The sequence below is a fragment of the Notamacropus eugenii genome, chromosome 6, assembly GCF_028372415.1.
Source record: "Notamacropus eugenii isolate mMacEug1 chromosome 6, mMacEug1.pri_v2, whole genome shotgun sequence".
Classification (NCBI taxonomy): Eukaryota; Metazoa; Chordata; class Mammalia; order Diprotodontia; family Macropodidae; genus Notamacropus; species Notamacropus eugenii.
The window spans coordinates 262,432,447-262,576,625 of record NC_092877.1 but is presented as its reverse complement, the minus strand read 5'-3'; the positions used below and the strand labels follow the sequence as shown (position 1 = coordinate 262,576,625).

Sequence of the window (144,179 nt, the reverse complement as noted above, 5' to 3'; positions counted from 1 at the left end):
TATTAATATTGTGAATATTTACTTTTGCTGTGTCTGACAGCATCACTACAACTCTAGCTCTTTTGGATTTACCTAATCCACAGAAGTTGGTTACAAGAGGGAGACGATTGTTTTCCTTTATAGTTGAAGAGGACCAAAATGACATCATTATGTCAAGGCCAATGTATGCAGGATAACTGTGGCTGATCAGACCGACACAAACTCTGAAGGCTCTACCACCAGTCAGGCACAGTCTTTATGAACATTTGGAATGGAGATATCTCTAAATATGTCCATCTCACGTTTCTTTTGAGCTATTGCAATTCTGCTTTGCTCATAGGGCACAGTACCTTCTTTGATGAGGACTCGTCCATACTGGATGATCCTCTACCAGTGCCTCTCATGTTTCACAATTGATTCCAAAGCTCTTCAGAGAGACCTTGAGAGTGTCCTTATAATGCTTCTTCTGACCTCCATGTGAGAGCTTGCCTTGTGTGAGTTTTAGTCCTTTAGGCAAATGTACCTTTGGCATTTGAACAACATGACCAGCCCATTGGAGTCATGTTCTCTGCAATAATTTGAAAGTTTAGCAGTTTAGCTCAAGAAAGAACCTCAGTGTCTGGCACCGTATCTCGACAGGTGATCTTTAGAATCTTCCCAAGACAATTCAAATAGAAGAGATTCAATTTCCTGGCATGTCACTTGTATACTGTCCAGGTTTCACAGGCATACAACAATAAGGTCAGCAAAATAGCTCTAAAATTTAGACCATTAGTTTGAGTCTAACACCTCTTCTCTCACATACATTCCTTTGAAGTCTCCCTAACACTGAGATAGCTCTGGCAAAGCATGTGTCAACCTCATCATCGATGTGTATATCCCTGGAAAGTATACTAGCAAGGCAAGTAAACTTATCCACAGCATTCAAAATTTCTTCATTTGCCAACAACCAATGGTTCCACATATGGGTGGTACTGTGCTGGCTGGTGGAGAACCTCTGTTTTCTTAGCGTTAAATGTCAGGTCAAAATTAGCTCAAGAGGTAGAGAATCAATCTATTCACTGTTGCATCTCAACCTCAGAGGCTGCATTGAGGGCACAATCATCTGTAAACAAAACATTACATACCAACTCTCCCTCCATTCTCTCAGTTTGATTCTATGTGTATCTTCGCTTTTTATGTGTTCCTTGTAAAAAAAAAAAAAAAAAGATTGTGAGGTTACGTTTTCTTATCCATTCAGCCACACATTATTTTGATTGGATTATTCAGTCCGTTCACATTTGAACTGATAAATGAGACATGTTTTTCTCCATTTGAGTTTTTATAATGTAATTTTAAGATATAAAAAATTCCCTCTACCAATTAATTTGTCTTAATTATTTTAATGTAAGCAAATTCCCACAGGCTCTCTTCTTCCCTTACCTCACATTTCTATTTGTCAACCCATTTTTAGTTTCAGAGTTTACTTAAATTATTGATTTTTTCTTTTATTTAGTTATGAATTTGTTTCCTTCTTTTTCCTTGTCAGTTAAGTAGTTCGTTCAAAATCACACACACACACACACACACACACACACACACACACACACACACACACACACCATTTTCCTCCCCTCCACTTCTGCTTGTTAATTTTTGTTTTCTGTGCCTCTTTCTAATAAGTTTTTATTTGCATGTTCTCTTCATTAATTATCTTCCTTTCTAGGCTATTCTGGAATTTTCTTTTATTTATGGTCTATACGCCTTTTTATTCCTTCTTTGATCTCTTTGTTTTCCTCAAGGGATTTAAGATTCTGAAGTATCAGATATGAAGTCTCTCGTGTGACCAATTAATTGCCTTTGCAGAACTTGCCCCATCATCCCTTTTGCCGTTGTGCTTCACTCATAGAAATGTCTACTTAGAAGAAAGTAGTGTGAACAGAAGCAGCATCTCATGATAGAAATTACCTGTGTCTCAAATTATTTAGTCCAATTCTACCCTCTGCATTCTTCTCATTGACCATGCTGCTTCACCTTTGAATTAATGCCCTCACTTCTACCCTTCTGGTGGTAGCTCCTCCTAGAAATGTGTATCCTCATTATCCAGAGCCAGCATCTTTTCCATTGAAACATCACACTTTTTCAGAAAAGGTCATATCAACTCCTTTCAGATTAAACTCATAAGGAAGTCCCCATTTCCCATTATAAATATATACCTCTTCCCACAAGGTAATGCCCCTCACTGGGACTCTCACTGTTAGGTTGAAAGCTCACTCTGTCATTCCCCCATTTTCAATCCTTGCCTCCTGTAGCCCTTCTTATGGTGGGAATACTATAGGTGTCATCATCCCTTCCCTGTTTATGAATGGACTCCATGAGGGTGCATCCCCCATTCTCCGGTGCATTGCTTCTTCCACATTGTGCAGTTTTGTCTTACAAAATAAATTCATTTACATGCGTGGAGATTATAAGGTTTAATCCATGGTGCTTCAGTTCTGTCCTTCACCTTCACTTTTCTTTAATTTTTCCTAAAATTATCGTTCTCTTGTATAATTAAATGAGTTAATATACATAAAATGCTTTGCAAACCTTTAAGTAGTTTATAAATGCTTTTATGATTAGTTATTATTTGCTTCTAAACCTTGTGAGGACATCTCTTTGTTTCTTTGTTTTTGCCCCGTGGATCAGTCTTCTTTCTCTTTTAGAAAAAAAAAAACTGTAAACACTGGGTAAACTATTATATTACTCATTCATTTATTGATAATAATATCCATTTACCTTTCTAGTGTTTCTCTTGTTTGGGGTATTTGTAAGTTGACTATTCTACTAAATGGTCTGGTTTGTTGAACATTCACCTTTTTTGCTGATGATCAGTCTTAAATTTACAGGGTATATCATTTTGGGTTACAGTTTGAGTTCCTTTGCTTTTTGGAATTTAATATTCAATTTTTTGCTATGGATTCTAGTGATGAGAAGTAATCTTATGTCATCTGAATGCCTTTTATATGTGAAGATCTTTCTCCTAGCCACTTGCAGAACTTATTGTTTGTCATGGAAATTGTTTCATTTAACCATTCTTTGTACAACAGTTTGAAGCATAGGTTTTTCTTCTGTAAATGATCTATAGATTCTTCAGATTGATGCTGTTTTCAATATTCAAAAGTTCCATGAGGTTTTCTTACACTTCCTATATTTCAGTGTTCAAGATTTTTTTCACTTGCCATTTTATTCTGGGAAAAATATGATACTTATACTTTCTCTGCAGATCTTGTCTTCCAGGTCAGTGACTGATTTGTATAAAAATCATTTGTTCTTTTAACATTGTCATCTTATGCTACTCAAAAAATTTTCTTCCACATCACTACTTTTTTCATTCTAACTGTTCATTTATCTTTTGCTTCACTGAGGAAATTGTCTACTCTGGATTTAATTTTTCCTGATCTGCTGAGTAGTGTTTTTTTTTTTCATTTCTACATGACCACTACAATTCTTATATATATGTGTGTGTGTGTGTGTGTGTGTGTGTGTGTGTGTGTATACATATATATATATTCATTCCATATATATACACATATATATATATTCATCCCATATATATGTATATATATACATGTATATACTCATTTATAATTTCTGTTCATAAATTTCATTTCTCTTTTGAACAATTATAGAATTCCTTTTGGTTGTTCCATGCTTTCTTGAAATTTCATAAGATCCTCAGTTTCATCAAGTAGCAGTTCACTTTCCTTCATTGATTAGTATTTGTTGAAAGTTTTGTAATCTCTCTGAAGATCTCGTGCTCATCTTGACTTCCATTTTTATGGTCCTTTCTGTTTATTTATCTGGTTGATCTGTAGTTTTCTAAAAGAATTTTCTTTTTCTCAAAATACTTTGCTTTTCAGCATTTTTCATTATATTCTTCTTTCTCTCATTTTCTGATTCCTCCTTTCCTGATGGGAATACCTCTGAGGCTAGTCTACAAACCCACTCAGCTTCCTCTCATGTTTGGGAATTTAGAGTTTGCCAGTCTGGGACTTTGCTTTCAAGAAGCTCTTGAGAAGACAGGACTGGCCCAGAGGGGCTTTAGTCCCTTTCCTTCCTGCCTTATTCAATCATGAATGCTGGCCCACTACCCTAGTTCCTTTCTTGACTATTCTCCATTCCTTCTTTGACTGAACTGAATTGCCACCTGCCAATTTTTATGGGGCAGGAGTGGGGAATATGTTTTGGGCAGAATTCTCTGAAGCCTTGGGAATCCCCAACCCAGGGGGTTGAATAAACCCAGCAGGGCTGAATAAAATACAATATGCTTTCAACCCCTTTCTCCTTCCTTATCATATGGATGGTCAGAATCAGTGTCTTGGTGTACCCTGAGGTAAGAAGAAGTCAGGAGATATATGGTCTCTGCAACAGGAGTGGAATACAAAATTGATGTTAAACATGAACCCTTGAGTCATTTTGTGTGTCCCTACATTAAGTCTAGTCGGGTAGGGTAGGTGTGCTAAATAAGAGCCTAAAGGATTGCATTCTCGAGTGTTAATTCAAAAGTATTTTTATAGGCAGAATTCTCTCCTGTTTCTGGTTTGTGGGTTTAGTTGCAACTTCTCCATATCTGATGCATAATTATTCTTTGAGGAGACTTTTAGGAGTTAATATGGTCTGGGGAAAGAGTCTAATCTACTATCTCGTTGATTTTATAACCAGGAAATCTCTAGAATATATTGTTAAAGACATTTTTTAAATTAATATCATTTGTTCAGTTGTTTTTAGTCATGTCTGACTCTTTGTGATCCCATTTAGGGTTTTTTTTGGCAAAGATACTGGTATGGTTTGCAATTTCCTTCTCCAACTCATTTTACAAATAAGGAAACTCAGGTAAGCAAAGTTAAATCACTTTCCCGGGATCACACAGCCAGTTAGTGTCTGAGGCTCTATTTGAATTCAGGAAGGTGAGTCTTCCTGACTTCAGGCCTGGCATTGTATCACCTAACTGCCCAATGAAACACACAAAGAATTCATAAATTCATAAAGAATCAGGATAGATTATGTCAGGTTAACTCAATTTCCCTTTCTTGCTGGGTTACTATACTGGTTGATTGGACAAATTCTGTAGATATAATTTACCTAAATATCAACAAAACATTTGAAAAATATTTGTTGTTCTTTTCTTGTGGAGAAGATAATGAATTAGAGGCTAAGCCTATAGTGGCAAATTCAAATAGAAAGGGAGCCACTAAACCATAAATAAGGATCCCTCTGGGCCATATATTGACTTAGAAAGCCACATATTATTTAGGTTCTGCTGAATTTTTACTTATTTTGTTAAATATTTCCCAATGATATTTTAATCTGGCTAGGCTACACTTAGGAGCAGGACTATTGTGGCCACATTGTCACATATCTGAGCTAAATAATAGTCATTTAAATAGATTTGGAAGTTTTAAAATGAAGTGTAATCACTAATATTTCTACATTAACTTGGAATATTCCTGGTATATGCCACTGGTCCTATGCTATTTAAAATTTTTTACCATTTACTTGGATAAATGCAGAAATGACATCCTCTTCAATTTCCAGTTGACATAAGCTAGAAGGAATGGCCAACATAGATAAAAAAAAAATTCTTGTCAAACTAGAACACTGGACTAGATGTAAAAAGATGAAAAGCAGTTTGGATAAATGCAAAGCATTATACTTGGGTAAAAATATTAACTTTATAAGAACAAGATGGTGAGGCATGATGAAGAGATAGTAAACCCTTCGAGGAGGGAGGGATGTGGGAAACCTGGGAGTTTTACTGAATTGCAAGCTCAGTGTGAGTCAACAGTGTAAATGGGCAATTGAAAAACTGAATATGATTTGAAGTAAACATTTTGTGGGAGATTAGGAAGGCTGTCAGTGCTGTAATTTACATTGCTCATTATGTCATCTGTAGTATTGTATTAAGTTCTGGTTACGCATTTTAGAAAGGACATTGATTGACAGGGAGTATCTAGAGGAAAGCAACCAGAATGGTAAGGAACTAAGAGATTATTTCATATAAAAATGGGTTTAGGGAACTGGCTATGAATAGAAAAGAGAAGGCTTAAGCAAAGCATGCTATCTATCTTCAAGAACTTGAAAAACTGTTACGCAGAAGAGAAATTTAACTGTTTTGTCTCTAGATATCAAAAGCAGGAGCAATAAATAGAAGTCACAAAGAGGCAAATTTGGCTTGATTCAATGAAAAACTTCCTTATAATTAGTTATCCCAAAGTGCAGTGGGCTACGTCAGCAGGTAGTAGCACTTCTTCTCTCCTCCATACTAGGATTTTTCAAACATTGGTTGGATGACTGATTCTCAAGGGTATTATAAAAAGTGTAAGGCTAGATGGCCTCTGATGTTCCAGCTTCAATAGTAGATAATGCCGGATTAAATAATAATTCCATAAGTTTTTTTGGTGATTTTTGTTTTTCAAAATGCTTTCGTACATGATGGAGTGGTATTATAGGTGAAAACGTTGCAAAAGAAAGTGCTTTTGGTGTTTCCAGGAATAAACTACTATGGAGAGGGCCCAGGGCAGTCAGTCCACTTTCCACCTCATTCCCCACAATCGTATGTTATATTGTTAAGTATGATACACAGGAGAGCCTTGCGATCACAGCCAGTCTTTGCCACCTGCCACATAATTTATTTATGTAAGCAGAGATATTCCTGTAAAACATCTCAATAATATATATGGATAGATAAATGGTGAGTGATAGCTGAAAGAAAAATAGGCCAGACCATGCAGGCATCTAATAATTCATACTGACTACAGACATACTGAGACTAGTTAACATATATAGTATTGATTATTTTAAGATTTAGTGCCCTGGAAAAATCTCATAAAAGACAACATTTTGCTTTCATAGGGTTCCTCAGGAGAAGCAATTAAAATACCCAAAATAGGAATCTTGTTCACACAAAATCACACAAATGTTGCTAGGAGTCAGTCCATTGTCTTCTGAGGATAGATGCATAACAGTCAAAATACCTTGAGAGCTACTAGAAAGCACAATTCAATGCTTACTATACCAGACACATAAGTGCCTAATGAGAGTCAGCATACTAGCCCCCATGACCCTCCTTTTCCTAAATCTTAGCATAGTACTTAGTTTATCCTTAGAAACAACACTAGCTTTGTGCCTTAGAGAGGTGTCTTAGAATGCTTTAGAATGAGTTTAAAATCTATGCAATTTTGTATTATGGTTATTTGTATGTGTCCTATACCCCTAAATTCCATGAAGCTTCCTTCATCTCCATTATATCTCTTTTAGCCCCTATCACAGTGCCCTGAACACAGTAAGTACTAAAAACAATTCTTTTAAAAAGATTATAGCATTTTGTTTGAATCCATACATTGTAGTTATAACATGTTACCTCATATAACACATCTTTATAAATCTGCCTTCTTTATACAAGGTATTCTCCAACCAATTTAGATCTAAAAAGGGAGGAGACATATAACATAGGTCCAAGACAGGAGCACTAGAGTTCAGAATGAAACTTAAGCTGATGTTAAACTTCATTGGATCAAGGGAGAGGCAGAACATCTGGGATCAAGGAATGGGTATATCATCTGTACAGGGTAAATAGCATTTTCATGGCAGATGACAGAGAAAGGGTAGAGTTAATCAACTCTTATGTTAATCCTGTTCTTTACATCTGGTTTTATAGAATTTCAATAGACAATGTCCTGTGATGAGTTTCTATCCTGCTATTCCTCTTTTATGCTTAAACATTGTGCAGATTAGGGCATGTGTGAATAAAATACTGCTTTTTCGTAGTAGAGTAAAAGTATTAGGATGCAAAAATCTTCATCTGTAGAATCACTGAAAGGATCCTCAATGCAACATGAAATGGCATCTATAATAAAGATGTACTTTATCCCCACATGATTTTTATTTCTTTTACTAGGTCTGTACATTTTGAAATCTTTCCTTTCCTTGAAGTTCAGAGATTATGGATATTTTGTATGACTATATTTATTTTTTAAAATCATGTTTTTAAGTTTTTATGGTTCAGTGTTATATCCACATTGATTGTGGATTATAGTTTATCTGAAATAATGGTATGTCATTCTATTAGTGTGGTTTATTAGTTTACATCCCCAGGATATTTTGAGGACTATATTAGTGGCATGGGAACTTGTTGTCTGCTGGTCCATGAAAGGTAGTAAGTTTCTGATATGTCTCTCTGACCACCAAGTCATGCTAAGGATTCAGTAGGAACTAGATTTTTACATCCAGACTGCAGTAATGCATAAACTTACACCATTTCTTTGCATAATATGTACTGATTTCCATCTGGGCTTCTTAGCAAAAATTCCTCTATATCTTCTGATAGCAATGAGCTGATCCTGAATTGTCATTGTAAACCCCTCTGTTTCCACAAACAAATCCCTATGACTCAGCTATCTGTTTAATGTTTTATTTAATGTTTAATACTGTTGACATGGTATTGGCTGGGTTCATTTGAATGTTGACCATGGAAGGCCTTTTGATTCCACTCTCTGATCTTAACTATTTCACTGGCTACAACAAGACATAAGCCACTTTTTTGTTACATTTGATAAATCCAGTGGCATATGTCCAGTCTACTTTTGTTAGCGTAAATGGCATCTGCTTGTTCAAAAGTATTTCTATAGCTTTTTGAGGTTTTTATCTTGTCCAATAAGTACGCCTGTTCATCATTATCAATATGTTATTATTATGGTTTCTCTGTCAGTGATAATGATCTTTAGCCAAGAAATGATTGAATAAAAATTGTTAATTAACAGTTGAAGGGGCAGCTAGGTGGCACAGTGAAGAGAGCACCAGCCCTGAAATCAGGAGGACCTGAGTTCAAATCCTACCTTGGACGCTTGACAATTACTAACTGTGTGACTTTGGGCAAGTCACCAACCTCAATTGCACTGCCTTCTCCCCTTCAAAAAAAAAATAGCAGTTGAAACCCAAGAAAAATGAGGAGATAGTGAAAGAGCATTTAGATACTCTTTATTAATTTCCACCAGGGAGCAGATAAACTCAATCAAAAGGTATTGAAGCAACTGTCTGCCTGCTAAACAAGTCATATTTGAAAAAGATGCAAAGGATGAAAGAGGAATCACAAGCCAGGAATCACAGGCAAAAAAGTCCCAATTTTTTATACATACCCTCCCCCAAAAAAAGAAAAAAGTAGAGTTATTGAAGTTATTGAATTTTACTTTGATGCCTGGAAAAATTCAAAAATGTATAGTTAAAGGTACAGTTTTTGAGTATTTAGAAAGTAGCATGACTTGATCAAAAGTAGGTCAGAGCAAACTAAGCTAATTTCTTTTTCAGTGGAGTCACTAGACTGATAGAGCAGAAGAATGTTACAGGAACCACATATCTAGATTTCAGCAACATATTTGTTAAAGTTTCTTGTTAGCTTTATGGGAAAGATATGGAGAGATATAAGCTAGAATACAATGTTGTTAAGTGAAGTTAGAAATAATTGAATGACCTCATCCAAAGATATGATCAGATCTTTAGCTTAATGTCATCTTGGAAAAAGTTCTCTAGTCCAGGGAGCTGTCTTTGACCCTACATTATCTGATGATTTTTTTAAAAATAATTTGGATGAAGGTATTGGCTGGATGAAGGTATAAGTGGAATGTTTCATATATCTGCAGATGATATGATTCATAGCTAATACATTTGATGGCAAAATCAGAAGCCAAAATGTTTCAATAGGTCAGAATAATGGTCAAATATAATGAGAAATTTAATAGGGAGAATTTAAAGCTCTTCATTTTGGTACAAAAAAATCAAATTCACAAGTATAGTATGGGGACAGTATAGCTAGGTAAAAATTTATAAAGAGCTAGGCATTTTAGTGGACTACAAGTTTGTCAGGAGTCAACACTGTGATGTGGCAGGAGACAGAGAGAAAGAGAGAGAGAGAGAGAGAGAGAGAGAGAGAGAGAGAGAGAGAGAGAGATTCATTTTAGGCTACACTTTAAAAAGTATAGTATTCAATCCTACTGCACCCTGCCCTGTACTTCTAAAGACCACATTAGAGTTATTATGTTAAATTTATTGTTGTTTAGTCATTCCAGTCATGTCCAACTCTTCATGACCCCATTTGGTGTTTTCTTGGCAAAGATACTGAAGTAATTTGCCATTTCCTTCTCCAGCTCATTTTACAGGTGAGGAAATTGAGATAAACAAGGTTAAGTGACTTGCCCAGGGTCACACAGCTACAAACTGTCTAAGGCTAGATTTGAATTCAAGTCTTCCTGATTTCAGGCCTGGTGCTCTATCCACTGCACCACCTAGCTGCGTATGTTTAGTTTAGTTGTCTAGATTTTGGCAAGGTCAATGGCAAACAAAAGTGTATACCTAAGAGAGTAGCCAGCATGGCAAGGGAACTGAAGAGCATGCTATATGAAGACTGTTTGAAGGAAGGAGGGATATGTAGCCTGAAAAAGAGAAGACAAGAGGAAAGTATTGTTTTATTCAAGAGCTGAAAGAATTGGCTGGTATGTGAAAAATAAATTACCGTTGTTCCACTTGGGTCAATGAACAGAACTAGGAACAAGGTGCAGAAGTTACTAAACAAGAATTTTTGGCTTAATGTAAGGGGAAAACTTGGGAAGAGTTAAAACTATCCAAAAATGATTGACCTGAGTGATGATGGGCTCCCCATTACAAGGGATGACTGGATGGCTATTTGATTATACTGCAAACTGGATTACTATTTATTGAAGAGGAGGATTGGTGAGCTCTGAGGTCTTTTCTGTTTCTGTGGTTCTTGGATGCGAGACCTGCACTCAAAGTCTTTCCTGACTGGAAGGATTTTTAAGGCTTGTGTCTATTTGGCATACTCTTTGTGAACAACACGGTCCCCTCCAAGCCATAGTATAGCTTTGCAGATGATAATAGAGAAGTTCATGGGAACCAAAATAGCATGTGATATTAGGAAACTTCAGTTTCATGATAACACTTCGAATTTTATTATATCCTATTTAATCCACATTGTAAATCTGGTTAAAGTTGACAGAGGCCTCTTCAAATCCCACCTTTTGTCCCAAGCATCATGGGAGAGTTAAGTTCATATAAGCAAAGGGGTAGAGGTAGGGAAGAAAAAGGATGCCATAGGTTGGCAAGACCAGGCTTTGGGCATTCTTCACAGTCCAGGTGCTTCAGCCATTGGCACTCATATAACTCTGAGGTTTACAAAGTACTTCACAAATGGTACGTTATTTGATTCCCTACCCTATCAGGTAGGTGCTATTATTATTCCCATGTTACAAATAAGGAAACTGAGGCTAACAAGCCCAGGCTCATACAATATAAGTGTCTGAGACAACATTTGAACTCAAGGTCTTCCTGACTCTAAGTTCAGCATTCTCTATCCACTGTGCTGCCTACCTGCTTTAGGTGTTGGCAAATGCCACTGAGGGCACAAGTGGTGGGAGGTGGGGAGAAACAGTGGAAAAGTGATTAGAGTTATCCCTTTCACACCACGACTTTCCCCATCATGGTTTTGATATACCAGGGGACATAAGAAATTAGACTGGAAATGTAGGGGAGTCTTGCAGAAGCCACAGACAAAGGAGGCTTCAGATGATAAAGAAAGAGCTTAGAAATGAAGTGCATAGAACGTTCATATAGTATTGTATACTATCAACACAAATTTTACAGTAAGGTACTGTAAACATCCCATTAAAGAAAAAGAAAAAAATCTGACTTTTTTAATATGACAAGAGGGCCAAAAAATTTTATGTAGATTTTCCAGACTATTTGGTTGTGCTGCACCCTTAATCCCTTCATATAGAAGGGATAATGTTGCTGCCCTTGAGAAAAACAGCATAGGATGGAGGAAGAAGGAGGCAACCTTTTTGATATGAAACTTACAATTTGGAAGGATAATCATAGGAATGAAATAATGTACCCTTAGCAAGGAATTTCAACATGGAGAAAAATTTTTATAGATCATGTGTATGTCTTAACAAATTATTTTAGTAGCATATTAATAATGTGACTATTATAAAGATAAATATTATATGGAGAACACATCTCTCCCAATTTATAGAGCAGGTTCACCAGAAAAAGTTAACCAAGATCCAACAGTCAGGTTACAGTCAATTAAATACAGTTCACATGGTCCACAAATACCAATCTGTTTATCTTCTTTAGTCAACTAAGGGGCACAGATCAAAGTAAAAATATTTAAGAAAAGTAACGAAATATTTCCCCAGTAAACCTGACATACATTATTCCACAAATACACACCATCAATTGTAAGAATTGAACAACAATTAGAAGAATGGACACCCCTAGGCAGGGCATGTGGAGAGATTCATGCACAGGGAACATGTCTGACCAAGGCACAGGGAACTCCTGAATTGATAAAATCACAGATGTATTTGAGAGCATTTTTATATTAATTTTATTTAGATTTATGCTATATATACCTATTCATGTTTTTATCATTTCCCCATTATGATTAAGTTCTTTGAGAATAGAGATTGTTTATGAATTACTCTTCTTTGTATTCTCAGTGCCTACCACAATGCCTGGCATCTAGTAAGTGCTTAATAAATGCTTATTGATTACTTGCTTGATTGACTGAAGATCCACAGTAGAATGGCAGTGCCATTATATTCCCTCTTGCATTACTATAATTCTCTGATAATTTTGAATAGTGCATAAGGCATCAAAGTGATCTGTTACTAACAATGTTAAAGTCCAATTTGTATAACTAGGGGTTGGGTTTTTTGTATATTAAAAATGAATAGCAAATTGTACTAATGGATGTGCAGTTTCATATATAATCACCTTTTTTTATTATTATACTACATTAAGGAAATGCTTGTTTTATTCCATGAATTAAAAACAAAATAATTTTTAAAAAATAGCTAGTTTTTCCTGTTAGTTAAGCATCATTCTTAGTTCTCCAAAAGCAATCCTGAAAGAGGCCTGGACTTACATCCAAAAGATTTAGCTTTGAATCTCCCCTCTACTGCCTTCTCTCTGTGTGACCTTAGGGGAGGAGTTCTCTGTAAAATGAAGGGGGAGGGGTGATCATATTAGGTGATCCCTAAAGCCCTTTCCAGGTCTTAATCCAATGAATTTATGACCATCTCCATATCACAAAAGACTGCATAGCTGAATCACAATGTGATACAAGATTTTATTGGCCCTTAAATATAAAATATCAAATAATAAATTATATCCTTTGTAATCCTAGAAAATTTTGAGTTTCTGATAAGAAAACAAGCCAGTTTCACTATCTCTCAGGATTGTAATTCAATAATAGTCCTCAATATTTTCTGTTCAACTTAATTCCCTTAGAATTATGCGTTTGACAAGTCTACACAAAACCTCGCTTGCTTTACTCCATCAGCAGCCCTTCTTGTTTTTGTTCCCCACCATGCATGATGAATTGACCTAGTGTTCCAGCAGCAGCCACCCACTCCCAATGGGATCCCATTGTTCAATATTAATGTTCACCTAGAATAAAGCAACGCCTTGCTGACTTCACATTTATTAAATGCGAAATTCTAGCCCATACTAAAAAAAAAAAAAAAATAGGCAGGTCAGGGAGATGCCTCTACAATCTCTTTGTCCTTAAGGATTGGAACACTGAGCCACAGAGCTGCTGAGCAGAGTTGGGGAATTGGATCCAGCTGCATGAGTCTGTCTGTGAGACTTGCAGGATTCTAATCACCCAAGCGGGCAGGAAGTCACCTAGGCAATTCAGCTGGTGGGCGCCCATGTGAAAGGGAAAGATAATCATTAATGTCATTCCAGAGATAGGAAGGTCTTTACAGACAGAAATAGATTCTACTAGCACCGTGGGCACAGACAGCCTATTGAAGTGAGGACAGTGATTTGTAAAATGTTATGAGAGCAGTAGGAGCAGATTTAAATCAAATTCAGCAGCCTGTGATTAGTTGGTAAAATACCTATTTTATTGTACTTGGGGCTTCTATGGATCAACATAACTTTACATTTTGGCTGATGAGTCATTTCTACATGCTAAACGCTCTCCAGGAGTGGACTTTACGATATAAAATACTTTATACTAATGATGTGAATACATATAAATGTGCCACATAGAATGGGGCAATTGACTGAGAAGAAAGGACTGGCCTTGGAGTCAGGGAAATTCTGAGTTCAAGTCTCTTTAAACTATTAAAACCACACTAGGACTTTTGGTATTAACTTTGTTTGAGGAGGGGAGTTGCTTTGTTTTGGTTTTTGGTTGTGACATCAGATTATAATATGTATTTTTTTAGATTTAGCATACACTTTTAATTGACATAATGGAAATTTGCACATCATATGTAAGCCTTTTTCTGTTCTTTGTATGTAGACATGTTCAGTTTTTGGGTTTTTTTGTATTTATTTAGTATTTTCCTCTATTAACTTTGTGACTTTGGACAAGTTATTTAACCTCTGAGTGCCCTGAGTAACTCTCCAAGACTGCTAGGAGTCAGGGAATCTAAGAAGAAAGTGGGCAAAGAAAGAAAATATAGCAAAAATAAAACTGAGTGTTCCACCCAGAGTGCCAGGTGCTGAATTCCAGTCAAATAGCCGCACAAACAGGGATTTCAATTGGAAATTGAAAATAGCGGACCTGTACTTCAAATGGGAAAGTATCTTACTTCTCTAGATATCAGAGACTAGGCTCAAGCAAAGACTTTGCTAGGACAAGAGGATAAAAAGAAAAAGACAAACAAAGGCAGAGACTCAAAGAGACATCTGCTGATTTTAAAGTGGAAAAGGTTGTTGGGTATGGGAGCAGTAGCCAAAGTTTCACCTGATCAAGACTGTTTAATGTTTTACACCTATCCTAAACTACACAATTTAAGACTGTGAATAGGATTCTGTGTGTAGTATATAACCCCATATTCTCTTATATCATCCTAAAACTCTTTTGTGCTCTTGGATGGGCTAAGCATACCAGCCTAGAACACACAATAGGAGAAAGCAGTTTTATTCAGTTAAGTCCAAAAAACAATCATTAAGCATATACTGTACGTGAACTAGAATGCAAATGTAAAATAAAAATGTAAAATAAATGTAAAATAAAAATGTAAAATAAATGTAAAATAAAAATGCAAAATAAATGTAAAATTAAAAAGTCTCTTTCCTCAAGGAGCTTATGTTGTATAGAGTAGAGGCTGTTGCTGCTCAGTTGCAACTGACTCTTCATGATCCTGTTTAGGAATTTTCTTTGCAGTTACTGGAGTGGTTTTCCATTTCCTTCTCTAGCTCATTTTATAGATGAGGAACCAAATGAGGCTAATGAGGTTAAGTGACTTGCTCAGGGTCATCTAGCTTGTAAATTTCTGAGGCCAGATTTGAACTCATGAAGATGAATCTTCCTGATTCCAAGCCAGCACTCTATCCACTGTGCCATCTAGCTTCCCTATAGATATCTCAATCTGAAAAAAGGAGAAAGAAAGAGTAATCTGGAAAGATTTCCAGTTGGAGGTAGTACTTGAAAGGGAGCAATGTGGTGTGGTGGACAGGGACTTTGATCTCTGAGGACCTAGTGTTGAATTCCAACTAAGTTACCTGCTAAAAGGAAAACCTTGAGCAAGACATTTACTCTCTGGGTCTCAGTTTCCTTATCTGTAAAATGAGGGGGTTGAACTGGATGACCTCAGATTCTTTCCAACCCTAAATTTATTATCCTAATGACAAATTCTAGAGCTCATTCCCTTCATCTTCTGACTATCAAGTTGGTTCCATAGAGCTCATGAGCTTTATCACCCTTTAAGATTGTAAGAAACATGCTCACTCTAAACAAAGAACAATACTCATTCTGAAGCTAAGAAAGTTCTCGTTTTAGCCAATTATTCTACATTCCTAGTAAATAGGTCTCTCCCTAATGGAGAATACACTTGCTCAGACAAATATAAAGCTTTTTATGCTGTTCCCAATTCGAATTTCCCACTTTGCTCTCCATTGGCTAGATGAAGCCTCCTGAACCTGCCACTTCATGTGCTCCTCCCTGATAGATTCCCCTTCAAACAGCTCATTAAGCATACATACAAGTTTCTGATGTTTTACCTTGATCAGAAGCCTGATTCTGCTAGATCACAACTCTGAATAGAACCAGTCACCTCTGACTTACGTTCTGCCATCACTCAAAGCTGGGAGGAGTTTTAACCCTCCTTTTGTTTCCCACAAAGAATCTAGAGGTAACCTTGATAGACTTGATAGACTAGAAAGCGTTTGTCTAATATTGTTGCTCCAGATCCAATGCAGTATGTATCCTCAAATATCAATCACAAGTTAATATTTTCCCAATATCATTTAACCAACTAAAATTTTCCCCATGTCAGTGAACTAATTAATATTAATTAGCCTTTATAAAGGGATATATGCTGAGAAAAGATGGCAAAAAAATAAGTTTAACAACTTTCAAAACTGGAAGCATATTATTTTCCACTATTTGGTCCCTGGACAGGGTGGGCTTCAACTTAAAATTAATTCTACAAACATTCTTTCCTACCAAGGTCACATCTGAAGTAGCATAGCTAATTGATAAGACATCCTCTTGTTTACAAGACATAGTATCTTGGTTTTTGAATCAGCCTACTACAATGATACAGGAAGCTAGGTGGCGCCATAGTGTTGGAAACAAGAAGACTCATCTTCATGAATTCAAATCCAGCGTCAAACACTTACTAGCTAGGTGACTCTGGGCAAGTTACTTAGCCTTGTTTGTCTCAATTTCTCATCTCTAAAATTAATTGGAGAAGAAAATGGCAAACCACTTCAGTATCCTTATCAAGAAAACCTCAAATGAGGTCGTGAAGAGTCAGACCCGACTAAAATATCTGAACAGCAACACTACAATACTAAGCATCAAGTGATCAAATTGTGTCATTCCTCAGAGCTGGCTCCTCCTTTTGCTTAGGTGCTCTTGCTACCAGTAGACTCTTCAACAGACATCTATTGTTGAATCTCTCATATCTCTTTTGGCCTTTTAAAGCCCACAGAGTCAAAATCTGGTCCATTTGTCTCTGATATTCATTCACCTTCTCTCAGGGACAAAAAACCACATGGAAAGAGACAGAGACAAAGAAAGATAGAGACACAGAGAGAGACACAGAAGCAGAGAGACATAGAGACAAAAACAGAGAAAGATACAGAGAGAGAAAAGGAGAAACAGAAAGAGACAGAGAAGGAGAAAAATAAGAGATTTCCTCTGTTCCAGTCTTTTATATGTGAAAACTGTGGCAGAAGTCTTCTGGATTTTGTTTTGGTTTTGAGGAATTTAATTAGGTAGAGAATGGCATTAAAACTCTAAGCTTCCCCATTGGTCCCATGCAATAGATCTTACTGTGTATATTTTCAAATATGTTGGGAACTAAAAGGGATTAAAGAGAGAGCTAACTAGCACTCCCTTGGAATCTTTGTAAATGAAGCCATTTACACATGGGTTCAAGGGACATTAATTAACTAATCCAGTCCATTGTTAGTTATTTTGCTATGTTGGTTTTTTTCCCACTTTTTTTAAACTTTGAGTTTTAATTCTTTCCCTCCCACCCATAGAGGAGACAAGCAATATGGTATCAATTATACATGTGAAGTTATGCAAAAATTTTCCATATTATCTATGTCGCAAAAAAAAAAAAAAAAAACAAGAAACATAAAGAAAGCTTTTTTTTTTTTTTAAGTATGCTTCACTTTGCTTTCAGAATTTATCAGGTCTCTCTCTGGAGCAGATAGCATTTTTCATCATAGGTCCTTCGGAATTGCCTTGGATCACTATCTTGATCAGAGTAGCTAAGTCTTTCACAGTTGATCATCTTTACAATACTGAGGTTACTGGGTATAATTTTCTCCTGGTTCTTCTCACTTCAATTTCCATCAGTTCATATAAAATATTCCCAGGTTTCTTCTGAAATCATCCTGCTCATCAATTTTTATAGGGCAATCACATTCCATCATAATCATATACCACAGCTTGTTAATCCATACCTCAGTTGATGGGCATCTCCTCAATTTACAATTCTTTGCCACCACAAAAAGAACTGCTACAGATGCCTTTGTACAACTAGATCTTTTTGCCTTTACTGTGATTACTTTGGGATAGACCTAGTAGATAGGGATAGATCCACCCAGGTGGGTGAAAAAGTATGCAATTTTATGAGTCTTTAGACATAATTCTAAATTATTCTCCAGAATGGTTGGAGCAATTCACAACTCCACCAATATTAGTGTGCCTATTTTCCCACATCTTCTCTAGCATTTATCATTTTCCTTTTCTTTTATGTTTGCCAATCTGATAGGTGTTATGTTGTGTCTCAGAGTTGTTTTAATTTGAATTTCTCTAATCAATAGTGATTTAGACCTTTTTTATATAGCTATCCATTTTTATGTAACTTGATAAGCTTTGATTTCTTCTTCTGAAAACTTCCTGTTCATATTCTCATACTTTTACAAATTTGACTCAATTCCCTACATAATTGAGAAATGAAGTCTTAATCAGAGAAACTTGCTGCAAGTTTCTTGCTTTCCTTCCAATTTGGCTGCATTGGTTTTGTTTGTACAAAACTTTTAATTTCATGTAATCAAAATTACTAACTTTACTTCTTATGATCCTTTCTACCTCTTATTTGGTCATAAACCTCTCTTTTATCCAGAGATATGATAGGTAAATTTTTCCATGCTCCCTTAATTTACTTATGATATTACTCATTATGTCTAAATCATGTACCTATTTTGAACTTCTTAGTATATGGTGTGAGAAGCTGATTTACACCTAGTTTCCACCAAAGTGCTTTCAAGTGTTCCCAGCAATTCTTGTCAAATGGTGAGTCCTTGCCCCAAAAGCTTGGATCTTTGGGATTATCAAACACTAGATTACTATGGTCATTTACTACTGTGTATTATGTATCTAATATTCCACTGATCCACTACTCTATTTATTAGCCAGTGCCAAACTGTATTAATGATTACTGCTTTATAATACAATTTGAAATAGGGACTGTTAGGCTGTCTTTGCTTTTTTTTATTCATTCTCTTGATATTCATTACCTTTTATTCTTCTAGATGAATTTTGTTATTTTTTTATAGCTCTATAAAATAATTCTTTGGTAGTTTGGTATGGCACTGAATAAGCAAATTATTTTATGTAGAAGTCATTTTTATTATATTGGTTTGGTTTACCCATGAGCAATTAATATTTCTCAATTTGTTTAGACCTGTCTTTGTTCAAGAAGTCTTTTGTAATTCTATGCATATAGGCCATAGGTTTGTCTTGGCAGACAGAATTCCAAGTATTTTATAATATCTGCAGTTATTTTAAATGGAATTTCACTTTCTATCTCTTCTGGGGTTTATTGGAAGTATGTAGAAATACTAATGATGTAGGTGATTTATATGGATTTGCTTTATACTCTATTACTTTGCAAAAATTATTTATTGTTTCAATTAGTTTTAGTTGAATCCCAAGGGTTCTCTAAGCATACCATCATATCATATCATCTGCAAAGGGTCATACTTTTGTTTCCTCATCTATTTTTATTCCTTCAATTTCTTTTTTTTACCTTATTGCTATAACTAGCATTTCTAATGCAATATTAAATAATAGCAGTGATAATAGACGTCATTGCTTCACGCCTAAACTTATTAGAAAGGATTCTAGCTTATCCCCATTTTAGATAGTATTTGCTCTTGGTTTTAGATAGATACTACTTATCATTTTAAGAAAGGCTGCATTAACTCCTATGCTTTCCCGAACTTTAATAGGAATGGGCATTGTGTTTTATCAAAAGATTTTTCCTACATTTATTGATTTTTTTAATTTGATTCTTATTTTTGTTGTTTTTGTTTTTGCTATGTTCAATTATGTTGATAGCTTTTTCCTAATATTAAAACAGCACTACATTCGTAGCATAAATCCCAACTGGTATGTGATCTTCATGACATATGCTGCCATCTCCTTGCCAGCCTTTTATTTAAAATCTTTGTATCAGCAATACAGAGAGAAGTCTATAGTTTACTTTCTCTGGTTTTCTTCTCTCTGGTTTAAGTATTAAAACCATATTTTTGTCCCAAAATGAATTTGGAAAGACTCCTTCTTTGTCTATTTTTTTTCAAATAGTTTTTATAACATTAAGATTAATTGTTCCTTAAGTGTTTGGTAGAATTCACTTCTAAATCTATCTTATCCTGGAGATTTTTTCTTAATGAGCTCATTTATTGGTTACTCAACTTCTTTTTCTAAGATAAGTTTATTTAAGCATGCTATTTCCCCTTCTGTTAATCTAGGCAATTTATATTTTTGTAATTATTCATCCATTTTATTTGGATTGTCTGTTTTACTGGCACATAATTGGGCAAAATAATAGTAATAGCTTTAATTTCATTGGTGGTGTCTTCAGCCTTTTCATTTTTGATACTGGTAATTTGGGCTTCTTTTTTTGATGAAATTAATCAATGGTTCATCTATTTTATTTTTTCATACAACTAGCTCCTATTTTTATTTATTAGTTCAACTGTTTTAACTTTCATTTTTATTAATCTCTCCTTTTTAGGATTTTCATTTTGATGTTTAATCAGGGGATTGTCATTTGTTGCTTTTCTCTTTTTATTGAGGTATGTGCTTAGAGATATAAAATTTCCCCAAATACTGCTTTGATTGCATTCCACAAATACTGTGTCAGTGTTGTCATTATTTTTAATGAAATTTATTTTTTTCCTATGATTTGTTTTTTGACTTACTAATTCTTTAGGTTTAGACTATTTAGTTTCCAATTAATTTTTATCTATGCTTCCATGATCCTTATTAAATATAATTATATTGTATTACATTCTAAAAATGATGCATTTAATATTTCTGCTTTTCTGCATTTGTTTTTGAGGGTTTTATATCCTGATGCATGGTCACTTTTGGTGAAGGTGTTATGTACAACTCAAAAAAGGTATTTTCCTTTTCATTTCCATTCAGTTTTCTCCATAGGTCTATCATATATACCTTTTCTAAAATTCTATTCAACTCCTTAATTTCTTTCTTACTTATTTTAGTTAGATTTATCTAGCTCTAAGAAGGGAAAGTTCCAATTCCTTGATAGTATACTTGCACTGCTATTTTCACCTCTAACTTATTTAACTTTTCCTTTGAGAATGTGGCCACGTTGTTTTTCTGCATATATGTTAGTGTTGATATTATATCATTGTCTGTGGTGTCTTTTATAACAAGATGTAGTTTCCCTACTTATCTCTTTTAATTAGGTCTATTTTTTCTTTGCTTTGCCCAAGATTAGGACAGCTTGGTTTGTTCACATTTATTTTCCGTCACATCCAACTCTTCAGGAGCTCATTTTGGGTTTGTTTGGTTTTTTTGGCAAAGATGCTGGAGTAATTTGCCATTTCCTTCTCCAGCTCATTTTACAGACAAGGGAACTAAGACAAACAGGGTTAAGTGCCTTGTCCAAGGTTACTCAGTAAGCACCTGAGGCCAGATTTGAACTCAGGAAGATGCTCATCTTCTTAATATTTCATCTTCTGATTTCAGGCACTCTATCCACTTTGCTACCTTAGCTGCCCTGATAAGGAATTACCTGGGAAGGAGGAGTACACCTCAGACTTCAACTCGTCTTCCTTTCCCTCTCCTACCCCTTAGTCAGAGGAGGACATCAGTGACATTCTGGAACACTGAAGGACTTCCCATCTTATTATCAGCATTCTTAGCAGTCTTCCTGGAACAGCCTGTGGAAGTGTCTCTATGAGGAGCCAATCAGGAGTTACATTTCCCTCTAAATACACCCCAGCATGCAAAACTACCTCCAGCTGGGTGGAAGTCAGGTTACATAAAGAATACAAAGAGTTGGAGAGAAAAAAAATTTCAATCAAACTAAGCAAATGATCCAGAAAAAGTGTAACTATATGCAGCGTTGTTTCCCACCTATGCAAAGAAGAAAAGGAAATGGTGTTCTCGTGCCTTTGAAGCCAAGTTTTAGACCCAAGAACCACAGCCATTCCCTAGCCCTTTTCACATTTGCTAGTTTCATAATCTACCTTTAAAATACCGCTACAGTAAAATTACACATGGAACTACAGATTGCCACCAAGTTTAGAGCTTTTAATGTGTTAAATGCTATCACAATTTTTAAAAAATCACAGGACTTTGTAGAACAGATAACTATAATAACTTAGATTTATTTTGGAACTTTACAATTTCCAATTGCCTTTTCTCAGAACAAATCTGTTCGCCAGGTAAGACAAACATTAGCAGATCTATGCTACAGATGAGGAAACTGAGCCTTAAAGTAGCTATATGATCTGTCCAGAGTCACACAGCTAACAAATGGCATGACCATGAATCAAACCCAGGTCTCTTGACTCCAAGCCAATTGCTTTTTCCACTACATAAGATTCAAAGGCTCATGCTGTTTCTGACTATACCAGCTACCTCTGACTATACCACCTGCCTCTCACCACAACAGCTGCCGCATATATACATCAATGTTTTTCATTCTGAGAATGCCTCGCAAATGCAATGGCAAAGGGTATTCAAGATAACAAATATTTCAGCTTAGCTGGACATTTAAAGTATTCCCAAACAAAACCTCACTATGTGGTCCAATTTCATTTGCTACATGGACTCTCTCTTGACCTTCTGATGGTCATAGCATAGCTCTCAAAAGAGATGGGGGAAGGAGGTGGAAGGAATTCTACTGCAAGAGTCCTAGGGCTGCCAAAATACTCATTTGGAACCACTATAAGCAGCCTGCCTGGCATATGGCTCAACACCAATTCCTTTCAAACCGTTGAGAACGGGAAACATGGGAGTGGAATTCATCACTAATCCAGTGACAAGTCCTCATGTGACCAACATTCTTATAGAATAGTCCTGGTTTCTCAAGTCTGGATTTACACCCTAGAACCAGGCATTTCGAGAAAGCCCACTAACCTATTAAAACTTTGAAGTTAATAGGTCACTGGGGACTAAGGCCTACTTTAGTTATAAAGTAACAGATTGTAAAAACAAGCATCCTACTTCCAGCACTCTCCCATTTCTTCTAATTGAATTTCACAGAAAAGAACAATAGCCCTGCAGGAGGACAGTGGAATGGGGATCTAGTTAACCATCTGACAACCAGAGGGGCAAAGGTAAAACAAGGAAATAGCTCCATCACTCCTTGGAACACTACAGCTATAGAATGCGTTCACTGGAAAACAAAATGGTGAAAACGTTCCTGACTTCCAATCTAACCAATGCTATTTTCTAGAATATTAAAGAATTAATTATTCATGTAGCTCCTCATCAAAAGAGAAGAATAAGGAGTCTCTGTTCTATTTGGAAAACTATTATGATTTTCAAATTTGCCTCTGCAAAGGGGGATACTCCATTTCAGTATACTGTCTCAAGAATCTGTGCACCACAGCGGCACAGAGAAAGGTTAAGAGCATCAATGAATTTCACAAAAATGGGAATAAACCAATGGTTCATAGTAGTCAATTTAATCTGATTCCTTGACTCTCTAATCCAGACATCCCATTTCTTGTCCCATTTCTCATTTCAGCCTGAATTAAGGAAATGGGCTACAATCAGGAAAAAAAATCTCCTGATTTGGAGAACTACCCTGTAGTGCCACCTAGCTGTTGCCCAGGAAGTCACTTTCATAGCAAACAGATCAAATTCTTAACTTATAATTAAAAATAAATCACATGAACATCGTAATAGAGAAAAGCTAATACAGCACTATTGGTGTATGTTTAACCAGGGAATTACCTATCAAGAGGAAAAGTAAAACAATAGATAACAGCATTAGAAAGACGGTTAATTGGATTATTTTTAACAGTTAGTTGTGATTTTTTAAATGTACTTCTGTCCGATAGTTTTAGAATTTGACCTGTCTTCAGTGGGTTATCCTCCCATAAAATCAGATGAATTTCAGCCCCAGAGAGCAAAGTATTCTCTCCTGGATCACAGCAAACTGGAGAAAGGTCTGAATCATCATTGCTAGCGGTAGCATTATCACCACCAGTGTTTACATGACACTTTAAGGCTTGCAAAGTCCTTTATGATATTAAACTCTGTGAGATTGGGGTTATTATTACCCTCATTTTATATATGAAGAAACGAAGGCTGAGAAAGTTTAAGACCCAAGATCATGTAGCTAATAAATGTCTGAGGCAAGTTTCAAACTCAAGTCTCTTTGACTCCAAGACTAACCTTCTATCTACTGTTCCGCCTACCCGTCAATTCTGCATTTCTTTTCCCTTGCCCAGCAAGGGAGAAGGGACAGAAAAGACAAAAGCTGTGTTCAAGCAAGCTTCAGAAAAGTTCCTTGGTAGTACTGAACTTCAGAAAGACCTGAGTAGCACTACCAGTTAGGGAACAAATTTAATCAAAATGCTGATGTGGGGGTCTTCTATAAAGCAGTACTCTAGTAGGAAAGGAAGGTTCATGGAGACTACCTGCTGGACAGTTCTTGGGAGAGTTAGAAAGCCCTCTTGATTGTCACCCCTCCCTCTTCAAAAACAAAAAATGAATCCCAGCTCACCTAGTCTAGATCTCTTTTTTCATCATTATTCTCTGTCTTGTACTATACTTATCTGTATATAGGTCATGTACACACCTGCCTCCTCCACACACCATTCTCATAAAATGGAGTGCCTTGAAGTCAGGGACTGTTTTGTTTTGTTTTTTCATTTTTTGTCTTTTTATCACAATTGCTTAGCATAATACCTTGCATGTAATAAGCAAGTAATGATATACATTTGTTGAATTTTATCAGTCGGGTAAAGAACATAGATCCATAGTGGCCAATATTTTTCTCAACTTAATTTCTAAAAATATTCACAGTTCATGTTTGGCCCCTCCTTTCTTTTACTATATTGTATGCCCCATATTGTTAAGGGACTTTATCATAAGAGCTCAAAGTTTGAATGAACTCCCATGGTCACCTAGTCTAATTCCAGTTTGATTCAACTAACATTAAACACCTACTATGTGGAAACCTATTATTCTATGAGGGGAAAACAACATGTTTGTAGATTAATATGTAATGGGGCTTGCCAGTTCATCACAAGATGTACTAACATGGGGGCTCTCTGAATCTCCTATTATACCATGTGCAAGGAGGTTGCCTTCTTAAAACTGAAGCAAGCTACATATTTAAAACTGGGCAGAATGAGACTGTCACTTTCTTTCATTCCTAGACACTCCTTCCTATTGTATCTACAAGGTTCACACACAGGCCAGATGCCACGAACTGAATCAGCAAGAGGGGAAGGATTCCTTCTGTTCTCCCTCTCTTTTTACCCAGCCTGAGAAATGGATCTGTTTCAGTTCTTTGTTGTTTGTCCTTCCCAGCTTCTAGGTGCAGATCATGATCCCCACTGGACCTTACTGCATTTGAGAGCTCAAGTCATGCCAGTTTTGAAGTTGGTACTACAGGCAGGATGGTGCAATTAGAGACAAAATCTTGAACTCTTTATTTGCAGAATAAATATAAGGTAGTTTCCATGGGATGGGGAGAGAGTACTAGGAACTGGGAGTTCAGAGAAAGTCTTCTAGCTGTGCTTTAAGGGAAGTTAAAGATTCTGCTAGGCAGAAGAGAGGAGAATATAGAACTCTCCAGGCATAAAAGATCAATCTGTAGCAAGACATGGAAGTGAGAAATGGACTGTAAGGTACAGAGAATAGCAGCTGGACCAGTTTGACTAAAGCAGAGTATGTGAGCAACATGAGGTCATGCTGGAAAAATAGGCTGTAGCTAGATGATAGAAGCTTTAAATGCAAGACAGAAGCCTTTTTGTTTTACCCTTAGAGGGAAAAAGGAGCTATTGAGAGTTAGTTTCTTAAGCAGAAGATGCCAGAATTATATTTTAGGCACTTCAGTTTGCCATTTGTGTGTAAGATGTATTAGAAAATGAAAAGACTCAAAAAAGGAGGACAATCCAAAGCCCACTGCAACAATCAAGGTGAGCAGTGGTTAGCCCATAAAGTAAGGAGGAGGTTGTGTGGATGAAGAGATGTATAGGAGAGATATCATGGAGGTGGAATGGATAGGACTTAACTGATAGGATTAGGGAAATAAGAGAATAGGGAAAGTCAAGAATAATTGGGGTTTGCAACCTTTGCAAACAGACATAGGAAAGGCAGAAAAATGATAGAGCTTCTAAATAAAGATAGTGATGTGAAAGGTGGGGGCCATCTCTAGGCGTTCTGATGTATATCTTGCCAGTTGACCCAAATGGCTCTGGAGGAAAAAGTGAGGCTGGTGACTTTGTACACCCCTCCCTCACTTAAATCTAATTCCCTTGCAATTCATGTCATCACCATCCTGATGCCATGACCCTCTTCGAGAATAAAGGACAAACAACAAAAACAACAACCTGTGAAAGGTCCCCAAAGAGCCCAGACCTCTCAAAAATGTCCCCAACAAAGATCTCAAAAAACACCATGTGGAACAATGATCAGGACCAAGACTAGTTGGCTCCTCTGTCCAGTTCATGACTGCCTAAGACAATGATAACAAGAAGCCTGTAGGCTTTTGAAGAAGATATTGGACAGAGGAAGTAGAAACAAACACAAACCCCCATGATGGAGTTTGAAGCCAACAGAATCTCAATCCAGGACTAGTGGAATAGCAAGAGAGGACAGGGACAGCCCCTGATCAATCACTGCATAAGAGATACACCTGGGTGGCACAAGTTTTAGGGCATTCAAAGTGGCCTAAAGCCAAAGTTCTTCTTAAAACCAAGCAGGAAATAGGATTAGCATGAAGCCAAGTGCCATAAAGCCAATATCCCTTTCAGAACAAGAGATTCTAAAAAACGATTTAGAATGATGCTCAGAAAGTCATTCAACTACTACCAGTATGCTTACACCTCAAAGAGATCAAAGAAATAGGAAAGAGTCCCATGTGCATCAAAATATTTTTAGCAACACTTCTTGTTGGAGTAAAGAACTGGAAACAAAATGTGTATCCCTCAATTGGGGACTGGATAAACAAATGAATGTACACATAAATGTACTCTAATATTATTGTGCTATAAGAAAGGTTGAAAGGGGGAGACATTCAGAAATACTTGGGAAGATTTATACAAAGTAATGCAGAGTAAATTGAACAGAACTAAGGAAACAATTTATTCTGGTATGTAGAGTCAGACAAAAATAATTCAGGCTGTGCCTGAATATATATGTCTGTAATGATAATTTAAATGGGAAGATCTTCCCCATTCATTAATAGGCCCATGTGGCCTGCTTAAATCACATGTAAGCTTAAGTCACATTTGGTAAGAAGAAGAGTGGATCAGAGCCAGGAGGAAATTGGTTAGGCTAGTCAGAGCTGGGAAGGACACAGGCAAGCAGAGAACTAGGCTGGGGAGTATTTGTTTGTTTGTGGGAAGGCCCCAGCAGGGTAGGGGGAAGGCTTGGAAATGCCTTTGTCCCCTGCAATGCTAATATGTATTGACTTCTTGGTTACTATGACTGATTTGGCTTTCTGATTTGGGGACTTGGCTTTCTGGTATCTGAATAAATGATTTCCTTCTGCCTTCAAAGTCTGTTATACCTTGGGATTGAGAACTACACTGGCATATTCATAGTCACCCCCAGTGCTGTAAATATTGCCTTGGCGATCTAATGTCTCATCTTGTACCACTAATCTATCATCTCTCTGACAAGAGGGGGAAAAGCCTAATTCACCATTAATCTTCTGGAGTCATGACTGGACATCACATTGATCACATTTCTAAGTCTTTCAAAGTTGTTTCTCTCTAAATAATCATGGTTATTACACTGCTTGTGGTTATTGTATTGTAGTTATTATACTGTGTTGCAGATGTCTCTGGAGGTAATGAGCTCCCTGTCATTTTAAGTCTTCAAGCAGAAGTTGCACCAACACGTTTTAGGAATGTTGTCAAGTGCATTCATATTTCAGGTCCAAACTGACATTTCTGAATGTTTCTTTTCAATATTCTTTGTTACCCCATTTGCATGAGTATTGGCGATGGAGGTTGTGACAGTGATTCAAGATGAAAGCAAAAGAAAGCAAAGTGTCAATAAAACATTTAAAAATATATCAAAGAAAGGAGAATTATGTTCAGAGGTCAATACAGGCAATAAGAACAGTGTTAATATTATCATGTTAAATTTAATACATTTAAGAACAAACTGCATAATAGAAATTCAAAGTTTCATTTATAACACCCTTTTTCTTTTCTTTATATAAATCCATGTTTGTTGATGCTTGTCAAATTCATAACAAAAAGATAAAATTAAAGAGATGGAATTTTGAGAGGAAGACGAGTTCTTTTTTGAATTTGTGGAGTTGCCTGTTGAACAAATAGCTGGAGGTATCCAATGGACATTGGGGAATAAAGAACTGGAGTTAAGAGATGAGGACTGCTTGTATAGATTTTGTGGTTTACTATATAAAAATCAAAGTTGAGACCAGCAGAGCTAAAGAGAGCACATATAGAGAGAGAAGCAGATCCAAGACAAAGTGTTGAGGGGGAAGGCATTGGGGAGAACTCGTACACATAGAGCAACAAAGGATACTGAAAAGAAATATTCAGTCAACTTGGATCTGAAGCATTAATGTACTCAAAACCATCTCTAAAGGTGATGGTGCAACTTCTGCTTAAAATTTTAGTATGACAGGGACCTCATTACCTGTAGAGGCATCTTGCACAGCTTTATTTGTTAGAAAAATGTTTTCTTACTCTGACAAAATCTGTCTTCCTGAAGTTTATTTCCTTTCTTTCTTCCTTCCTTACTTTTCTTTCTTTTTTTCTTTTCTTCCTTCCTTTCTTCTTGCAAGTCTAATTTCTCTTCCACAAGACAATCCTTCAAATATTTGAAGACAACAATCACACCCCTACATACACACACACATACACACACACACACATACACACCACTAAAGTCTTCTCATCTCCAGAGTAACCACCTTTAGTTCCTATAACTAAGTGCTTGTATGGAAAAGTTTTTAGTCACCCTTACTATATTGGTAACCTTCTCCTGGATATTTTTCAGCTTATCAATGACTTTCCTAAAATACATCCCTCAGAACTGAACACAGTAGTTTTGATGTGATCTGATAAGGCAGCACAAGTTAAGTGTTGGTTCAATCTATGTAAGATCGTTGTCCGGTAATAATAATATTATTATTATATTTAAATTTATAATATTTATAAATTTATTATATTTAAATTATAATTTTATAACAATATTATTACTATCATTAAATGCCCAATAGTCATCTAAAATGTTTAACTTGTTCATCATTAGACAAAGATCTTACATTAGATTCACTAATTTTTGTATTACATGTTGTGAAGTATCTTCTCTGCCATTCTAATCAGGTTAAATTTAACAAACATAGGAAAGGAGTGTATCTGCATTTATTTATGAGTTCTTTTGCAATAATATTTTATCAGCTTTTATAAAGGTGACATCAGTGCTAAAAACAGGCATAGTCCCTAAGATACTCATTTAATTCTTGCCTATGGTTTATCATATATAGTTTTTTTCTGACATTTTGTCCAATCTTTAATTTATCTTTCTTTAGATTTGTATAAGTTTCATTTCCCACCTGGTTGCACTACTTTAGGACATGTTTGACTTATGCACCATGTCCCAGGGAGCCTCCTATCAGGAAACCCTCAACATTCTAAAAGATCAGATCAGTCCTCGTAATTACACCTCATAATCACTCGCTGTCACTCTGGTTGAAAGGCAGAGCCATGAACCCCAACACCCCATTTAAGGAGTGTTCAGGTTAGACATCTCCTTGTTACCCACCAGGCTGCACTACTTGGGGTCTTCTCCTATTTCTCCACCATGCTCCTCTGTTAGGTATCCCTGTCCCTTTTTTTCACTTCCTTTTGATGTTATCTTCTCCCATTAAGTTATAAGCTCTTTAGACTTTTTCTCTTTTGTATTTGTATCCTCAGTACTTAGCAAAGTGCCTGGCACATAGTAGAAAGTTAAAAATCTTTACCAACTATTAATTTTAAGTCTGAAAGCAACATATTGAAATTTCCAATAATTATGATCCTAGTATGTATGTATGTATTCCTATAATTGAGTTAGCATAACTTTTAAGTACTTAGATGGTATACTGTTCAGTGCACATATATTTAATACTGATACAATTTTATTTTCTATAAAAGTCAATATCATGTAGTGGATAAAGAGGCAGCCTTAAAGCCAAGAAGAGCTAAGTTCAGGTATTCCCTCTAACACATTCTAATTGTGACTATGGACAAGTGACTTAACATCTCAGTCCTCTGGGCTATACCTGCTTTTTTAGAGTCTGTTTATGGATAACTAATTTTAAGAAAAAGCCACATATTAACTCTGTATTACTGTTTATGTTATATGTTTCCTGTAAAGAATTAATTGTTGGGTTTTGCTTTATCAATGGTTGTGCCATCCTCCTTCACTTAATGGGTACATTCATCCCAAGTATATTCATAGTTATGATTGATTAGTTGTGTTTTCCCCCTTAGATAATTCTAGTAAAATATTTTCTTTCCCTATCCCTATCACTTTCCACTGAAGGCTGTGCTTCCCTAAAATCTATCCTTTCTTTTAAACTCGTTTTCTCAAATTCCCTGTCTAAGCTGAGTCATCTAATTACTTCATTTCATTTTTATCCCAATATTTTTAATTTTTTTTTTAATTTGCATTAACCTTTCTTGACCTAGCCCAATAAGAATGGAGTTCATGAGATTTCCCACTGACCCAACCCCTCTGCTTGAATAATCTCCTCCTATCATGCTATGATTAGAAGAAATAGTAGATTCTTTCCTTCTCCTCCTGGAAATCTGCTACTCCATAGTATTCATTGACAATATTCAGAATTTGCTTTTTTCTCATTTCCTCAGTCAATTTCCCATTTTCTGTCCTCCCTGTTGAAAATTAACTCAAGAACTTCCTTATTGAGAAGTGGGGGGTTCACAAAAATTTAGTGCTGGAATAGACCTTCAAAATAATCTATTCCAACCTTCTCATTTTATAAATGAGAAAACTGAGGCCCAGATAGGTTAAATGATTGGCCTAAGGTCAGACAAGTAGCTGAGATTTAGCAAGATGTTCTAGTCCATACCCAGAACTCTTTCCAATTCATCTCACTGCCTTGGAGTACATGAATGGGAGCCATCATTTTAGAAAAAAAGTCTTATTTTCATGTCCATTAGCCTGTAATTATATAACAACTTCTTTAAGATTGACCAGGCTAAAAAATCATCTCTTTTCTCCTTCTCAGAGACATTCTCATAATTGGATATCATTTCTATTAAGCAATTAGTGAACATATCTTTGCTGTTCATCTTTTATTCTTACTGTCTTTGAGTGCATGACATCATCTCAGTTCTCCAGGTTTCACTTATTTAGATTCATTGACATTGTAGGGGACTTTAAGGAAACTTGGAAAATGTGATTGTCTTTTTTACTTATTTCTTATTTACTTATTTCTCCAAAATGAAGAATTTTCATTATTTCATATGCAACTAAGCAACCCAAGTGAACCATTTTTAAACAAATTTAAGGACTTTTTGAAATATTCAGATTTCTCAATGACTATTTTATTTTCCCCACCCATTAAAAGGGTCATGCATTTGGATTAAAGATTCACTCTGTGTCTGGAGATAATTGGAATTTGTCATTTCTAGATCCTCTCTAGTCTCTTTCCCCTTATGGGTACAGGATTTAGGAACCTTTTCATTTCCACAATTGATAGCAGAAGACTATTTTATTTCCAAATTTTCCATTTGACATAAGTGAATTTGCAGTGGTTCATCAAAGTGATCTCACACATTTCTTGTTAAGCCCTATGATCTTACATCCTTTCTAACCCAACACTCTCAGAAGATACATCAATGTGTCAGCTATATTTACTTTCCAAAATGAGGTTTGGGATGAGTTACCGATCTGTTCAGTGCAATGAAATGCCTTTATCAACTGAAATTTCATCCAACTTGCTGACAAAAGAGTTAGGCTTCACCCATAAGAGACTGGACTTCAAATAACTGCAGATATCTATTGCACACAAGTACTGAAACCAAAGATAGTCTATCTTTGCTATATCTGTCAACTACAATCTGACCTCCAGTTAAGGTTGTCTCACTAATGTCAATTTATAATCATTGGTAATACATTTTTAACTAAACCGATTTTTTTCCCATCAATTATTTGTTATGAGCACCAGAACATATGAACTTTTGGGGAATACACTGCCCACATTCTTACACAAAGAATGGGGTAATATTTAATGTCATACGTCTACATCCTTTCAACAGAAACTATTATTGATTATGAACCTATGACACCCCCCAAAAATGTGTTAGGGCAAGGGATTATTTTTAACAATAATCAATAAAATACATGATAGACTGAATCCTACTAAATAAGTAAGATGGAGAAATAGAGAGACAGAGAAATTTAAGGAGAATTTTAATCGCCTGTATTATCGGAAGTATTTCTAGCTCACTGAACATACTCAAATCCATTTGAAATAATTCATTGCAGTCCCCAGATTGCTGAGACCAAAAACTCTGAATATCACTGTTGTGCTTTTAACAGAATAGCAGAAATTTTGGAGATTGATGCTATACTTTTAAGAGGATCACAGAAAGTTTAGAAGACTCTCAGAAGAGAGAGAATCATTAAACTAGACTGTAAATAGAAATCCTGGCAAGAACTAAACAGACATTCTGAGCAGGGCTTAGTATGCGAGGATTTTAGTTAGGGAGAGGGATCCTAATGGCTTGAGGAAAACTTTTTCTCTAAATATTGTGTCACCACCTAAGTAGTGGGAGAGGCAAAAGAGACATGAGCAGATGAGGGAGAGGAGAGAAGAAAGAGGTGGCGAAGGACTGGATGGAGCTGAAATCAGTCCAAACCAGCAGTTGGTGACAGTTGGTAAGAACAAAGTCCAATTAGCATTTCTTTTCCCTGTTTTCCCAGAACATAGAGGTGAATCTGGCTGTAAGTGCTATCACAGCTTTCTATACATTGTTTAAATGTTTACATTTACTTGTTACTTGCTGCTGCTAATAAATTACATGGTGATATTTTTCAGCTCGAGCAGAAAGAAAGAAGTCAAGAAAAACTGGTCTAATAATACATGTATATTTTTTATTGTTGTCCAGTCATTTCTAATCATATCTGACTCTTTGTAATCCTTCATTTGGGGGTTTGGGAGAGAGGTTCTTGACAAAGATACCAGAATGGTTTGCCATTTTTTTCTCAAACTCATTTTACAGATGAGGAAACTGAGGCAAACAGGGTTAAATAACTTGCCCAGGGTCACACAGCTAGTAAGTGTCTGAAGTTAGATTTGAACTCAGGTCTTCTTGATGACAGCCCCAGGGCCCTATTTACTGCACCACATAATTCTTGCATACCTAGCTTTGCCCAATTGGGTAAAAGCGTTCCTTCTTTATCAAAGTACAAAGGTTGGAATCAAATGGGTTCTTCCCTATTCATAAACAGAAAAAAAATATCTTCTTATTCCAGTTACATGACTGGTATTAAGGTTTATTTTCTTTATTTTCATCTAGAAACAAGTAGGAAAGGGGCAATTATCTCAGTTGTAAGCAGTAGGGTAGCACGGTGTCAGTCAACAATTTATGCTACTGGTAAGAGATAACCAAGTTGTATAGTAGATAGAGCACTGGCTCTGAAAAGAGGCAGGCTTGAGTTCAATACAAATTCAGATACTTCCTAGCTGCATGACCCTGGTCAAGTCACCTAACTTCTGTATGCCTTTATTTCCCCAACTGTAAAATCAGAATAGCATTAGCACTATCAACCATAGCATTTACTGTGTGACTGTGCTAAGAACCTTTATAGCTATCTCTTTTATGCAACAACTCTGCAAGGTAGGTACTACTATTATTTCCATTTTACAGTTGATAAAACTGGGGCAGAGCTTACATGATTGACCCCAGATGTGGCACTCTATTCACTGCACTGCCCCACCTGGATGCCCTAGGCATGTGTATGTATATACATACATACATACATATATATATATATATATATATATATATAAATCATTTTATAAACTATATATATATATATATACACATGTGTATATGTATGTATATATCTGTTCTATAAAATATAATGTAACCCGAGGTCTATAAACCTACTTTAAAATTTTTTTTGGTAACTTTAGTTAAATATAATTGGCTTTTTTTTTGTAATGCTATATATTTTATTTATGCATTTAAAAAGCATTATTCTGAGAAATCCATAGTCCTCATCACACTGCCAAAGGAGTCCATTTCATAAAAAAGCTCTTGAAATAGAAAGTCAACACTGTACTGAAAATATACACCTGTCATAGGAAACCCAAGGTAACTGTGTCTGGAATGCATACAACCCTGCTATATGTTCCCCACTAATAAATAGCTTGATTGAACATTGTGGTAAGGTAGATGTTTTACCTGACTCAAACCCACCGAGTACCTAAGTGTTTTGCAACAATACTTTCAGTTGAGTCCAAGTGGACCATATGACTTATGACAAATAAACCTCACCATAAAATTGTGATATCCTGTTGTAATGTCAATCAGCTAGCCAATAGCTTTCTTTTTTTATAGCACACTTAAGGTTTGCAAAGAGCTTATTTCATGTGATCCTCACAAAACCCTGTGAAGTAAGGTTATTATTTCCATTTTACAGATGGGGTAACAGTCTTATAGAGTTTAAGTAATTTGTCCAATGTCACATAGCATGTAAGAATTTGCTCTCATGTCTTACTGATTTCAAGTCCAACTCTCTTTCTATCTCACTACTCATTTCTAACAGGTGTAACATTTTCCTGCGGAACTAAATGCCCCCACTAAGGTCATTTCACCCAATGTCATGTTTTCACAAAACTGAATAAGACCGGTTATGTTTAAACACTTACTTTGTATCCACCATAGTGAGCAATTAAGGTTCTCCTTCAGCATCAGGGAGAAAGTGTTTCTTCTCTACACTAGACTTTCTTCTCCTGCTGAAGCACTTTTGATTATGAAATGTTAGATGATCATAACTTATTTTGGAGGACTTTATGCAGCCTGCGTTTTAGTAAAGGTCTCTTTCAGGTTGGTATGGTAATTACCATCTCCTCATGATGAGAGCTAACATACTCTGTCCCTTCTAAAAAGTTCATGGACATCAACTTCTCTGACTATAGGCTGAGCTGATTTCAGTTGGAACTGATACATGGTTTTTATTAAGATCCATTATTAAAATACCTTGTTAACTACACCTTTCCATTTATTGTAAGGTTTTTTTTCCTTCAGTAAGTCTAAGGTGAATTCAAGTGAATAAAATAATATAAATTAAATAGCTTCGGATGTTTGGTAAAACCTGGGGGAGATTATATTCATTGTGTAGCATAACACTGAGCATAATGAAGACAAGATTTTCTCCCTTGTGCTCACTTTATGTGCTAAATGTTTTAATCATTTTGAGCAACAGGGCTTTCCCTCTTTATCTGTGAAGGTCTGAGGTGAGGCACGGTTTGGGTAAAGCTAATAATTATAATAGCAGCCTGCACTCAGAGAGTTGTTTTTATCCAGAGATTTACAACAATGATTTTTCATGAGTCGTTTTCACCTCTCAATTCAAATGAGATCAGATTCCTAAGGGCCCCAGTGGGTGAGACTTTCTTTAATAGTCAGATGTCATTATTCATTTATTAATATTATATTATTTATTTCTATTCCCTCATGATTTACTTTATCTTCATTTCAAATTCTTTGTGCCATCGTCGAGTATAATCTCCTCGATGGCAAGGATGGTACTGGACTTGGAGTTGGGAAGACCTTGAGTTCCAATCCAGCCTCAGACACTAACTAGCTGGAGCAAATCACGTAACTTCTATTTACCTCAGTTTCCTTATCTGTAAATGGGGATAATAAGACTACCTACATTGCAGGATTGCTGTGAGGATCAAATGAGAAAATATTTATAAATATGAATAAAATAAAATAAACCGTGCTTAGCTCAGTGCCTAGAACATAGTAGGTACAATATAAATATTCATACTGTTCCCTTACTCTCTTGACCCCAACTCCCTGTGTCTTATTTAGGATCATAGAATCACAGATTTAGAGTTAGAATCTCCAAGCTCGTGTAACTCCACCCAATCATTTAACAGTTGAGAAAACTGAGATAGAGGGAGATAATTTACCCAAGGCCAACATTGGAAACTGGGTTCTCTGACTCCAATTACTGCACTGATGTTAGCACACCATATTCCTTCAATGTCATAAAATCATAAAATGTTAGAGTTGGAAAGGTCAGTTGTCCAAAAAGTCTTAGTGCAGCTAATTATATAAGCTGTTATATACCCTATATAATACGCAAATATACTCACATGCATAATTGCATATGTTCATGTGTTTTATATATATATGTGTGTATGTGTGTGTGTATGTGTATATATATGTATATATGTATGTATGAAATATCCTGAAAAGTAAACTCCACTACAACATATTAGATGAATATAGTTGTCACCCATCTATCCTCTGCTCAAAAATATTTGAGTGTGGGGGAGAAAGGGAAACTCTACCACCTGAGGCAGTTCATTCTACTTTGGCACATCTCTAATTATATTGGGTTACCTAGGTGGCATAATGGATAAAGTGCTAGGCTTGGAGTCAGGAAGACCTGAGTTCAAATCTGGCCTCAGACACTTACTAGCTATGTAACCCTGGGCAAATTACTTTACCCTGTTTGCTTCTATTACCTCTTCCATAAAATGAGCTGGAGAAGGAAATGGCAAACCATTCTGGTATCTTTGCCAAGAAAACCCCAGATGGGGGCATTAAGAGTTGGACGTGACTGAGAACAAGTAAACACACAATTGTAGGAAAATTGTACCTGAAATCAAACCCAAATACACCTCTCTGAAACTTCCATGACTTGCTCCTGCTCCCCTCTCTATGGGACCAAATAGAACATGTCAGATCCCACTCCCATACAACAGCTTGTATGTCATTGTGTTATCTATAACTGGTTAGCTCTTTTGGTGAGCCTGCTTACAGGAGTACCATAGCAGTCTCTATGTCAGCTAACTTCCCTCATTTCCTTGATCATAGACATGTACTTCACAAATTGCTTTGTGTACAAGAAGGATCACCAAAAAAAAAAAAAAAGTGAATAGATCAGTATAAACACCAGCATTCCTATTTCAATAGACTCCCATGTATCTGCTTCTCCTCCATGTGAATTCTTCCTCTACCAGTACAGATCCTGGCTAGCCACACCTTCTCATCTCACCCTGGGTGATTGCTATACAAGCCAACTCATAAATCCTCTGTGGAGTCCTTTCTTTGGTTCTATCAATATTTCATAGACAGCAGCAGTCTTTGCAGCAATACTTGCCTCTCTTTCTGGACACACAGGTCCTCCCTTAATGATATCTTTTATTCCATCTCTTGCATCATGGGAAAAATAGTATTTGCAAATGGAGCAATAGAATTCTCTCTGTATAAGAAGGTCAGAGCCTACAGGGCACAGATATTGTGAACTAGATCACAGTGATGGGGAAGAAAATGAGGAAAAGGAACAGAAGAAACAGTTGCCAGAGTCAAGCACACTTGCCACATTTGTTTAACGAGGGTAGCGAATGACAGCACCTTTAATCTATTTCAGAAAACTATGGTTCTTCAAACTCTAAAGGGAACTCACCCACAAAAGCCTTAGAGTTCCTATCCATAAGCAGAGAGATGCCAGGCACTTATATCATACTGGATAAAAACAATCCCTGCTTATATCATACACCCCAAGAATGCTGACGTAGGTGACCTCTTCTTACTGCATTCTCTCCTTCCTTTGAAACTTCCTATCTACCCTCTCCCCTGTCTGTACAATCTTCATCCTCCTCCCTGCACCAAGGATTTATTCTCCACCCTGGTTAAAAGGAAAACCAGATCAGTCATTAACACTTTATAAATTTAATTTAATATCATGAATGAATTAATTTAACATTATTAAATTAATTAATAATAAATTATAATCTAATATTATATAACATTATTAAATTATTAATATCAATATTAATTTCATATATTACTTCCCCCAAGTGAATTCACATTTACAATGTGGACCTTGAGGATACTTTTGCAGTGGAATTAACTTTAAACACTGTCACCTAGATAGGGAAAGTAGTTGGGGGCAATGAAACTTGCAGTTTGTTCAGTACCTGTACAAAATTATAAATAAACCTTGTGTAGACCAGTAAATATATTTATGCCTTCTGATTAGAGGACTGAGCAGAGAGCTCCTCTCAGAACCTCAGTATGAGCAGCGTATCCAGGCCAGCTATTTCTTCATTTCCCACTCTGGCCACACTCCTTTGGATTTCATCATCATGTTCCCAGCCCGTATCTGCCCTGCTCTCCCCTCTTTTCTGTTTCCTTTTGTGTTTTGTCTTCCCCTACTAGACTATAAGCTCCTTGGGGTCAGGGACTATCTTTCTTTTTTGATATTTTCATCCCCAGAGCTTGGTACAGAGAAGGTAATAACATACAAGTAATAATGATAATACCAAATAATAATGATAATAATAACAATAAATATGTACCTGTTTTCTCACCAGACCCTCTCAACAGTTCTGGGAAGTAGATGCTACTATTATCCTCATTTTACAGATGAGAGAACTGAGAAACCAGCATTTAAGTGACTTGCCTAGGGTCATACAGCTAATAATTATCTGCAGCCAGATTTGAAGTCAAGTCTTCCTGACTCCAAGTCCATTGCTTTATCTGCTGTACCATCTAGCTGCTGACTGATTGGTCCTATAATATAGTTTTGATTGATTAATTAAGAAATATATATCAAGGATCTTCTATAAGATCATACGGATCATTGATTTTAGAAGGTACCCTAGAGATAACTGAGTCTTACCCCTTCATTTTATAGATGAGGAAACTGAGGTAGACAGAGGTTAAATGACTTGTCCAAGACCTCACTGATAGGAAAATGCAGAGTTGGAAGAGCCAACAAGTCAACTGGCTCCAAATCTAATGGTCTTTCTGCTATATCACACTGCTTGGTTGTACCATGGACAATGGTTTTACCACAAAGCATAGTTAAGCATAAGGTCCTCAGCTATTGCATCATTGGGGTCTAAAGTTGACAACGGTTTCTCGAAAGTGATGTTGACGGAATGCAATCTCAGGAAAGTTCAGTGAAAATAAAGACCTGGTGATTAAATTCCATGATTCAGTTCTGAGGACTAACCTGTTAGATTTAGAGGTGCATTAGCAGGATCCCTGTTGTTCATTCTTCATTTTCAAAGACCAATAACATCGTGACATTGGGGTAAAATAGTGACAGCTGATGACTTTTATATGAATTGGATTTAAGTGAGGTAGAGTTGCACAAAGTCATCAGCCTCATTGTTTCTTCCAGAGTCACTGAAGTGCAGTGGCAGGACAAAAGTAAATACAATTGGTGATGGCCCAGGATACCACGGAGGACCTTGGCATCTTCACTGTCTGACCAAGCTCTAAGCTTTCCACAGCACCTGCTTTAGTCATCTTCATGGCCATTAGAACAAACTGCTCTCATCTGCCCATTCCACTGGGGAAAGTCTTCATATGTTTGGGATAAACACCCCCCTAACTCACTCACAAGTATTAAGCTTGCTGGTGACCTTGATCTGGTTTAACCTGTCTGCAGAGGGTGTGGCTGGTATACATGCTACAGCTTCTTGGAGCCACAGGTGAGAATTGGGTGACAGATGGATGAGCAGCCCTGAAAACACTCAGCAAGCTCTCACACCAGAGGTGCTGGTCTTCCCTGAATGCTCCATACACCCCAGCAGAGTGGTTACAAGATGATCAAATGTTTTAACCACAGCAACTCTAAGTCCATCTACCAAGTCAATGAGGTTACACAATTTGTTTTGGTAAAGGGATTATTCACATAGATGAAATCACAGAAATTCTACTGCTGACCTGGCATTTTGAGAATTTGCCTGGTCTGTTGAACAGAGGTAATTGTACCTTGAAGTATAATAATCTCAATTATTTAGACCCACCTCTGACTGTAATTAAAAGTCTATACAGTCTCACTATTCTCTCCAAATTAACAGTCATTTTCATCCATAATGGAAAACAATATTCCCCTGTGCCCATAAATTTAAGGACAATTTAACAAATATTTATTAAGTACTAGATGAGATACAAAGATAAAAAAATAAATAAAATAATGCAGTCGTTGATCTCAAGAAATTTACAGTCTAGGGGGCGGAGCCAAGATGGCGGAGTAGAAAGACACACATACGCTAGCTCCGAACCCACAGCCCATAAAATATCTGTAAAGAAGAACTCCCAACAAATTCTGGAGCAGCAGAAGCCACAGAACAACGGAGCGGAGGAAATTTCTGTTCCAGAGAGCCCTGAAAACCTCTCGCCAAAGGTCCATCATGCCCCGTACCTGGAGCCGAGCCCAGCCCTGACTTGGCTGCGTGGCACTGAGAGGAGTAGATCCGAGCAGGCTTCAGGGACGCAATCTCCAGCAGGCCATGCAGGTCCCTCCACCCACGGGCCCCAAAGGTTGGTGAGAGGGTCTTCTCGGCTTGCCGAGAGGGGAGTGGGGTCCCCCATAACTCAGACTCCCTCGGGAGGCAGCAGTGGAGGCAGCAGCAGACAAGTAGGCAGGACCCCAGATCCATTGTTGAAGGTCTCCACATAAACCCCCTGAGTGAACTGAGCCCGTGGGGTGGCCCTGCCCCCACCTGAGCAGCTGAACTTAATCTCACACTGAATAGCAGCCCCACCCCTGCCCAAAGCCCTGAAGCCGGGAAGCAGCATTTGAATCTCAGACCCCAAGCACTGGTTGGGAGGACCTGGAGGCAAAGTGGGTGTGAAGAGAATACTCAGAAGTCAAGTCACTGGCTGGGAAAATGCCCAGAAAAGGGAAAAAAAATAAGACTATAGAAGGTTACTTTCTTGGTGAACAGGTATGTCCTCCCTTCCTTTCTGATGAGGAAGAACAATGCTTACCATCAGGGAAAGACACAGCAGTCAAGGCTTCTGTATCCCAGCCCACCCAATGGGCTCAGGCCATGGAAGAGCTCAAAAAGGATTTTGAAAATCAAGTTAGAGAGGTGGAGGAAAAACTGGGAAGAGAAATGAGAGAGATGAAAGAAAAGCATGAAAAGCAGGTCAGCACCCTGCTAAAGGAGACCCAAAAAATGCTGAAGAAAATAACACCTTGAAAAATAGGCTAACTCAACTGGCAAAAGAGGTTGGAAAAGCCAATGAGGAGAAGAATGCTTTAAAAAGCAGAATTAGACAAATGGAAAAGGAGGTTCAAAAGCTCACTGAAGAAAATAGTTCTTTCAAAATTAGAATGGAACAGATGGAGGCCAATGACTTTATGAGAAACCAAGAAATCACAAAACAAAACCAAAAGAATGGAAAAATGGAAGATAGTGTGAAATATCTCATTGGAAAAACAACTGACCTGGAAAATAGATCCAAGAGAGACAATTTAAAAATTATGGGCCTACCTGAAAGCCATGATCAAAAAAAGAGCCTAGACATCATCTTTCATGAAATTAAACTGAGATTCTAGAACCAGAGGGCAAAATAAGCATTCAAGGAATCCACAGATCACCACCTGAAAGAGATCCAAAAAGAGAAACTCCTAGGAACATTGTGGCCAAATTCCAGAGTTCCCAGGTCAGGGAGAAAATATTACTAGCAGCCAGAAAGAAACAATTCAAGTATTGTGGAAATACAATCAGGATAACATAAGATCTAGCAGCTTCTACATTAAGGGATCGAAGGGCATGGAATAGGATATTCCAGAAGTCAAAGGAACTAGAACTAAAACCAAGAATCACCTACCCAGCAAAGCTGAGTATAATACTTCAGAGGAAAAAAAAATGATATTTCAATGAAATCGAGGACTTTGAACCATTCTTGATGAAAAGACCAGAGCTGAAAAGAAAATTTGACTTTCAAACACAAGAATGAAGAGAAGCATGAAAAGGTGAACAGCAAAGAGAAGTCATAAGGGACTTACTAAAGTTGAACTGTTTACATTCCTACATGGAAAGACAATATTTGTAACTCTTGAAACTTTTCAGTATCTGGGTAGTGGGTGGGATTACACACACACACACACACGCACGCACACGCACATACACATAGAGACAGAGTGCACAGAGTGAATTGAAGAGGATGGGATCATATCTTTAAAAAACGAAATTAAGCAGTGAGAGAGAAATATAATGAGAAGAGAAAGGGAGAAATGGAATGGGGCAAATTATCTCTCATAAAAGAGGCAAGCAAAAGACTTTTTAGTGGAGGGATAAAGAGGGGAGTTGAGAGAAAAACATGAAGTTTACTCTCATCACATCCCACTAAAGGAAGGAATAAAATGCACACTCATCTTGGTATGAAAACCTATCTTACAATACAGGAAAGTGGGGGATAAGGGAATAAGCAGGGTGGGGGGGATGATAGAAGGGAGGGCATGGGGAGGAGGGAGCAATTTGAGGTCAACACTCATGTGAAGGGACAGGATCAAAAGAGAGAATAGAAGTAATGGGGGACAGGATAGGATGGAGGGAAATATAGTTAGTCTTATACAACACGACTATTATGGAAGTCATTTGCAAAACTACACATATATGGCCTATATTGAATTGCTTGCCTTCCAAAAGGAAGGGGTGGGGAGGGAGGGAGGAAGAGAAGTTGGAACTCAAAGTTTTAGGAACAACTGTCGAGTACTGTTCTTGCTACTAGGAAAAAAGAAATACAGGTAAAGGGGTATAGAAAGTTATTTGGCCCTACGGGACAAAAGAGAAGATGGAGACAAGGGCAGAGAGGGATGATAGAAGAGACGGCAGATTGGTGATAGGGGCAATTAGAATGCTTGGTGTTTTGGGGTGGGGGGAGGGGACAAATGGGGAGAAAATTTGGAACCCAAAATTTTGTGAAAATGAATGTTAAAAGTGAAATAAAAAGAAAGAAAGAGAGAAAGAAAGAAAGAGAGAGAGAAAGAGAAAGAGAGAAAGAAAGAAAGAGAGAAAGAAAGAAAGAGAAAGGAAGGAAGGAAGGAAGGAAGGAAGGAAGGAAGGAAGGAAGGAAGGAAGGAAGGAAGGAAGGAAGGAAGGAAGGAAGGAAGGAAGGAAGGAAGGAAGGAAAAGAAAGAAAGAAAGAAAGAAAGAAAGAAAGAAAGAAAGAAAGAAAGAAAGAAAGAAAGAAAGAAAGAAAGAAAGAAAGAAAGAAAGAAAGAAAGAAAGAAAGAAAGAAAGAAAGAAAGAGAAAGAAATTTACGGTATAATAGAGTGGAATCACAGCAATGTATGATACAAAGTAGAATCTGATAAAACAAAAAACGCATGTAGACTAAGTACTCTAAGGACAAATTATACGGTCCTTGTTCTAGGTCTTGATAAACGAGAAAGATTTAAGCAGATGAAGATGAAGAGGTAGTGCATTCCAGACATTGTAAGATGGATGTTAAATGTTAGAATAGCTAGTAAATCTGTTTGATGGGAACTCAGTATATTAGGGAGCAAGCGGTGAGAAATCAGGCTGGAAAGATGGGTTAAGCCAGATTATGGTGAGCATTATGGGCCAAACTAAAGAGTTTACATCCTCTACATAATTCAGAAGTCTCATAATCCCTTAATACTCTTAAAAATTATTGAGGACCCAAAAGAGCTGATGTTTATGTGGCTTATATTTATCAAAATTTACCATATTGTAAATTTAAAATGATATTTTACATATGTGTTATTTAAAATAATAATAAATCCATTACTTGCTAACACTAATAACATCCTTTATGAAAAGCAGCTATATTTTCCAAAACAAAATTAAGTGAGAAGAAATATCTTTTACAAATTTTTGTAAATCTTTTTAATGTTTGGTTTAATAGAACATCTATTTCTGCGTTCACTTTATTGTGATATATCATTTTAGTTGAAGTAGAATGAAGAAAATCCAGCCACACCCAGATATGTAGTTGGAAAAGGAAGGAGTATTTCAATAGACAAGTAAAATCTTAGAATTATTATGAAAATAATTGGGACAGCAGCATACATGAGAGGAGTCACCTTATTCAATTGTCTATAATCTGCTGTCATCCTCCATGTCCCATCTGACTTTCCTATTGGCCAGACAGGGCATCAAGTGGTTATAGGGACTAACTCTCCTGACTCAACATATTCCTTCATATTATTAGTGATTTCATCTTGCCCACCTGCCACATAATACTGCTTTAAAGTAATTACTTTAGAAGGTTCAGGTAAAGGGATTGGGTTCATTTTTATTTTACCCTTTAAAACTGTATTAATTCCTATCTTCCTTACCGCAAATTGGTTACTTCCCTCAGGTAAATTTAGTCATACCTCTCAATATATCGATTCTACTGATGTACTCAGGAATAGGTACAATTACCACGGCATATTCTTTCTTAGGTACTCGTCCAATTTTCATGGTTAATTTGTCTTGTCTGGCTGATATTTCAGCCCTCCCAGTCCTCTGATGGTGATAGGAGTTCCATGTTTAAATTTATCAGGGTTCCCATATATAAGGGAGACCTCTGCCCCAGTATCTATCGATACCCTAGTTACAGTATTTGATCTGTCTTTCTAATATATGGTCAAATTGACCTGGGGTCTGTAATCCCATCTGTGTATTTCTTTAATCTGAGCTAGAGCTCAGTCAATTTCCTATATTCCCTGAAGGTGTGACAAACTTGGATACAAAGGTTCAGGAGGATCTGTAGGGGTATTTCTTACCTCCCTATTCCATCTAGTATCAAGCCCCTTTATACATTTTGGATAATGTTCATTAGTTGGAATGCCATCTATTCTTCCAAAATCTACCCCTGCCCTCAACAGAGCTCTAAACAATTCTTCTCAATCTATTCTGACTTTGAATCCACTGGCTATTTATTATTCTCTCTCAAGGAAATTTATCTTTTCCCCAGTCCCCTAAGTCACTTAACCGTGATATCTTGTCCAGCACCTCCAAAAGAGGGGGCTGTATTTCCCCAATTATTAGAGACAAAACTTGTAAACAGGAGGAGCCATGTTTACTATTATAGCACTATGGGAAATTGAAAAGGGGGTATCATAGTATGCATCTGTATTTCCAACCATTACAGCACTCTTCATTACCTCTTCCTTTAACTTTCTTACACAGTTCCTAAGTGAATACCAGGGTATATCTCCACTAGGCCACACAGAGTCAGTAGGATACTGCTTGCTGCATCCGTCTGCAGCCAAAACTAACAGAATAATTGTATTGCTATCTCCTTACAGACTGTAATCTCTAAAGGCTTTCTGAACAAAATGATTCTAATACCTATCAATTTCAAGCAATCCACACCATCTACCAATAATCGTCCAGCCCTTCATCACTGATTCTCACCATTCAAGATTTTGTTTCCCCCATTCTTTGGGTGAACTAACTCAAAATATCTGTGACTTACAACTGAGTTAAATCCTCAGTTATCTCCCTAAATACTGTGTTGCCCCTCCTGATTCTCCTGTTTTTACCTTAGTATTGGGCATGCTTCTCCCTGAAAAGCTTCTCCTTCTAACATTGTTTCATTTTCCAACTCTGATTTTGTTACATTTTTCTCCCACACACTCTCCTGGCACTCATCACTGTGGCAGCTAGGCTGGGTCTGTACAAAGGTTATATGCACACCATTTTTGCCAGTTTTTCTCTTCTTTTGAGCTAAATGAGGTTTTTTTTTTCTTTTACCACCTGAGATCCTCCAGGTTGCTCTTTTAAAGGAGAGCCCCAATGTTGAGAATTCCCCCTGCAAACTAGTTCTTTTTCCATCTGAATTTTTTTCCTTCAGCAGCTTATCTCTGCTTTTACACATAATGTGGTTAACCTGTTAATAAAATCCAGCCTCTCCTCCACACCCCTGCTAGCTCTTTCTTTGGTTTTATTGGTAATCCTTGTAAACACCTTTCCAAATCCCTAGATTCCTCTCCTAAACCTCAATTATAAACTCAGTTCCTAGTTCTCACAGGATCTAGTGGTTTTAGCCCTTTCCGTTCCTAGGGAGGAATAAGGTAAATCCTCCCATCCTGGGATATCCGTTTCTTCCTCTGAAGACTTCTTGCCTCCAAACAGAGATCTTATGCCCTGCAATCCTGTTCATGATGCCAAATGTATCACCAAGGCAATATTCACTGCACCAAGGGCAACTATGAATATGCCAGTGTAGTTGTGAATCACAAAGTATGACAGACTTTCCATATAGAAGGCAGAAGAAAAACATTTATTCAGACACCAGAAAACCAAAACCCAACAGCAGAAGGCCAAATCCATCATAGTAACCAAGAAGTCAATACACATTAGCGCTGTAGGGGAGAAAACCATTCCCAAGCCTCCTCCTCACCTTCAACCCCTGCAGGGACCTTCCCACAAACAAACATTCACAGGAATAGCTGTGCCTGTCTGTGTCCTCTCTCCTCCACCCTTAACCACTCTCACCAACTTCCTCCCAGCTCTGCTCCACTTTTTCTGTTCCACCCATTTAGCAAACTCCTCCTACCACATGTGACTTAGGCTTCCATGTGATTTAGGTATGTCACATGGGCCTATTAACGAACAGGAAAGATCTTCCTATTTAAATTACCATTACACCTCTCTCTCTATCTTCTTTTTCATCTTTCTCTCTGTTCATTCTCTTCTTTGTCTTCTTCCTTCTCCTCCTTTCCTTCTTTGTCTCTCTCTCTTTTCCTTTTCTCGCTTCTCTCCGTCTGTCTCTGTCTGTCTCTCTCTCCCCTCCCCATTCTATCCCTACAAACCCCTTCCTTTATCCCTTGCTTATAACACACCCTTCCCTTACACAGCACCCATTCTGTGTGTGATATTTATAGAGCACCTGTATCAAATGCAAAATCCCTGACCTACAGGCTGCGTCTGCAGCCTGAGGGACTGACAAGGTCTTCAAGGTAGCACTAGATTCAGACAAAGCAAGTCAGAGAAGACCATTTTAACCATATGTGTTTATCACTTTTTGCTAAAGCCAGAATTCTTCATTGTGAGAAGCATTGCTTAAAAATGGTTGCAAAATATAATTGCAATCAATTCATAGAAATATATGCTAAGTGCCATAATTCTTATCATGTATTCACTTGCATCATTGGTCTAGTTCTCTTTATTCCCTTAGAGAAAAGCTGAGGAGCCAAGTACTCTACAGAAGCTAGAGACCTTGTGACTGTGCCTGGTAACAGGGACAGGAATGCCTGCTCCCTTCCAATCTAATAAATAAAGACAATAATTGGTCTGTAGTTTCACTGGTAAAGGGAACTCCCCCTATCAATGAGGTCCTCTGCCTGGGCAAGGAGACCACCTACACCTTCTCCATAGTTTAAATTTTGTGCTCCTAGAGATTTAACTAGGTAGGAATCAATCAATCAACTAATCCATCCACAGACATATATTAAGCACCTCTCTGTAAGGTCCTGGGATAGAGACACACCTTCCCCAAAAGCACCTATACAAAACCACTCAAAACCACAAGGCTTATGGGGAAAATGGAAGTAGGAGAACAATGCACCAAAAAATTCATTAGTGACCCACCCATTAAACAAAAAAAAAAGAAGCTATTAAAAGTGGTAGCACAGTTTTATACATGCTAAATGGCTAAGAAAAACCACAAAGAGTGCAGTAAACAGTGGCAGAGTCTAAGGCCTCAGGTGCCCCCCTTGGGTGTCCACAGCCTCAAGCTGCACTTGGGTCCCCACAGCCAGTTTAGGTGCAAAGTCTCTCCTAAGTTGGGCAGCCTCGGGGGACTGGAGACTAGGGTATAAGCAGGGGATTGAGGAGAAGACAGACCAATACCTCTTCATCTCCTGTTCCTGTTGGGCCAGAAGATAAACCATTAATATGGCACTTTACCTTTACAAAGAACTGTAGTTTGCTTGTGGAAGTGGGCATTGGAAGGATTGTAGTTTATTTAATATTGGGAAATGGTTCATTTTCCTGTATTCTCACTGTTGCTCATTGAAGAAACTGGGCATAAACTAACTCAAAATTCAAGTTATGCTAAAAAAAAAATTAAGTTCCTTAATATATCAGTCCTATTAGTGTTGTAGTAGAATTGTAAATAAAATAAAACCAGGAACTGACATTCAAAGGGGAGGTGCAGCAATAACAAGGACATATACAAAAATATGGAGATAGAGACTGAAGCTATGGTTCCATTGTTTTAGGGAAATCCTGGGTAAAGAAACTGTCTTTGCCAATGCAGGTTGGCTCCATCTTTGCAATTTGTGTTTTTAGAGAGTTGCTCAGGGCAGTAAGAGGGTAAGTGACCTGCTCTGAGTCACAGAGCCAATACATATCAAAGATAAGACTTAAAAGGAGGGCACCCTGGCTAGGCCCAGTTCTCTTTCACTATAGCATGCTGTCTTTCCTGCTCAATAAACATTTCTTAAATGTCTACTACACTTTGCTGGGCACAGGGAATACAAAGATTTTATAAAATGGCACAGTCTCTAACCTTAGAGAGTTTTAGATTTAAAACACTGGATTCCAGACTTATAAGAGTCTGATGCCTGCCTAAAAATGAGGGAGGGGGAAGTTTGAGGATCTTGCACAGCACAGGGAGGAGGCAGAGTAGGGAAGTGTTGATGGATGAGATAAATGTAGTTGTGTTGGAAACAAATCTCAAGGTTGGCTGTCAGTGAAGGTGGTATACAAACAGTATTCCCATTTTCCATTTTACTGAGTACATTCCCTTTTGGGTTAGCATTCCTGAATAATGCCATGGCCCTACAGAGGGCTCTTCCTTCTATTTTGGAACAAATTGGTATAATGATAGGGTTAGTGTGAATGGTATTACTTGTACACAAATAAATATGATACAAAGGCTTGGAGAAGTGGTCATCCATGACCTTGAAAAGAGCTGTTGTACTAGAGTGGTGAAGTTGGAAGTCAAGTTGCAAAGAGTAGAGGAGTGAACGAGTGGTGATAAAATGGTGATAAGAAGTTTAGATCACTCTGTATGGGTATAGAATAGTTTCATTCTATCAACACAAGGCTTATGATAGTATATCCTTAAATAACTTATTTAATTTGGTAGCTATATAGCAGTACATATACAAAGCCATTGTTAATGAAAATTCAATTGTCATCTTGAGCAAAACAAGTTCTTCCCCAGAAATGGCTCAATTACCTAAGATTTTATTATTAAAATTTTAGTAGAGTATATGCTTTATATTCCATGTGCTTTGTACCTGATTAAATTCTATAATATCTTATTAAAGAAATAACATGTAAGCATAAGAAAGGGTTGTAATTATCATTAAGAACCAACATGACTCCATCAAAACTAGTAATGTCATACTAATCTCTTTTCTTTTTTTGATACAGTTATTAGACTGGTAGATGAGAGGAATGCTGAAAACTTAGTTTACTTAGATTTCAATTCAAAAGCTCACAAAGTTTCTCATACCATGCTTGTTGACAAGATTAAAAGATGTGGGTCAGACTAGTTGGGTGGGTAGAGAACTGTTTGAAGGACTGGCTTCGAAGAATATTCAATAATGTGTTATGATGCAGGAGGATTCTAGTGGACTTGTCCATGACCTTGTGCTATTTAATTTTTTTTCAGTGACTAAAATGAAGTCATAGGTGACATCCTCGTCAAATTTGCAGACGATATAAGAGTAGGAGGGATCTCTAGGGCTGGTCTTGACATCACAGGATCTGAGAGGCAATGTTATTTCACTAATGACTCAGAGTTTTCTCATCTGTAAAATGGGGCATTTAGATGAAATTACCTCTATACTACCTTCCAGTTTATAATCCAGTATCTTAATATTAGATGACATAGACAGAAACCCAAAAGATCTAGGATGGTGGGTCAAATATAAATGAGATGAAAGTTAATAGATATAAGTACTACAATTCTATGAATTTCACCAGCACCCAGGTGTGGCAATAATCATAGGTTTATGATTCACATCTTCACAAAGAATACTAAAAGAACAAGTCAGAAGACCTTTAAAGACATATGGAATCTCCTGAAATTCCAGATTTGAACACTTCAAGCAATGTCCTCATTTTTCTGAGGCAAATCTTCTCTATCCTAATTGCACATTAGAAAATAAGCTTAATTCCTTTCCATTCATAGGTAGTTCTATAGCAGACAAGAAAGGTATGAGATACTTGAGTGTTTTCTTAGGTGGAGTGTTAGTACCTGACTTCAGCATTCAGTCTTGTATTAAACCCTGAAGACTAGATCAGTTTGGCATAGTGGGTGTTGACAAGCTAGCTTTAGCCTCTATGATATAGTGACCAACTTAGAATACCCCTTACTACAAGTCTTAAGAGATTCAAGTGCAGGTTTTCAATTCCATGCTTTGCCAAGGACTGGAAACGAAGCTTCACACAGATATTTATTTGCATGTTGACCATGAAAGAAAGACATAACACCAGGCCCAATATAGAGTGCTATTTTCCATCATAAATGATGGGAAATTGAGTTAATATTGTAACTGGCACTGCCTGTCATTTCCATCCACAGTGAGTTCTTCACTCTAAGCTAATTCATGTAACTATGGACAACTATGTCACTGGTCTCTGAGTGGGTCAAGCAGGAGAATATACAATATAAAGCAATGAGAAAAATTCCACAAGCCACACGTAAAAATTAGTCTTGTTTCTTACACAGGCAACAGTTCAGAGGTGATTCTCACACTTCATGAATCACAAACAACAGTTCTGTTACTCACTGTCCTAAAATGGATAACCACATTGGATCCTTCTTGACTGATAATGTCAGAAAAGAGGCAGCTCAAAGGACCAGGAAAGACTTTGCACATGAGAACAAGAAAAGAGCCAATGCTTCCTACTTTTTCATTCTTTTAGTTACCTCTTGCATAAAGTTGTTCCTCGAAAATAAGTTTTTTCAGGGGCAAAGAAATTCCTAATTGAAGCAAGTGTCAAATGGGATGACACAATCCATCTGTCTACACCTTGAGGTATTTCCTTACATAATTAGTATTGAGAATTTAGTCTAACTATCCACACAGGAAAAATAAGGTGCATGAAAGATACCTTTTTTCAGACTATAATATATAGTTGAATGGATAGTCCATAGGTCTGGTCCACTGCTGTCTTAGACATTATACATGGACAATAACCTGAATGCAAAATTGAATGAGGGGAGGAGAGGAAGGTCTATTTCTGTGGGGTAACTGCAAAGTGAGGTAGCTAGGTGGCACTGGGCCTGGAATCAGGAAGACCTGAGTTCATATTTGATCTCAGACACTTACTAGCTGTGTGACCCTGGTCAAGTTACTTCATTCTATTTGTCTTATTCCACTAGAAAAGGAAATGGCAAACCACTCAACATCTTTGCCAAGAAAACCCTGTGGACCCTATTGGTATGATATGGTCCATGGGAATCACAAAGAGTAGGACTTGAAAGAATGACAAAAAAAAAATTTTAAATGACCCCAAGCTTCTCCCTGACATATTTTATTTTAGAGCTATGTTTGTGTGTGTATTTTTTTACTGATGTTATATTGTAGTAAATCATAGAAATACGTTATCAGTGAAGAATGAATCAAGGCGGCAAATATGCAATGTTTATAAATGAGACATTCCGCAAGTCACACATTAAAACTAGTCATTGCTTATTTACACAATGAATCTAAGATTAGTCTAGTGCTTAATAAGTGGCTTGGACCTGTTCTCTCACTCTTGCCTATAACAGAAAGCCATATCATCTTGCCAGCAGTCTCCTAAGGATTAAAATTGAAAATAATAATAACAGTTAATAATCATCATTCATATAACACTTTAAGGTTCACAAAACATTTCACAAATATTATGCCTTTTGATCCTCACAACAACTCTGGGAGGGAGGTGCTATTATTATCTGAATTTTACAGTTAAAAAGACTGAGACAAACAGCCTCACCTAAGTGACTTGCCAGGGTCACATAGCCAGTAAGTGTCTGAAGCTGAATTTGAGTTCAGGCCTTCCTGACTTTAGGTCCAGGAACTCTATTTATTTCACCATCTATGTGCCTTCATTACCTTCACTGAATGCACAGTGAAGAGGAACATGTCAGGAGAAGGGGAATAGATCGCGACATATTGCCAACCAAGAATTGTGCAAGAGAAAGAGAGGATTTCCTCAGACAGATATTTGACTGTGAAAGAAGATAAGCCAACCACACGGCAAGAGTGAAGGACTGCCTCTGTGCACCAATGCTCTTTACAAAATGTCAAAAGACCCAGAGGAAGGCTCACAGTATATTGGATGGACCCTGGTGGAGGATTTACAGGACAACCTGGACAAAGGTCAAAAGGCACAGAAGGAATTGCCCACATTTATGAGATCACCAATCGATTGACATGTCAAAATCCTGAATGATGGTCCATTTCAGGACTTGCTTATGCTACACTTTTCACCCTATTTAAAAGACAGGTTAGAAGACAGCCCTTCTGCCAGACCTTTGAATTTTGCATTGATTAAACTTACATTTACCCTCCATTTGTCTTTCTCTGTCTTTCTTCCCCTTCTTATCTTTATATCCATAAGCATAACCATGCAAAGATGTCTTTCTACAGCAGCCAAGCTCTCCCTTCTATGTCACATAAACAGAAATTTCCATGAAAACCGGTATTTTTTTTCAAATCGAAAAAGTCAGCTTCTAGTAATTTCTTTGATGTCTGCTGCCTGACTTCCTCTAAGCCTACCCTGATTTCTTCTATGCTCTCAGTTCATGGGCCACTACTTATTTACCCGGCTGCCTGAGATTATGGTGAATAATAAGGATCCTCTCAATAGCATGAGTGCTACTTCCAATGCATTTTTCATTGAGGCAAACTCCCTCTTGAGTTCTTTCTCTCAGGTTCAGATAAAGGTAAAGAGAGAAGTATGAACTTGCCTGTTTATTAGCATTTAAGCAAAACTGCTCTTTTCCTCACCGAAAATAGCAATTTGGACTTGAGACAGGTTCTAGAAAGGTAGAGACAATGTTTATTGGAACATCTGTTAATACTGAATTCATTAAAACAGTCTCCCTAGTGGATGACATTTAAGAACCTTGATAAAATATTTTGAGCAGAGGAAATCTGAGTCTAAGGGCATCACCTAAAATTCACCTGAAACATAGGTGTTTTGTCTGGTGTCTGCCCCTCCCCATCAAAGGTCTGGAGTCCTGCCAGACAGAGTGACTTTAGGAACAGTCGAAGGGTGGTGAAGTGTGCAGTATCAGCATGAATACACATATAACAATGGACCAGTTGGACTATTTAAAGCTAGGAAACAATTATGCTAACTCTTCATTAATAGCATTCTGGCTAGCCATGTGTCCTTACCCCTGTGCCTCTCAGGATTGATAAAGTCCAGGACCACCTGGAACTCTTTCCTGTGACTAGGAACTCAGAAAGTCATTCTCATAGTAAGTCAACAGTAGCTACCCATTCTGAAGCTAGCTATCTTGAATTGATAGAGTCATGAGAATTTATAAGTACATGATAGAAAGATTTACATACATATATATTTGTATATGTGGGTACATAAATAGTATGGTATATGTAGAATATATGTGTATATTATATATGTATATTTGCATATGTGTATTTATATGTGTGCATGTGTGTATGTATATGCACATATGTATATGACTGTAACAGATAAAGCATCATATTTATAGTGCCTTACTAACTGTGTGACCCTGGGCAAATCACAATCCTGTTGATCTCAGTTTCCTCATCTGTAAAATGAGCAGAAGAAAGGAATGGTAAACCACTCCAGTATCTTTGCCAAGAAAATCCCAAGTGGGGTCATGAAGAGTAGGACACAACTGAGACAACTGAATAACAACATGTTTATACAGCATGTTTATTATGCTTTAAGATTTATAAAGTGCTTTCCCCCAAAACAACCCCACAAGTATTACATCATACAAATATAATTAACCTCATTTTATATGTTAGGAAACTGAGGCTAGATGGGTTAGGTGAGGTGCCAAGTTTCACACAGGTAGTAAATGTTAGTAAAGGAATTCTTTAGAACCCAAGACCATGTATATGCAATAGACGAGAATCTATACAAGAGAGAACTTCACCTAACTAATCACTCAGGCAGACAGCTGACATTTGTACGTCCCAGAGTGGTGGACTGGAAAAAGTGCCCAACATTGAACCCTGGAGTCAGGGAACCCGAATTCAAATCCTATCTCTTACTACTTGTATGATCTTAGTGTGCATATTTGGGGGAGGGGGGAGTAATGGATGCAAACAAATTTTTAAATTTATTCTGCATTATTAACATTTTCTCCATCACTTTCAGTCTAGACAATTAACCAAACAATAAATCAACTCAGATTTGTAGCATTTCTGTATCTATTTCTGAAATGTAAAGGCTCATTTAATAATTGGCTCTCAAGAACTACTTCTTCAACACCCCCTGGACCAAAAGCAAGTCATTCAACTTCTCAGGTCCTCGGTTTCTTTGTCTGTAAAATAAGGGGACTGGTCTTGATGACTTAGGGGTCCCTTACAGCTCTGTCTCTGTGATTCTATGTGTGAAATGTTCTGTGACTTACTTAGAAATTCTTTTCCCTCTGGTCAAGCCAGAAAAAAAGAAACTGTTCCTTTTTAATTTCTTTTTAATTCCGGTCATTTTTTCCTTGGCTGTATCTCTCTTAAATTCCTCTTTTCCTCAATGAGAGAGATTATCCTCACCAACCCCAAACACCCCCAGGCCAGAGCTTTATCTGAACTCCCCCAGCAAGAGAATTAACTGTTGTCTGATTCATTGGCTCCCTTTCTAATTTTGGTGGAAATATATCCCTTTCTTAGCTCCCCTTGACTTTCAGCAGGCTTATCTTATACCTCCATGGGTGCTATTTGTTGTTCAGTCATACCTACATAGGTGCTGTTCCGCAGTTTGTTTTTTTCAGTTGTGTCTGACTCTTCATGATACCATTTAAGGTTTTCTTGGCAAGATGGTGGAGTGGTTTGCCTTTTCCTTCTCCAGCTCCTCTTACAGATGATGAAACTGAGGCAAACAGGATCAAGTGACTTTCCCAGGGTCACACAGCTACTAAGCACCTGCGGCCACATATGAACTCAGGAAGACTAGTCTTCCTGACTCCAGGCTCCACACTCTATCCACCAAGCCACCTAGCTTCTCAAATGCCTACATAGGTATCTTATACCTATTGTAGACCTCAATTAAATCAATCAGCCAACAAACATTTTTAAGCACCTGAGTGCAATAAACTGTGCTACAACTAGGGAATATTAGATAAGGCTCAGTCCCTGATCTCAAGAAGTTTGCGGTCTAGTTCAGGGATGAAATATCCACATACATTTCTATACTACACAATCTTGCAGCAGGTGCATTAAAGAGTTGTAGAAATAAATGCTTTCTGAGGGATCATGGTCATCAGTTAGAAGCCATAAAGGAAATCTTCCTGGTGTAGGGAACAGAATTTGAGTTAGCTCAAAGTATGAGTAGAGTAAGCTAAGACAGGAAGGAATAGAACCCAGCCAGAGCCCCAGTTCTGGAATGTAATGGTTCAGTTTCAAAGCATTATCTAGTTACCTAAGCTGGAGTTAAGAATGAATGGAGGGCAGGATACAAGTTGACTGCCACCAAGCAGGTACGTTATGTGGGGGAGTCCTTCAAGAAGATTGATGCTTTGGTTCCTTTAGGAGATATCCCAGCATTCAGCTGCCACCGGACTATGAAACAGAGACCTTGGCTAGGAAGAGCTAAGCTACCTTTCTCTTAGTTCCCTTGGGACCATTTTCCTTCAGCTCAGCCATCTCCTTCCCTACTCAGAGTGTGCCCCCTTTCCTTCTTTTCATCTCTTTCTCCTAGAATTCTCATCAAGTTAACATTATCAGTGCCTCTGGAAAGAGTAAGCTGGTTTAACCATCTTGTTCTTGTCATTTGTGACTTCCCCGATCAAAATATGTCTCCTGCCACCATTTCTGAGATGAATACTTGCTCTCCCAATGAAAATGTAAGATCCTTAAAAGCAGCGTCTGTTTTGCTTCAGTATTGGTATCTGCCTAGCACTGGGTCTGATAGATAGTAACTACTTAATACAAGCTTTCTCCTTTATTTATTCATTCAGTAATTCCACAAACAATTTATCTCCTTTCTTGCTACACTTTGCCTCTCCTCCAAATGCCGCAGCCAACCTTTCATCTTTAGTTCAAGCGAGGACCTCACGTATCTTTTTGAGGCCCCAAGACCATGAGCACATTCATTACTGAGTTATTAAACACAGCTGAGACAATGATGACTTTCTTTCACACCACCTTTGTAAGTGTAAGATAAGAATGCCAGGCAGAAATGTTTGGAGGAATATACAGGTATGTGGGGTGGCACTTTATCTACCCAACAAGGCACCTCAAAACCATAGTAAACAACAATCAGGAGTAAACTTCTGAACAAAATGTGTAAAAACAAAGGTAAATGAAGCTACAGGATCAGACTGCCTACAGCTACGACAAAAGACTATCCACAGCAGCATTCAGAAAGAGAGAGGGAGCCCAGCCTTTAAACCTTCCATTATCTTGTTTGCCTTTCTGGGGTTTATGAACCTGACAGCATTGGTGTACTAATAGCAATTAGTATAGAAAAGTACTATCCTACTAACAGTAGCTCTCCAAGCCTTGGAATTTCAGGGCAACAATATTAGAGGTAATGGACAGGAATTTGTTTGATGAAGGTGGGTCTCTTGTCCCAGCCTCCTGCTTCCTCCGTCCTCACTCTCCTCTCTCCCCTCCTGGTCTCATCTCATCTCCTCTGGCTAAGAATCCTCAACGAGAGCTGACAACCCTAATCAGGGACAGGGTGAGGATCACTCTGGCAAATGGAAATGTCACACTTAGCCAGACCTTAGAGAGAAAATAAGTAATTGCAGCTTCTCACAAGAGAACACCAACCAGGGAGTGCCAACTCTCTGAGAGATAAGCTGGGGGCCTTTTCCTCTCTCCCTGATTCATGCTGATATGATCCTGAGGGTAGGGGAACATCTCAAAGATTAACTGAGGAATAAATGTGCTGTGCGTCTGTGTGTGGTGTATATGTGCCTGTATATGTACATACAGATACACTTATTCAGGGATGCCAGGAATGGTCTCTGTGGGAGCCTCAAAATTCTTAGAATCTCATTTTTAACATTGTTCTGAGGTGTTAGCAAAGCTTAAATGATTTTTTTGCATGTAATAATTATGGACCATGTGACACAGAACCAGACAGTGTATAGCATGAATATATAGATAGATCTGGAACGCTGCACTCTAAATCTCAAGAAGACTTAGAGTTTTACCTTAGTGTTGAGCAGAAGGATAGGTGCAGATCTGTCACGATTGCCTTGTTCTCCTGTATTCAGGAGGGGTATCTGTTACATATGATATTTGCAGTCTAGAAAAATAATGATTGAGGGGAGGGGATTCAAAATAAAAACCACTTTCCCTGGTTTCTAGGAGGAGGGGAAGTAGTCTCTCCCATACCTGGAGACTAACAAACAGTTTAACCTCTACCAGCTTCCTTCCCTTCCTATCAAATACTTATTCCACAAAAAACAATCATGGATAACAAGCAAACATATTTATCAAAGCAAACAAATAAGACAGCAATCAGAGAAGCCACATGGTTTAATTTAGGTGATAGAATACACAGGAGCTGGAAGTGAGACAGTCTCAGCTTAACCTTTCTCTCAGGGAGAGAAAGATCTCACCCAAGAAGTTAACTCTTAGTAGCCTTTGGGGGTCAAGTTTCCAGGAGTCAAGGAACATGTTGAGTTGCTCCATCATATATGCTTACCACCAGGGGAGGGGGCTCCCATCAGCCTTTCAAAATCCACACCTTCTCTCTCTTTTTATTGCCTGTCTTAGAAGGCTGTCAGCCAATTAAGAGTCACACTTCCCCACAGGTATATATACTGTCCTGAACTGAGAGGTCTCTCATGCAATCAAGAATCCAGTCTCTGTGTGTGTAACACAACCACTCTTTCTCTCTCTCTCTCACTCACTCTCTCTCTCTCTCTCTCTCTCTGTCTCTCTCTGTCTGTCTGTCTGTCTCTCTCTCTCTCTCACTCTCTCTCTCTCTCTGTCTGTCTCTCTCTCTCTCACACACACACACACACACACACACACACACACACACACACACTCTTCTATATAAGACCTCTCTCTCTATCCATCTATTACCTATCTATCATCTATACACACATACACATGTATATCTATAGGCATACAGAGAGAGAGAGAAAGATAGAGACAGAGACAAGGTCACAGAGTTGTCTTTCAAGGGACCAACCACCAAACCTACCTGGATGTGGTTGGGGCATACATGCACAAAGGCAAAATCATTTCTGTCTCCTGAATCAGTTTCCCCTGTGGACAAATGAATATGTATTAGATCTTCAGATCCCTGCCTATAATTTAACTCCTGATGTTTGAAAGTAAAATACGTCCTCTCCCTGATTTGGCTTTCTCCTGGTTCCACATGCATGCACTGTCTTCCACGCAGTGATAGTCTCTTGGCGTTTATTTTTACAAGATAAAATCTAGGGATGCCCTTGTTTTCTGAAAAGGAAATTTCTCCCACAGGGGAAAAAACCTACACAGAAAAAAAAATAGAAAATTGCTATTTCTGCTCACCTTTAATCATCCTAAAATGTTTGTACAGGGTTATTAGGGAACTGGTTTGGACTTTGGTATGCGATTGACAAAGACTAGTCTGTAGAGTATTATGTGCACTTTAATTCTCTCTCTCTCTCTCTCTCTCTCTCTCTCTCTCTCTCTCTCTCTCTCTCTCTGTATGTCTCTGTCTCTGTCTCTCTCTCTGTCTCTGTCTCTCTCTCTGTCTCTGTCTCTCTCTCTCTCTCTGTATGTCTCTGTTTCTGTCTCTGTCTGTCTGTCTGTCTGTCTCTCTCTCTCTCTCTCTCTCTCTCTCTCTCCTTCCCAAGAAAAATTTTCAGACATCCTGCAGGTAATTTTGAAAAAAGAGTGGAAGGCAGAGTCCAGATCTCATGAAACAGAAGACAAGGATCAACCTACTTACCTTTTCCAGGTGAAATCCTTCTCTTCCTTTATGGCTTACCTTGACAAGTGACACCTCTTTACTGAATCCCTCCCTGCTCCCTTCCTCTTGTATCTCACCCAATGCATTTTCTTACTCCTTACATTTTCTTGGAACACTTTATATGGATCATCCCCCAACTTTATCTCTTCTTCCCTAGCATTATTAGTTTGTATCCTATCCATCCTAGTGGATTTTACATTCCTTGAGGGTAGAGACTGTGTTATTTACCATCCTTTTGCTGAAACTGGTCCTTGCACATAGTAGATACTTAATAAAGTTTATTGAATTGAATTGAAATAGATTTTAACTTTTAATGAAGCCCTTTCCCTGAAGCATTAAGTTGTTCCATCTCCAGAGAAGGCCTGAACCAAATATCAACCCATTAATGGATTGTCTTAGTTGTTGAGTTGTTATGTGTAGGTGTTCTCTATTTATAATTGTATTGACACAACAAGTTGTGCAAAGTCAACAAAAGTTCATGAAACCCAAGAAGTTGCCTGCCACAAGTTCTTTTCTGGGGTTCCCAATGGCCATGCTCTGAACACAAATCAATGGATCAATGCAAATAGCACATGTTAAAATGTGAAACCTTCTCCCTCTTCAAAGATTTAGTCTTACAAATGGATGAAGGATTTGAATGTTTCTTTTGTTTCTGGCAAGTTGTGTGATCTTGGCATTTCATGCAAAGAACTGAAAAGTGATGAGGCTGTAACTGATTTGGAATAGCTAAGATTTCTAGTGGGAAGCACAGAAGAGATATTTCTAATGAGGAAAGGAAGACAGAGGAATAAAGGGAGAAATGTTGATAAAGAAAATGAGAACATTTTCCTGAAAATGGTTTTCTCTCTTTCTTTTTCCTTTTGGGGAGTACAAAGGGCAGGTTTAAACATTTTAGCTTGAATTAAACTCCTTTTGTTTATACTACTTTCAATGAACATATTTAGTGTCTACTAAATATGTTTTTAAATATTCTACTAGATACTGAGGAAGATGAACTCAAGAGGACCTAGCCTTGTCCTCAAGTCACAAAAACTGACTGAGTGCATTCAGTATAATGTTTAAAACTCTGGGACTGGGAGCTAAACAGAATTCAGCTCTAGGTGGCCTAAGCAAGGTGGAGTCAAGAAAAAAAGAAAAAAATATACAGATCTGTGAAATTGGAGTAATATGGACATAACTGCAACATATAGCTGTTACCTACTTTCTGCATATTGCTGTCACAGAAGGACCCCAGCATACACAGAAGGGCCTACTATACAGGTTCTTAGATCTACTTTTCTAAAAAGTAAGCAACTTTTGAAGGGTCAATAATCTACTTTAATCAAACATATATATCATTCACCTAGTTCAGGGGGAAAAGTCAGAACCCTGAAATTCATAGAAAATACAAAAAGAAATTACAAGCAGAAATTACAAACAGAAAGACCAACAGACAAGACTTCCAAATGTCTAACCATAGGCATTATATGCATCACAGATCAACAGACAGATCCAACTATCTGACCATTACATACATACATAGTTACCAGAGAGAAAAGCATCAACATCTGAGTTTTCAAAGTCAGGGAGCTCCTTAGAGGCTACCCAGTGTCTCCTCTGGTCAAATAAACACTTCCAATGAGTAAGCCCCAAAACAAAACCTCACCTGAGTATATATACACTTTTCAGAGCCAGAGGGCATCACAACCCTTAAGAACCTATTCCTTATTAGAAATTAACAAAAAGTGTACGCCTTCCTGCAGAACAAATCTCCCCTAATCAAACTTCCCTTAACAGGCAGGCCCATTATTGGGAGGGAAAGATCTTTAACTCATTAACATTGCAATTGCTAGGAAAGATAATGATTTGAAGGAGGTGAAGAGACTGAGATATCCAATTCAAAATGGCCAGTGGCAGTTGGTGATGCAAAGCTAGAGCTCAAGAAAGAGATTACAGTTGGAAAAATAGATCTAGATTTGCAGAGAAATGACAACTGAATCCATGCGAGATGATGAAATCAGCAAGTGAGAAAGGATACAGAGAAAACAGAAGGAGGCTCAAGACTGAGCCTTGAGGGACAGCGTGCCATGATATGGAAGAAAAAAATATAGCAAAGGATTTTGAAAAGGAGCAGTCAGGCCAGTAGGAGGAGAACCAGGAAAGAACAAGTTGGAAAATCTAGAGAAGAGAGAGTGTAAAGGAGGAATTAAATGCTATGTAGAGGGATTCTCAAGTGAGGATTAAGAAAAATTCATTAAAAGTGATCATTGACAACTGAGTATGGTTTCAGTAGAATGAGAGGAAACCAAATATTTAGCTTGGAAAGGATTAGTCTACGATCAGTCCAGCATGGTGCACCACACATTGCCTGTGTCACTCTCACATCTTGTCTATCTCTTCTTATAGTCGCATAGTCTACTAGATGCCAATGTTTGCTGTGAGGGTGCATTCATGAAGTTTTATTGCATTTAAGTAAATGACAGTCACCCAGTATTATAAGCTTGTCCTATTTTGGCACATTGATGATAAGGGTCTCTAGGTCTTCATAAAATTTTTCTTTGTCCTCATCAGGGTTCCTCATGGTGGGCGCATAGGCACTGATGATGGTGGCATAGTGTTTTCCTGCAAATGGCAATCACATTGTCATGAACCCTCCATTTGGCAGGTTTACCAAGTTGCTGACTAGATTTTGATTGCAAAACCTATGCCAGCTTCACAGTGCTCCCCTTCACTGCAGCCACTCCAGAAAAATGTGTATCCAGCTTCAGTAAGCTGGCATTCATCTGTTAGCCTTGTTTCACTCAGGGCTGCTATTTGGATGCAATACCTATTGAGTTCTCTTGCAACAAGAGTAGTTCTTCTTCCAGGTCTACTGGATTTTGTGTGGTCTATATGTGTGCACATGTTCCATGTGCCGATGGTGAGTGGAATCATCTGCAGATGTTTTTGTACATTTTGTACATTTTTTTGTGTTTCAACCAGAAAGTGAGATTCCCCACCTGCTGCGGTAATCAGACCAGGGTTAGGTAAGCAGATAATTTTTAGGGCACCTTTTCTAACCCCTTTATTCACACCAGGAGTTGGGCAGTGTGATCCTTAAAAGGCTGCTCAGACACCCCAAAGGGCTGCCAAGTCCCACTACTGCTTCCAGTGAGAAATGACCCTATGTCCTGGGCTGCCTGGTTAGGGTTGTGACTATAGCTCCCAGTGTATCTACACCTACTGTTTCATCACTTTCCTGTTGCCACAGGACTTTGAGGCTTAATAGTAAAATGGTATGGGTGATGTCTTTTGATTCATGAGTAAAGTGGATTTAAGTGAGGCAGAGTTGCACAAAGTCCTCAACCTCATTGCCTCCTCCAGAGTCATCATAGTCCAGTGACAGGACAGAGTCAAGACGTCTGGCAATGGCTCAGGATACCATGGATGACCTTGTCGTCTTCAGTGTCTAATCAAGCTCTAAGCACTCCACATCACCTGATTCAGCTGCTTTCATGTCCATTGAAACAAAATGTTTTCATTTGCTCATTCCACTAAGGGAAGTCTTCAGATGCTTGGGCTAGACACCCCCCTAACTCACTCAGTCTGGTTTGGCCTGTCTACCAAAACAGTTTACCAGGGTGTGGCCTCTGTGCATACTGCAGCTTCTTGGAGCCACAGGTGAGAGTTGGGTGGAACAGGTCGACACCAGAGATGGAAAGAGCCCTGAAAAGTGCTTGGCTGCCATCACACCAAAGGTACTAGTCCTCTCTGAACATACCCTACACCCCAAAAATACTATTTTATGGAGAACTCTCATGGGGCAGGAAATCACATAGTGGTCAGAAGAAGCAATACAAAGACACTCTCAACGTCTCTCTCAAGAACTTTGAATCTGATTGTAGGACATGGGAGACACTGACCCAGGATCACTCAGCATGGCACGCCACATCAGAAAAGGTGCTGAGTTCTGTGAGCAAAGCAGAATTGAGACAGCACAAAGTAAGTGTAAGATGAGCAAATTTGGAGTATCCACCCCAAATGTTTAGATGGACTCTCTGTGCCCAATCTGTGGTAGAGCATTCTGAGCTCATATTAGTCTGATCAGCCATGGTCAGACACACTGAAACTTCACTCCATCATGGTGATATCATTTTGATCCTCTTTGAGAACAAAGGACAACCACCAACCAACCAACATAGGAAGCCAGAAGGTAGCTTTTAGAAGAAAATGATGAAAGAGGAAGTAGAGGCACTAAGCATAGACAGTTTTTATAAGAAGTCTAGCTGCAAAGAGTAGAAGAAATAAAGAATGATAACTGGAGGATGTGGAAAGATCTAGTGAGGGTTTTGTTTTTTGGTGTTTTGTTGGCTTTTCTAAGTATGGGGTGATTTGGGCATATTTATAGGTAGAAGAAAATAGTTATAGGTTTCAAGTGTTGATTTTCTTTCTAGTCAAATATTGACTGAACCCATGAGGAAGCTCGACATATGGTCAATTTTCACCATCACAGAGAGAGAACTAGAGATCAAGATGACAGAGAGATAGCCATAGAAAGTCAATGGAGTACAGCACAAAGAGAGATTAAACTGGGATCAGAGGACTTTTGTTTAAGACTAGACTTTGCTGCTCACTACCTTTGTCATCTGAAGCAAGTCATTTGACATCCCTAGACCTCATTTTCCTCATTTGCACAATACACATCATGATGACCTCTTCAGTTCTCCTTCACATTTTCATCATTGATCCCTATAAATAACTGACATTTATATAATATTTTAAGGCTTGTGAAGTGCTTGACAGACTTTATTTCACCTGAGTCTCATAGAATCTATGAGTCAGTTTCTACGGTGTTATTATCCCCATCTTGCAGATAAGGAAACTGAGACTCAGAAAGGATGGGTGAATTCCCAAACAGTTAGCATGTGTCAGGGCCACAATTTAAACCTGGGTTCACCTGACTCCCAGTTCAATTCTCCATTCCCAAGTGTGCCATTGTTCAGAAGCTGAATAAGAGATCCTAAGAACTGTTAGACACATGGCTCTGTTTCCTAAATTGCATCTTCAAGAAGTACCCCCTTACAGTGCCTTGGGTTGTAGATACTTTAAACTTTGGAAGCCTTTTCTTTGTGGCTATTGCTTGTATAAATACTTAGTAAAGGCTTGTTTCTTATAGTTTATTAACTACAAAATGCTGAGGCGTCCACGTTATTGCAAAGCTCAATTCAGTTCTGTTTTACTATGACAAAAAAGAAGGATCTGAAAGTAATAAATAAAGAAGGGGAAATAGTGAAAAACTGTATTGCTAAACCTGCATATCCTTTATGCATAAATAAATGTTTTATTGACATAAACAGGGATAAAATGGCATTTTTGCTTGTGTTGTTTCAGTCATGTCTGACTCTTCATGAACCCATTTGGGGTTTTATTGCCAAAAATACTGGAGTGGTTTTCCATTTCCTTCTCCAGCTCATTTTGCAGATGAGAAAACTGAGGCAAACCAGGTTAAATGACTTGCTCCTGATCGCACAGCTCTAAAGTATCTGAGGCCAGATTAGAATTCATTTTTCTGATTCCAGGCCAGGTGCCCTATCCCCTAAGCCATCCAGCTGCCCTTGGCATGAATAGGGACCAAATAGCTTTAGAGAGTTTAAAAAGAAAATTGCTGTGTCAAATTATTCTTTATTTAAAGTGCTATACAAAAATGTTTGCTATTATTATTCTTATAGTTGTTCTATATTAGTACATTTCCTCTTTGCAAACTAAAAAGTCTTAATGAAAAGTTTACCCGTCTCAAATTCATTTTTAAAGAGACATCAATCCTCAAATTGCTTGTCAACACCATGTCTCCCATAAAACCCAATAAGTTTCATCATATTTGGTTATTCTCAAGGCTTAGATTCAACCCCTTTTTATATTAAGGAAAATATTTCAAGAATGTGCATTAATTGACTGATCAATCTTCAGGTATTAGTGTAAGATAACTTAATGGTGACCACATATCTGTAATAAAGGCAGGAGAAGGACAATGAATGACCTTGCCTCCTTGGTTCAGTTTTATTCTACTGTCTTTTCCTCTTATTTAAAAGAGTGCTGAGGGGACTTGAACCCAGAAAGCACTTGACAATTTTCTGAAACACTATCCTTCAAAGTTTAGAATCTAAACTGATGCTAACCAGGTATATGGGAAAGATCAAAAATTTAGCAGAGAATGTAAAAGTCATTTCTAACACCAAGTTGAAGTGAGGGCCTGAGAGAGCTACTGCCCTTAGTGACCAGGAAGTCAAAGTTTAAAACTAGACTTGATTTTTTACTATTCTATTTTCCAAAGACTTTAGTGTAAAGGGCATGAAATTTCTTTTCAGAGAGCAAATGGCCATTTGAGCTAAGACTCTGAGAAGAACTCATTATGTGAAGAAAAGTTATGTAGGGATTTCTTTTTTTCCCTAGTCAGATGATTACACAAGTCAAGGCCTTGCCTTTTAAAAAAGAAAGTGAGATCAGACTTGGCAGGTCCTACTTTTCCTATCATGGGCGAGATGTAGCAGCCCTGTAGAAATGTATGGGGAACAACCAGGGGCTACCACTGGACCATTAGACATTGCCAAGTAGAAACTACGTGACAGCATCATAAAGTAATTCCCAGCAGAACCATGAGAACATTGTACACAGTAACAGCAACATTGTGAGATGACCAACTTGGATAGACTTAGCTTTTCTCAGCTATATAGCAGTCTAAGAAAATTCCAAAAGATTCATGGTGAAAAATAATATCCACATCCAGACAAAGAACTATGGATCTGAATGCAGATTGAAGCATACTATTTTCTCTCTTTTTTTTTTGTGGTTTTTCCCTTTTGTTCTGATTCTTCTTTCACAACATGACTAATGTGGAAATATATTTAATATAATTGTACATGCATAACCTGTATCAGATTGCATGTTGTCTTGGGGAGGAGGGGAGTGAGGAGAGGGAAAATTTAGAACTCTAAATCTTATAAAAGTGAATGTTGAAGACAAAAAATAAATAAATAAAGCAATTTCCAGCAAAATCTATTTACCACACCTTCACACCTGGCAGAAATAACATGCCCAGAAGATATTGCATGACATATAAGATTAATAGAGAGTATGTCTAGTGGGAGAAATTCAATTACATCGTCTGAAAACATTGGTGATCTTTCAGCATCAGAGGTCGAAGTGTCCTCTCTGCCCTTGAGCTCTGGTCACAGAGCTCTTCTCCATATGTTTACATGTTTCCATGTATGTTCTTTATGTGTATTCTCTACATATGTCTGTTTCTCCCACTGATGCTGCATTTGTAGAAAACATTCCAGGTCTATAGAGGAAATGTCTGCTTTTACTATTATACTATTACATTAAATTCTTTGAATGAATCGTGACCCATGGCTGACCAGTAAAAGCATGCACATTGGTGAGAGTTCATGAGCTCTGGTTTTAAGTGAATGCAGACCCAAAGGATATTCTGAAACTGGCATTGTCTTATTTGCTGAAATATGAGTTAAAAGGGAAGAGAATGAGAGGAAAAGGAAGTGTCCTGAGGTGTTTTATTACATTCTTGAATATTTGTTTGACTTTTTAATCCAAATGTTTTCAAAAAGTAAGTCCATTTCAAATACCCAAGTCCTGAAACATATCAGAAACTCACTATGTCGGGAAACAGCTGTTGTGATCAGCAGCTGACCCACATTAGTTAGCCTGTCTTTCTGGATTTTATTGGTTGTCTAGAAAAAAAGATCTGAATAGTGTCCTAAGGTAGATGTGTGAATACTCTCAGTAATATCTGTCTCTAAGAAGACTGGCAAATAAACACTTAATCCCTATTTGGTTCAGCATTTAAAAAAAAATAACTGTAATCATTCAACATGTTCAAAAATAGAACAGGTTGCTTCATGTAATAGTAAAGAGAAGAATTCAGCACTTGTTTTGAGATGTTCAAGAAAAGACTTGATCCCTACTAGTTAAGAACTATAAACTACCTTTTGCCTTTCTTGAGCCTTCTTTCTCTTCTAGCTGCCAGCACTTTCCTCCTCAAAAAAAAAAAAAAAAAAACCTTTGTATTCATTTTGTGTAGTCATATGTACAAAGAGAATCAAAGATTTAGAACTGGAAAAGGACCTTAGAGGCCATGCAGTCCAGTTCCCTCATTTCTCAGATGAGAAAACTGAGTCCCAGATTCTCATCTATGGCTAAGCAGGTAGTAAATGGAAGAGGATCCAAACCTGAGTAATGTGACTGACGTCAGAACCTTTGTTTTTCCCATTGTGCCATGCTGCCTAACTTTGTCCTCCTTGATAGAATGTAAGTTTTTTGTGGGTAGGGACTGTTATTTTTAACTCTATATGGGGACTAGCATATAGCAGAAACAATAAATTCTTATTGAATGACTGACCAGGCAGGGATTGGGTTAAATGATCTCTAAGCACCCTTCCTATAGTCAGCATGGTATTAAAAAAAGGACTGTTGGATCTGGTTTCAAATTCCACCTTTGCCACTTACTAAATGCATGACCTTGCATAAGTCTCTTTACTTCTCTAGGTCTCAGTTTCCTTAACTGTAAAATAATGACGTTGAACTAAATGACGTCTACAATTCCTTTGAGCTCCAAATCTACATTCACTTATTTAAGATGACTTTTGGTCAAGAATTGGTTTCTTACTGAATACTTTATTCCTAAAAATGCCTTTCAGCTTACCCACTAAGAATATATACTCTGCAGCCTATTAGAAGTATTGCTTAATTTCCTCTCTCCCTTTACCATCAAGCCTCTAGTTTGGGCTCCCAGACAGTTGGGTGAGTCAGTTGAGCTGTTCCAGGAAAAACCTGTTCTCATTGCTTACAAAACAGTGATCATTTTAAATCTGAGCACAGCCAAATCCTGATTGATGTTCAATTCCATCTCCAGCCCCAAATCTTTTCCATTTTCGTGTTTGGCTTTGCATAGGATTAACACACAAACAATGGTTATCCTCTAATCTCAAAAAAGCCTTGCAGAGGCAGTATCTGTATTAGGAATGGGAAGCACTAGTCTCGCAAGATTTAAAAAGGCATTGTAGCCTTAAAAAAAAAAAAACAAACCCCACTCTTTCTGACACCCTGAGAAATGACTCAGTGATGACAGTGGGAGAAGTGATGAGTTACTAGATGATGTCTCTGTGGAAACCATTCACAAACTGTTTTCCTAATTCACATCCCAACAAAGCAAAATGAAACCCCCACAACTGATTTGACTTCATCTTTTTCACCCCCTAAGGTGCAATGAAGCTATTTTTCTCAGCTGTAGAAGACTCAGATTTTTCTCTTGCAGAGTTCCTGTCACCTCTCATAACCCCAGTCTCTGCCGTCCACATCCTTACCCTAGCCCCTTTCTTTCAAGAATCTCTCTTTGATAGATAGCAATTTGCTTGCTCACTCAGCAATCATTTCTTTAGTGCCTACTTTGCACAAGGCAAAATGCTAAGTCCTGGAGAATTCAAAGATGAATTCGGCACAGTTCATGCCCTCAGGTAGTTGACAGTCTAATGGGGATGCTATGATATAGACTTCAATGCATATGGAGTCTCACTGATGAGAGTACTCCCTCCAATGGCACAGAATGCAACCCATCCATCTTTTCTCATTCTGTGAAATAATTTTCCATGTCCTCAAATAAACCAACCAACCACAGTAGTGCAATAAACATACTGGGACCTTCCCTTGGATCTCTTGACACTGTATGGACACAAGGGGCATATATGGGCTTTGTTCTCATTGTCCAAAAGATTCACTTCCTCTTCTGGTCATAGGCACAAAATAAATATGCATAAAGGAATTGAGTGCTGGTAAAGGTTAAGAACTGGCTTTCTAAAGAAAAAATGTATGCATGACACATGTTCAAGTTCAATCTGCATGATTAACATTTTCCCCATCTCTTTCTTAAGTCTAGAAAATCAGAAAAACAATAAATCAAGCCTTAATTTGCAGCAGTTAGTGATTTCTGAAGTGTAAATGTTCAGACTGAAAGTTTAACAAGTAGTTCTCATGAGCCAGTTCAAGTGGGTTACAACCCACTCTTGTATATAGACAAATATAATAGGTAGAAGATGCTAAGTATGTCAGTATGATTTTTTTAACTAATGGGAGAGTTGAGAGGAGCGAGAGATTGCTTCTAGCTGAAATCTTTAGGGAGGGTTTCATGGATCCTGCGCTGGGCACTGACCAAAGGGAAAGGTCTAACTAGCTAGGGAAAGGAAGACACTATTCCTGGATGGGATATGGCATGAGTATAGGCACAGAAGATGAAAGTATAGCATGTTTCAGGGAACAAGAAGTATCTGGGTTTGGGCAAACTACAGAATGTGAGAAGGGGCACACTGCCCTTTAAGTCTGGAAAGATAGGGTGGGGTCATATTGTGGTGGGTCTACACTGTCCCAGTAAGGGATTCAAAAATAAGAAAATATTGAAGTTTTAATTAGAAAGATTAATTTGGCAGAAATGTGTATGATAAATTAGAAGAAAGAAACTGGAGGCAAGGAGAGCAGTTAGGCAATAGTCCATGATAGAGATTCCAGATGGTGGGACATATCTGGAGACAAAGACATCAAGTTCAGCTTTGGATGCATTGAGCTTAAGGTCTTGATAGCATATACAGTCCTAGTAACTGGAGCCATTTGTATAGGAATCTCTTCATTAATAAAGACAACAAAGTTCTATACTTGAGTGGAGAGTGCAGTTGGTGGAGAGCTTGAGAGAAAGAGAGCCTGGTCATCTGAATTCTAGCTTTAGGAAATTAGACACATAGATCCAGACTCTCTTCAAGTCCCTGAAGGGAGAGAAAGACTCTAGGAAGAAACCAACCTGTGGAGGAGCTGGCACCTCAATTATGCTCTTATTCCAAGAGATTTAGGAGAATTTCCCCTTAGGTGGGATCTGAAACTCTCTGTTTGAGATGAATTATCTAACCCCCAATGGGAGGGTTCATTCCCTCTTGCTTATTGTCTAATATATTGTCTCTTCTGTGTACTTTCTCCAAATTCTGGTTTGCTATCAACTTGGATAAATGGATTTATTTCCTACTTGCTATGTGTACTCATAATAGAACTGATATTTGGTGGGAAGGGAATCAAGCCTTGAATATATAGCCTGGGGCACTCCTTCTACACTAAGGGACTATGATCACTAGTATAACTGGAATCTAAAAAACTGTCTCCCTTAGACTAACAATATTTAAGGGAAAAGATAACTATAATCCTAACGCAAGGTGTTTCTCTCTCTCTCTCTCTCTCTCTCTCTCTCTCTCTCTCTCTCTCCCTTCCTCCCTCCCTCCCTCTCTCTGTCTCTCTGTCTCTGTCTCTCTCTGTCTCTGTCTGTCTCTCTGTCTGTCTGTCTGTCTCTCTCTCTCTTTCTCTCTCTCTCTCTCTCTCTCTCTCTCTCTCTCTCTCTCTCTCTCTCTCTCTCTCTCTGTCTCTCTGTCTCTGTCTGTCTCTCTCCCTCTCTCTCTCTCTCTCTCTCTCTCTCTCTCTCTCTCTCTCTCTCTCTCTCTCTCTCTCTCTCACAATGTTCAACCTCTGGCCCCAATAGAAAGAAGACATACAGAGTAGAAGTCTCAGGATGGAATCTTGAGAATATAGCCACATTTCGGGGAGAGGAGGAGGAGGAAGAACAAGAACAAGAAGGACAAGAAGGAGGAGGAGGAAGAAAAGGAGGAGAAGGAGGAGGAGGAGGAGAAGGAGTACAAAAAGGAAAAGAAGGAGGAGAAGAAAGAGGAGGAGAAAAAGAAGGAGGAGGAGAAGGAGGAGGAGAAGAAGAAGGACAAGAAGAAGGACATGAAGAAAAAGGAGGAGAAGGAGGAGGAGGAGGAGGAGAAGAAGAAAAAGAAGAAGAATCATAAAAGGAAATAGAAGTCTGACATTACAATGAGATTATAATTTCATGGAAGCCAGAGAGGACAAAGCATCAAGAAGCAGAGAGGATGTTTTTTATGAATGTTTGTGGTATGTTTGTACATAAAAACATACATATACATTTGTATGCATATGCTTATACATATATAGATATGTATATATGTGTGTATATATATACTCTGTATAATTTTAAAAATATATTTTACTAATTTTATGGTAAAACAATTTTTTTTCCTTTTTTTTTTTTAAGTTTTGAGTTCCAAATTCTATCCCTCCTTCCTTTTCCCCCTCCCTAAGACAGCAAGCAATCAGATATAGGTTATACATGTGCAATCATGTAAAACATTTTCATATTAATCATTTTGTACAAGAAGAAAAAGAATAAAAGAAAATGAAAAATAGCATGCTTCCGGTAGTATTCAGTAATATCAGTTCTTTCTCTGGAGGCAGATAACATGCTTCATCATGAGTCTGTCAGGGTTTTCTTGGATCATCATATTGTAGAGAATAGCTAGATCATTCACAGTTCTCTGAAATATAAGAGATAGGTAATTTTAATCCCTATCCAGCCGTATCACTGTGGACTAGTCACTTAACTTTCCTGGACCCCAGTTTCATCTGTAAAACAGTGTTTGAATTAAATTATCTCTGATGTCCCTTACAGCTCTAGTTATATGATCCCATGACATAGGAACAGTGTCAAATTCTTCAGAAAGATCAAGGAGAATGAAGACTGAGAAAGGGTCATTATTTTAATTTACCAAATGGGTGACCATAATGTCAGTGGTGAACTTCAAGAGGGCGGTTTAGTTATGTGTTCAGAAAGGAAGGCTTCCTTTAAGAGCTTGTCTTTGTTTTGTTTTGAAGACTAAATGAGGATGAAATGGAGTCAGTGAATGTCAACTCCTTTTTAGAAGTCAGTGAAGAGGACAAGAGAGATGTGAGAACAGCTTGAAAGAAAAGCAAGCTTCCTGAGGAAAGAGAATTGGGTTTTTCGAATAGCAGAAAGCTGGTCTTGTTTGAAGGCATAGGAAAATGAGTAGAGGTTTAGTAAGAAAGGTTTTGAGGCGTGGAAGACAGGAGTTGGGGGAGTCTAAGTCATGTAGCTTCAATATTCTCAGTAAAGGAAAGGCAAGGTCAAGGGCTGAGAAAGAACATCATGTCAAGAACACTGATTGATTGGAAACAAATGTCCAGCACCTAGCGCAATGTGATCTAAAATGAAGAGTGCCTGCTTGTGCTGAGAGCTTCGGAATAGCTTTGTGTTCCAAACCTGCAGAATAACAAATATGTTCTGCTGCCAAGACCTTGATATTTCTATTTTTCCTGTTAGAGCTAACAAATAATATGATGTATAATAGGCCTAAACTTGCAGCCTTATAACTCAAATCAGGGCAAAATTACCAAGTACTATTTAGGACCAATAAATTAGTTACTTCCCAAGGATTCCTACTGAAGTTGCTGAACGCTGGAGTTAAGTATACAAGTAAATCTCTAAAACAACCATATATTCAATTGTTCTTTTTGAACAGAATCCTGTGGCTAATCTTCACCTCAAAGCAGTTACTTCAGTTTTGGAATGGTTAGGAATACCTTCTCATTCACTTAGAAAAAACATGAGCGAAGCTAAAGTGGTAAAGACTCAAGAAGTAACACAACAGCAAGGAAAGTATATGTGTGTGCATACATGTATATGTATATGTGTGTGTTTATGTATATGTGCATGCATATATAGATATGTGATAAAAATATGATAAACATTTTATCTAGTTTCTAGTAAAATTAGCATGTTTTAAAATGTCACGTGTGGTTTATGAGGAATTCATGAGAGGCAGCATGGAGTGGTAGACAGAGAGCCGATATTAGATCAGAATGACCTATGACACAGACATGCTGTGTGATCATGGCTAAGTCACTGAACTTTTCAGTGTCCCAGGTAACTCTAGGATAATAAAGTGTAGACCAGTTAGTGATATGCATCTGTAGAGGGAGTTTTCTTTTCGGAAGATTCTCACACTTATGAAGCCCCAGTTATGAACCAAAAAATAAATTAATATGAATCCACACCAAGGAGTTTCTACTGCTCTTCATTTTTTAAATAGTGTTTTGTTTTTATCTCACCTTCAATTCTATAAGTTTACCCCCTTTACTGCCTACATTACCATCCCCTTGTAACAAAAGATCAGAGAGACAAAATAGCAAAGTCCAATAAAACTAACCAGCACATCAACCAAGTTTGATAATATATTCAGTGTTATACATTCATAGTCCTCCTTCTCTACAAAGAAGGGAAGAAATTTCATTTTTTATCTCTTTTTAGGCCCAAACTTAGTCATTTTCATCGTAGTTTGTGGTTCTCTCCATTGACATGTCTGTAGTCATTGCACATGTTGCTTTTCTGGTATTGCTTCCTTCACTTTGCATCAACTCAGATAAGCCTTCTCAAGCTCTTCAGTAACCTTCAAGTTCATCATTTCTTATAATATCCCTTCATTTTAAAAATATTTACAGTCTTAAGGCCAGTGAATATCTTTAAAAACCAGCACCACCTCATGGATGGCATCAACTATTTCTACTAGTTCTACTGTAATTAGATCATGTTAATGCTTTGTTAATGATAAGTAATAATCCTGAAAATGTTTCAAATAAGCCTCCTTAGTAATGTGCATGCCTACAAAAGGTGAACTGAACTGCCTGCATTCTAGAAAAGCATGTCATTGACAGATTTTTGAAGTTCTAGCATGTTAATATCTTAAGGAGAAAAGATTTATACCAGAAAACAGAGAATTCTACTCTTGATCTCACCTTATGTTTGCTGTCAGATTTTTAGCTGTAGCAAAGGAGGAAGTCATTTGTACTTGCCTAATGCACAGAAATACAATAAGAATTAATGAGCACCAGGGAAACTCTGAACTTCCCAGAATAGAGTACTTAGACACACACAAGAAGAGGCATTTAACCCACAAAAATTTAGGTCTGTAAAGATCTAATTTTCTCTTAAGCGCTCATGTTATAAAAAATAATTATCCAAAAAAAGAGAGACTCATGATGCTTTGAAAGTCTTCCTATTTCTTAACTTATGATTTTAAGATTGTATGAGTTAAGATCTTCACAAGAAGGATTAATAGCTATGTCATTTGGTTCTGAGTTTTCATTTTGATTGTGTGAATTAATTGTATTTCTTGAATAAAAGACAGAAAGACAGAGAAGAGATGAAGAGGAGGAAGGAAGGAAGGAAGGAAGGAAGGAAGGAAGGAAGGAAGGAAGGAAGGAAGGAAGGAAGGAAGGAAGGAAGGAAGGGAGGGAGGGAGGGAGGGAGGGAGGGAGGGAGGGAGGGAGGGAGGAAGGAAGGAAGGAAGGAAGGAAGGAAGGAATATAAAAGGCAAGAAAAAAAGAAAGAAACCATGAGGGGCATTCCAGAAGTATGACGTCAGATAACATATGCCTCACAGGCATTGCACATGTCAGCAGGCCAGCAACTCATCTAGCTCTACACTCTTACACAGCTGATTCAAGTATGGCGCTCCTGTTTCCTTCAAAAGCTCCACTGAATCATGCTTGGATCTACTCCATAAGACTGCAGAGCATGACAAGAAATGGCCTGAGGCTCAGGAGTCAGCATGCTGCTTTCTGTTCCACACACCTGGGCCACCACAGATTCTGGACCTATAAATTAGAAAAAATTCCAATGTTGAGCCCTAGAACTCCTACAGCTAGCTTTTTTCTACTCACCCTCCATCAGAAGAGACTTTTCTAGAAATGTTGTTTCCTCCCACCATGGCCAGATTATTCAATTTCCACAAGAGTTCTTTATTAAGTCCATTGTAGAGATGAGGGAAGAGGACTCAAGAACTATCAAATAAGCAAATAGATCAAAGGATGGTTGAAGTAGTGAAGACTTGAATTATAAAGTGCTTGGTAAGTTAAAATCAGCTCCATGTATTAGTAAACTGACAAAACACATAGTCTTGTTAAATTATATATTTGTGATTCTACATGGCATAGTAGAAAGAAACAACCCTGGATCTGATACTCAATGGCCTGCATTTCAACCCTGGCTCTTCCCATTTACTAACTGTGCAATATCATGCAAGTCATTGAAATTCCTTGGTTTCCCCATTTGTAAAATGAAAAGGGTTAGACTACCATTCCTTGAAAGGGTAATTGGCAAACAATGCCTTATGACTGACTCCGTTTACCATCTCTGTGACTTTCTAGTACAAACCACCCTTCTCTGGCCACCACTCTCTTATATGTGTTGTTTTCCTTCTTAGTACATAAGCTCCTTGAGAGTAGAGTCTGCCTTGCCTTTGGAATTTGTATCCTTAGCATTTAGCACAGAGTTTGATACATAATAAATTATTTTTTTATTCATTCATCCATTCATTCCAGCTCTAAAATATGAGCAAGGAGCTCATGGATAGATAGACACACATATATGCATATATGTGTATACATATACATATATATACATATATATATATAAAATATGTGTATACACATACACACATTCAATGCATGTGTATATTGTGTATAATCTACATATACATATAATATATGCAGATGTGCATATGTACATATGTGTATGTGTATACACATGTGTATATGTTGTGTCTCTACTAGAGTTCTATAATGATTGATAGGTATTTCTATTTTTTTCCCCAAGGAGCATATGTCTGTGTGTGTGTGTGTGTGTGTGTGTGTGTGTGTGTGTATTTAGTAGGAACACAAGAAATTACCATTTCATATGGACATGTCTTCAGGAAACCAAAGTGCTCTGTCTCTGAATGTAAGCCAGGATGTATTGTAGAGAATGCTTGCATCATTTAGTTAGAGAAAGAGAAGAAGTCTTCCTCTCTCTTGCCAGCTGTAGAGATGTTACATTTACTTGCCCTCTCCAGTGCAGCTCATATTTATAATCAGTATAATTTTGGTATCTTAAACAATCCTAAAGCATTACCAAGGAATGGGTAATCCCTAATCCAGATATCTCCCTTTCTGCAGTTCACACAATTTCTGTGAGTCACTGCCTTCAAAATATCCTTTTGTTGCACACTGATATGGAGAGAAGAAAAGGAAGATAGAACTCAGTTGTGCATAAACCAAGATAACATGATATTGAACATTTTAACCATGATGACTTAAAAGTATGAAGTCCTTCCTATAGTACCCTACAGTGAGATTAAAAAAGAGATAAGGTTTACCTGCTAGAGATGAATAATCATACAGACTAATAAGAAACCAAAATGGCTAAAAATTTGATCTTTCCTGTATCTTTCTGAGATATGAGTGGTTCTGTTTGCCTTTATAAAAAAAAAGATTAATAGAAACACAGCATTTTCCTTTGGCAGAAGAATAACTGTTTTGTGTTATTTACCTAGGCTACATCTGTGTTTCTAAAAAAGATAGTAAATACATTTATGGAGCTCGATATGTTTCTGTGATTATGTGAATAACGCCTTTTAAACATATTAAAAGATTAGTAGAATGTTTTCAGGAAGCTATCTTGCTAATAATGCCCAATCAGTTGAGAGAAGGTTACAAGATACCAATGAAAGGATACACTAAACATGTTCCCATGGGTCATTGGCATAGTACCAGAGTTCTCACATAAGACAAATGCCAACAGATGAATTGGAGATTAACTGTGTCCCATATCCTCATATCTCTAGAGACCAAACTTGTTCTAAGCTAGGAAGTCACCAAAAATTATGTAAGTCCTGAAACCAACTGACTGTCTTAGAACTCCTTGGGTAGATATGATTTGCAAGCCAGCCTCATTACCTGACATTTTCCATAGGTCACAACAGTCCTTTCAGGCCTATTCCAATGCAAATAACCTAGTGGTCTCCATGACAAAGAATATTCCTACTCAAAGTAGATTAGGAATCTTTAGTTTAACTTTGGTCCAGGACCGTGAGGTATAATGAAAATGTGGAAAGGATGAATTGAAGTTAAGGAATGTAGGTCCAGAGCTGAAAGTGATAGGGTGCTAAGACATAGACCCCTAAAAGGAAAAGACCATGTCTTTGAAAGCAACCCAGTCCCTGAATTTTCCCATACATTTCAGCAGCCCAGATCACTGGCATCTCCACCCAAGGTAACTGCCCATCCCCAGCCCATCTAGATCACTTAATTAGCCTGTGTGATAGTCCTTTCACCCTGCCCAGCCCACCCTGGCTACCCCAGACTATTTACCATTCTTTAATCCCATCCAGATCCTTTCACTATCCTCTTTGTATATAAGCTTCAGTCTAACCCTCCTTAAGTAGCAGATTCCCTAAGAATCTCACCCCCAAGCTCTTGGCATTACAATAAACCTTGCTACTTTAACTGGAAGGTTGGAGTGTGTGAATTCTTTCCAGGTGGACACTGTCCTATACCCTGTCATTTCAAGGTTCCCACCAACACCAAAATGGAAATCATCTAGTCCAAATTATTCATTTAACAGATGAGGAAACTGGATCACACTGATATGAAGTGACTTGTTCAAGTTCATACAGGTGGCAAGTAGCAGTACCAGGATTTAAATCCCTATCTTAAACTTCTGTGGGCAGGTGGCACAATGGATAGAGTGTCAGGCCTATAGTCAAGAAGACAGGTATTCAAATCCAGCCTGAGACACTTCCTGGCTGTGTGATCCTGAGCATATCACTTAGGCCTGTTTGCATCAGTTTCCACATCTGTAAAATGAGCTGGAGAAGGAAATGACAAACCACTCCAGTATCTTTGCCAAGAAAACCTCAAATGGGGTCCCAAAGAATTGGAAAGGGCTGAACAACATCAACTTATGCCTCCAAACCCAATAACCTTTTTATTATGTCATACTCCCTTTCAAGAACTATTCCAGGCAAAAAGGAACTTATATTTTGGTTAAAAATAATCATCTCCTCAAGTGCAAAATGAAGGAGGCATGACTAGCCAGAAAGTTAAGGTTGAAAAAATTTCATTTTCTTATTAATTGTGTCTTTGGTGAATTTGAAGTACAGGCCAAGGCTGTGTCATTTCCCCTTAGAAAAATGGAACTTTTTGACTAGACCAAGTGGGCAAATGAAGCCAGTGGCTGGAACTATGAAAAGCTAAAGAAGTAGAGAAATTGAATTTAAAGTTAATTGAATTTAAGTTGACCCAGAGCAAAGGGTCTGAGACAATCTTCTGGTAAGAGAAAGGCTTGAGAACCAGAAAAGAAAGTGAAAGGGAATCCAGAATGTACTGATGGAGATGAACAAAACTCAAAAAAAAAAAAAACAACAACAACAACTGAATAAGGGTCTAACTAAGTTCTTTAAACAGTAAAATGGCTAGCCAGAAGATTCCATGCGCATTCAGGTAACTGCACAGAAAATAGTTTCAAAACAAAAACCCTTGAGCTCACATAGACCCAGAATCACACTTGTATAGGAAGATGTCTCTGGGTATAGATAGGGGCATCAGGGGCTAGACATGTACTGTTAAAGACTGAGGAGACTAAGTACTAGGTCAGTACAATTATTAAGTACCTAGTAGGTACAGATTACTGTGCTAGGCACTCAGAGAAATACAAAACTGAGATCTCAGTTGACTGAGAAGGAAGACCTTTCCCCTTTACATTCCCTTTTCCCTCTAGGACAATAACATAGCAACTGATACTTCGATAAGCTGGACTCAACAACTACAATTCTTTTGGTGAAAGGAAGAATCACTGTACTTTACCATCTACCTTGCCACTACATCTACCATCTGACCTCCAAGACACAGGGATCTTGTCATATTTTCTGCCTCTGCACCCCTTGGAATTCTAGTCCTGCACTCTCTTACATGTACTGTCTTCTCCAATTCAGCCCTGCCTCACTTAAATCCAATTCACTTGCAAGTCAAGACATCACCCTCCGTATGTCCTTGGTCCTCTTCAAGAAGGAAGGACCTATAGCAACAATAATCTGTAAGTAGAGCTGGAGCTCCTTGAGAGCAGGGATCGTCTTCCATTTTCTATTTTCATTTCCTGTACTTAGCATAATGCTTGCAACACAGTAAGCATTAAATAAATGGTTTTCATTCATGCATAAATCACAGCCTCTTTCCTCATGTAAATTACAAAATAATCTACATGTCAGGCTAAATAATTAGAACTTGACTCTGTAGTCAAAGGGTATCCTATGAGAAGGGTCACACAAAGGAATGATATGTCTGATTCATATCAAAGAAGTATAATTTTGGCCATGATGCTGAGGATGTTATAAAAGAGGGAATAAAGTAGATATGAGAAGCCCTTCTTGGGTATTGTTACTTCCAGATGTATTGTAGAGAGAGACTGAACTAATATAGTGATCACAAGAATGGAAAAGATGAAAAAGATATTTCAGAAGTAGAAACAGCAACATTTGGTGACTGAGTAGATATGAGAGGTGAAAGGGAAAGGAGAAGTCAAAGATAGTACCAAGGTTTCCCGAAATAGAAGACTATCTGAATTGTGGTACCCATGATGCAAGTAATGGAATTGTAAGAAAAACAAGGTTTGGAGGAAAGATAATCAGCCTGGATTGGGGACATGTTGACTTTGGGATGTCAGTGAGACATTCAGGTAAAAATGTCATGTAGGAAATTGGAGATATGGGTCGGGAGCTCAAGAGAGATATTAGAACTGGAGACTTGGATCTGGGAGTCCTATGCATAGAAGTGATAGCTAAACCATGAGAATGACTAATATTGCCAAGGGAGTGATATAGGAAGAGAAGAGAATGGAGACACTGGGGAGAGGGGGGTAAGGAGGGGATATCTTGAGATCTAAGGCACAGAAAAAGGAGAGACACCACTGGGGCAAGAGGAGGTGTTCTGGTAGCTGAAAAGGAAGATGGAAGTAGAAAGAGAAATTGTACATAAGGTATGAGACATGAGACACAAGTAATATTATTACAGGTCTAAAAGGGAAAAGGGAGAAGTTGGGAAAGATTATTAAGGCAACCATGATTCTATAGAGAGAGCAAGTATTTGGAATAAGATTTATGTTCTGACCATGTTACTGGCCATGGTACTGACTAGTTGTATGATATTGGACAAGAACCTTCCACTCTCTGGGATTCAATTTCTATGTCTATAAAATGAGAAAAGATAGGACTACTTGATCCTAAGATAAATTCCAATTCAATGTCCTGTGACCTGAGCCTAGAGATTTAGGAGACAGAAAAGAAGTAGAACCAAGAGAGCAAAATTTATCAGGAGCCTAGGGAGGAGAGTCTAGCCAGAAAAAAGGGGTGGTCAATGGTGTCAGATGATGTGTAGAGATTAAGGATGACAAGGACTGAAAAATAAAAGTAAGTGAATTTGTAGATAAGAAATTCAGTTGGGGAAATTTGAGAGTTTAATTTCAGTAGGTGGTGATGAAAGTAAGAAGTTGAGGTAAAAGTAGGTGGTAAACAAGTGGAAGTCTTATGAATGGCATTCTGTATAAAAAAAAAACTGTAGACAACATATGCATACAACCAAAGGTGACAGGTCTTCTCAGATCTCTTCTGCTGCTTTGGCCTCAACTGACTGATGATTATTAGAACTCTTGACTTTCCATCCATCATCTTCTCACCCTTGAACCTCTTTGATCCTTATTCTTTGCCTCATCTCCTATGTCCCTGGTCCTGCTTCCTTCCATATTCCTTCCTGACTTCTCTGAAGTGTGTTGCCTCATTCCTCTGGAGGCTCAGGCAGACTTTCCACATTTGATTTCGACGCTTGATATAAGGTTCATATCTTCTCTGAATAAACTAGCATTCCAGTTACAGGTAATTAAAGCTAGGTGGCTATACCTACTCTTGAAATTATAAAGGGAGACAGTGTAATATAGTGGAAAGAACAAAGTATTGGGGTTAAAAGATCTGGGTTTTAATCCTAAGAGAAATTTACTAGTTGGGTGATTATGAGCAAATCATTTATCTTTGTGAGCTTTTGTTTTTATCTATAAAATGGGGACAATACTGGTACTAAATCCCTCCCAAGGCTATCTTAAGAAAAGTGATTTGTGAACTTTAAAACTTTATTTACATGTTGAGTGTTACCATCAGTGTTGAGGACTATGTCATTCTCTGCTGGGTCTTACCAATAATTCATTGCTTTAGTCTAGATTTAACCCCATAACTGCCAGGGTGCCATTTTGCAATATACCACTATCATGGCTATAAGGTATTAAGAAGAAAAACACAGTGACTACACAGTGACTACACAGGACAGGGCTTAAAGAAAATTCTTCTGATTATAAAAGGAATGACAACAAGAAAGACTGGGAAGTGCAAATTTAAGTAATATGATACTGTTCATGTGTGATATAATTGTTTTTTTAATTTAAATTTAAATTTTTAACAAAAACTGATTTTCTCTTCTTCCCACATTCTACCCTCACACCATGGCAATTAAGAGAAAAAAAACACCCTCGTGTAATGAATATACATAATCAAACAAAACAAATTCCCACATTGGCCATGTCCAAAAATACAAGTCTTATTCTGTACCTTGATTTCTTCCCTTCTCTTCCAGGAGATGGGTGGTGTGTTTCATCCTCAGGCTTCTGGAATCATGCTTAGCCATTGTGTTGATCAGAGCTCTTAAGTCTTTCAAAGTTGCTAGTTTCTACAGTGTTATTATTTTTGTATAAATTGTTCTCCTGGTTCTGTTTACTTCACTCAGCTCTAACTCATGCCACTCTTCCCAGATCTCATCAGAACTGTCCCTTTCATCATTTCTCATGGCATAGAAGTACTCCGTTGTGCACGTGTAATTAAGTTATACACTGCTTTTCTCTGAGAGTCTCTCACCCTGAAGTAAATATTCATCATTCTATAGACTGAAGAAAATCAGCATGCCATGCTACAGGGGAATGAAGAGGATGAGGCTATCACTAATGGGGAGAAAGAGAGGAAATACTGTAAACCCAGAGGCATAAGCTTTGGAAAAGAAATATTTTACTTTTTGACCCCAGGTGCCAGGTGGTAGAACAAAAAAGATAATCAAGGCAAGTGACATCACGTTAACATAATTGACATCCTTATTATAACCCCCTTTATTGAGTGCCAGGAGACTAGGGTAGGTGACGGAGATATGAGAAGGTAAAAGACTTGGCACCTGTCCTCAAGGACCTTACAATTTAGTTGCAGAAGAGAGATATATGCATTTTTCTGTAATTGGGCAGTGGCAGTGATACCTCAATATGGTAGCAGGGAGGGTAGAGAAAGAAATGAGAGAGGAAAATAAACATTATTTAAGAATGATTTACTGTAAGGGATTGTATCATTTCTTTGGAGAACTTTCAGGATAGTTAAAACATCCATCAGTCTGAAATGGTACAGATGAAGCATTCCTGGGGCAAAGGCTCTTCCCATCCTGCCTTATACTCTATTTTGTTTTAATAATGGACAGGCATTGTATTGATTCTCTAATCTAAAGAACTTCAGATCATTTATTTGCCCAAAGTATGACAATACATTGTATTCTATAAATCATTCTGATAAAATAAAATTCCTTTTCTTCCTATATCAACCACTCAGTAATTGGCAGAGCATCAAATTCCTTAATCTGAAAATCAAATTCTCCCACATTATTGGCCTTTGGAAAGTTCAGTCCATGGGCTTTTCTTAAGACTTGAACTCCAACAGGATAAATGAGCCAAGATGCAAAGACTAGTCTGACTTTAAGTCAAAGGGGACTGAAAGGAGTGGATGCTAGTTTTAATATACTACCTTGTTATCTCAGGGGTGCCCACAATAGCTTCTCTTCTCTTTCTGTTTTCTTCTTTTTTCCTTTTTTGTTATAAGAAAGTAGCTGAGATGTTTGTTTTTTAATGCAAAAGCATTAAAGCATAAATTTCACTGTTTTTCTAACAGTGTGTCAGCTTTGAAGGCAACGGTAAAGAGCAACAAGAAATATTAAAAATTACCTGTTAGCAATAGAGAAGAGAATTTTAAGAGAGAAAAAATCTTTTCAGAGCTCCCTCAGTTCTAATAGGGTTAGTTATAATCTGTAGCTTCAATCTGAGATCTTTGTTCTAGGATGCCAGCAGATTCCTATATGATAAACAACCATGAAGATCACTCCTTCAGCAGCTGTGGGCTGTGTTATCTGAGTCATCTCCTTTGGTTACAACCAAAGTCCAGCCCTCCTCCCCCTCCTACTATCCACCCACTCTAACCTACAATAGTTCTCTCTCTCTCAAGGGCTTCAAGGGAACACTGTCCATCTGAACTAAAAATCCCAGAATTCTCATCATTTAGATTTCAGACTTTGCTCTTCCCTTGGAGAACTCATCTAAATAGAAATCAACTTGATCTCATCTCTATAACCTATTACATTCCTCTCTGAAGTTTTTAATTTTGCAATCTCACACAATCAACTGCAATACACTTCACATCTGGAATTAAACTGCATAGCATTAAAATACATGATAATATTTAATAGAGTAAGAATGGTTAACCTAGAATCTAAGATAATCACCTTAGATAGCCATTCACATATACTCCAGAATACAAGTAATAGACAGAGTACATAGTCAAATAAAACAAATTCTCTCATTGACTATGTCCAAAAAAACATATTCAAGGATCAATTGACAGTCTACTTCAGTGACTACTGGTCTAAACCCCCTTCTTATTTCTTCAAAATAACTCAAGTACCACCTTCTACATAAAGGTTTTTCCTGTCCTCCAAATGTACATTTCCTCTGACCCTAAACTACTTTCTATTTATTTTTAACATAATATTATGTATTTATGTATATATATAAAACGCATATACCCCCCTACATGTGGCTCCCCACATCCTTCCCTGATCACCCTTGATCCTCTAGCCTGACCCTCTTATTTTATAAATTAGGAAACAGAAGCCCAGAAAAATGACGTGGCTTGCATAGAGTCTCATAGTCAGTGGCAATTTGTTTCTGAGCTCTTTTTCCCACATCTCCAGGGTGAAAAGCATCTTTTCTGAGATACTTAGACACTGAGAACAGGATTATTCATTTTGTCTGTATGTACTTAGTACCTCGTAAGTGCTTAATAAAGTCTTGTTGACTGATTGATCAGGCAATAACAGTAGCTCATGCTTAACACCTTAAGATTTACAAAGTATTTTTCTCACAATTGGTTCACATTCTGCCTTCAGTACTTGCTAGCTACTACTCATATGATATCCTCAAATTTATTAAAGGAAGAAAAAGGCCTTAGGGCTCAAAACAGCCCATCTGGGGGGACCGGCCATCGTTGCTGCTGATCCATCAGTATTAAATTCCAGTTTTGCCTCAGTGGGCCCCATGACAATAGTGAGAGCAGCTTCCAGATGAGAAGAGAAAATCTCAGAGATAATTGAAAAGAGCACTTATTTAGAATCAGAAGATCTGCATTCAAATCCCTGGATCTGTCACTTACTAACCATGTGACATTGGGCAAGTGATTTTACCTACCTGGGCCCCTGGTTCTCCATCTACAAAATAAAGGCATTGAACTCTATATCATCTCCATGGACCCTCCCATTTCTAAAATCCTATGACCTGAAAACAATGGGCCAATATTTCACAGACTCACTAAAGTACTCATTCATCCCATACTTCCTGGCTTCCATCATCGTCTTTGTCTCCTGATATCTTTTTCTGCCTTTCTTCTTTTCTCTGATATTAACAGTTACTTCCTGATCTCCCTGCCTAAAGTCACCTCATTCTCCTCTTGGCTCAACAGGTTTCTTCCTTTTAATCTTTTTACCTTTATGCAGACATAAAAACCTATAAAATGCTGAAGTAAGAATGTCTAACTTGCCCTTGGCTGACTAGTGAGATGAAAGCTTTGATGGGTAGGTGGTTAGAGGGTAAATAAAGGGCATCTTTTATAAAGGTAATCCCTACTCCAGGTACTGGAATGTTGAGAACTGAAAACTGGAGACCCAGGACTCAGGGATGTGGTCCCTAGCAAGGGAAATTTTACCTATTCCCCTGACCTCTGTAGTCTTCTGTCACACATGAATGGCTCAGATATACTGCTGGAATTATCAGAGTGAGGAAATTTGAAGTTATGGATCATATCAATCTTCTGAATAACAGCATGGAAGTAGATGCCGCTGTGTCTTAGAAATGATGCTTTTCTCCCTGGAGATGTGGGAAACAATCTGTCCTTACTATGAGATTTTGAGCAATTCACATCACTTTTATGGGCCTCCGTTTGCTAATTTATAAAATAAGAGGGTTAGGCTAGATCAAGAGTTAGCAGAAAGCCAAATTCTGAGACCTGGTGATTTTTACATACAAAGAAACTTTATTTCTAAATGTGAAAAGTCATTTTTTCTGTAGTAGAGCATGGGTTAGATTTGGCCTAGCGTGAGTTTGTTAACTCCTGATAGATGATTGCTAAGATCTCTTCAAGTTCTAAAGTCCTATGACTCTATAAAAGAAGAATTACTATAGTTTTTCCTATTATTATTCAGTTTAATATATAGAATAACCCCCCATTTCCCACCATCCCTTATTTTAGCAGTCATTATTTTGGGCAATACTTATCTGAAAATGAATCTAAAACTAAATGAACTGATGGTTCCTGACCAGTAATTTCATCAGGAGATAAAGGATTACCTTCATTTCCTTTGACTCATTCCCTATATCTGGTCACTGGACCCAAATGACTCCAGAGGAGAAAGTGAAGCTGTTGTCTTTGCACAGTCCTCCCTCACTTAAATTCAATTCATCTGTGTGTCATGGCACAACCTCCCTAATGTCATGTTCCTCTTCCAGAAAGACAGAACAACAGCTATCACCACCACTGCTACTGGTGGGCATATACATTCACACATCTCCCCTCAAAGATACATCTACTAAATGCACATTCCTGCCTGAGGTACAGATTTTGAGATGCACAGTACTTTAGAGTTCAGAAGTCCCAATGATTCTAGCAAGAGAAAGACTTTTATTCTCTCATGCCTTTGAATTAGGGATGTTAACATTTTAAGCATTTAACATTAAATGCAAACATTAACATTTTAACACCACCAAATATCTAACACATATACTAGCCTCTGTTTTCTTTATCAGAAGAGTTCCAATGGCCAGAACTTGATGGGTAGATAGCAGAACACAGTAGGAAGCTCCATGGATTTGATCTGGAATCAGATCTCATCCCCATTATTTCCTCCACTTCTCACCTTGGGGGAGTCACTTATTCTTTCTCGTCCTCATCTGTAATACAAGGGGATCGGACTAGATGCACTTTAAGGTGCCTTCTAGTGCTAAACCTACGAACCTGGAACAAAAGCTAGTAGCATTTGCTTAAAATAGACATATTCCAATTAACAGAATGCTTGACTTAGAGATTGTCTATGAGCCATATAAATACCAAAGCAGTGTTCAACATAAACATTTAATCACAAGAATAATATATATATTATAATAATATACTCATTCAATATTTCAAGAAAATAACTGTCCCCCCAAAAGAAGAAAATATTCTTAGAATCTAAGATAAAGTAGGGCAGCTATGTAGTGCAGTGGTGGTTTAGAGTCAGGAAGACAAGAGTTCAAATCCAGCTTCAGACACTTGCTAGCTATGTGACCCTGGCAAGTCACTTAACTCTCTTTGACTGTTTCCTCATCTATAAAATGAGCTGGAGAAGGAAATGACAAACCACTCCAGTATCTTTGCCAAGAAAACCCCAAATGAGCTCACAAGGGGTCCCACATGACTGAAAAATGATTGGGGGGAAAACAAGGCTGAGCAGCTACAGAGGGCAAAGATCATCAGCTTCCCATGCAATATTGCATTAAGAAGTAAATTTTTCAAAGTGATCACAGTTCCATAGCAAAAGGGGGATATTTCTTGGTATGAACACAGTCCGGAAAGGTAGAAGCATATACTAGCACAATGGAAGGCATTTTCACTGACGCAAACCTTGACCTTGGAGGATTGCTCTCTATGTACTTGGGACAGGGCAACTGCAGGAGGCTAGGGGTGGCCATGCTTTCACAACGACACAACTTCATAGGAAACAGAGATGAAAAGGAAGCTCCTACATATGTGTTAGCCAATCATCAAGAACAGCTGTTTTTATGTATTTTTTGCCATTAGTATTTAAAAGCACCTCTATATCAGATGACATCTGATGCTGGTGATCTTTGCTAACCTTGAAGTGCTATATAAATGTTAGCTATTATTACTAGCCTACAAGCAGCCACTTGGCCCTGTAGAAGTCAGAACAAGGATGCAGCACCAATGAGGTGGAATTTTTATACCATAGACCAAGACAGAATCACAGAACCACCCAATATCCTGCAACCATGGAGGTATGGGTTTCCATCCTGGCTTATCCTCAAATGTGAGTTGCTATAACTCCTTAGGATTTGTTTTGATGGATTTCAAATACAATGATGTAATCCTAATTATTTGTGTTCTAAGAAAGCAGATTGGAATACTAAAGCCAGAGACCTATTTCCTTAACTCATCCATGGTCAGTGCCAGTAAACCAAACACTTGACCAAGTCTTTCCAGGTTGTAATGGATGCTAATCTATAATGAAATATGACCCTGAGATCTGCTGACTCTACATACTTCAGCAGTATTGGTCTGAGATTGTCTCATTGAGTGTAGTAGTAAACAAGGAAACCCACTCCACCCTCAAAAACTCAGACTCACACCAAACTGTCCAAAGAAGAGGAAGATGGGGGAAAAGCTCCCCTCAGATATCATCTCCTCCAGGAATTCTTCCCTGCTTCCTTCACTCCTCAAATTGCCTCTCTCCATATGTGGAAGGTAAACTTCCTCAGAAGAGAAACTGTTCATATCAGTGCCTCACACCTTCAACTTCAAATGTTTGTTGAGTTCAATTGGAACCTTTCAGACAGCACTGACTTACTATCTAAGCAAGGAGTGGGAAATCTGAAGCCTCAAGGCCACATGTGGCCCTCTAAGTCCTCAAGTTTGGCTCTTTGACTAATTCCAAACTTTACAGAACAAAGCCTTTTATTCAGCTTAGCTCCAAGCCCATAATTTCAATTGATCCTGAACATTTCCACCCAGATGCCCTATCTCACCACATGCCTAACCCTGAATTCATCATCTTTCCCCAAAATGTGTCTGTCCTCCTAACCAGTCAAGCAATAAACACTTGTTTCTTTCCTGCTGTGTCCTAGGCACTGTGTTAAGTGCTTGGGGATACTAAAAGGGACAAAAGACAGTCCTTGCCTTCATGGAGCTCACTGTCTAGTGCAAAGACAACAAGCAAATACTTTACTAACAATCAATAAACGGGAGAAAATTAAAAGAGGGAAAGCAATAGAATGGGGGGGAGAGGTAGCTTTGAAAAAGCTTCCTGTAGAAAATGGGATGTTAGTAAGGTCTTGAAAAAAGCCTAGGAAGCCAATAGGAGGAGATGAGGAGGAAAGGCACTCCAGGCATGGGAGAGAGTCAGCCAGAGATAATGCACAGAGCCAAGACGGAGAGTTTTGTTGATAGGACAGAAAGGAAGCCAGTGCCTCTGAATCAAAGATCAGAGAATAAGAGAGTAAGGTGTAAGCAGGCTAGAGAGGTAGAAGGGGACTAGGTCATGAAAGATTTTGAATTACAAACATAGCACTTTGTATTTTATCCCAGTGACAATAGGGCACTACTGGAGATCACTGAGCAGAGAGGGATAACGTAGTCAGTCCTGTACTTTAGGAAAATTACTTTGGTAACTGAACGAAGGAAAATATTTGGAGTGGCAAAATACCTGAGGCAGGTGAACTCACTGATAATGGTTCCCGCTATTCTCAAAACTTCAAAATCATTTTTGACTTACCACTCACCCAATCAATCACCAAGTCATATCACTTCTATCTTTATGATGTCCCTTGGATATATTCCCTCTTTTAAATTCCAATTTATTACAAGGAAACTGAGGCCCAGCCCTGAGAGATTACGTACCTTCCCTAGGGTCACATCATCATTAAGTGTTTGAGTTGGGGTGCTAACCTGAGTCTTGCTCACTTGAGGTAAAACATTCTATCCCTCATGTCATGATCACTTTATACTTGCACCATTGCACAAACTTGCTCACTCCTCAGCTCTCTGGCTTCAGATGATCATCTTTCTACTGTCAAATGAATCTCCCCTGTTCCTTATTGCTTACTAAATAAATTCCAAACTCCTTAACCAGGCATTCACAGGAATCCACAATCTGGCCCCGCTTTATAAGCCTTTCATTTAATTCAATTCAAGCATTTTTTCATGTCTACAGCAAATGTACCAAGCATTGTGATAAACTCTAGGGACTGTTGTTTGTTCGTCATTTTTTCAAAGAGGATCAATAACATCACAGGGTTATATCTTGACTTATGTGTGATTGGGATTTAAGTGAGGCAGAATTGCGTGAAGTTTTCAGTCTCATTCTCTTCTTGTGAGTCATCTAAGTCCAGTGGCAGGAAAAAATTCAGGATGACTGGAGACAGACCAGATGCAGTGAATGAACTTGGTATCCAAGCTCTGAGCATTCTAGAGCACCTACTCCAGTCTTTTTTTTCCAATTGCAAGAGCATTGTACAAGAGACATGAAGCATTATGAAATGTGATATGTGTGTGTGTATGTATGTGTAATCCCTAGAACTACCCAAATTCTGAGAAGAATTTCAAGAGTTATAAATATTATCTTTCCATGTAGGAATGTAAACAGTTCAACTATAGTAAGTCCCTTATGATTTCTCTTTCCTGTTTACCTTTTCATGCTTCTCTTGATTCTTGTGATTAAAAGTCAAATTTTCTATTCAGCTCTGGTCTTTTCATCAAGAATGCTTGAAAGTCCTCTATTTCACTGAATGTCCATTTTTTTTCCATGAAATACTATACTCAGTTTTGCTGGGTAGGTGATTCTTGGTTTTAGTCCTAGTTCCTTTGACTTCTGGAATATCATATTCCAAGCCCTTCAATCCCTTAATGTAAAAGTTACCAGATCCTTTGTTATCCTGATTGTATTTCCACAAAACTCAAATTGTTTCATTCTGGCTGCTTAGAATATTTTCTCCTTGATCTGGGAACTCTGGAATTTGGCTACAATATTCCTAGGAGTTTTTCTTTTAGGATCTCTTTCAGGAGATGACCAGTGAATTCTTTCAATATTTATTTTACCCTCTGTTTCCAGAATATCAGGGCAGTTTTCCTTGATAATTTCATGAAAGATGATGTCTAGGCTCTTTTTTGATCATGGCTTTCAGGTACTCCCATAATTTTTAAATTGTCTCTCCTAGATATATTTTCCAGATCAGTTGTTTTTCCAATGAGATATTTCACATTGTCTTCTATTTTTTCATTCTTTTGGTTTTGTTTTGTAATTTCTTGGTTTCTGATAAAGTCATTAGCTTCCATCTGCTCCATCCTAATTTTTAAAGAACTATTTTCTTTAGTGAGCTTTTGAACCTCCTTTTCCATTTAGCTAATTCTGATCTTTAAAGCATTCTTCTTGTCATTGACTTTTTGGGCTTCTTTTGCCATTTGAGTTAGTCTATTTTTAAATATGTTAATTTCTTCAGCATTTTTGGGGTCTCCCTTAGCAAGCTGTTGATTTGCTTTTCATGATTTTCTTGCATTGCTTTCATTTCTCTTCTCAATTTTTCCTCTACCTCTCTTACTTGATTTTCAAAATCCTTTTTGAGCTCTTCCATGGCCTGAGAGCATTGCATATTTATTTTGGTAGTTTTGGATGCAGAAGCCTTGAATTTATGTCTTCTTCTGATGGTATATATTGTTTCTCCTCATTCAAAAGGATGGAAGAAAATATCTGCTCACCAAGAAAGTAACCTTCTATTATCTTATTCTTTTTCCCTTTTGGGGGCATTTTCCCAGCCAGTTCCTTGACTTTTGAATTCATTGTCAAGGAGAGGGTATACTCTGGGGACCTGTAACTTCTCAGTTCCTCCAAAGTGGCACAATGAAGGGAGAGGAGTTTATTCCTCTCATGATCTGCACTCTGGTCTGTGAGCAGGATTCCCTCTCCAGAGTCTCCACCAACTCCACCACTCCTCCAGCACTCCTCCTCACCCCAGGGCAGCCACCCAGAGCTGAGACTCAGATCAGCTGCTCAATTGCCCCATGGGCTTTAGGCCAGGGCTCCAGCAATGGAAGCTGCTGCTACCTGGGTCCAGTGCTAGACCACTGCATTCACTTCTCACCCAAGTAAAAGAGATTTCTCACTGATCTTTGAAGCTGTCTTTGACCTTTTTGAGTTGAGGAATCTGGGACCCACAGCTGCTGCTGGTGGCATGGTGCTTTGAAGTCTGCTCTAGTCCTATCCTTGCTACTGCATGGCGCATGCTGTGCTGGGCTCCACTCTGCACCTGAGCTGTGCTGGACTGTGCTCCACTCCGTGCCTGTGCAGGAACACCTGATTTCAAGTCTCTTTTCTGATACATCCTCATTACATACCTCTAGAGAAATCTTTTTCATCTCAGTGCTCCCAGATGAATTGCGAAATCAGCTACATGAGCTTGGGCAAGTCACTTAATCTTGTTTGCTTCAGTTTCCTGATCTATAAAATGAGCTGGAGAAAAAATGGCAAACCACTCCAGTGTCTTTGCCAAAAAAACCCCAAATGGAGTCATGAAGAGTTGAGCATGACTGAAATAACAAAGTATTCATCAGAGTGATAGAGGAGATCCAGAACCAAATACTAGTCAAAGATGAATTCCTTATGAATGGAGAGGTCCTCTAAATGCTCCTGTTTGTGGATGACATTTTTCTGATTTCATAAAGACCCATGAAACCATTGTGCATCCTTTTAAAACGGAAGCCCTTTCTCATGGCACCACTACCACCTGCTGCTTCTCCACCTGTTCCAGTTTTCATTGCCACTGGAACAAATTATTCTGATCCATCAATTCCTCCAGGAGACATCTTCCCATGTTTGGCAGTAGACATCCCCTTCACTCAACAGTGGGTTTGAGGACTGTCAGTTACTATCAACCTCGTTTAGTCTGTGTGCTGAGATGGTTTACTGGCAAGTGGCTGCTGTATATGCTACAGCTTCTTGGAGCCACAGGTGACAGTTGGGTGAAAGGTAGATACTAAAGGTAAATGAGCAGCCCTGCAAAGAGCTTGAAGGTAAGCCTTCATAGGGGAGATGTAAGTCCTCTCTGAACACTCCATATGCCTCAAGCTTTAGGGATACAAAGTCAGGGAGTGGTAAGGGGGGGCAGGGAGGGAAGAAATAGTCCCTGCCCTCAAGGAGCTTACTAGATAAGAAAAGTCTTACCTTCCACTACTGTTGGTGGAGTTGTTCAGTTGTGGCTCCATTATTTATGACCCTATGAATCACAGCTGACCAGTACTGTCCATAAAGATATTGGACTGGTTTGCCATTTTCTTTTCCACTGGATTAAGATAAACAGTAAGTGACTTACTCAGGGTCACTAGTAAGTAGTAAGTAATCTGAGGCTAGATTTGAGCTCAGGTCTTTCTGACTCCAGGCAAGGTTTATATCCACTGAACCACCTAACTGCCTCTACCACTACTACCCCATAACAAATCTTTGATCTAACCATACTAGACTACTCAGTCCCTAAATATGTGTGTGTGTGCATGTGTGCATGTGTGCATGTGTGTGTGTGTGTGTGTGCGTGTGCTGTATTTTCCATACCTTTGGACCACTGCTCAAGCCGTTTTCTCTGCTGGAATTACCTTCACTTTATTAAAAATCCTACCCATCCTTCAAGACTAAGCTGAAATGTCATATCCTCCAGAATGGCCCACCTGATGAACACAGAGAAATACAATCCCTTCATCCCTCTCCTATACTGTAGCATTTATTTTATACTACTCCTGTGACATTCAGGATATACTACTTTGTATCAAAGTTGTTTATGACGCCATCATTCCTCACTACTAGACTATAAGCCTCTTGAGGAAGTGAAGTATGTATGTCCTGTGCAGAATTGTATCCTATACAGTGCTTTTCAAAAGTCAGTTACACAATAAGTATTTGTGGAATATTTATGGAATGAAAGGAAACATGGTATAGTCTATAAAGAGCAGGCATTGACATCAGTAACACTCTTGTCCAAGTCCTGCTTTTGGAACATACTAGTTTTGTGGTTGTGGTCAGATTACTTAACCTCTCAATGCTCTAGGCAACTCAATATGTTATGAGTAGAACTTATAAGACTATAAATTACAGAGAAAGTGCCAGCTTGGATTGGTAAAAGAAATTCCCTCACCTCGGAGCTCTCTGTTCTAAAGAAATCACAGGTCCTATCCTTATCCCTATTTATGGAATAAAGGATGGGCCATCTCCAGTCATCCTGATGAATATCTGGTCACTGGACCCAGATGGCTCTGGAGGAGAAAGTGAGGCTGATGACCTTGCACGAGCCTCTCTCATTCAAATCAAAGTCAACTGCAAGTCATGTCATCATTTCCCTGATGTCATGGTGCTCTTAGAAAATGAAGGACAAATACAACAATGGAATAAAGGATGAAGATAAAGCTCAGTGTAATGTGGAACTGTAGGGAAAAAAACAACAATCTTCAGGTCACAATACCTGGGCTCAAACCTTGGCTCAAACACTTATTAGAAATGTAACTGAAAAACAGAAATCTTATGAGCCACTTTTTCCACATCTGTATAATGGGAATAACAATTCTTGTTCCCAGCATTGTTGTAAGGATGGTTTTGTAAGCTTTGAGGTATAAGATAAATTTGATTTGTGATTATAGTAACTAACTATGCAAGAAGTCTCCATAGTGGGCTGCATGTAACTGAGGGGGTATACAAGCAAGCTCATTCATTGAGATACCAAAAGAAAATGACTTCTGTTTTTATTTACTTTTATCTAAAAGTAAGAAAAAATTAAACTTTAGGGAGATTTAATACATAATCTATCACTGATACCCTCACTTGCTCTATATGTCATATGATCCTGTGTCACATAAGAAATGAAAGGTCTCCTGAGAGAAGAGTACAAGTTACACCACGCAAAGTAATTAATAATGGTGCCGTCATCCATTTATTTGTTTTCCATCTATTGCAACATATTACAGTTTACATGGACACAGTTAAATAGATTTGTGTATTATATTATCTGGTTCTAATTCAACTAACCCTCACAAAATGGACAAGTGACTTTAGTGTTTGTTCTCTTGGAGTCCTTACATTAGGTCAGTCCATCAGGTTCTATCATTTAAATGTTTAAAATGCAATAAGCCGTTATAGACCATGAAATCCAATTAAAACTCAACTCTACTATTTAAGCATTAAAAATACACAATTCACAAATAAAATACATATAAAATATAACTCTTCTTCTGCAGTCACCAGAGATTAAACCTTTTATAATTCAGACTGTAGGTATATAAGATGCCAGGTGGGGCTGAGCCAAGGGGCGGGGCTAGATAATCAGCTACAGCTGCAACAGCTTTGGGAGCTTGCCTTCAACGTCTTCACTGGTGGGGAAGGACCAGCTGCCCCTGCCCAGTTATGGCTAAATGCCTACCATATCCCACCCCTTGCTGAAAAGGTCCTAAGAATTCTCGAGGGGCCGTTGTACCACAATAAAACAATCTTAAACAACCCTAAAAACTGATGTGGGAGTCAGATGAAAACATAAGAAAAATTATAAAAAGTGCTAAACAACATAATCAATCTTCTTAAAACAGTGAGAGAATGATATCAGGAGCAGTTCACAACAATCTTTTGGGATATAATTGTTTAATCATGATGGCCGGGAGCAACTAGGAAGGTCAGCTCCACCGCATAAATAATCATACTTCCATCTTGACCGTTAGTCCCAGCCATAGGTTTGAACTTCTGAATTAAAACAGCAAAGAGAACTTAGGCCCCTTGCATAAAACTTGTCCTGGGGCCCAAATTAATATAAGGAATGACCCAGTGCCACGATTCATTCAGCGTTACCCAGCCCCCAAAGCAAAAAACATATATGTGTGTGTATGTATGTTTATATGTGTATATGTAATATATTAAACTTTATTATATAATTATATTATAATATTCATTATATTATTTTATTATATAAAAGATATAAAAATAAATATATAATTATATAACATAGGTAATTCATAAATATACATATTATATTTTTATAAACACATAGAATATATATATATATATACACACATTCAAAAATATTTTACTTATGGAGTTTGTAATCAAAAATTATTAGAGAGCATTGCTATAGAAATTGAGTTTAAAAAGTGTAGCATTTGACCTTTAAAAAAATCTGTAAAGTAGGGCAACATCCAGACATAGGAAAAAAGTGATATGCCCAAGGCTACATGGGTGGCTAGCTGTTGAACTTTATCCCTCCTCACCACCCATATGGCAATACTAATTTTTTTGTATATGGTTCCTTTAACACATGCCTAGACATAGTCTTGCGGACAAATCCCCATGCACTACACTGGAAACTTCTCTCAAGGCCAAGCCAAATAGCGCTATGTAGTACTCAGAATAACAATGAGGCAAATCCTGCTGTCAGCTTGGTTCATGCAGTGTCCTTTGAAGTTGCATCTGTGCAACCAAGGACAAAACTACACTGAATTGTTTGTATTTTCATTATATGATTCTCAAATTTGAGTGAAATTTAAACATTAGCTTCCAAACCAGAACATCTATCATGGATGAAGGATAGGAAAATGTTCAAACTCATATTATTCATCATATTATTCATCTAAGTACAGCTGTCCAGACTGCCTATATTTTAAAGGAGTTATCCTTCTCTATTTTCTCCATTTCCAGCCTTGAAAGCCACTGTAACAACTCTGTTCTTCTTTACTAGGAGGGATAGACACACGGCAGTCTCTAAATAATACACATAAGCTACCCATCTTCATAACTGCATCTGTTAAAAAAAAATGGTGGAGCACTTCCTCTGAAATCCACAAAGAATTAAAGTCATATGGTAAATTCTGATAATTGCTTTCAGGAGGAAATCTTGGCCCAAACACTAAGCCAAGTTCTTCATTTCATCCACGTCAGAAATACAGACTGTCTCTACATATAGATTAGCATAGCCACCAGCAACTCACAAAGCTGTATATGCTTTTGAAAGACTGGATGGGTCCCCACCAGCTTGAAATATTGCCTAGGATTATCCTCTAGTAATTAGCATTTTCCTGATCCACCTCATTCCCTTTCTATGAAATCATGTCAATATTTCACAAGAAGCTGCAGCATTGGCACAGAGAAATGTAAAAAACAGTCTGCTTACCTCTTTAGTTGGTCAAAGTTGGTTAAAGAAATTAGAGATGGAAGTGTTAAAAGTAGAAAAAAATCTTAATCTACTGGAACCAAAACAGATGCATTCTAGCTCAGCATCAATGAAGAAGGTTAGTCAAGTGCCTGGACTTGGAAATTGGGAAAGATACAACTACACAGGGTGGAGAGAGACGTTTTGAAGCCTACACTAATCTGTCCTTCCGAGTTCATAATTTGATCCTTAATTATGGTCTGGCCCATAGGACCCTTGTTATGTCAGCTTTATTTGGTAACTACCTCTTATTTTCCAGCTATTTGTTGTGTGACCTAGATATAAGATCCTTCAGTCCAAGGAATGTATGCTACACTTTTTTCTGTATCCCCTACAACTTGGCAAAGTTCTGAACATAAGTCATTTCAAGTCAGCAAATATCTATGAAATGCGTATTATGCTCCATGCTAAGCACTGAGAAAAGAAGGAGAAAAGGAAAGAACAAGCATTTATTAAGTACAAATATTGTCTTCATTTGATCCTCACCATAACCCTGGTGAGGTAGCTTCTATTATTATACCCACTTTACCATTGAGGAAAGTGAGGCAGATAGGTCTTTTTGATTCCAAAGCCTGTGTGCTATCCACTGTGCAACCTAGCTGCAAAAGAAAGAAAGGCTAAAACAGTCCCTACCTATCAACTGGGGAGACAACATGGAAACAACTATATATTTACAAGGTATATGACAGGCTAAGTCATCAGAGTCAAATGATAATAATAAAAAAAAAAAAAGCCCTGGATTCAAGCCCCACTCCTATCTCTGGGCAAGCCACATAATATCTTAATGCTCTTCCAGACACCTCTCTAAAATGATAAACGACAGCGAAGGTGCCAAATTGCATTGGTAGAGGTAGTTGAGGCATCTGGGAGCTCATTATACAGATGAAAGGATAGTTCCTAACTATCCTGAATGAACACAAAATTAAAGGAGAGTCTGGAGGGACTAGAATTTGTACTATCCAGAATTTGAGGAATTCAATTTAACTTCAATTTAACCAGAATTTATTGGGTATATATAATGTGCTAGGCAATAGAGATACAAAGTTAAAGGGGAAAGATAAAGTCCATGCCTGAAGGAGCTTCCACTCTATTAAGGGGAAACAATATGGCTACAACAATGAAAAATTAAATACAAAGTATTTCAGTAGCAAGTTATCAGGGCAGAAGAATTTAATCAGGGAGAGGGAGACAGCAGGCCTTGGGTGGGTTAGTAGAGGAAGAGGAATGTGGGATAGGTGACAGCCAGCTTGGTCTGTATACTTTAAATACTACTGCCAGTTTTTATACCAATCGATCCATAACCATGGAAGCACTTAATTTTCCACTGTGGTGATTTATGTGTTAATCATCCGTCCTAAAGGAGACTCAAACAGATTTGACAGACCATGTTATTTCACATTTGCACAAGTCTTTCTCTTGGCAAACATTTACTCCAATGATTTATCCTTCCCATTGCCTAGGCAAAGTGTCATGTATCCCCCAAGTGCTGAAATATGATCTGCAGATCCCACCCATTCTGTGAGGTAAATGATCCCCAGTTCCATTTATGAGAGAAGAAGTGGGCACAGAGAGGCTAAATGGTTTGCCCGGGGCTTTATGGTGAGCCAGTGGAGGATGATATCCAGAATCTAGGTCTTTATGGGTTCAGTCCTGTATTCAATCCATCAACCCTCAGCCAATCCATGCAGCTACAGTCCAGAAAGGCAGGTTGGCCAATGCCAGGAACCAAGGCAGGTAGTCAAGAATTGAGAAATATCATGACACCAGACAGCTAAGGGCAAACTTCCTGCCAACACAGATGGTAGGCCAGCTCTGCCAAAGTGAGGTAGAGAGACTTGATGAGAAAGGGCTTTTCTTCAGTATTCTTTATTGAAAACACCTTAATTTCCCAAATGTCTTCTATACACATATCTTTCCTTTCCCCCCAACCCCTTTCCCTATGCACTAAGATGTATGGGAATAATTTACTTTCCTATCCACTTCCTTCTAATGTGTGATTTCTTTCCCTGAGAGCAGTGAAACTTTAATAGTTGAGAGGTTTGGATGATTAACATTAATGGGAGTTGCCTGTGTTAATCCCTTGTGCATAAGTGGAAGAATTGATTTTGATCTGTTAAACCTTTCCAGATTTAGCCTTTGCACAGCTCAGGCAATGCAGTGTCAGAAGAATTGTGTAAATGCATTTTATTCAAAATTGAAGGATTTTAAACACATGGAGGTCAGAGCCCTGACCCATAACCATGAGAAATAGAAATGCTACTGCCTGTCCAAGAAGTAGGATTTCCAACAAGCCAAACAAGAAAATATACAGGGACAATTGGAGAAAGAGCCACTTCCCTAGAGAAACCAAGAAACCAATATTGCTGAATGTTTGATTCCTGCTGCCTAGAAAAAGGCAAATATTCAGCCAGATGTCTGCTTAGAATCTGGAAAAAGCCTTAATGATTTCAGCCCAGCTTAGTTAAAATGGCAGTCATTTGCTAGACAGTAATTTCTTGACCTGAAAGAGTTAAGAAGACTAAGGATAAAACACATATTGGAGAAAGAGATTGCCTGAAGTTCTAAATTCACAAGGAAATGGTTTCCTTCTATTGCTGAACTTCTGGGTCATTCCAAGATTCTCATCAAGGAATCCAATCTGCCCATATTCCTACCATTCAAAATATACTGCCTTGGTCCCCTAATTCTTTCTTTCATTCATTCATTCAATAAGGTATTTATTGAGTGCCTACTAGTCACATCACTGTGTTAGGGACTGAGGAGGTGCTAGCCCTAGCAAAGTGTAAAACTTATTTGGGGAAATTATTTGGGAGCCAGATGAAGGGAAGGAGGACATTAGGAGATGTTCAGATAAGTGGCAGGTATATGGCTCTGAAAACTGGAACAGCATTTCTAATACTTCTAAAATGTAACACAATGTTCATCAGTAGCACCTGCAAAAATAATGAAAGAAAAGAAAGGGTATGAGGGAGTATAAGCATCTCGGGGAGTCCAGTTATCTAAGTAGTAACTGACACAGATGAGAGACAAATCAAGAGTATTGGAAGCAAACTGCAGGAAGACTGAACAAGGAAAGACCTCAAATAGAAATGAAATCTCTATGTAAAGGCTAATGAATGTTCTTTTTCTATTTTGGGGGGGGAGGGGTACTCAAGATTTTAATTTTTCAATGAAATCCATCATAATTAGATCATTAGCATAATAACTGGCATTTATATATTTTCTATTTATTTATTTTATTAATAGAATTTTCTACAAATATCTGAGGCCCAAAGCACCAGCATTTATAGAGGACCTACTCTGAAGAAGACTCAAATCTGTAACATCTGGCATGAACTTCAGATCATTAAGGTACCAGAGCCTTTATCACTCCAAACCATTCAGTATCCTTGCCAAGAAAACCCCAAATGGGGTCACAAAGAGTTGGATACGACTGAAACGACTGAACACCTTCTTGACTCCAGGCCTCATGTTCTATCCACTGTGCTATCTAGATATCCAAAAGAACATCCCATATCAAACCATAGGCTTAGTTTCTCATTTTTATAAAATCTTTATGAAACTCCCTTATGACAGTCAAGGTGAGCCTACATAAAGTACATGCTATATAACTTTAGAGACGGAGAGTGCCCTTCTGGGTGTGCCTCATCATTCTTACCTCACATTTTAGAATGAGTTGGGCTGGCAATAAGGTGGTACTTGATGTCACTGAAATGTTGGAACATCAATTATTTAGTGAGCCACACACCCAGAGTTCCATATTGTCTCTACGCATCATACCCTCGGCATTTGCAATGAACAGGCAGAGAAACTGACATCATTGCTCCACACTGACTTTGTGCTCTGTCATCATAAGTCTATAGAGGGTCAGAGTTCCAATAAGTTGGTTCTCCCAGTTCATCCTTCCCTTTTCCCTTTGACTTAGGGCATAAGATACTTTATCAAAGGCTCTGCTAAAATATGTGCAAACTCTATCAAGCATTCAACCAATCTATCAATTTAATAGTCCTATCAAAAGAGGAAATAAGATTTGGTTGTCATGACTTTTGTTATTGTAATCCTTTTGTGAGAGTAGTTAGGTTTTTGGGGTTTCTTTGCTATGAATTTAATTACTTTAGTGATTGGAAGATCCCTATATTTCTGATAAAAATTGATGACCTTAATGACCGTAATGAATTATTTGGTCAATATACTGCTGAAGTCTATTTTACAGTATTTCATTTAGTACTTTTTTTCATTAGTAATATTAGTTTATAGTTCTTTTTCTCTCTTTTATAGTTCCCTGGGTATTTGAATTGCATTTGTTTCATTGAAGTAGCTTGTTAAATTCATAGAATGATTTTGGTAGAGACCTTCAATCATTATATTTTCAGTGGTTTATGTGACACTGTGATTAGTTCTTCTGTAAATATTTGGTGTAATTCCTTTATAAGTCAGTCTAGGACTGAAGTTGTTTTTCCCCCATGGGAGTTGCTGAGATGGGAATCATATCAGAAACAGTTGTACAGTGAAATTATTGACTAGTTAGAGCAAAGATCAAAATCAGCACCATATTAGAAGAAAGGATGTGAGAAAAAGTATTGTGAATAATCACAGCAACTTTGACCTGATCCTTTCAAACAATTCATCAATGCAGAAAAATGGGAAATGGAAAAAAGACAAAGAAACTGACCTTGAATATTACCATTTCCCACAAAAGTTTAACCAATGTAAAACAGTTACTACAAGAAGCAAATTAAGAACTCAGAAAGAATCTTAGCTGGCAAGTACTTAATCTCCTTACCGAGTGAAAAGACATGGTGGTGAAAGTCAACAGTGAATAATAAATTTTATTTTCAAAACAATATAAAAGAGGAAAGCAGAAGATTATAAGCCATATCCTTTCACATTATTTAAAAAAAACAATGAAAGTGAAAATAAGCTTTTAGAGAGCTTGGTGGGAGTCAAAATAAGCCACATCATCTACAGAGCATTCATAGATGAAATAGCAGTAGGGCAAAAAAAAAAAAAAAATTATGGTAAATGTGCGAATGTTGGGGGAGGGCAAGGGAGAATTGCCAGCATTTTTATAATCATCTGTTTTCATCATCAAGTATAGCAGAATCATCATTTTTGGACTCTAACCCCTCAGTCCCCAAAGTGTTATATACAGAAGTTCAAAAGCATTTAAGATGAAGCTGGAAAGAGATATTGGACTGGACCAAGCACATACCATGGAAATCAATGCTTGAGGCAACACAATTTTGAAAACATTGAGTCATTATTTTATGAGCTATTTCAGGGAGGGAAAGGTGCTAAAAGAATTGAAAAAGAATCATCAATGATATTATTACTCCCTACCCCCGGGTTACCAGTAATAACTAGCCTTATATAGCACTTTAAGATTTACAAAACACTTTACAAATATTACCTCATTTTATCCTCTTGACAGCCCTGTGAGGCAGATGATTTTACTGATAAGGAAACTGGATGCTATTATTTTTCACATTTTACAGATAAGGAAACTAAATGCTATTATTTTATTTACTTTTTACAGATAAGGAAACTAAGTCAAACAACTAGCAACTGTCTGAGGCTGGATCTGAACACCAGTCCACTCCAGTATCCTTGCCAAGTAAACCCCAAATGGGGTCACAAAGAGTTCGATATGTATGAAGCAACTGACCACTTTCTTGACTTTAGGCACCATACCCTATCCACTGTGCTATCTAGATATGCAAAAGGACATCAACCTACCCAACCATAGGCTTTCTCATTTTTACAAAATGTTTGTGAAACTCCTGTATGACAGTAGTAAACGCCTTTGGTGAACCTACATAAAGTACATGCTACATGCCTACTAAGGGTATCCATGATGTGATACGGAATGAAAAGGAACAAGCAAGCTTTCACAAGTTATATTTTGCAGCATCTTTACAGTCATATAATTGACTGGAAGGTGCAAGGAAACAAGATACAGCTGCCTTTACTGTTTGTTGATTGTCAAAAAGCATTTGACTTCATAGAGCATAGCCTTAAGCTAAGCTCTCCTGAAACAAGGAGTCTCTTGCGCATATGTTAAGATTATACAATGTTTCTTAATAAATACAGTTGTAGAGACTTTAACAATTCTCCGATTACAGTATGAACATTAAGTGGGGGATAAACCAAGGTGATGTTTGCTTACCAAGGTACTGATGACTGACTGTCACAAACTATTCCTGCACAGGTTCCAAAATACATAAGGTATTCCTTAGAAATGTTGAGGTTCTCCAGGGTCTTCCTGAGTTTGTAAATCATATTACATCATTTGAATCATGCCTCAGAACATTGCTGGGGCTCCTTAATGATATCTGTCATTACTCAAAAGAGATTGAGCCTAAGGAAAAATTTAATGGTTGTTGAGTGACATCATGATAGAGACATAACATAACATAAACATATATACAATACACATATATGTATATATGTGTATGAAACACTAGTACATACATACGTATATATGTATACACATATGCAAACATAAATACATATATGTATTGTATGCACATGCACGTGTTTATGTGTGTGTGTATATTATATATACAGATATAAGTCCATGTGTCAGTTTCTGGTATTGGCACTGAGGATGTGCAATGCATTGGACCCAGACCTGAATAAGAAGTAGAGAGCTGGCTGTATGACCCTTTAGAAATTGTCCAGTTCTTCAGTGACCTCAAACTATTCCCTGGAACAAAAAAAAAAATACCAACCTAACAAATACCAAATACCAACCTAACAATACTTATGATGGTGAATCTTGTAACACATACACACACACACATACACACACACACACACACACAATAAATCCTAAGATACATACTAGTCATAAGAAAGCTTCTGCATGTTCTATAATCTGTAGCCCAGGGGCCCCAAACAGTTGGCTTAGATGGACCCCACTCTCTGGAGTTACAAAAACAATATTGGGACCTAAAAGAAAAAGTCATTTTTAAAAAAATTTTAACTAATATGTTCCTACCCATGGATTACTTTTGAAAACTCCAAATATACCATAAATGTTAGTATGTCTTTTACATTCATGGCAACAAATGCATATTGGATAGAAGATGGTCTTTATTTTTCCCCACAGAAAACATAAAAGATACAAAAGACTCATAAGAAGCCATAGAAAGAACTTGCATTTAAGCCATAAGCTCCCCTTGGAAAGAAATTCCTAGGTTCCTCATGGTTTCCAAATCCCTGCTTCTTCAAGAGGCTTTTCCCATTTCCCCTCTGACACTTTGCCCCACTACTGGTATCTTCACTCTGAGATTACCTCCCATGCACTTATTTGCAAGTTGTTTCCTTTATTAGACTATGTAGAGCACCTTGAGTGTGGAGACCATGATTTTGCCTTTCTCTGTGTCCTTAATGCATAGCGCAGTGCCTAGCACATAGTAGGAGCTTAATAAATACTTGTTTTTGATAATGATGGTGATGATAATGGGGGTGGTAGTGCCAAGCTTCCTTGGAAGAGGGCTCAGGTTCACTGGTCAGTCCTCTGAATAGGAAAAGGAAAAAAAAATGCATGGATGGTATTGAGAGAGGTCTGTCTATTTCTTTTTAATAGAGTGACATAGAGGGGTGTTTCCTCTGATAAAATAGAAGTAGGTAGGCTGCACAATTAATTGATAGACCACTGGGTCTAGAGTCAGGAAGACTTTAATTCAATTGCAGCCTTACACACTTAATAGCTGTGTGACCTTAGGTGAAGTACTTAACCTCTACTTGCCTCAGTTTCCTCATCTGTAAAACAGGGATAATAACCTCAAAGGGTTGTTATAAGAATCAAATGAAATAACATTTTTTTGGATGAGAGAAGGCAAGGCAATTGGGATTAAGTGACTTGCCCAAGGTCACACAGCTAGGAAGTGTCAGGTCCTCCTGACTCCAGGGCCAGTGCTCTATTCATTATGCCACCTAGCTGCCCCAAATGAAATAATATTTGTAAAAAGAACACTTAAAACAATGGGCTAGCATATAGTAGGTGCTATGTAAATTCAGCACAGTGTCTGGCACATAGTAGTTGCTATATAAATGCTTATTCACTTCTCCTCACCACTAGAACAAAAGTGTATCCTCCTAAGAAACATAGGCAACCAATTATCTAGAAGGCAGACTCTGGGACTAGAAACCACTCAGAAACTGTATTTATTCTCCTAGCAAGATGCCAATGGATTATCTACAGTACACTGGGGAAAATATAAGGGAAAAGGTTTATTCAAGGTTTTTGCCAGGATTTGAAGTTGATGTCACTGGGTTGAACACTGAAAACTACACATTATTGCCTTTTTAAAAAATGTTAGAATGACATTTACCCATCCCCATTCCTACTATACTTCTCCCTTTCTTGTATTGAGCATACAATATGCTCAATTTGTATAGGTCTGAAAGAGAAACATTAAGGTCCCCAAATATTATAGGGTTTTTTCTATTTCTCTCGTTAATTCAATTAACCTTTTCTTTAAGTACTTAGGTGCCAAGCCAGGGTGCAGGGTGTGTTCAGGAAAGACTAGTATCTCAAGTGTGATGGCTGCTGATCAATTTTCAGAATTGTCTTCCACCTTTGGTGTCCACCTGCTCCACTGAATTCTCACCTGTGGCTCCAAGAAGCTGTAGCATACACAAGGGCCACACCCAATAAATCATTTTATCAGATGGACCAAACCAGGTTGAGGGTAACAAGGGGTCTCAAACCCATTGGTGAGTTAGGGGGATGTCTACCCCAAGCATGTGAAGACTTCCCCTGGTGGAATAGATGGATGACAATAACTTGTTTCAATGGCCCCAAAAGCAGCTTAAACAGGCAATGTGGAGCAGAGCTTGGTTAGACATCAAAGATGCACAGGTCATCCACTGCATCCTGAGCCATCACCAGTCATCTTGATTCTGTCCTACCACTGGACTGTGATGACTCTGGAGGAAAGAATGAGGCTGATGACTTCATGCAACTCTGCCTCACTTAAATCCAATTTACACACAAATCAAAAGACATCACCCATACCATTTTACTATTATCTCAAAGTCCTGTAGTGATAGGCAAGTGCTGAAGCAGCAGGCACGCATACACTGGGAACTGTAGTCACAGCCCTGCACACAGGTGGCCCAGGTCATAGGGTCATTTCTCACTGAAAGCAGCAGTGAGACTCGGCAGCCCCCCTGGGTGTCTGAGCATCCTTTTAAGGATCACAATGCTCACCTCCTGGTATGTGAGGAAGGAGGCTAGAAAAAGTGGCCTAAAATTTTTCTACTTACCCTACCCTGGCCTGATTACCACAGCAGGCAGGGAATTGCACTCACTGGTTGAAACACAAAGAAGCGTACAAAAACATCTGCAAAGATGATTCCATTCACCATTGGCACATGGAACATGTGCACACTTACAAACAACACAAAATCCAGTAGACCCGAAAGATGAGCAGCTTTTGTTGCAAAGTATCACATCCAAATAGCAGCCCTGTGTGAAACAAGGCTGACGTATTTTTTGCAATCAGAACTAATTTAGTCAACAAGCTGGTATGCCTGCCAAAAGGAGAGAATGACAGGCGCATGATAATGTGATTGCCACTTACAGGAAAACATCATGCCACCATCATTGATGCCTATGCTCCCTCCATGACGAACCCTGATGAGCTCAAAGAAAAATTTTATGAAGACCTAGAGTCCCTTATCATCGATGTGCCAAAAGAGGACAAGCTTATAATTCTGGGTGACTTTAATGCTAGAGTAAGCTTCGACTAAGAGACTTGGCAGGGAGGAATGGAGTTGGAAACAGCAACAGCAATGGTCATTTACTGCTGAAGACTTGTGCATCACATGACCTTTTCATCACCAACACTGTCTTTCATTTACCTAAGTGCAATAAAACTTCATGGATGCACCCTGGCAGCAAACATTGGCATCTAACAGACTATGTGATTGTAAGAAGAGATAGGCAAGATGTAAGAGTGACAAAGGCAATGCGTGGTGCACAGTGCTATACTGATCATAGACTTACCCTTTCCAAGCTAAATGTTCACATTCATCAAAGTGCTGTCCCCAAGGTAAAATGACTACCAGAAGAATTAATGTCAGCAAATTAGAGCTCTTTTCTGAACAATTTGTTGCTAACTTGGAGGGAAAGTTGAGCTAACACAGAGTTAGCAACAGTGGAGCAGAAAAGCAATGGGTAGCTTCCAGAGATTTGGTGTACAGCAGTGCATTTGCTCATCTGGATCAGAACACTCACAAACACCAAAACTAGTTTGATGAAAATTATGGGGAAATTCAGAAACTGATAAATGAAAAACGAGAACTCCACAGGATTTATCAGCAGGATAGTTTATCCATCTCTAAGAAGGCAGCGTTTAATTCCATGAAAAGTAAAGTACAAGCAAAACTGCAAGAGATGCAGGATTCCTGGCTCAATAAGAAATTCAGTTTTATGCTGATAGTAACAATCCAAAGCGCTTTTATGATTCCCTGAAGGCTATTGATGGACCAAAAATGTATGGTGCATCACACCTACTCAGTGCTGATGGAGCCACATTGGTTAAGGATAAGGACATGATCCTAGATAGATAGATTGAACATTTCCATAGTGTTCTCGAAAGATCATCATCCATCAATGCTGAGGCCCTTGACTGTATAACTCAGGTTGAAGTTAATCCCTCCCTAGCTGAACTTCCAACATAAGAAGAGGTTTTGAATGCCATTAGGCTCCTTTAATGGGGCAAAGCACCTAGTTCTGATTGTATTCCAGCTGAGATTTACAAGGTAGGGAGTCCATTGCTCAAACAAAAGCTGACTGAAATTTTCCAGGTTACATGGCAAGAGAATGCCTCCATTGTCCATCTTTATAAGGGTAAAGGAAATAGATTGTCCTGCGACAATCACAGGAGGGTCTCTCTCTTAGTCATTGCTGGAAAGATTCTTGCCAGAGTCCTCTTTAATAGGCTGATTCTTCACCTGGAAGGTGGTCACATACCTGAGAGCCAACATGGCTTCAGAAAGGGCCAAGGAACAGTTAATATTGTGTTTGCTGCCCGACAACTCCAGGAGAAATGCCAGGAGCAGAACAGAGGTCTGCACACAACGTTTATAGATCTGACCAAGTCCTTTGACACTGTTAGTCATGAGGGCTTATGGAAAATTATGTCAAAATTTGGTTGCCTGGAGATGTTCATCAATATTGTACAACAATTTCATGATGGTATGTTTGCCTGGGTTCTAGGTAGTGGACGATACTCTCGTGCCTTCCCAGTCACCAATGAAGTGAAACAAGACTGTGTGCATGCTCCCATGCTTTTTAGCATGATGTCTTCAGCCACGTTGTTAAAAGCTTTCAATGAGGATGATCATGGTCTTAAGGTCAACTACCATACTGATGGTAAATTCTTCAATATGAAAAGGCTGCAAGCCAAGACCAAAGTGGAGGGAGTGTTGGTGTATGATTTTCTGTTTGCAGATGATAGTGCACTCAATGCAGCCTCTGAAGCTGAGATGCAACAAAGTATGTATCAATTCTCTGCTGCCTGTGCTAATTTCAGTCTAATAACACCAAAAAAACACAGGTGCTCCATCAGCTACCACCACAACATCCAAACGTGGCACCATTGGTTACAACAAATAGAGTAGTCTTGAATGCTGTGGATAAGTTCACTTACCTTGGTAGTATACTTTCCAGGGATGCACACATTGATAATGAGGTTGATGCATGCATTGCCAGAGCTAGCTTAGTGTTTGGGAGGCTCTGAAGAAGAGGTATTAGACTGAAGGTCTACAGAGCTACTGTGTATGCCTGTGAAACAAGGACAGTCTACCAACACCTTCCCAGAAAACTGAATCGCTTCCACTTTAATTGTCTTAGGAAGATTCTGAAGATCACCTGACAGGATAAGGTATCAGACACTGAGGTCCTTACTTGAACTAAACTGCCAAACATTCAGACTATGCTTCAGAGTACACAACTCAGACGGGCTGACCACACTGTTCGAATGCAAAATGTACACTTGCCAAAAAGACTATTTTAAGGAGAACTCAGCTGGGGCAGGTGATCACATGATGGTCAGAAGAAACAATACAGGGACACTTCCAAGGTCTCTCTCAGGAACTTTGGAATTGATTGTATGACGTGGGGGACACTGACACAGGATAGCTCAGCATGGCGTGCCCACATCAGAGAAGGTGTTGTGCTCTTTGAGCAAAGCAGAATTGAAACAGCTCAAAGGAAACATAGAAAGAGCAAATTTAGAGTATCCACCCCAAATGTTCACACAAACTACCTGGGCCCAATCTGTGGCAGAGCATTCTGAGCTCATATTGGTCTGCTGAGTCACAGTTGGACACGCTGAAACTTGACTTTATCATAGCGATGTCATTTTGATCCTCTTTGAGGACAAAGAACAACAACCAACCAAGCAGGTGCCAAGCCACTTGGTGCATATATATTAAATGTAGATGTTGTCTGGTGTCTTTACGAATATAGTTTACCTTTTTATCTCTTTTAACCATGTTTATTTTTACTGCTGTCTTATCTGAGAACATGATCTACCCCTGTTTTTTTTTTTTAATTTGCCCAAAGTATAATAAATTCTGCTCCAGTCTTTCATTTTAACCCAGAGTAAATATATTTCAAGTGTTTTTCTCGTAAGCAATATATCATGAACTTCTTCTACCTTCCTCCATCTTTTGGGTAAATTTATCCAATTTGTATTTGGGATTATGATTATTAATTGTATTTCCCTCCCCTATATTTGCCTTTATAAGGAAGGAGATAATGAAAAAGACAAAATATGATCAATACTAGTCATCTCTAATTACTAATGTTCTCTACTTCACCACATCCAGACAGCAGTCACCGATTCTTCTACTTTTTCCCCCTTTCCTTTTAAGTTCACTTTTATGAGGTTTCCTCAAATGTTGTCTCATTTTTTTTCCTTGTGTAGTAGAAATTGGCCACTGAGCCCAGGCCACATGAGTATGTGCAAAGTGCTGCTAATTCAATTCCCCATATGGAAAATTATGGGGAACCTGTTTCTAGGAAACTGATAATGAAGAATGGAAGTACTTGGAGAGGTCTGTAGCATGAGTAGACACTAGTTACCTGGTTTCAATCTGTTAAGCACATGATAGGGAGCATTCTTTTTGATTGACTGGAGGTGAAATATAAAAGCATTAGACAGTTAAACCCATGATCTTTCTCTTTGTGTGTCTCCTTCCTAGCCGCAACTGTCTGGTAGAAGACAATGCTGAAAGTAGAGAGGTTGGCACCCTCTTCCTCTAAAGCCAGCATGTGGCCAATTAGTACAAGCTTCAGCTCCTTGCCTCTATATTCATTCTTTCATTTTAGATCAAAGAGACCTAAATGTGAACATTCCTCATTCAGGCAACAGCATTTTAATGGTGAAATCTTTTCTCCACAACTACCCTGCTTTTGGACTTCTTTGGTCTTCTCGATCATGCCTTCATGCCACAGGAAACTTAGCATCAGGAAATCTCATTTTCCTACAAGAATGAATTAGCCTATTCCCTAAAAGATAAATGATCAAAGTTTATGAACGAATAATTCTCAAAGGAAACACTAAAATGCGTTCACAGTCAAGTGAAAAAAGTTCCAAATCGTCATAATAAGAGAAATACAAATCAAAACAACCTTGAGATTCACCACACATCTTGTAAATAGGCAAAAATGACAAAAAATGCTAACAGTCAATGTTGGAGGGGTCATGCAAAGATAGGCATATATATACATCGTTAGTGGATCTGTGAAGTGGTATAACCACTTGGGGAAGAAATTTGAAATTATGCAAATGAAGTAACTAAACTATCCAAGCCCTTTGGACCAGATACTCCATTACTGGGTATATACCCCAAAGAAGCTTCCAGTCTAGTCTGAAGCCCTCAATAGAATGACCAAAACAAGAATTCCAGACCAAAGAGGAGCCTCCAATTCTATAACTTAAGACCTGTAGAGCTTCCCACTGAGCAACTAGTAGCTGAATCCAATAGCAGTCTACTAAAATTTCCAATCAGGAACAGGAACAGGAACTTGGTTAGGCATATTCCCTATACTTGAGCTTTACTACAATAGTACTTTAATTTTGTGATCACTCTTCCACCTGTCCTGGATGCTGGGTGTATTTGTGGAAATTTATGTCCTGGTACTAAGAAATTCTTTCCTTCAACTAATGTCTGGAGAGAGAATAACCTTGGTTTTTTTTTGCTACACCATTTGCTATAATATTTTTCATGAAAGAACTGAGTGTATGGAATGATTTTAAGGGGAAGAACACTTTTGGGGCCTTGATCTCAGATCCAAATCCAGATCAGGAACTTGTTGAGCTCAGATCAGGAGGGCAATAATTAGATTTCCTTTGCTTCTGAATACATTTATAACAGTACTTTTTGTACTAGCTCAGAACTGTATGCAAATTTGATATCCATCAATTGTGGAATGGCTAAGCAAATTGTGGTGCATTTATGTAATGGAATATTATTGTACTGCAAGAAGTGATATGTGTAATGAATACAGAGAATCATGGAAAGATTTATATGAATTGATACAGAATGAAGGAAGCAAAGCTGAGAAAACAACAATGTAAATAGATAAAACAACAACACACCAAAAAAAAAAAGTAATTGCAGTAAAATTATAAAGATTGGGACTTGAATGAAGAGATAAAAGCAGACACCTCCAATCGACCACTTCATGAACCTTGTAGGTCCACCAGTGTTGCATATTGTCCATGTTCTCAAAATTTTTCAGTGGATTGATCAGTTCTGCTTTTTTTTTTTCTTCTCCAAAATAATACTATCTGTTTGGATCTTGAGGAGGGTCAGGAGAAGGGATACATAAAACTATGGTTATTAAGAAACAGAAAACATCAGTAAAAATGTGTTTTTAAAAATTGAATTGGCCTTGGTACTCACATCTCATCAGCACCCTCTGTGCCTCTGATTGGAGCCTCTGACTGAAGAGCAAAGTCATGAGCTCCAACACCTTTATTTAATGAAAGACCCCTACATGCTTTTCTCCTCATTTTCTACAACTACTTTGGACTTCTTTGGACGTATTCGTCATACTCTTTTCTCTGTCCCTTCAGTTTTTCCGCTGCTTGGTAAGTGTCATCTTCTCCTACTAGATTGTGAGCTCCTTGAGATCAGGGACTGTTCTTTACTTTTCTTTGTATCCCCAGCATTCAGCACAATGCCTGGCACATAGAAGGTGCTAAATAAATGTTTATTGACTATCTAATTGACTCATATTAGCTTCGATATCAGTAGTTGGCATGATTCAGTAATACAGTAACAGAGCTAAACAATGATCATATCGACAAGTGCAAAAGTCTAAAATCTTCTCACGTGGAACTGACTTATAAGGAAAAATACATGCTGGAAAAACCACTATACAATTAGAGCCTAAAACAAAGATGGGGGAAAATAGCCAATTTCACTAGGATTCCCAAAACTATAGTATATAAAAGTCTAAGTCCCGGGTAGACAATTTCTCTAGAGGTCCCCCAAAATATTAAAAACACAATTTTAAGCCAGATGAGGATCCAAATATTTCTCTGTAGGGGCTCACTAATGCAACTCATGATTCTACTAGTCAAATAGGTCTAGAGAAGAATGACTGTTACTACTTTCAGGTATAAGTGGCTATCCTCCTAAATCCTGGTTCATAAACCCCTAATAGAGTTCTTCCACCTAAAATCATTCAGTACACTCAGTTCTTCCATGAGGGCATTTATTCAAATGGTATAGCAAAAAACCCAGAGATTATTATCTCCCCAGACAACAGCTGGGAAAAGAATCTCCCTAGTACCAAAGACATAATTTTCTACAAATACATCCAGCATCCAGGAAAGGTGGAAGAGTGATCACAACGTTAAAGTATTTTTTTAGTAAAGCACAAGTATAAGAAATATGCTTGACCAAGGAAACTCATAACTTTAGAACTATAAAACCTTAATAACCTTTTTTTTTCTCCAGAGGATCCTCATCAACCAGTTCAACTGGGATAGTTCTTCATAAGTCACCTCCTTTCCTTCTTGTTTGTATAGATTTCTGTTTGCACAACCCAATTATGTGAGATAATTTTCCTCATCTTTCCTTTCCTCCCTTGTGTATTCCTCTACCCATTCCTTTCCATTCTTCTAAGATCATCAAAATATAACAGAACTATTCCCAGTCATTCCCAGTATGACCCCTGATGATGATAGAGTTCTGAGAGGATACATTTATCATCTATTCATAAAAGAGTATAAACAGTTATCTTTTTTTAGTCCTTAGGATTGCTCTCATGTTTACCATTTTTATGCTTCTCTTGACCATTGTGTTTGTATTTCATATTTTTTGCTTAGCTCTGGTGTTTTCATCAGGAAAGCTTAGAAGTCCTCTATTTCATTAAAGATCCATTTTTCCCTTATAATATTATACTCAGTCTTTCTGGGTAAGTTATTATTGGTTGTGAGCCTAGATTTTCTGCCTCCTGTAAACATCACATTACAAGCTCTCCATTCCTTGTTGTCTGCTAAATTTGTATAATTCTGACTATGGCTCCTCAGTACTTGAATTCTTTTTGTATGTTAGCTTTCAGGAATTTTTTCTTTAATCTGGAAGCTCTGAATTTTGGCAACAATATTCCTGGGAGTCATAATATTCAGAGGCAAAGTCTGATCACTGCCCTTCTGATCTGAGCTGGCAAATCCCTGCTCTGGGTTTGAATCTAAGCAACTCTCTTGCAGAACCTGAACCTGAGTGGAAATTTTGGTAGGCTTCTACTGGATTCAGCTAAGATCTGCCAGGTGGGAAGTTCTGCAGGTCTTGAGTTACAGAATTGCAGGCTCCTCTGTCATCTGGTATTCTTGTCCTGGCCATTCTATTGTAGGTTTCAGACTGGGCTGGAAGCCAAGACTAAGATCCCATTCTGATCCTAGGGTTAAAGCCACAGTGCCGCTGCTTCCTTCTAAACTGCTCAGTAGATGCCTAGGATGTTCTGAAGCTAATTCCTACCAGCTTGTGAAAACTGAAGGTTAAATTTCTAGTGTCAGCATTTATACTTCAGAAATCAGCTAACCACAAATCAGGTCTTGATTTATTATCCTGTGGTTGTCCTGACTGAAGAAAGTGACAGAAAAAATGATAATCATGAAAATTAAACTTAAAAGTGTGCCCAGCTTTTTTTAGGGGGAAGAGTCAGTTGTTAAACATTTACCAGAATATCCCCATAGTGAGTGACAGCTGCCAATTGGCACCTGTTCCCTTATCCTGCAAAAAGTCATGGCTCCATGCCTTGGGCTATGGGATCTCATTTTGTCCAGGTATAGAGCTTCACGTTCTTTCAGTTCCTGGGTTCTGGCACATTCTATGCTGAACTTTCTTGTCCAGATCTCACTGCCAATGTTCACATGCTTTTCTGTTCCCCTAAGTCAATCTACATTGGACAAAAATGTCTCACTGTGATTTTTTGTCTTAGATTACCAATCAGGACTTGGTCTGGTGCATTTTCTGAAGCTTTGTGGAGAGGGTGTGTGGGAGAAGCTGGGTTAGACTTCTTCCTATTATTTTGCCCTCTTGGCTCCCTGAGCTCAATTCCCTTTTAATAATTTTCTTTTGTCCTTTCCTATACAAAAATAAATTTCCTTCCCATGGAAAACAGAAGCAAAATTAGACTGATTCTATCCTCTCTCCATCATCTATAATCCATGCCAAAGAGCAGTTCTAACCCTTTCATTGATCTGATACTTGCCCCCAATTCACTAACATAGCACTTTTTCTTGTCTTTAGCAATAGGTTCCAGCATAGTTTATTCTGAATTTTTACCCTCCTGATATTATTCTTCTAAGACTATGTTGCTTTTCTATATCATCTCCCATTAACTTCTGTATATCCGCATTAGCCTCATGAGACAATATTCTTTTATTCCTCACTAAAACCATATCTATTCATGCTGTCAGAATCTTATTCTTGAGGACTTGTCATCCCTCTCTAGCTGACCTCCATTAGAAAAGTAGGTCCTTAGATCTTATATTTTCTTTCTCTGAATTCCTTGAAATCCAAAATAGAGTGTGTATGTGAGACTACCCAACTTTCCTCTTCTCCCTCATATACATTTAAGACATGGCCATATAAAACCAATGTTCCCAGAGCTTCAGCAACCAGAGCTCCTTTTGATCAGAAGCAGGTCTAGAATAGCAATTTCCTTAAATTTCTTCTATTTTTAGAAGAATGAAATTACCATTAAGTCAAGTCAAGAATTTTCCAGCAGTTCTTTTGGCAGAGAGAGAGCTCTAGCAGATGTCCAAACAGCTGAAGTTCTTCACCACGGTTGTTATATCCTATCTTGCCGCCAGGTTTGTGATCCATTTCTTGAATTCATCATCAAATCCCTCCTGGCCTGGTGGTCTGTGGTATATTCTCTTTCTCCTTCTATCTATAGCCAAATGATCTCCAACCTCTGTATCCTGGATTTCTTCTTAAGAATTTATTAACTTAATCTAAAAGACAACTCCACTAATCTTTTATCTATTTTAGCCTTCCCCTTTTGCATAAGTTATATCTCATTTACAGTCATATTTCAGTCAGGAGTCTATCTCATGAAAATACATGGGGTCCAATTTACCTCTCTGTGCTAAGCTTTATGTTTCACTGTGTTTATTACCCAAGTTGGGGGTTTTTTCTGTAGACATTTGGAGCCATGGATTTCATTTCTGGATCTCTTCCTGGATATTGTTTCCCATATTTTTATACTTTTTTCTGATGTATGGCACCAGACAACATATATATGGACAATTTTCTGATTCCCTCTTCATTTACAGTTTAGAGTTTTCTCTTTTTTTGGAAAAAAAATATTATAAACTTATTTTTAAACATGAAGAAAATAAATTATACTTTATGACCATTAACATTTGAATAAATGAATTTCAAGTCATTAATCTTCATAAGAACTTGTCAGTCTCCTCAGGGCTACATCAGTTTCCTTCATTCATATCTCCATAACTCTGCTTTTAGTCCTAGTTAGTTCAATGGTTCCATGCTCTTCTAGCTCAACTTCTTATACTGCATTGTTTCATAAAGGCCTTCCCAGATTTGTACTGTTTATAACTAGTGCATTGCAAACCTTTAAATCCTAGCAATTATATGTATGCATATATATATTTATACATAAATCTTAATTGAATTATAATATTCCATTACACTAATACATTACAACTTTCTTCATCTATTCCCTTATTGTTGGACATTTAATTTCTGTTTATCACTTTTTATATGTTGCAGTTCTAACTAATGCTGCTTTAACAAATAGTATATTGTGTATATGCATGTATACATATATATAGTCATATGGCTATATGTGTTCATATGTATGTATACACTTCCTGACAATGCAAGTATCCTTCCAACAAAGGATTGGAACTCTAAATTCCTTGGAGCCTTGCTTCTTCAACTTGACCATCTTTTACTCTTCATTTCATCCAATAGACAGTGCATAAACTGAAATTATTTTCAGCTTTTTGCAAATACTTACCATGAACACTGAAATCTTGTTGCCCTTTGGATATGCAACAAAACCAATTTCACCAACTCCTCCCTGATCTCTCCCAGAAAACCTGTGAGCCAACCTTATATTTAGCTATTAGAATATTAGTTGATATGATTCAGTACCTCAAGTAATGTATATGTTCATTGACCATTGGGTAAGGATCTCACATTTAGAATACTGGCAAATAAGTTAATGTTTACAGATGGATTCAAATCTATCTGACAGTGTCTTCTGACTCCTTCACTGTAGAAGCAGAGGAGACCACATGAGACTTAGGAACTTAAGGTATTTTTGTCATTTCATGGAATGTCACAGCCAAAGAATTCATCATGAAATGAACAACCTATGGGTGGTGAACTTCTGGGTGCATTTTTAGGCTGGTCCTCAAAAAGCAGAAACAGCTTTTTGCCAGCACCATTCTTGAAGTCATTCCTGCTTGAAAGAATCTGCCAATGCTTGCATTCCACTGGCCTACCTTTTGAGAACCTAGGATCATCTGAATAACGAAATGCAACATCAGAATAGGCTTTTGTAAAATCATATTTTCCATGAACATTTGTTGTCAATCTTTTATTTTTTCTCAGTTTAAAGCCTTCTTAATCAAACTCTCAAGCATCCAAGTAAATGTATGTTTTGCTGGCCCTCAGTATGTATAGTCCATCCCTGGCTAAGAACTCATCACTCCTATATTTTAAGTTGATACAAAAATATTAACCCTATTTGCATACACCATCTTTTAAAAACAACTCTTCCTTTTACATTTGTTTATAGTTCCCTTCTGTGGATGTTAATGTTCTTGAATGGTAAGCAGTTGGTGTTTTAGTACTTTCTGGTTCTTTGTGAATAAGCACAGTTCTGACATGTTCAAGAGAAGCATTAGTGATACAGAGGCAGCAGAGAAGTCAATAGCTACTTAATATTCCAGAAACTTATCTTGTGCTAACAAGTAATGCCAGAGGATACTCTTTTCCAGTTGATAATGAAGTGGTTCAGTATTGATTGTCTTTTATGGGAGAAAAAAAATGGTAGAAATGGGGAAAAGGCTTGAATCTCATTTTCTGCTTGCTTTTTGAAAATAAAAAGATATTTTATATCTTATCTCCAGTGAAGTGAATTTGAGGAGCTTTAAATTCAATTCGATAAACAATTGTTAATCATCAACAATGTCCAAGGCATGTGGTTTCCACACAAAAAATTACAAAAGAGACCCTAACCTCAAAGAGCTTTTATTCTGTTGGGAGATATAGTATATAAAGAAATCATGTGGTAACCAGAGGACATTGAAGTTCTATTTTTTTCTGTGTGTGTATGTCTCTGCCTCTTCCTCTGTGTCTCTCTGCCTCTGTCTCTGTCTCTGTCTCTCTCTGTCTCTCTCTCTCTCTCTGTCTCTCTCTCTCTCACACACACAATTTAGAAAATATTGTTATTAGTATGACTAAAATCCAAAGCAGAATTACATGATAATGTAAAAAATATGAAATGCAACAAAAGGTCTGAGTAGAACTTGGTTACAAAATATCAGCAGAAGTGGAGATCATCTAGTTTAAATCCACTCATTTTACAGATGAGATGACTGAGACCCAGAGAACTTAAGAGACTTGCCCAAAGTCATGTAAGTAATAAGTGGCAGAACAAGAATAACTTTAAGTGGCCTAAGACTATAATTCATTTTGTTTGAAGATTGTCACCGTGTTAACTAGAATAACTTTAACTTCTCATAGAAAATATGCATTAATATATTAGCTCTTAAAAAGTGATTATAATTAATATAGTAGACCCTATTCAAGTACTTTAAAAAATAACTATCAGAAATTCAATTGTAATTTCAGAGAGAACTATGAAAAGACAGCTGGTACACCATCTGTAATCTCTTCTAGAATCTTCTCCTCTTTGAGATGTCTTGGGAATGACTTCCTGTGTGCTTGCTTTTAAAATTGCATCACCTCTTTCTTCTGTGCATATCCAATCAAGTAGAGCTCTTTTGCTTTGTTTCATATTCGTAAGTGTCATTAGCATTTCCTCTATAATCCATGGCATAGGAACCCTGGGCTCACCCTGATTGTCACTCTCAAAATATTACTTTTTCATTGGGTCTTTATTATCCCCTCCCTGAAGGGATAGACTTCAGAAAATTTCCAAATAATGCATATGAATAATTTCTGTTCATGTTTCACAGATATAGGTAACAGTGTCTGACATGACCATTCTAGGTAGCAAATGGAATTGCTTGTAGTGGACTTTATTTCATCATTAGAGAAAATAACACAAAAAACAAAGAACTAAGAGATACCTATTAACCAGAGAAGAAAGCACATAAAGGGACTTTCTGTAGCCTATAAATAATCAACATAATTCTTATCCCTTTCAGATGAGTTCCTCTTTTCCACAGTCTTCCTCAAGACAGTATAGTTTGTATTTCCCCTCTACAGAAAACTGAGCTTAGGATGGTAGCTAGCAGGGCAACATTACGATGTTCGGTAAATCCCTCTTTCTCACAGGATCCTACACAGTTCCTCCAGACTCATGTGCAACATTGCTGTATGCCTCCATGTCATAGCTTTAGTTCCCAAATAATCTTCCAGCTACACAGTACACTGGAGCAAACTTCTTCTTTTCCCAAGAAACACGTTGCTCAACAAAGCCTCCTTCTCTAGATAGAAGACTAGATCACCAAATTTTAAAACGACTTTAATGAAGAGGCCACCCCAAGGCCATTGTTCTTCTAAAAATCTTTCTTTCCTTCCCTTGGGTAAAGTTAGATTTCTGGGTCATCCTGCCTGAGAGCCAGGATTATTAACAATCAATGATTTGGGGAGATCCAGAGTTTCCCCTGTTTGTAAAGTCCTAGTTTTAAAAAATTCAGTCTCTTGAAAGACAGTGCTGATAATGAGATTGGACTAACTTTCTGGTTTAGACTCCCCCCAGTTGAAGTAGCCATTGTATTCTGCTCAGACTTTGGTGGAGTATAAATTCTTTAAGTAGATTGGGGGGACCTTAGAAATGGATGACATAATTAAATTCAGGTCCAGCTCCTCATTGTAATATTCGTTTTCTCATTAATTGTTCACCAATCAGGGTTGATTCCCACTCTGGGAAACACCTACTTTTCAAAGGGTATATAAACTGTGAGCTTGCTGACATGATTGTCTTTGGTCTAAGAGAGATGACTGAATCACCATCATTTTATTAATAAAATAATTAAATTAGCCAGAAATTATGTCTCTCAAATGTTTTTAATCACCACATGCCCCCCAAATTTCCCTCTTCAAATAGGAAAGAGGCATTTGGGAATGGCATCATCCATGAGCTTCCTGCAAGGATACATGGATGTGTTTCTCCCTGACAGCCATAAGCACCTTTTGGGGTGGTGACGGATGGGAGAGAAATCCACTCTCCCACCATGTGGATGGGTACATGTGTGCCCACATGTGCATGCACACATGGCAAGCACACATACACACACTTGATCTCTTTGGAAGAAAATCAGAAGGAAATGAAGTGAAATGTAGTGTTTTGACAAAGACTTCTTTTATAAGTGATCGAAAAATGATATCTCCTTTATTAAGACTTTAACAAGACTTTATTCTCTGAGAGTTCAAGCAAAGCAATTCATCTTGGGGGCAGCACCAATCACTGAAACCATCCCTTAGGAAATACTCAGGGATAGTAGCACCATTCCAACCAACTCATCTTGGAGCAGCCCCAGTCAGTAAGACTTTTTTGGAGTTGGCTTTTATATTCTTAACAAGGTCCCAGTGGGCATGCCCACACCATTTAAGGGAGGTTCTTTCAAAAGTTCCAGACAAAGGCTCACCACTGAATAAGCTTGTGAAACTAATAGGGTGATTCCCCCTTATTAATCCATTATACTTCACGAAATAAGTAACATAGTAAAGTATTAGAATGCACATTCTCAAGTTCCATTATCATCCCCAGCGAGAACAAATCACCCTGAAAAATTTGTCTGATTTCAAAATGCTTTCAGGAAGATCTAATGTAACTGGGTTCTGTACTAAGCTCTCTCTAGAGGCATGTTTTCTCCTCAACTTGTTTTCCCTGTTTTATGAGATTTTAATGCTTGTAATATTTCATTGTACTCCTCTATAACATTTTGCAAATGAGCTTGTACATGGTTGCCCTTGGCTTCCATGTCTCTCCACCTGGCAAGGAGATTAAGAATTGACAGATATTTCTCTGGACTCCTTTTTTGTGTTCATTGGGAGAGCTCTCTTGCCTCAGGTAAGCTTTTCTAAGAAATGATGACAGTTAAGGTCAGTGTCCTTGCTTTTGTCCACTACCTATTTTATGCACTAGCAAATCACTTAATCAGGTCAGTTTGGAGCTACTCTAATCTTAGTGTCTTTTTTTATCTCTAACTATTTCAGTATTACTTTGACCTTTCTTCTAACCAGCTGATGACCCAACTGTCAGCAGACAGCTGATTCATTAATAGCTTCCCTCTCTACATAACCAACAATTTCCTGAATGGTATGATACAATTGATTTCATTTTTTATTAGTACTCCATTGTCTGCCAAAACCAACACCTTCCAGTTCTTTTCTTGAAGAAAGTATTTACATTGTGAAGGCATGAGGTTTCCATATAGTCCATAAACTTTTGGCTTCTTCTATTATTTAGTCTTAAACTATATTTCACAATTTCCTTGATATCTGCTTTCACAATGATGTCATCCATTTTTAAAGAACAGAAGGTTTTTGTGTGCAGATCTTGTCAAGTTCTTCATAGACATTTTTAATTGCTTGATCATCACAACAGGTACTTGTATATAAGTCATAGTTATGGGTCAGGGGAAAATAGATCTGTACCTGCAATCAGAGCTAGGTTTGGATTCTGATTCTGACTAGTTGCATCACTGGGCAATCACTTGATCACTTTATGGCTCAGTTTCTTCATTGACAATAATAGGAATGATAACATTTGCATTAGAGAGACATGGAGAGTATGGCAGAGTGGACAGAGAGTCAGGAATACCTGCACTCAAGTCCCATCTCTTATTGTATGATCCAGGTAAAATTTTTAACCTTTCAATGTCCCAAGATCTTAAACTTCACAGTAAACATCAATTTGCATCAGCAGAGGGAGTTTCCTCATCACAGGATTTCCTATACTAATGAAATCAAATGTCCAGTCCAAAAACAAAAATTTGCAATACCTATTTCATAGTCATTGTAAGGAAAACATTTCGTAAAGCTTACAATATATACAATATACATCTTGATGGCTTTTTGTGTGTTTATACTCCTTGTGAGGTAATGCTCCTAAGGAGGGTGTGTGTGTGTGTGTGTGTGTGTGTGTGTGTGTGTGTGTGTGTGTACCTGATGACATAATTAGGTGCTCTATGTACTATTATTCTGTCTTTTTAGAAAAGGTAATTACAAAGCCAGGCCATGCCTGCAGTTTGAACCAGCTGGAGCATTGAATAACTTTGCTACTGAAGTGTGGCTGTGATTTAAGATGGTAGTTTTCTGGGTTGAAAAAGCTAAAGAAGAATCTAGCAGAAATTAGTGCTAGATCAACATCTTATACCATATATCACAACAAATGCAAAATAGTTGTGATTTTAATACTAAAATTTATGCCATAAAAATTCAAAGAAAAGCAGATGACATACCTTTTATAGCTTTGGATAGAAATTGAATTCTTAATCAAACAAGGCATAGAGGTATTTCTAGAAGCTAAAATAGATTACTTTGATGACAAAAAGTTTTTACATGAACAAAATTAGTCTAACTAGGATAAAAAGGGAAAGCAGTCTACTGAACAAATATCTTTGATGAATGCTTGACATGCAGGTATAAAACCAAAAGTCATTTGTTAATAGGTAAGTGAGTCAAAGGATATAAACAAATGCTTCTCAAAAGAAAATTTGAAAACTATTTAAAATCAAAAGGAATGAATGTTCCAAATCACTAAAAATAAGAGAAATGCAAATCAAAGCAATCCTGAGGTTTCATCTCACACTCAGCGAATTGGCCATGACAAAAAATAGACATGATCAATTGTGGAGGGATGTGAATAGAGAGGCACACTAATTTGTTGTTGGTACAGCTGCAAATTGGTACAACCATTCTGCAAAAGCAATTTGGAATTTTGCAAAGTGAATTAACTAATTTGTCCACAACCTTTGATTCAGAGTTCACTGTTAGACATAGACCCCAAAGTCAATAACAAAAAGAAAGACCCCATGTATACAAAATTACTAGTACCACTTTATGTTAGGAAAAAACAGGAAACTAAGCAGATGTCTATTGATTGGGCAATGGCTAAATAAATGATGGTACATGAATGAAATGGAATATTAGTATGATATATAAGAACTGATTAATACAGAAGTTCATAATTAGAGTTCTGGGAATAGGTTTCAGGGGGTTTGTGAACTTGAATGGGAAAAAATCACATCTTTCTTTTCACTAACTGAAATTTAACAGACCCTTCAACTGTTTAAAACTATTATTCTCATCTTTTTCAACACAGAGAAGGTTAAGAATCCCTGGATTAATATGATGAACATAGAAAAGTATAGAAAAACATATACAAATTGGCACAAAGTGAAGCAAGTAGAACGAATACACACAAGAACTAAAACAATGTAAATGGATAGAACAACAACACAGCTGAAGTTGAATACTGTAAAAGTATAAGAAAAGGTGCTTCTTCTGTTTGTGGGACTGTGGATTACGGATGAGGAACAATGTATATACTATATCAACATTTTGGATAAATGCTCTAGTTTGTGAAATTTTTTTCTTCTTCCAAAAAATTCTTTATTATAAACAAGGGTTCCCAGGAAAGAGAAATGTAAGTGAAGTAAAAACAAAAGCTATCAATAATTCTTTTTAAAATCAAGTGGTGGTGTGGTCTCTTACCATCACTTTATATATCTTCATCTTTATTTCTTCTATAATCATATTTTTTCTTTTCTCCCTCAGTTAGATATGGTTACTTGATGGGTAATTTCTATAACTGCAATTTGAAGCTTCTTTAACTCTTTAATTTAAAATCTATTTAAAATGGATCTTTTCTCCTTGTTTACCTCACATCAAACAAGCTGCAGAGGAAAATGAAAGCAGCCCATGCTTCCCATGCGTGTACATCAATATCTCCCCCAGAGGCGATCGCTGCTGCTCACTCCCTCACTCCCTGGTACATGTGCCAGAATCAATCTGCTCCTAGACTCTTTCTTTACAACACACACACACACACACACACACACACACACACACACACACAAGCACACCTTCCAGGATCAAACTGAGACTAGAAACCTAAATGTCCACCATGTCTTACCCTTTCGTGGCCCCCACTAGTCTGATGCACCTCTCTTGCTTTAGAAAGGCCTCCTAGGGGGCCTTCAATGTATTAAAATTGTATCCAGAAAGGGACACAATACTGACAAGGTGCAGAAAACACTGGGACTATAATTTTCTTGGTCCTGAGCACTCCATTTTTTATTATATAACTTACAGTCACATAAGCTTTTTGGCTGTCACATCTCACTGTTGGGTCCTGTTGAGCAGTCATCACTCCTGATAAGCTGTGTGATTATTGGTACCAGCCAAGATCTACCCTCAGAAAAATCATGAGATGGATCATTTGTGTCTTGCACCTTCTCTTACCTAGGGCTTACTCTGAAGCATTCCTGGTGGGCTTTTTTTTTTTCTGTGTACCATCCCACAGAGCCATGGCAAAGAACTTGATTCACCTAGGGCAAAAAATGGTTGGGCGGGAGGTGTGTGGTGTGATATAGGGGGAGGAGTAACAGCAGAACAGAGGAGAGTTTATGGGTCTAGTCATTCTGGAACAGAAGGGGTAGCTTATCTCCCAGAGAACTTGGACCTCAGCTCCTCAGGGGTTGGTGGGTGCAGCAGCCCCTAGGAGATGAGTCCCACAGTCAGAGGGATGGCCCAGAGAATGTGGCTCCATAGGATGATAAAGGTCATCAGAGGAATGTAAGGACAAATGTGCCAGAAAGGAAAAGCATGTTGCCCAGATGCCATAACGCTGGGATAAAGAACCTTTCATCCTGTACTGTTTATTACTCTGCTGTCCCATAAATCCTTGAGGATAACTTCATGAAAAAAGCACCAATCCAGTAATCAGAAAACTTGAGTAATGGTCCTGGCTCACCTAGTTATACTAGTCGGATGACTATGGGAAAATCTCTGAGCCTCAGTTTCCCAATCTGTAAGTTAGGGAGAATAATACTTGTCCTGACTACCTCAAGTCAACAAGCGTTGATTAAGCACCATTAAGTGCCAGATACTGTGCTAAAACACTGGGACACAGAGAAAGACAAAAAATACCTCACAAGGCTGTTGTGAGAATCAGTGTATACGATGTTAATAAAGCTTTTAAAATCATAAAGAGAGCTACACAATTATGAAGTATAAATAACCTGAAGCTCACTTTACTAGTCTAAACGGGTTTAAGGTGTTAGCCATCCCATGGAGATTTTGTACTACTAAGTTACTCTTGAAAACTAGAGGTTAAAGACTCAAAACAAAGGAATCTTTCTCTAATGATGCCATTTCCCAGACCATAAGGCAGGTGAGATTTTCAGAGAGCAAAGGGCGGAGTATTCTGGGTATCCCTCGAATAACGACAAACAACACCTCCCACTCAGACTAGGAAAGAAGCTGATGCGACCTAGAATTCCTTTTCAAATCTTGCCTCTGCTTGGTCTGCAGTGATTATTTTTCAGACAAACCAATACAATATAATAGAGATCAAATATTTGTTCTTAACACCTTACCACAATCATCCTTTGTCCACTATTCCCTCCCTTTCCACCTTTCCCCACTGATCTGACTCTGAAGTCTTCTTTAGAATTGTCAAGAGCCCTTCAGTGCAGAGATCACTCTAGAGTTGCCTAAACTGTCAGAAACCAGGCCAGGCAGACTCATCCTTGTCACAAAGCATGTCATCCAGAGGAGTGATATGGCCTAAATCTGTAAAGGAAATTCGGGATTCAAAAGACTTGGGGGGTGGGGAAGGGAGAAGCTGTCTTTTAAATTTTTTTTCTTTTCAGCATTATCTTACTATACAGCCCAAAGCTATTTATCTGGGGTTCAACTGAATTCAATAAGCATTAATAAAAAAAGTTTTCTGATTAATCAGCTAATCATATGACAATTATTTATTAAGCACCTATGGCAGGTAGGTGGCTCAGTGCATAGTGTTGGGTCTGGAATTCGAAGACTTCAGTTCAAATGTGATCTCAGTCACTAGCTGTGTGACCCTAGTCCCATGTGACCACTTAACCTCTGTTTGCCTTAATTCACTGAAGAAGGAAATGGCAAACCACTCCAGTATCTTTGCCAAGAAAACCCCAAATGGGAGTTTGGACACAACTGAAAAGAACAACACGTGCAGGTCAATGTCCAGAGCAGCACAAAGAAAAGACTCATTAAGTTTGCATTCTAATAGAGAAGGTAACAAATATGCTTCTAGACACACAGGGCTTAGATGTAAAGTGAATAAATCCAAATATTTACAAAGTAGTTCAATTCAAGGTAGTTTGGGAGGGTGGGCATGAGCTGTTGGGAAATCCTTAAAGGCTTCAGGTGGAAGATGCTTGCCCTGCATCTTAAAGAAAGTTCAGTCATTTTTCAGTCGCGTCTTACTCTTCGTGGCTCATTTGAGGTTTTCTTGGTAAAAATACTGGAGTGGTTTGCCATTTCCTTCTCTAGATCATTTTATAGATGAGGAAAGTGAGGCAAACAGGGCTAAGTGATTTGCCCAGGTGACACAGGCAGCGTCTGAGGCTGAATTTGAACTCAGGAAGACGAGTCTTTCTGACTTCAGACCTGGCACTCTACCCACCTAATTGTCCCTCTTGAAGGAAAAGAGGTACTTTGAGACAAAGGAGTGCATTAGAGGTATGAGGGGTGGCCAGTAGAAGGCACCAAGATGGGGATGGCATGCCAGGTGTGGAGAACAAAAAGAAGAAAGGTTTGGCAGGATCAGAGAATATAAGAGAGGAAGGATGTCCAGTGAGGCTAGGAAGGTAGAGATCAGGTTATAAAGGGCTTCAAAAGCTAAATAGAGGAGTCTGTACTCAGTGGAAGGGCAGTAGGAATCCACTGGAGTGGACTGAATAGGGGAGTGACGTGGTCAGATCTGAGCTTAAGGAAAATTACTTTGGCAGATGGGTAGAAGATGGTTTAGAACGATAAGGGGCTTGAGGTAAGGTGACCAATTGGGAGGATGTTGAAGTAATCAAGGTGAGAGGTGATAAGAGACTGAGTTATGTGAATAGAGAGAAGGGATTGGAGAAATGTTGTAGATGTAGAAATGGAAAGATTTGGCCACTGACTGGACACATGCAGAAGGAGGGAGAGCAAGGAGTCCGGGAAAATGTCCAGGTCACTGCACTGTTCTAGGCTAGGGAATACAGAGAGAAACATTTTATGGACTATCCCCCACCTAATACTGTACAATAGCAGAGGATTCCAACATTTTAACAACGCTATTCCATAAGTAAGTCCCTAGCACAGGTCAAATACAGAGCATCCACTCCCATCATAACACACAGTAAACAATGGGCTCTAGAAGGTTGAGAGTCTCCCTCAGAGACTGCTCCAGACATGGCTTTTTCACACCCCTTTATATGGTTGGTTTTCATTGCTTTCCCCCTCCCAGTTTCTTTCCCATTACCCTCCTATTCAAATTTGTGACTTGCCTCTGCGACTTCCTTTCCACCTTTACCCTAGGGAGCTTGTTTTCTTCGACTTCGGCCTTCATTGTTGTGTGCTTTCTTCCCCTTCCTGACTTTTCAATCCCAAATCTCCTACTGCACTAATTGAGGCAGCAAATAGTCACAGCTGGGGATGGAAAAGAAGAGTATGAAGGGGCAGAGAGAAAGGCAAAAGATTAGCTGGATGAATCCTCCACGCAAGAGAGAGTGTTAATTTTAGTTCACAACAACGCAGAAGCCTAGGACAGAAGTGATGTGATCACACAGGAAAAAAATAAGAAAACATTGGTGAAACTGCTATAGCCCAAGAGGATTCTCTTTCTCTCGGACTTGGAAAATGCTGGATTGTATGGAATCTCAGCTCCCTTCCTCTTGTTCTTTGCCTCTTCAAATTATCTCAGGACCTGGAATGCCCTCTGTATCCCATTTCACCAAGCTTGATCCAATCAGAGCTGACATCTTTTCTTGACAGACCTCCCCAACTAGCCAACTGGCAATCATAGTGGCAGCTATGGCTGGTGGTATAGTTAAAAAGAGAAGACAGAGAGGGAAAGAGAAAGAGAGAGACAGAGATTCCCCTGCCACAGGGCAAGAAAGATTTTAGATTCAAGTCTTTCCCCTAATTCATAGGGGAATGAATAGGCTCACTGTTTGAGCCTGACCAAGTTTCTTAGTCTCTCAGTGGGCTAGGCAACTCCCTGAGATCATAAATTGGGTGCCCCAGGTGACACAGTGGATCTGGAGTTAATAAGACCTGAATTCAAATGCAGCCTCAGATACTTGCTAGCTGTGTGGCCCTGGCCAAGTCAACTTCTGTCTCAGTTTCCTTCTGTCAAATCAAGATAATAATAGCAGCTGCCTCCCAGGGTTGTTGTGAGGATCAAATGAGATAATAGTTGTAAAATGCTTAGCAAAAACCTTAACATACAGACATCAATACTTAAATATTAGCTATTATTATAAATAGGAGAAGTTTCAATTTATTTACTTGTGGGAGTTCCCTATACCTATCATAGGTCTAATCCCTGGCCTAAATTTAATTTTATTAGATTTCAGCTCAATGTTCTAACCTCCCAAGATGTTTTTGGATCTTGACTTTGTCACACAACATGTTACCTAAATTTCTCAGCTATGCACATCTGCACATTTTACAAAAGGGCTATCTATGTCTTTATCCAAGTCACTGACAAAAATACTAAGCAGCAAGCCAAGAACATAGCCCTGAGTGATTCCCCTAGAAATATCCTATTGAAATGCAGTCATATTAGTAACTATTTTTTTGAGTCTGGTAATACGATCATTTCTACTAAATCCACCTAAATCATACTGTCAGCTAGTCCACATTGATCCATCTGAACCACAAGAAAAACATGAGAAATTTGGTTAAATGATATGCCTGGAACTGCCAAGTTTTAGAGATAGAGTGCCTTAGATTTCTGCATATTCCTTAACACCTTAAACATAGTAGGCATCCAAGAAATATTCACTGATTTGAGTTGAATATTACTGGAATATGGACAGAGAATTGGCCAAGCTTTTGTTATATAAAGTTTTCATTTTATGTTGTTGAATTGATATATGAACTGTATTTTATTTAGTGATGTATTAATTGGCATGCTTCTTTTTCCCCAAAAGAGCTATAACATAAGCTCCTGCCCCATTGATAGGAAGCAATAGTAGAGAATATAGTGCCTTGCACATCGTAGGCACTAAATGAATGAATTCCCACCATTTAACATAGTGCTTTACTCTGAGTAGATACTTTTAAAATGTTTGTTAAATTGAACTGAATCAACTAAGTCCTTAATACATCTCTGCCACATCATCATCATCATCATCTGTCTCCTATTTTAGACTCCTATTGGACAGGGACCAAGTCTAACTCACACCAGCCAAGACAGAGCTCAGCACCACATTCAAGCTGATGACAATTATTCTTTCAGGAGATGTTTCAAACACTTGCCAAGCTTTTGAGATACATAAAATACAACAGAGAATCCTAGTCCTGCATGCTCAGAATTAAACTGCCTTCTTTGTATGTTACAGCCCTTCAGGGATCTTGTCGATATTTCACAAGTAGCTAGTTTTATAGCATCCTCCTCTGAGAAGCTTAAAGGCAGTTGTCCCTCTCCCTTAACAACTGGAGATGCTTACAAGAAGAAGGTGAATGATGTGCCCAAGGTCACAAATGTAATCATGAGTTAAAGATGACTGGCAGCAGAATCAGAATATGGTAATGATTCATCAGACATAATGAGAGGGAGAGCAAACAAGAAATAGAAATGCAGAAATTCATGTTTACATGGTCTTCTTAATTGGGCATTTGAGGATAAGAATCACTTCACACCGAGACTACTGAATAGTACTGAGTACTGAAGAAAGTCCTGGATCTGGAGTCAAGGAGCCCTGAGTGCAAATCCTGCCTCAAAAATGTATTAGCTGTGTGACACTGGGCAAGCCATTTAGCCTTTTTCAAACTCAGTGCCCTCATCTGTAAAATGGGATAATAACAACTCCTACAGGAAGTTTTTCCTAATCCCCTTAAAAGTTTTTCTCTCTTGATTACTCCCAATAATTGTCTATCCTGTTTGTACATAGCTTTCATATACATAGTTCTTTGAATATATTCTCCATCATTTGACCGTTAGCACCTTAGAGCAAGGATTATCTTTTTTGTATCCTTTGCACAAAACACAGTGCCTGGCATATATTAGGTGTTTAATAAATGTTTATGACTGAATAGCTGGGCAGTTAACGCTACAAAAAGCCAGTGGAACTCAAATTAAACAATACTGTCTCATAGACAGCATAGTATAATCAAGAGCTCAAGGAAACAGTCAGAAGAGACTCAGACTTGAAGCCTATCCCTGGTGCTGACCAGCTTTGTCACCATGAGCAAATATGAAAACTCACCATGTCTTTATTTCCTTTTTTTGTAAAAGGGGGATCACAATATCTATGACATTTATCTCAGCGATATTGTTGGTAAAGCACTTAGTACATGTTAAATTGTTTTTCCCCTTCACATAATGTCAGTTTCCTCAGCTGTAAAATGGCAGTAATATTCATGTTACCTACATTTCAGGGTTGTTGCAAAGAAGACACTTCTTAATGATTTTAGAAAATCATGGAAGAAAGACTTGCATGAAATAATGAAGAGAGAAATGAGCGGGAATAACATTATCTACAGTAACAGCAATATTGTTTCAAGAATGACAGCACAAATAAGTCATCTTGACTATCATAAATACCAAAATTAACTAAAAAGGACATATGAAGAAAGTTGCTATCTATGCCCAGAGAAACATTTGATAAATATTAGTACACAGAATAATTTTACATATATATATACATATATATATATATATATGCACCTATTTGTATGTAACAGTAGCTATCTCTAGGGTGGGGGAGAATGGAGGAAGAGAAAAAGAAACATGATAGTTTTGTTGTGTATTTGAAAGGAATAACAAGTGGTGCATAGTAGATACACAGTTTCATGTGCAATCATCTTTCTTATTGTACTGTTACAGAAATGCTTGTTTTATTCCATAAATTATAAACAAAGTTTAATTTAATAAAGAAAACACTTCATACTCCATAAATATAAGCGTTGATTAATCTCTCAGTCCATCTTTCCCACTTTGGTCTCACTTGCCTCCACACCCAACCTTGACCTTCTTTTCAAAGATTTATAAGCACCATCCTACAATCCCTTATGTCTCCAAACCAAGACTTTCCATCCTAGGCAAGTCATTCATCTCTCTAAGCCTAGGTTTTCTAACCTAGAAAATGGTAATACTTGTAAAAAAAAAATGCTTTGTATGGTATGAAGTGTTACATGAATGTGAACCAAGAATAATCACAACAATAACCAAATACCCAACAAGATACAGCCTGGTAGAATGATACATCAAAAGCCAACTATCTTTCATAAACCATAAACAGATGACAATCCCCATGCTTCAAATACAGACCTCAAAATACTTTAGAAATTCAACAAATAAATTTTCCAGAAACTGGAACATCATGACAGAAAGAATTGTTATCTAAATGTGCTTGAACACAACATTGATCCATAAAAAGGTAAGAACAGCATTTTAATAGTTGTCACCATATCAAATACTCATGATTCTTAAGCTATGTGGAATCAAAAGTTTTCAAAACATAAAGACCTGGCAAAAGGAAAAAAAAAACTCATGGGAATAGGATGAAATATAAATGATCCCTGCTAATAGAGCTGTCTCAAAGACGAGTTCAGTAAGTCTACAGACAATGGACTTTTAACCCCATACAGTTTACCTAAAGCATATATTTTATTTTGTAACAGTCCATAGAACATAGAGGAATGGTGGCAGGACCACAGCTAACCTTAATTACTAGAGTAATGGAAAAGGAAACACTGCAAGGCTTTAGAATCCTGCTCTATGCAGATTGTAAACTCAGCGAGGGCAGAGACTATTTCAACACTTCAAGATCCAGAAAGAGATGTCAGAAAACACATCCCCTCATTTGTACAAATGAAAAAGTTGTTCAAGGTCATGCAGGTAGATGGCATCTAAGGTAGGTTTTGAATCTGGGTTCTGTGACTCCAGATACAAGTTTCTTTCTCTTTTATAAATTTCCTGTTTCTTCTGGGGGACCTAGTACAGTGGTCCCATACATGATTAATAAATGTTGAAACTCACGCATGAATCAGTGGTTCCTTCATAATATTTAGTGTCTCATACTTGGCTTGAAATATACTACTTTACATACTCCCACACACTCAACCTTTTTTTTTTTGTTCTTTGTTCATCTCTAAAAATGGAAAAACTGGTTGCCTTGACCCAAGTTGGAAGTTGGTTCCAAAAAGCATCATTCTCCTTGTGACAAAAAATGGTTTTCTGTGTGTGTGTGTGTGTGTGTGTGTGTGTGTGTGTTTGGTTGTTTTTTAAAAAGGAAGTGGCTATCTTAAGGCTGATGTTTAACTAAGGGATCTGTCATGTGGGGAAAGACTAATTTGAAAGAACTGAAATAACCTTGAAAAAGTCACTAAAATGTCTAGACCCTGATTTACTCAACTGTAAAATGAAGGGGTTGAACTAGATAATCTCTAATGTCTCTTCCAGATCTAAATCCTTTTATTCTATGTTTTTATTAACTAAATGTAGTAGTTTAAAAAAAACTAAATAGAATGGCTGTTTTAAGATGGTATGGGTTAGAAGTCCATCAACAGAAAGATAATAGTGTGTTTAGCTCTTCCAAATTCAGTTAATCCCGATGCTAAAAAGATAGTTATAAGTTATAATCTGCAATGATATTCCCACAATTCCTGTCTTTTAAGAAGACACTTTTTTCTTTAGCATTACATCTTGGGTTTTTTAACATGGTAAAAAAGCTTTTATTCAAGTGTAAAATATAAACTGAGAAATCAACATGCTTTCGAAAATATCTCTGATACAGAAGACTCCAACACCAAATCCAAAGAGAAGCTCCAAAAATCAGAGACTTGTAACTCCCCAAACAGGTGAGGAAACGTGATGATGAGGGCCTGGCTGACAGCTTTCATCCCATACTCCACTCATGTGCTGTGCATCTGTTATGTATCTGGGAATATATTTTTGCAGTTCCTTGTAGGGAAACTCAAATAAGCAGATCTGCATTTGGATTGCCAGTTATCATAAAATATGTAAAAGAGGATGTGTGTAATTATGGGACACAGAGGTACACTTATCTCCCTGGAAAGTATAAAGCTGTCAAGACTGGAAAGGAGCGTAGTCTCTCTTTGTCCTCCTTATAGCATCTCTTCAGAAAGTGATTATCTCACCACCTACTACGGATAAGTAGTAGAATCATGCATTTGATGCATATGTGTTTAAAGTGCATTCATTAACCATTGGTTGGTAGATCTTTGAAAGACTCAGAAGGCTCCTTAAAAATAAAACGTAGCTGAAAATGAAAACAATGGCTATTTGGTATCGTTCATCTTATTTAGAATTTAACAAAAGCCCTATATCTAAGGGCTTCCAAGGACTTTTTAGATATGACTTACATTTTAAGCAGACAAAACGGTGATTACACCATTGCACACTCAGGAAGACTGAGACTTTGCTGAGTTTAGATCTTCATGGACCAGGAACAAGATCAATAGTTAACTGCTAGGTCACAACTCCATCTGTAATTCAGAAAGCCTTTCCTAATCTCCTCCAGCTGTCAGTGTCCTCCTTTCCAAAAATACCCTGCATTTATATTGTATATCAGGGATTTTTAACATGGTATCCCTGGACCTTAAAAAAAATGTGTTGGTATCTGCATTTCAGTATAACTGGGTTTCTTTGTAATCCAATGTGTTTTTATGCATTTAAAGATTTTATGCTGAGTACTTTATAGGGCTATTCACCATGCTGCAAAGGGGTTTGCAACACACAAAAAAGATTAAGAACCACTGTTGCTATATATCTGTGTAGTAGTACAGGATGTCTCCTTCTTTGGAATGCAAACTCCTTGAAGGAAGTTTTTTTTCTGTTTTTGCTTTTTGCCCCCAGTGCTTAGCACAACACCTGGCCCACAGTAGGTACTTAAGGAATGGTTGTTGACTTATTAATTAATATCCTTCCTCATTAGAGTATTAGTTCTTTGAGAATAGAGATGGTGTATGGACAGCACTCCGTAAAATTGACTAATGCATAGTAGGGGCTTAACAAGCGCTTGCTGATTGATTAACTAATAGAAATAAATTAATTAATGTGAGTTTCTTGAGGGTGGAGACCATTACCTTTTTTTAACTTCATATTCCCAGCACCAAATAGAGTTCCTGGAACATAATAGGTGTTTAATAAATACTTGTCAATTGATTGGCTAGTGTAGCAGCTTGGTGTTGTGTATAGAATACCAGAAAACCTGGACTGAAATTCTGCCTTAAATGCTCTTATTCATTGTATGGTCTTGGTCAAATCACTTTATTCACAGAGCCTCAGTTTCCTCATTGTAAAATTGGGGGCTATAAATAGGCCTAATCTCCCAGAGCTATTGTGAGGGATTAAATTTAAAGTACTTTATGAAGTTGAAAGTAATCTATCAATGTGAATTATATTATGATGATGATAAAGGATGATGATGATGATGATGATGATGATGATGTCATCATCCAACACCTTCATTTTAAGGAACAAGAAATTGAAGGCCAGAGAGGTTATTAAATCGCCCAAGATCACACAGCTTATAAATAGTACATCCAGGATTCGATCCAAGTTCTCCAATTCTTTCACAATAGATTGAAGCCCAAATGTAATGAGTTAACTCTGATTCTCTGTGATACAGAAAATATTGATCCAATCAATTTTTTCAGAATTCTTTCAAATGATCAGCATGGTTCTAGAATTTCCAAGTCATGTTCTCAGTCTCATTCACTAATCCAATATACACTTTCCAAGTGCAACATGCATGACACTATTCCAGGCACTGAGGGGATGTAACTTCATCTCCTCCATATGCTTAAACTTAATATCCTTTTTCCAGCATGTCCCTCCTGCAGATAAAGCTCTCTATGTATTTAATGAGGCTGAACAAAAGGAAGATCCTGCCTTCTGTCAAAAATGTATCCGGGAAAGAACATTCGCAGAAGATTTTCAGCACCTGTTTCTCATCAAGTTAATAATCTTCTTCCTTCATGGATTGTTTCTTAGGGGAATTCTCTTCCTTTCAGGAAAAAAAATGAATATGAGAGTCACAAAATAGAAGCTCATCCAAATTTTTGGATGAAATGTCTCATTTGCTCCACCTCCTTTTCTCTTGTTCATCTTTCCTCAAAATGTTAATACAAGTAACTACATATGTATAGTCTTACAGTTACCACTGGGACTTGGTAGGTTCCATGACTGGAACAGAGCAAGACACAGCTGTGCTTACTGTCCAAAGGAAAAGAAAATCTAACAGAAGAGGAGGGGGAGAGTTGAACGGGGAAAGAAGTACATACACAGTATGTCAAGAAGGTCTAATACCCAAGTGGAAATCTAGGAAGCAGAGCAGGGAAAGCAAAGTAGAGAAAATTTTGATGAGACTTAAAGGAGAAGAGGAAAAGAAAACTACTGTCCTCTTGGCCAGACAGAGGATATGGATGATGCTTTCCTAAAGCAGAGCAAACCCAAGAGTTCCCTAGACCAATGAAATCACAGGTGCAGTCCCCATCCCTATTTCATCCTAAAGCAAAATAAGATAGTACAGCCACTAAAAATCACTTTTCACTAAAAGCAGAGCATTGCCTTTGTTGACTTTTTGATCTCTGAAGGAAGAGAGGAAATGCTGAAATATCTATCTTCTAAAGTGTTGCCTTCTGTTTTGAACACCACTCTTTTGAAAGGGCAGCTAAATGGTCAAAAAGACCTGTGTTCAAATCCTGCCTCAGACACTAGCCGTTCAAGTTCCTTTGTTTACCTCAGTTTCCTAATCTGTCAAATGGGGATAATCATGGCACCTACCTCCCAGGGTGGTTGTGAAGACAGTGAGATAATAATTGTGAAGTGCTTAACACAGTGACTGGAACAAAATGAGTACCATATAAATGTTAGCTAATATTATTGTGGTTATTAATAAAATAGAGGCAGCTTTGTATAGAGCTCTAGGCCTATAGTCCTGAGTTCAAATCCAATATCATACATTTACTGCCTGTGTGACCTTAGGCAAGGCTCTTATCCTATGTTTACTTCAGTTTCCTCAATGGTAAAATAGGGATTGGGCAAGTAGGGGGCAAAGTGGATTGAGTGTCAGTCCTGGAGTCATGAAGACTCATCTTCTTGAGTTCACATCTGCCCTCAGACACTTACTACCTGGGTGACCCTCCTTTCCCTCATTTGTAAAATGATCTGGAGAAGGAAATGCTAAACCACTTCAGTATCTTTGCCAAGAAAACCCCAAATGAGGTCACAAAGAATCAGACACAACTAGAATGACTAAACAGAAATAGATAACAGTATCTACCTCACAGGGTTGTTGTGAGGACTGAATGAGATCATATTTTTAAAGTACCTGGCACATAGTAAGCACTATATGGATGCTTGCAGTTCAGTCATGTCCAACTCTTTGTGATCCCATTTGGGATTTTCTTGGTAAAGATACTGGAGTCGTTTGCCATGTCCTTCTCTAGCTCATTTTACAGATGAGGAAACTGAGGCAAACAGGGTTAAATGATTTGCCTAGGGTCACCCAGATAGTAAGTGTCTGAGGCCAGATTCGAACTCCTGACTTCAGGGCTGGTACTCTATCCTCTGTGCCACCTGGCTACCCTTAAAGGGACCTTAGAGATCACTTACTCCAATCCTGTATTTTGTAGATGAGCCAACTGAGTCCAAGAGATTTTCAGGGACTTAATCATAACCACAGGGTTTCTGTTATGACAGAAATGAGACTAAAATCTTCTATCTTCAGGTCCAGCTTTCTGTCCCCTAGTCTTTCTGAGACTAAATTCTGACTAACAAGGACCCTAATCTCATCTAACCTTAATACAACCCTTCCCATTCACTCCTCTCTGTCTACCCCCACTTGCCCGAGGTTCCCAGAAACACAGTGTATGCTCTCTGACATTTGGCCTTATTTTAGTTAGTATTTAATAATATTCTTGTCCTACAATTCTCTTTATCTGACATCCTCTTACACACCCCTCCCTTCAGCTCCTATATTATATTTACCTCGGGAATGACAGTTCTGACAAAAGAGTGTGCTGCCGGATTGCATCCTCTTCATTAATAGAGTTATTACTATTCATAGATAATGGATGCCTTTAGCAAGGTCTTGAGATAATAGGGAACAGATGTTAATGTGGACACTCTCAAAGGCAAACTCTTAAGTAGGCTGATTTGAGGTCGTGTAATCATTCAACAAACTATTTTTATAGTAACATTCCATGAGCTCCAGGATTATATTTAACCACTATGTTAAGCACTAAGTGATTAGAATTTTGGATCCTGGAATGTTAGAGTTTGAAGAGGTCTCAGGGGTCATTTAATCCAGCTCCCTCATTTTACAGATGATGCAACTGAGTCACAGAGATGGACCATAGGATAGAATAAAGGAAAGATGTTGTCCCAGGCTCAAGTTAATGGTGCAAGGGATTTAAAGAACTGTGCATACAATTGGGGGTGTAGGGGACAGGAAATCAATGTTCTGAGTGTGCATACTTAATGCAGCTTTTCGCTGTCCCTCACATGTGTATATTCATACCCTAGTTTTATCCTTATGTCAATCTTCAGATTATTTTATACAGAAATTTTAATAAGGTGCTGGCTGAATCACCAGGTAACTGTATTATACATTACAGGATTTCAACCCATTCCTTTGGAGGAAAATGGTGACTAGGTCAAGACTTCAAGCTAGGGATAGGGACCTAACCTGTAATTTAATTAGTATAGGAAACTGCCTCTACCAATTCAGATGAACACTTTGTAGCTTACAGAGAATTACCTTAGGGCACTAAAAGGGTAAATGACTTCACTTGCATCACACAGCTAGTACGTGTCAGAGGCAGGACTTGAATCCAGCTCTTCTGAATTTCAAGGTCAGCTCCCTAAGCATTATGCAACACTGCTCCTCCCTTCAGAAATAACCTTAGTATAGAAGTGATGTAATCAACCGCTCTGACCCTGGGTGCACTGCCTTGGGATTCTGGGACTGGAGCAAAGACAGCAGCACCAAATTAGTCACTGAAATATTCCTCCTCTGTGTCTGCTGAAGGGTTGATGATTCGTCAACAAATATCAATCAAAGCTTTACTGTAGTTTGCTTTTCAAAAATAGTTGTCATAGGACAGTTGAGATTCAACAACAAAAACAACAAATTTGTAAATGAAAAGGTGGCACAAAATCCAAAATAACTTCTAATCCCCTCCTGGAATCAGGGGACGATAGATCTTGTTCATCAAATTTCAAGCCAGGCAAGCTTTTAGCTGGATTAAGGGAAAACTTGTTCCTGGCCATCCAGGGGCTTATCCCAACCAAACCATCAGGCAGTACCATAACCTCTGAGCCAGAAATTAAGTAAGGAAATGTGGGTGTCTTCTGTGTTACAGGGAGAGCCAAAATCTTGGTCATGAGTAAAACCAGTATATTTTAGACATACATGTAACCAAAGCTGGTACTTCGATGGAATCAGAAATGCGTCTAGTCCTAAGGCAAATGGACCTAAAACTACCCGCTATAGAATGAGTAGAATGATCATGTAGGTAACTCAGCTTGGATCCAGGTAGAATGATTATGGAAAAATAAAGCCCAAGGTACCAAGATTTCCAGGACCTTCATGATGAGACTACACGTTCTCCAAGGGCAGAGACTGTCTTTGTTTTTCATTGTAACCCCAGAGCTTAGCACAGTGCCTTGCACATAGCAGCTGTTTAATAAATGTTTCATTGACTATCTATGGCTGAAATATTTAATGGAAATAATGGTCAGGGTATTCTAAATCCCTCATGCACAATCTGAGCTTTAAGAAAACTCACCAGTGAATAAAATTTACTCAAACACCACTCTAGCCAAGGGTCCAAGAACATCTCCCCATCCTTGTTGCTATCATCTGCCAACCTCCAGAATATTCTATATTTTACAATAACTTTAATGTCTGGTTTATGGTCAATCTCCTCACTGTACCCTTTGCCATCATCTTAAGGGATGTCAACATTGATATTTATGATCTCTATGCTAATAATAATATTTATATAGCAGCTTAAAGTTTGGAAAGTGCTTTACAAGTAGATTCTGGATTTTTATTTGATCTTTATGACAATGCTGGGAGTTAGGTACTGTTGTTATCTCTTCCCATTTAAATATGAGAAAATGGAGGCAGACAGAGGTTAAATGGCTTATTCAGAGTCACACAGCTAGTAAGTATCTGAGACTAGATTGGAACTGAGGTCTTCCTGACTCCAGGTGGAATACCCTAACAAACTGTATTACTTATCTGCCTCCACCTGATCACCTAATTTTCCAGCTTCCTCAATGACAAGACCTTCTTCTCCACCTCATTTCAATGACATACTGGTACAGTCATACACCAGACTTCACCATCCTTCAGAAGTGCACAGTCTTCATGATCCTAACCATCACAAAATCCATTCTGTGACAACAATCTTATGTCCTTCAGTTCCTCATTCTCTAACACTCACACTTAGCCTATTTCCTAGTCAATATCCCCCATTCTAGCTTCTCCTCCCTTTAACCCTAGTTCTGACCGCTGTATTTCTCATGAACCTGAAAGGTAAGATGGTATAGTAAACTCAGAATCAAGAAGACCTGAGTTCAAGCACAAATGCAGATACTGTCTACATTTTACCTTTCTGGGTTTTGATTTCTTTATGGGTACAAAGATAGCATTGGACTCAATGATCTTTGAAGCCTAGTTCTCTAAGCTTTCAGTCCTATGGCCTTAGTTTTTCTCCATCTGCTAATACTTGCCCATGGAAATCACAACCATATGATTTTCTGCTCCCATTCCTACAGAATATTGCCAAAGAAAGTCATGAATTGGCCTGTATTTTACCCATCACCAATATGTCACATGAAACTCTAGCTGGATCTTTGCTATGGTTCAATAAATTTTCTACTCTGATCTTACTCACATCCTTTCTTATTCTAACCTCTTCCTTTCTTCTTCAGTCCCCACAAATATCCAAAGAACCACACTTAAAATCAATGATCTGGTCTTCCACTTCACCGAAAAGATGGAGGCCATCCAACACGAAATCCTTCAAATCTTTTCTGAAAAATTTCTCTTCATATTCACCCACTCTTTCTTTTTTCCTTGGGGTCAAAAAAGAAGTATCCCTATTTCTCACTAAGGCTAAGTGTCCCTTGAAGGTTTCCTAGGATCTTGCCTTTTCACTGACACCCACTCTCTCTCTGTCTCTCCATTGGTTTTTTTTCCTATCTGTGCACAAATAAGCTTAATCCTTTCCTGACACTAAGATACTATTCGTTGAGCCTTCCACTTCATCCAGTTACTGCCCTGCTTTTCTCTTCTTCTATGCAAAATTTTTGCAAAAAGTTTAAGGTTTACAACATACTTTAACATCTATCATCTCATTCAACACTTAGAACAACCTTGTGGAAAAGGTGCTATTATTATTTACATCGTACAGAAGGAGGAAACCAAGTGATACAGAGAGGCTAGTGACCTGTCCAGGGTCACAAAACTGGTAAGTGTCTGAATTAGGATTAGAACGTAGGCCTTCTTGAACCCATGTTCAGTGCTATATGAGGACCTGTTAAGGAACGGGGAGGGGGGGAGGATTAGAGGGAATGTGATACCTGAATTTAAACATTTGAATGGCTGTTATACAAAAGAAGTATTAGGCCTTGGAGTCAGAAGGACCTAAATTCAAAGCCTGCCTCAGACATTTGCTGGCTGCGTGATGCTGAGCAAGTCACTCAACCCTATGTGCCTCAGTTTTCTCATTTGTAAAATGAGCTGGAGAAGGAAAAGGCAAACCATTCCAGTATCTTTGCCAAAAACAATCCAAATGGGGTTATAAAGAGTGACATGAGGGGAACACAACTGAAAACAACTGAACAACAGTGAGGTTTCTTAACTTTGGCCCCAAAAATATGGAATAAAAGTGACAGAAGGACAAATTTAGGCTTGATATAAGAAAAAGAAGCTTTATAACAATTAGAGCTATATTTGAGGGGACTGATTTGCTTTGGGAGGCAGGATAGAAGTCTCCAAGCAAGGGTTAAGTAACCACTTGTCTGATATGCTATTAACAAGATTCTTATTCAAGTATACATTGGACTACTGAAGTCCCTTCAGACTCTGAAATTATGAGATGCTGGGACTCCCGATCCTGCTTTATAGCCATCCTGAAGCTCTCTTACGATCTTGAAATAATCAGGTGCTACCAGTATCTGTGAGTTTTCTTCACCTCCACCTTAGGCTTTCATTTCTCCAGTTTCCATCCTCTGTCCTCAGCCTTCTCTCTAGACTTTCTCTCTTAGGTCATCTCATTCCAGTCAATGACTTCAACTATGATCTTTATTAAGTTGATTCTCAAACTATTTCTATACTTAAATTCTCTTCTGATCTCTAGAACCATATGATATAGTGACAAGAAGTGTTCTTTTCTGAGTGTGAGCTTAGGTAAGTGACTTAATCTTCCTGGGACTTGATTTCCTCATCTATAAAATGAAAGGTTTTGACTAAACTATCTCTATGATCTGTTCCAATTCTAAATCTATGGTTCCATAACATTGGCACCTCAAAAATCAACATGCCCAATGTTGAACTTATGCTCTTTCCTCTTATACACACTTCTCCTTTTGATGTCAATATGTCTATCAGTGATTTGTCAATCAACCAGTCAATCAACAAGCATTTATTAAGCACCTATCATGTGCTAGGCAGTATGCTAAAGCACTGGAAATACAGAAAGGTGAAAGAGTCTTTCCTATCAGGAAACTTACATATTCTAATGAGGAGATAACATATGCACGTAGAATATACATAAAATTCATAAATAAAAAATCAATACCTTCTCTACTAAAACTGACATTCACTCAGGGTCTTAGGCTTGAGTCTATGGGGAAACCTCTAATTTCTCCCCCATCTCTCACATCTAAGCTGCCATGAATTTCTATCAGTTCGAAACCTATGACACCTCTGTCATCAATTCCCTTCTCTGAACTCTCACATTTGCCACTTTAGTGCACCTCTCATTATCCTCAATCTAGATTACTATAATGTTCTTGTCATCTCCACTCCTCCTTTAATTCATCTTTCATACTTCTACTCAGTTAAGTTTCTTAATCTATATACAAGAAAGATTACTATGCAGAATTGACAGAGGGGTAGGAAGAGCATTTAGAAGGCTTATACAACAGCAAAAGTGGAACATAGTCAAGGGTGTACACAGGCAGCTAGTTAGTACAATGGACAGAGTGCTGGATCTGCAGTCAAGAAAACCAAATTCAAATCTGGACTCATATTTATTAGTTGAATGATCCTGGGCAAATCACTTAACCTCTGTCTGCCTCAGTTTCCACATCTGCAAAACTAGGACAATAGTAGCACCAACCTCCCAGAGCTGTTGTGAGGATAAAAGCATGTGATGTTTGTAAAGTGCTTTCCAAGCATTTGATCTCTTTATAAATGCTAGGTATTGCTATTGTTACACAAAAGTGTTGGTAGTGGGAATGAAGGGGAAAGAAGAAATGTAGAACTGGAATATATAAGCCTGATTTCTGATTGGCAGGAAAGGTGAAAGAAAGGGAAGAGTCAAAGATAATCTCAAGGTTATAATATGCTTTTCTCTCTCATTGGTGAGAGTTTTAGTCTTCCTTGAAGTTCTAAGTAATTTTCTTTTCATGCTGGATTTCACCTAACACTTTGTGCTGGACCTCTTCTTTTGAGGGAGGATGGGGGAGGGAAGGAGTTTGCTATCGTTTTATCACTATCCTATTGAGGAAATTCCCTATACCAACGAAGATCAGCAGTTACTCTGTAGTGTGTAGTTTTGGCAAGCTGAATGAAGTACTGAGAATGGGACCTGAATCTAAGATTTACTGACTCTACTATACCATGCTGCTCCATACCCCTTTTACCTTGCAATACAGTTATCTTTTTATAAGTCTCGTACATGTACTAGATTACAAGTGCCATTAAATTAAGAAATGTTTTATCATATTGTCATTTTCCTATGCACCTAGCCCTGCGCTCTGTAGACAGTAGGTATTTGATAATTGTTTGTTCAAACAACGGTCAAGAGAAGGCTTATTTTTAGAACTGAGGAGACCTGAGCTTGTTTGTAGCCAATGGAAAGGTCAAAGAAGTAACAAAGATTGAAAACACATGAAAGAGAGGGGATCATTACCTGAGCAAGTTGGAATGTAAAATCAAGGCTGCAAGTAGAGGAATTTATATCATTGAGAATTAGGTAAGCTTCTTCTATGAAATGGGAAAGAGAAGAAAATGTATGATAAAGCACAGCAGTTTTAGGGTATGTTGAGTGGAATCTGAAAGAATTCACAAGTCACCTGTTGAAAATGTTGCAGGTAGTGGTCATGGGAAGATGTAGGGGAAAGGGGATTTAAGCTTCTTAATAAATATATCAAGTATAGGACAGGCTCTATTTAACCCCTCAAAAAGGTATAAAATGCAAGGGTTCACAAGAACCTGTAAATGAATGCAGAAAACACATAAATAAAGTTAAAATAGCTACAAATTCTCACCAGTCCAAGAAAGCTGAGATGAGAGTTCCCAATTAATTTGTATTTTTCTTGCTTAGTTGAATTTTTTGAGAAGTGCTTCTTAGAAACATCTACTTGGCCAGTATAGCTGAAAGATCAGTAATGACTAAAGACACAAAATGGGGAAGCTAAAGGCTTTTGTTATCCACTGTTCTCTCTCTCTCTCTCTCTCTCTCTCTCTCTCTCTCTCTCTCTCTCTCTCTCTCTCTCTCTCTCTTTCTTTCTCTCTCTCTTTCTCCTCCCCACCCTCTCTCCTTTCCAAATCCCACCACCCTCATCATGTCCTTCAAAGGAATCATCCCTAAAGTCAATATGTCTTCTCTAATTAAATTTAGATCTCCTTTTAGAGCAAAGAAAAAGTAATTTTCTCAGCAAGAAGCAAAAAGTGAGTAGGGTCCAATATAAAAGCATTAACTTTATAGGCAGGACCTAAGTGTTTGTTTTTTTTTTTTTTTTTTTTTTTCTGGAGGCAATAGGTTCTAATGGCTAGAATGCTGAATGAAGAATTTAGGAGTCTGGGCTTTGTACTTCATTCATACTCAATGACATTTATTAAGCACCTACTATGTGTCAGGCACTATGGCAAGCATTAGGGATAGAAAGAAGAAAAAAATAGTCTTTCGTTTCAAAGAGCCCATAATCTAATTGGGGAAGATGCTAAAAAGGTTGAGGGGATAGTACTAGGCAAGGTACAGTGGGTTGGTGGAGTCCAGTCCAAGGAAGGTAGCTGGTACAAAAGGAAGAATTGGTTGACCTGAGGATCCTCTTTAAATGAAGGTTTTGGAAGAAGTCCTTTCTCCACCCTTCAGCCCTCCAATCAGAAGGGCAAAGGATCCTTAATGAAGTATAAGTACCAAAGCTAATGCAGTCTCAAAGGATGACTGGTTGACCTGGGAGTTCTCTTTAAATGAAAGCTCATCCCAATTAACTCAATAATTCAGAAAATAATGGAAAATTCTATACATTGCTCGTCTGTTGTTATAGAGTCAGTCAGTCGATAAATATTTATTTATTGAGTGCCTACTCTATGTTAACCCACTAGAGAAGGTACTAGTAAGCTACTGCAGTATCTTTGCCAGGAAAACTCCATGAACAGTACTGTTGTGTTATGGTCCACAAAGAGTTGGACACAACTGAATGACTTTACAACAGTTATGTGCCAGGCACTATGTTAAGTGTTGGGGATACAAAATGAGGCAAAAGACAGTCCCTGCCCTCAAGGTGCTCCTAATTTAATGGAGGAGACTAGAAGCAAAAAACTTGTGCAAAAAAAGCTATATATAGGATAAAGGAAATAATTTAGAGAGGGAAAGCAGTAGGATTAAGAGCAGTTGAGAAAGCCTTCCTGTAGAAAGATTTTGTTGTTGTTGTTGTGTTCATCCTTCGTTGCCAAAGAAGACCATGCTATCAGAGAAATGACAAGATGACTTGCACTTGACTTTGTTTTGAGTGAAGGAGGGCTGTGCAGGTCACCAGCCTCACTTCTCCTCCACAGCCATCTGAATCCAGTGAGCAGATGTTCATCAGGATGACTGGAGATGACCCAGAATGCACTGGGAGACCTTAGGCCCTTTGGACCAAGGTCTATGCTGGTACTCATTTAGAGTGAGG

At 38.0% G+C, this 144,179-nt stretch overlaps 1 long non-coding RNA gene across 1 annotated transcript; it reads left to right on the top strand.

The window, feature by feature from the left end:
• Positions 1-32,647: 32,647 nt before the first annotated feature.
• LOC140511370 (uncharacterized) lies at positions 32,648-102,186 on the top strand. Its single transcript, XR_011969520.1, has 3 exons — positions 32,648-32,863; positions 99,347-99,451; positions 101,637-102,186. It is a non-coding gene; the product is annotated as an uncharacterized lncRNA (long non-coding RNA).
• Positions 102,187-144,179: the final 41,993 nt, after the last annotated feature.